The 144,179-nt window shown below is 42.8% G+C and overlaps 1 protein-coding gene and 1 pseudogene across 3 annotated transcripts; one reads left to right on the plus strand and one right to left on the minus strand.

Annotated features, from left to right (window-relative positions):
* Positions 1-280: 280 nt before the first annotated feature.
* PDK3 (pyruvate dehydrogenase kinase 3) lies at positions 281-109,854 on the minus strand. Of its 3 annotated transcripts, none has more exons than XM_089904665.1 (12): positions 109,664-109,854; positions 43,303-43,444; positions 39,525-39,596; positions 35,711-35,895; positions 33,892-33,981; positions 19,780-19,857; positions 10,600-10,676; positions 9,217-9,318; positions 8,700-8,810; positions 6,448-6,561; positions 5,026-5,165; positions 281-522 (listed from the first exon to the last, which is right to left on the minus strand). In XM_089904665.1, exons 2-12 carry the CDS (start codon positions 43,410-43,412, stop codon positions 492-494), a joined length of 1,110 nt encoding a protein of 369 aa, XP_089760791.1. In that variant the 5' UTR covers positions 43,413-43,444; positions 109,664-109,854; the 3' UTR covers positions 281-491. The 3 variants fall into 3 exon arrangements, with proteins under 3 accessions (XP_089760791.1, XP_022416167.1, XP_022416168.1); XM_022560459.3 differs by lacking the exon at positions 109,664-109,854 and adding an exon at positions 66,152-66,419; XM_022560460.3 differs by lacking the exons at positions 19,780-19,857; positions 109,664-109,854 and adding an exon at positions 66,152-66,419.
* A 7,487-nt stretch (positions 109,855-117,341) lies between these two features.
* Positions 117,342-120,087, plus strand: LOC111167535 (tubulin epsilon and delta complex protein 2-like; annotated as a pseudogene).
* The last annotated feature ends 24,092 nt before the right edge of the window (positions 120,088-144,179 follow it).

Consider the following 144,179-nt stretch of genomic DNA (forward strand, 5'->3'; position numbering starts at 1 on the left):
AGGGCCCAGGGACCGGATTATCAAGACATGCTAAGCTGACGTCCTCAACCTCCGGACTCCCCAGGCCTTAGCTGGCGGTTTGGGACAAACATGGTATTTGGTCACAAAGAGCAACAGTAGAGATCGGCTGTATCTGCAGTGGGGAGGGAGCTGAGAAATCTGGGGACACTGTAGACACTCTATGATGACGAGGACAGAGGTATGAGGACGCGAGTGCTAACGAGGTTCTGTGTCCCCTTATGACAGGCGCCAACCAAACCACGGCAACGTACTACGAAAAATGACTCAAGTTACTACTTTAGTGGAAGATCTGAAGTAGCTACAGGAAACTTCTGTGGAAAAGGTCCACCTCATACAGAGAGCAAATACACATTCAAACGCTGGATTAACTATAGTGCCACACGCAGAGTTGGTGGAGGAAAGGAGTTCTTTCTGGGTGACTTGCAGAAGACCATCTTTTCTTCATGGAGAGGACCGAAGCATTCAGTTCTTTACAAAGTTCTGTTAGTCTTGAACTTGTCCCTACAAAGAAAATAATGGGAATATCCACAGTGAGTTTATGAGGACAACCTTCTCTATTTTCCACGAGACTTACTCAGAGCATTTAGTTACAGTGATGATGCAAAAACGCGTGCCTTATCTCAGAATTATTCTCTATGGTTACTACAGAAAATGAATTACCATTTAATGACTTATATATACTTTAAAAAAGTTCTTTCCTCTCAGTTAAAAACCTGATTAGAAACGAGGAATCACTGCTAATGGGTATGGGGTTTCTTTGGGGGATGGTGAATATGTTCTGAAATTAGACAGTGGGTGAGGATCACACAACTCTGTGAATATACCAAAAGCCACTGAATTTGTACACTTTAAAAGGCTGCATTATATCTCAGTAAAGCTGTAATTAAAAATCTGCTTAGGAAATAAATTTTCTTAGGATTTCTCTTTCCCCTAGGGAATTTACCATTCCTACTAAATACTTTCCCAAGGTGGCCACCAATTATGCTATTCGTATAACTGAAATATCAGGCTAACCATTTTAAAATCTTAAAAATTGCTTTCTGCTAAAATTTGTCTAAGATATTAGAAATGAAGGCTCATACTTAGTAAGCAGTATACAACCTCCTAAACTATTTAAAGTTTTAAGTAGACTTTTAAAAAAATTTTATTTATTTATTTTTGGCTGCATTGGGTCTTTGTTGCTGCGTGTGGGCTTTCTCTAGTTGCAGCAAGCGCAGGCTTCTCATTGCGGTGCTTTCTCTTGTTGTGGAGCACGGGCTCTAGGTGCGCGGCTTCAGTAGCTGTGGCTTGAGGGCTCTAGGGCGCAGGCTCAGTAGTTGTGGCGCACGGGCTTAGTTGTTCTGCGGCATGTGGGATCTTCCCAGACCAGGGTTTGAACCCATGTCCCCTGCATTAGCAGGCGGATTCTTAACCACTGTGCCACCGGGGAAGTCCTAAACAGCCTTTAAAACAATATTCAACAAAGGCCATCTTTTAACAATCCAAACGGACCTTAATGTTTATAAAGACTGCTTATGTGCTACTCAAATAACTCCCCCTACCGGAGCCATAGCTGGAATTAACTGCTCACACTGATGCCCAACATGCTACTTGACTTACATACGGACTGAAAATGGAATCAAGGGAAACTGATCCACGGGTGTCATGCTAATTTAGCTTAATCTCCGCCAGGGATGGTGTGCGTATGTGTCTACCCACACCTGTGTGTACACTCACACTCATGTGCACAAACCAAACTCCTCTAGATTTCATCATTTGAGGTGAGTGACCAGTCCGGCAATATTGCACAGAGGTCCATCACAATACTTCCGCAGAAAAGAATAAACATCAATATAGATAGCCTTTATATCATTCATCAGAAAAGACCAATGCTACTATAAAGGTACAAAATCACAAAGCTATATAAACTCTATTTGCATACAAATACCTTTCTGTTGCACTATGTTAGGAATCAAGGTTTTCAGAGTAAGAGGAAATATATACAATTAAAATATAATAGCGAGGGACTTCCCTGGTGATGCAGTGGTTAAGAATCCGCCTGCCAATGCAGGGAACACGGGTTTGAGTCCTGGTCCGGGAAGATCCCACGTGCCGCGGAGCAACTAAGCCCGTGCGACACAACTACTGAGCCCACGTGCCACAACTACTGAAGCTTGGGCGCCTAGAGCCTCTGCTCCACAACAAGAGAAGCCACTGCAATGAGAAGCCGATGCACCGTAACAAAGAGTAGCCCCTGCTTGCCGCAACTAGAGAAAGCCCGCGTGCAGCAACAAAGACCCAACACAGCCAAAAATAAATAAATAATTTAAAAATTAAAAAATAAAATATTAGCGAGAAACATTACAATGTTAAAATCGAATAAAAATATCAATATGATCTTAAAAAAGATATGTATTTTATAGTTCTGCCCAGAAAAGGGGACTAGAAAAGGTATAATGTACACCTCCAACACCCAGATTAGGGTCTCTAATACCCATTAAAAGGAAACAGGAGTCCTTGAGGAAAATGGCTGATTCTAGGCAAAGTGTAAGGTAAGCCTAGGACATCATCTTGGGCCAGAAAGCAAGGAAGCTTTCAAAGATGAATAAGGTTTTATCAATGGAACACAAAGGATCTGGCTCAAAATAGCTTCCAATGGCCAAAGGTGTGCCAGTTTTAGCATCAAAAAGATGGCCACTACATGCAATGACATAGGTGAACCTCACAGAAAGCCAGCCACAAAAAGAGCACACACTATATCTTCCTTTTGTTTTAAGTTCAAGCAGTGAGAGAGTCAGATATAGTGATGGGTGATAGAGTTGGAATAATTGTTACATGGTAAGGAGGGAAAAAGGAGGAGAGTCTGACTAGAAAGCAGCCTTTTCACGTGCTGGAAATATAGGTGTAAAAATTCATTAAGTTATAAACTTAGGATCTGAACACTTTTTATATATATGTTAAATATTGATTGAAACACATCAAAGCAATAAAAATCTACAATATCCATAATAATACTTAAAAAAGAGAAAGCCAGAAACTCATTGGTCAAATTTAAGGTGGTTTTTAACTCAACTTCTTACCTTGAAAATTGGTAATTAAAGGGAAAGACTGAAATGCTTATCCTGCCTTGCCAGGAGGAACCGTACTTCAAAAGGTACTTAAATGACCTTAGCTGTTGAGGAAGAACTTTATAGGAGAATGTCAGCTTAATAATTGCCAAAGGAATGATACTAACAAAAAAAACCTCATCATTTTATAAACATTAATAAAGTTATTGATTAAGGCCAAAGTTATCAACTGGTGCTAAAAGCCATTAGGTGACGGTTGCATGGTGCCGAAATAACATGACAAAATAACAGTACGCAGATTACTTTCTGGTTGAGAAGGGAAAATTAACTATACTATGGAGGGATCAGACAGCCATCACCTGAATTATGGTCAGTCTTAACACTACTAATGGTGGATCAACCAGACATCATGGGTCTCAGAGTGTAATTCTGCAAGAGTATTTATGAAATATTCTGGCAAAAAAATGCTCCACTGAGCCTTTAGGTGAACTTCCAGTTTATGGGAGATACAGGGAAAGGGGGACAAATTAAATAAAACTTCAAAGACAAAATCAAACAAATCAAAGTGGGACATTTTTGCAGGACAACTGGTATGGTCCAACAACAAAAGATTGTTCTAGATTAGAAACAGCTTGAGACCTACTCAGACGTGTTATGTGGTCTTGGAACTGATTTGTTGTTTGGACAAATCAGGGGAATTTTCACGATGAAAATGTACTGACATGGAAAGGTGGAGATGGTTAAATGAAATAAAACTAGGTTGTACGATAGTATGAAAAGTATGATCTCATTTGGGGAAAAATACACATACATGTATACAAATAGCAAAATATCTGGAAGAACACAGATAAAGCTCTAAGAATGGTAATCTCTGGGTTACGGGAATACAGCAGTTTCTCTTTTTTTTCGCTTTTTTGTATTTTCTAATTTTTTACAATGTTCATATACTGCTTTTCTATTACTAAAAGGTTACTTGAAATTAAACAAATAATCAGAACCCTTACTCTTGCTAGCAGAGTTGGAGCTTAAAGGTAGTCAGAAGAAAAAGAAAATTGGAAACCAAAGATTGGATTATTGTCCTTATTACCACAAAGTAGTGAAACTTGTTATTCTGTGATTGATAATTTTCCTCTTTTTCATTTTTTTTTATTGCGGTAAATTGTACATAAAATTTACCACCTGGTTAAGATGGTAAAAAAAAATGTTTTATTAAGTGTACAGTCCAGTGGCATTAAGTACATTCACAGTGTTGTACCACCATTACCACCATCCATCTCCAGAGCTTTTTCATCTTTCTCCACTGAAACTCTGTCCTCGTGAAACACTAAATTCGCTTTCCCCCTACTCCCCAGCCCTGGCAACCACCATCCTACTTTCTGTCTCTAGGTGCCTCACGTAAGTGGAATCATACAATATTTGTCCTTTTGGATCCGGCTTATTTTACTTAGCATGATGACTTCAAGGTTTATCTATATTGTAGCATGTCAGAACTTTATTCCTTTTAAAGGCTGAATAATAATACTCTGTTAGATGGATAAACCACATTTTGTTTACCTTGACTGATAATTTTAACTTCTTTATTTTTCCAGTTTCAACCCACCTACAGACTTCCTCTAAACATTCTTCTGTGAATTCTATGGATGATGACAAATTACAAATTAATTCCTTTTTAAAGAAGATTCATGGCAGGATAAACCCTGCTTACTGCTTTTGATACCTCCACAGGGCAAGGACTCCTAGAACATCAAGGCCTCTACTGGAATTGCTACTCTGGCTGCCCAATTCTTGCTCTCCTTCCTGTCTGGGGTGAAAAAGCTACTCCATTCTTTCTTTAGGGATCACTTTGCTTTTCCAGTGATAAAGCCACAAAGATGTGGCTGAAAATATCAATCGTCTGGCTGGTACACACTGGAGAAAAATCAGATACTTTATAATAGAAAGAAAAGTGGTAAATTACTGTTTCGCCTTGTATTTGGAAGCATCCCTGGGTTCACTGCTGGGATTGCTCCAATCGTCAGCTTCAGGTGTGGTCTTGTAATGGCGCCATGCGGACTTATTAAAAACTGGAAGTCTCTCAAATGATTCACTTGAAAGAGCCTAAGGAAAAACAAAAATAGACACCAAAGGTCCATAGTGTCATCTTGCTCACACGAAATACTGACCCAAATTTTGTTATTTAAAACATTAGAAACCTTATTAATATATATATTTTTAGAGTTATATTAAAATTACAGTCTAAGTAATTTACTTAGACTGATCAGGATGAAATTAAAGCTTTTCTATGAAAGTACTGGTTTCATGAAAAACCAGTACTGAAGTACACATGAGCAAAACAAAAACTATTTTAGTTCAGTTAATACTGATGTGAGATATTCAACTGTCTTGACTATATGGTCTTAGACCAAACACTACTGTTCACTGGGCAACTGTTCTCCCAGAGAGCCCTGAAGAAATAGTTTCATACACAGTAGATTTATAAATATAAGCTCATAAAGTGATATCAAATAGCATATCATTTATATGCATTGGCATCTAAGATACACACTCAAAATAACTGGTTATCTTATCATATAACATATAACACACTAAGCAGCTGTTAAAAGGATGAGCCAGTTCTGTATGAACTGATATGGAAAGATCTCCAAGATATGTTGGAAAGTTAAAAAAAAGCAAAGTGCTAAAATAATCATTTGCGTGAAAAAAAATCAGATTTCCCCCCATATTTTTATCAATGCAGAATCAACTTCCATGAGGATCCACATGAAACTGGCATCCATGGTCACCCCTGGGAAAGAGAACCAGGCTGCTCTGGGCCACTGATGGGAGAGACTTAGTTCTCCCTTTTGTAGCTTTAAAATTTTGTACTATGTGCCCATATTACATATTCAAAAAATACCCCAAATATTCTAGAGTTTAGAAGTAAATAAAAGTCTGACTCCACCAATGAATGAGAAAACTTGTTTTACAGAGAACTTTGTTATTCGATCAGACTTTTAGGTAACCATATTATGAGCACTGAATTCTTGCAACTTTGGGAAAGCCGGCAAGTTTCTAAAACAAAAGACTACAAGAATTCAGTTTATGAAAACCTGTCTCCTTTTAGATTAGTCCTTTCAATGGGTATACAATTTTTTAAAAAATCACAACTTAGAATTATGGTTTTAAAAATCAATATTTAAAATTTTACCTCTCCATGTTTCCTATTTTGCTATATCTGAGCATAAAATCAAGGGTAGGACATAACTTGGTTTTCACGTAAAACTGGAGTAAATCCGAGCTGAATATAGGAGATGATATAGTGCTATTCTCCATTAGTTATTAGAACTTATAGCTTTAAAAAGTAAAGATGCCTTCATATAACAGAAATAAAATGCAGTACCTTCAAATAAATGACAGCATCAGTACCCACGCCTTCCATAGAATAGAGTTTTAGATCTCCTTGAAAATATCTAGCATACAGACGAGAAATTGGCAAGCCATAACCAAATCCAGCCTACCGAGAAAAGAAAATTAATACGGTGAGACAGGCACAAAACGCTAACACATTGAGTCTGAGGACCATCTGCAAGATTAAAATAAATTCTTGCTTCATATTTAAAGCAAATAAATTATTGATCCAAACTTTACAATGATGTATATGCTCATCTATGGCAAACAATCTGTTTTCACCCTGCAAAAATACTTCTCACATGTTTGGAAAAGAACAGAAATACTCCGATTTTGGACTAAGGCTTTTTGAACGTTTTAAAGCAAATTGTTACCATTGTTAAATCCCAAATCAAGTGGAATTTGAACCAGAAACCAAAGTAAACCACATCATTCCAAAGTTCCACTATGATTTCTTTGCTCAATTAAATTGAGCAGCACGGGAGTTGAAATCTAACCGTACCAAGGCTAACACAATGAAAAGAAAACAATCTCCTAAGAGCTACTTCCTAAGGCTCTGGGAACGCTGCAATATTTTGACATGTGGTAGTCCATATATTCTTAGAGACAAGAAAACAATTCCAGTACCCTCCTATACCTCTATGTCATAGAACCTTGACTGTCAGTAACAGGTTGTTGGGGGAAGAAAAAAAAGGTCTCCGATATTGATAGGAATAATTGAGACTAATTTCCAACACTCTGGGGTGGAGGGGAAGGAGCTGTTCCTCAAGCTTCGACCCCTCTGATTAAGTCCACCGACAGGGTGTCAAAGGATCAATAGGAGCTGTCTGGGAGGACATTTCCGAAAAAGAAATGCGTGTGTCACGGCACAGAGCTGTAACATAGTAAGGTGTTTGATGAAGAAGTTAACGTTTCCTAGTAGTACATACCCACACGCCCGCTTAAAAGCTGAGGAGAGTTGACTAACTGAGAGAGATGCTAGTGGAAGCATTTCTTCAAATGGAGAGCCACCAGGCACACTGGAAAGAATACAGACATGGCCAGTGCCAGCTTGACGATAATGAGTTCAATGACCTTGGGCAGACCAGTAACCTCATTTCCTCATCTATAAAATGGGAGGTGGGATGCACATTTTTTAGAGCTCTCTCACTTCAATTGCTCAGTGTCATTTAAAAAAAAAGATGACATGACAGCTGTCCTCAAGATGCTATTTTGAGACCTGTAACAGACGATCCATACTCCTTTTAAACAATTGCGGAAGGTTCTAGATTTGCCTGTAGTGTCTTTTTTTTCTTTTGACATTTATTTAAGTAGGTACCAGAAACTGGTCAAGGCAATGGCCTTCAAATTGATCTTTCAAGAATTTTCTGGAATCCTATGTAAACGACTTCCTCTCCGTTTTCAATATGCAGTGTTAACAAACCCTGTCTAGAATAAATGATGTTAAGTGTTGGATTTTATTCATACATATAAAATATAATCTTACGTGCTTGTCAGTCAGGTACAACTTGAAAATGAAAATTTACACTCTGAACCACTTTGCAGACTGACAGATATGTTGCTGTGCTTAATGACAAAGGGTTCAGTTGTTGTTTGTCAATTAGAAACACTCAGCCGGGGGAAGAAAGTGTGGCCCTACCAGGATCTAAATGCTGCCATGGTAACCAGAGGCTTTCCTCACTTCCTGAAGGTTATTTCCACAGTGAGACAGAAAGGGCTCTGAAAATGCATACGCCACCTATATGTTTCCTGCTTATATAAAAAATTTAATGTGTTCATAATTTAACCCTTTAATTATATAAACAAATTTGGCGGGGGAAGTTCAAAGGCCCTGGGTGATTTGGGCCTCTATGGTATGCAGCGCCAAAGTGCCCAGGGCCAGCTGCAGCCAGACACGCTGTGCTGTTCCCTGCTCACCTGCTATTAAACTTCCACCCCCTCCAAGGGGAGTGCCAGGTGGTAAATGGTGCTCCAGAAGCAGTCTTAACCACAGGGAAATATTTTTTCTCTGTATTGGGGAGGTAAGTACTCAGCTCTGAGTGTTTCTTAGACACAAATTAGAGAAGAAATCTGAGTCCAAAAGAGTCATAAAGAAAGCAGCAGTGGCATAAAATTCTCCCTCCTTCAAACCATGCGGGAAACATACAAATGCAACAAGGCTAATGCGACAACCCGGGGAAAGAGCCAGCTCTGTCCCTTCTCTAGTGAATGGTCTTTCCTCTAGCAGCGGTTTCAGAGGCTTACCAGCGGCGCAGCTCTCGTAGGCTCCAGGCTAGGTCTCGGAGCAGTTGAATACATGTAGTTAAAAAGACGATCTATTTTTCGTAGTGGGACCCCACCACCTAGGTCACTTATCTGTAATGTACAAAATGTGAAAAGGAAGAAAAACAAGAAGAAGTAATCAATCTATACTTAGTAGGAGGCAAGGAGTTCATTAAATAAAGTACATACTAGATTACTCTAAACCGTGCAAGGACTTGAACCCCCAACGAAATATGGTCCCTTTGTGAACAGTGTAAAACAAAGGAGGCGGGCAAGTGGGGTTAGGCTCCAATATGCTTGGGTTTGAGATCTTGTTCAGCTCCCTAAAAAATGGGGTTCCAATGAAGTTTAAACGAGGTAGCTTAAGCCAAGGATCAAATGCAGTACTTACAAATAAGACACTCAGTTGTCAGTTCTCCTCCCTTCCCTTTGAGTCCTCAATGTTTACACACTATTAAATTAACTGATAATTCAAGTATACGTACAAATAAAGAGTTACCTTAATGGATAAGTCTTCTTTACCCAGAGTAACAAGGGTTTTAACAGCTGGGTAGCCCTCTTTTCTATCTTCATATAGTTCAACTGTCGCTCTCATTGAGTTCTGAAATCATAGAACCTTTTTTTTTTAGCATGCCACCAACTCACAAACTACAACTTTAAAAAAAGAAACTGGCAAAAGGTTACCGATACACAACATTTCTTTGGTGGGGCAAAGATCAGTTGGATTTATATGGCACTTTTTTCCCCTCTAAAGAACTTAACTAAACGTGTGTTCAGAACAAGGAAAAATTTCTTGATGCTCTACTTTGTTATTATCTCGTTTTAGTCTCATCCACCATACTAAATGCTTATTTTCCTTTCCTTCCTGTTTTCGATTTTGCTTTAGGGTATTTAAATTATTCAACTCTTAACCAAGAGGGATGTTTTTATCGCGTGTAATGAGGCTGCAGAGGCTCACTGACGTGTGCTTTAAATCCCACTATCAGTCTGCACTTACAGAGCACCCTTCCTCTAAAGAAGGCGGAAAACCTGAGAGGATTCATGCTGCCCACAAAAATTAATCATTTGGCTGGAAAAAAAAAAAGTAGAAGAAATGTCAGGTGAAAAGAAATTCTGAAAAAGCCACAGCTGTTGCAGAGCAAGTTCACAACTGAATGCCCATCTCAACCTTAAGTGTCACATCAGTAACATAATTTTGGGAAGCAAATCAGCATAACTGATTTTTCAGGTGTTTGGTTTAGGGTTTTACACACTGGAAGAAATGAAATTTTAGCTCAAATGCCTTGTGCCTGTAATACTGCTACTTACATGCCATTAGCTACTGGTTAATAAAAGCAGCAGCTTAAGGTATAGACAGTCTTTTTTCTTTTGGTCCAGCCCTTCCACATCTTTGCCCCCTGCCTCTGTCAGATCTTCTGAATTTTCTAAACTGACTCAAATGTGTAAAAGTGTTAACGTATCTTTCAGGACTGGAACAACTGATAATGCACCGACATGGTTAATGTTCAGAAACATAAAGATGCATAAACATGTTCTTGTTTTGATCTGACTACCACCAATAAAGCCTTTGCCAGATCTGGAAACTAAAAAGCATCTCTAAGCTCATATCTGAAGAAAAAACAGTATGGATTTTACATAAAGCCACTGAAGTACAATTAAGCTTCAAAATCAATATGTACTAATATTCATGAAGACTATACTATACACAGCAAATTTTCACCTCAGAGTGTACAAATTATAAAACCCACAGGGCATCAGAAATAGAATTTTTAAAATGGTTATGCAAAACCTTTTTCTTATGCTAATCTGATGAATCCATTATGCCCTGAATCAAAGTAATTTAAAATGAAGATTTCTTTCCATGTTTTTAAATTCCACTTACCTTGAACAACTCAAATAGCATGTGAAACAGATGTGAGGGCACATAAACTACCTGAATAGGTTTGTCTGGAGCTTTGGCTGAAAACAGAGACAAAACCGTCAATGAGTAAGGATCAAAACTAGAAGAAAGTCAAGAATGTTCTTTGCATCCTTTCTTCCAAGTACATAAAAAAAGAACTCTACAGAAGGCCAACGTAGGCTTCCAACTCTACAGGCAGGGCTGAGCAAAAGCAAGTGCTTTGAAGTCCAACAAACTTGGGGTGAAATCCAGTTCCTTCACTTACCAGCTGTGTGACCTTAGGCAAATTTCTCTCTTTGGAACTTAGTTGAGCAAAACTGGAATATCATCACCTACGTCCTAATGTTCAGAGCATTACATAAGGTCATCCAAATATCACTTGGTGTTTCTCAAAATGGGGGACACCCTCCACCACCACCACTGACCCCAGTGGTCAGCCAGGGGAATGTGAAGCCACAGAGGTAGAGGGGTACATCCTCTTGGAGACTTGGACTAAACAGTAATGTTAAGTTCTGTTAAATTATGACAAACAAGGCATACTACTCGCAGCTAGCAGACCAACTCCCAGAGACCTACAGTCCTTTCTCCTTGTGTCAGGGATCTTCTGAGGAAAATCCGAGAAACCCAGAATCCCAGAGTAGGATATAGAGTAGATAATAGAAAATTGAGGATTTCCTCCTCCTCGTGACCTGAAATCATTAAGAGACCAAAACTACGTAAGCTTTCTCAAGTAGAACACCCATGTTATGATTTCAACCTAACTACTTCCTCTAATAAAGTGAGTAATTAATAGTAATATAAAGGAGAGCAATCATTTGTTTGCTTCTGAGCAGTTTACAAAGAGCTTGCACATACATTACCCAAATGAACTCTCATGACAATACTGTGTGGCTCATAGGGTGGGTGGCTGGGGACACAGGCTTTGCTGAGGTTATGCGACTTGCCTGCCATAATGCAGGAGGCCTGGAACTGGACACCTGAACTAAGAGTTTTTGATTCTAAATCTTGAACCTTTTGATGATCAGTTATTTTTTAAACTATTAAGTAATATATACAGCAATATCCCCTTGTCCATGGTTTCGCTTTCTGCAGTTTCTGTTACCCATGGTCAAACGAGGTTCGAAAATATTAAATGGCAACTTCTAGAAGCAAACAATTCATAAGTTCTGAGTGGTGTGATGAAATCTCATGCCTTCCTGATCCGTCCTGCTCAGGACGTAAATCATCCCTTTGTCCAACAGATCCCGCCCATTAGACACTTAGTAGCCACCTTGGTTATCAGATCACTGTCACAGTATTGTAGTGCTTATGTTCAAGTGACACTTATTTTATTTAATAGTGGCCCCAAAGTGCAAGAAGAGTGACGCTGGCAATCAAAACTACAGTGAGGTATCACACCGGTCAGAATGGCCATCATCAAAAAACCTACAACAATAGATGCTAGAGTGGGTGTGGAGAAAAGGGAACCCTCATGCACTATTGGTGGGAATGTAAACTGGTACAGCCACTATGGAGAACAGTATGGAGGTTCCTTAAAAAACTAAAAATAGAGCTACCATATGATCCTGCAATCCCACTCCTGGGCATATATCCTGAGAAAACCATAATTCGAGAGATACATGCACCCCAATGTTCACTGCAGCACTATTTACAATAACCAAGACATGGAAGCAACCTAATGTCCATCGACAGAGGAATGGATAAAGAAGATGTGGCGTGTACACACACACACACACACACACACACACACACACACACACACAACGGAATTATTACTCAGCCATAAGAAAGAATGAAATAATGCCATTTGCAGCTGCATCGATGTACCCAGAGGTTATCAAACTAAGTGAAGTCAGACAGAACAAAGACAAATACCATATGATATCACTTATATGTGGAATCTAAAATACGATACTAATCAACATATCTACGAAACAAAAACAGACTCACAGATATAGAGAACAGACTTGTGGTTGCCAAGGGGTAGGAGGGGTAGGAAGGGAAGGAATGGGAGTTTGAGACTAGCGGATGTAAACTATTATATATAGGATGGATAAACAACAAGGTCCTGCTGTATAGCACAGAGAACTATATTCAATATCTTGTGATAAACCATAATGAAAAAGAATGTCTATATATGTATAACTGAATCACTTTCTGTACAGCAGAAATTAACACATTATAAATCAACTATATTCAATAAAAAATATTAAAACTAAAAAAGTTTTTGACTTTTATTATCAGTTCCTATGGATTCTCAGCACGTGAAATTCTATTTTATCTAATATTACATATTGCTTCATATATATACATGTACAACGATCAATTTGCTGTACACTTGAAACTAACACATTATATGTCAACCATATTTCAACAAAAATTAAAAAAATAAAGTGGGTTCCCTGTAGAAAAAATTAAAAAGGTGAACACTGATTGTGTTGGTAACATAACCAGGTAAATATTGCTCACTGCAGATCGGCCACAGGAATAGACCAGGGTGACATTTCTTTCCCTATGAGTCCAATGTGTCATGAGTCATGTGTCACTTGAAGGAGAATATTACCAGCCTTAAGGTGAAATGGATTCACTTTATCCACCTCCAACTGCTCAAAATCATGTTACCTTTTAAGGTTGCCGAATATTTGGACCATGTCTTTCTGATACTCCTCTTCTTGGGTAACTGGACAAGAGACATATGCTTTCCTTGCCACATCACTGAGATCTTCCAGCCTCTTTTCTATTGCATGGGATCCATTCCATTCTTTAAGATTTTTCAAGTTAGAATCAACTGCTTTCCAAACATGCTGCACAGCCATTATCCTCAAATTGTTTTTGATTGAAGTTCTAGAATATTTTTTGCTATTTCTTATACCTACATTATACACACCATTAGGTCAGTCACGTAAACTACCTCAGAAAGCTATGCATGGGAAATACATTTCTCAGTCCTTATACCTCTGATTCACTTGATTGGAGGTTTCACCAGGTACAGAATTTGGATTTGAGGTCAATTTCTTTCAGCATTTAGAAAGGCAGGGGGAGGGACTTCCCTGGTGGCGCAGCGGTTAAGAATCTGGCTACCAATGCAGGGGACACGGGTTCGAGCCCTGGTCCGGGAGGATCCCACATGCCACAGAGCAACTGAGCCCGTGCTCTAGAGCCCGCGAGCCACAACTACTGAAGCCCACGTGCCTGGAGCCCGTGCTCCGCAACAGGAGAAGCCACTGCAGTGAGAAGCCCGTGCACCACAACGAAGACCCAACAGAGCCAAAAAAAAAAAAAAAAAAAAAAAAAAGGCAGGGGGGAGGGAGAGGGGTCTTCTGACCATGACAGCGCAGCTGAGAAGTTTAATGCCAGTCAGGTTTCCACTCATGCTGCTGGTTTTTCGCCCGAGGTCTGATACATCTTGGTTGTAAAATTCTTGTTGAAGAATGAGGAACTGGATTGTTTGTTTGAGAGAGCTGGTGTTGACTTCCCCCTACGGCTCTCTCCTAAGTGGGAAGGCTGACGTGGAGCTCTGTGTACCTGCTCAAGACTTTTCCACTGGCTTTAGGACGAGCGGACAGCAAGCTGGCCTCTGACCAGAGGGTCCCCCAAATGCCTGAATGAAGAGGGCTTTACTTTGGGAAGATGACACTCACACGAACAGACCTAGTTTTACCCAGGTTCTTGAAGAAACTACTTTGATTTTTGCCCAGGGGAAAATGCTCGTGGATGTTGGCAGGCAGAGCACAGCCAGAGTCAAGCTGCTTCCCATCACCCATCCTTACTCCACCTGAGACCAGCTTTCAATCAACCCCCATCTTTTACCTTCCCTATCCAGTCCCTGACACTTCCCAGCTCTGCTCCCAGAGTCCCTCCAGGATCATCTGATGCCATTTCTGCTGCAGCCTCCTCTTTCGTGGCTTCTTCTGCTGTCCCATTAATCAGCCAGTGTACTTCTATCTCGTTACCCTTTGGCAGGAGGTGGGATCAATGGCCCACTGACGAGTCCCCCTGGTTTCTTTGCTGTTTTTCTTTGTATTCCTTTACTGTCTTTTTAACAGAGCCCTAGGAGCACACTGAATGCTTAGACTATCTTGTACCGAAAGGCATGATTAGTTATATAAATAACCTTCTGAAGTCAACCTTTTCACTCCAGATCTCAGGGAACTTAAAATACCTTTGATAGCTTTGTTTTGTTTGTTTGTTTTCAGTTCAACCAGCATTCTCTAGGAGCCATCTGACAGCTTGCTCAATTACTTGTACTTTTCTTTGAGAACATTATAGTTTAGATGTCTTTCCTTCCTTTTATTATTTTTTATTTATTTATTTTAAAAATAAATTTATTTATTTATTTGGCTGCGTTGGGTCTTCGTTGCTGCGCACAGGCTTTTCTCTAGTTGTGGTGAGTGTTGTTGCAGTGCACAGGCTTCTCATTTGTGGTGGCTTCTCTTGTTGTGGAGCACGGGCGGTAGGCATGTGGGCTTCAGTAGTTGTGGCACGCGAGCTCAGTAGTTGTGGCTCGTGGGCTCTAGAGCACAGGCTCAGTAGCTGTGGTGCACGGGCTTATTTGCTCCGCAGCATGTGGGATCCTCCCGGACCAGGGCTCGAACCCATGTCCCCTGCATTGGCAGGTGGATTCTTAACCACTGTGCCACCTGGGAAGTCCCTTTCTTTCCTTTTAAAACCATGTCAAATGTCTTTGTCCATGACTCTTCCCTAATCCTGGGTCGAGGGGCTTTTACATAGTAGACCCTTAATAGATGTTAGCAGGCTTTCTAAAATAAGACATAAATGGAATATGAATTTTCCATCTAAGGGTACATTTTAGAAAGTCAATGGAAAAATGGCCCAGGTTTTTCATGCTCAAGACTCAAGAAATAATAAAGTCCCTATTTGCACAGTCATTGCTCCAAATGCCATTAGTAGAAGCGACATTTAATAAATGCCAAAGAACTCTACATAGGATATAAAGAGTTTTATCTTCAGACGTTCTCCTATATGCATGAAAAAAAAAACTGGTGGCTAAGCAGAAAAAATTCATTTAAGAGAAATATAAGAGAAGCTTGATCCACGGTTGGTTGAACCCATGGACGCGGAAGCCTTAGATATGGAGGGCTGACTATACTATACCATTTTATATAAGGGACTTCAGCATCCATAGATTTAGGAATTCCCGGGGGCTCCTGGAACCAATCACCTGCAGACGCCAAGGGAGGGCTGTATATTGATAGGAATTTAACACATTTGGGCCTCCAGCGTTCCATTTCTAAAATGAGCACTGTACATATTTCAGTGGGTTAACGTAAGGGTTAAATGAGATAATAGTGATAAACTAGTTTACACAGAGCCTGCCACATAGTAAGCGGCCAATACATGTTGGCTATTACCACTACTAAAAAATTAATTTCGACAGTGTTAACAGCGCTACTAGTAATGGCTTTCTTATTCTTGTGTAGAACCACCTGACTGAAGATATCCACAAAAGTATCCAATTTGAGAAAACTAGAGGACAAAGACTCCAGGATAGATGCACACCTTTTCTACGAACCCTCTTACATCAAAATTTACATAGTGCGAACTGAAATCTTTACTTTTCCAACCAAACCTGAAGCTATAAATCAACCTCCTGACAGGAAAGACTAATCTAGAAATGGTGAAAAAATCCAAGTGTGGCAACCATAACATCTTATCTTTCCCAAGTCAACCCTGACTTCCAGTAACCACCCTTTATTAAATGTCCAGCACATGCCTGGTGTCCTGCTTGAGGCCTTAGAAACATTATCCTTTTATCACCTCACAAGGAGAGCTGACAGATGAGGAATGTGGGTGTCACAGCAGCAAAGTGACTTGTCTCCTAAGTGTCAGAATCCAGATTTCCACCACCTGGCTGGCTACAAAGTTCACCTCTTTCCTCTAAGCCATGTTGCCTTACCATATGGATGCCGAAAATGTAAGGTAAAAATGTTTATTTGCTTAATGCTTTGGCAACTGATTTCTCAAGAGAATGAGAATGTTGAGAACAAGCACGGTAGAATGGCTACCCATCTTTGGAGCAACCCACATGGGTTGCCGCGGGTAGCTAACCAGAAATATTTGAAACCTGATGTAAGGTAAATAAAATTCTGTTGTTTTTAATCTTCCTGTGAAATGTGCTACCAAAAGAATAAAAAAGAAGTTTACTACAGCTAGCTCCCAATATTCAGAACGCTAGTGATGACCGTAAATGATGATCGTGTTCACACAGTATGTTCTGCATAATCCTATTTACTACTTTCTCAGGGGTCTGCATTGGGAAGGAAAAAAATCGAAACTTCAGAAAAAGAGATCATAGGGCAAACTCACAGAACTTAAATTCTCAGGTAGCAACAAACTGTTCTTTGGGATTCATGGCAGTGTCAGTCCTCTGAAGTGCAGAGCACAGGAGAATGGAAGCATCCTGAAAGGGGATGCTATGCTAGTTCACACGGGCTCTGAAAATGAATCCACAGAACCTGGATCTGACTCCTCGCTGGAAAACAGTCACACACACTCTCTCTCCGTGACAAAGCCCGTGTCTGCTTAAGGTGTTCAGGACCAACCTCTGACCTCCGTCTCTAACACAGAGCTTGTTAGAGCTCAACTGCAGTGCTTAACCGCACTCACAAAGAGCTCTGGCATTCAAGAAATAATAGAAATTGTAAATACATCCCCCAAAGCAACAGGAAACTAGAAGCTACCTATAACCACCATTTCTCTTAGTGATGGGAAAAAGGGCTTCAAAAATCACGCATGAGACAATGCCAAAAATGGTTGGAAAGCTTCTCCCCTGGTGGGGTGCACTGCCCGTTGTGACAGCCTCGCTGGGAAGGAACGTGCTGACCTGGCTGGCACCCAGGAATCAGCAAGACCAGGCTCGCTGCTCTGGCCTTCAGAGTGAGTGAGGCTACCATTCATGCAAACGAGCAATTAATTACTACCGGTGAGTTTAAGTTCCATGTTTGACAGATAGAAATCAGGACAGTGAGGTCAGGCTCCACCTAGCCAGTAGGAAGAAATAGAATATTAAGATGCTTCTACTCAGGAATGCTCAAGCAAAATCCACTTGGTGCTAGAGGTATATTTCTTCAAAACAGGGGTGCAACTCTTCTCAGAGAACCCAAGAGGCTTTGAAAGTGGCATCGATTCCACACCTCCTAGTAGAACGTAGGGGCAGTTGTCCTATGACGGCAGCCTGAAGTCTTCACATTCTGAACTCAGTATAAGAGAAATCGATTTTTGGAATATTTTTGAGAGGGAATGTGGTTTATCTTTAATGCCATACCCTAAGACCCCATACCCTAAGACTCAGTCGTTCCACACTTCTAAGAATCTAGCCTACAGAAATACTTCCACACGTTCATAGGTTTTCCCACGCTCCAAATACACACACACACACACACACACACCCCTTCATGCCTCATTATATGGAATATGGGAAAATCAGAAATCCACTCAATGGGAAACAATTAAATAAACTATGATAATCTACACTATGGATAATCTCTAAATGACACTAATACATGCAAAGATCTTTAAGGTGAAGTGAAATACACAAGTTAAAGAACATGTATGGTTTTAGCCTCATTTATGTAAAAAACAAAACTCTGTATGGGAGCAGAGTAGTGGGGACTTTCACTTTTTACTCTATATTTATGTTTGTATTTTTAGAGATAAGTATGTCTCTTTCATAACCTACAAATAAAAAAATAAAAGTAACATGTAAATATAGTTTCACACAACTAATATAAAAATTAGCTAAAACCCCCCATCCAGAGAGCTGCTGTTTGTATTTTGGTGGTATAAATCCTTCGACTTATTATCCAATGAACTCACACTATTACGAGCTTTTATAGCCTGTGGTTAAAAACGCAACTTTTCTCAAACATTAAATATTCTTTAAAGCATTGTTTTGATTCGTTGCGTAGTATTCTATCTTATGGGTATACCAGAATTTATTTAAATAATTCCCTATTGTGGAAAACTTGGGTTGTTTTCTAATTTTTCTCTGTAAGAAAACTACTCTGATCATCATTCTTATACATATATCTGTGCACATCTCTATTTTCTTTTTTTTAACATCTTTATTGGAGTATAATTGCTTTACAATGGTGTGTTAGTTTCTGCTTTACAACAAAGTGAATCAGCTATACGTATACATATATCCCCATATCTCCTCTCTCTTGCATCTCCCTCCCAACCCTCCCTATCCCACCCCTCTAGGCGGTCACAAAGCACCGAGCTGATCTCCCTGTGCTATGCGGCTGCTTCCCACTAGCTATCTATTTTACATTTGGTAGTGTATATATGTCCATGCCACTCTCTCACTTTGTCCCAGCTTACCCTTCCCCCTCCCCGTGTCCTCAAGTCCATTCTCTACGTCTGCGTCTTTATTCCTTTTTTTTTTTTAAGTATTGGTTCTTGACAGATTTAAAAAATTTTTCATGACTTTCGCATATTTTTAATTTATTTGCTTTTATTTTTTGGCACTCCAAGGGGCATGCGGGATCTTAGTTCCCCGACCAGGGATCGAACCCGTGCCCCGTGCAATGGAAGCGCAGAGTCTTAACCACTGGACCACCAGGGAAGTCCCTATTTTCTCTTAATAAATTTTCTGAAGTTTATTTACTGGACCAAAGAATATAACCATTATTACTTTAACTTACTGGGCCAAAGAGAAAGAACATTGTTAGCCTGTTTTTTTAAAGAAAGGCTATACCAATTTAAACGTATATCAGAAATGTGTAAATTTGGGGGACAGAGTATTTTTCTGGGCGGCAATTCAAAGCTTTAAAATGTTTTAATCACTGCCACTTTGAAAGACAAAAATGGCATTCCTCTATGTTTTTCTTTGTACTTCTTTGATTAGTAAACACTTTTCTACATGTTTATTGACTGTTTGCACTGGTTATTTTGAGAACTGCTTATTTACATCTCTGTGCATCTTCCACCTTGATTACTTCTGTTCCAAGAGCTTGGAGCTCTAATAGATAACACATTCCTGTACAAAAACTCACTGACCAGAGATATAAAAAAGGTTTTAAAAACACAGAGAGATGAAAAAGCAGCACAATTTTAGGATCTCACTGAAATATAGCTCAGGTATAATCAGTTTTTTAGTCAGCTTCTTTGTATTTAAGGCTGAAATTATTTTTCTTTTACCATTGAATTCTTCAACTTCCAGCTCTGGAGCTACCAGATAATACTGTTCACAAAGCATCTTGGCAGTTTCATATGCATCTGCAAAGAGAGAGAGAAGTTTAGCTGCTGCACTAACAGCATGGACTCAGACAGATAGACTCAACAGAATAAAGAAACAAGGACAATCTGTAACCTGACAGATTTAGAATTAATCAACTACTGCCTTAAAAAACAGCCCTTTTTGGCTACAACAGAATTACAATAACTGAACCAAAATTTCTCTTTTAGTTTTAATGACCACAACAATATCAAAATACTGCACTAATGATGACATAGCCTGCTTTATACTAAACATGGCTTTGACTTTTAAATATTCCTAACAGGCAGTTTTCATGAAAAATCTATAAACTCAAGACTATACGTCTGAACAGCATGCAACCTGACTAAACTGTACCAAAAAGATATTTGCTGTAATTTCAAAAATAATAATGGCAACCATCTTAAGATTTGCCAATTATTTGTAAATTAAACGTCAACAAGTATTTGCTAAATGAACAGGTTTCCATGAGCCACACAATTTAAGTTATTGGAGACATTACTCTTGCTTTGAAATGTCCTCTAAATCAAATATACTTCAATAAAATTAAAACACTTTTTAAATGTCCTTTAAGTTAGTTAAAGGTAACAGGTTGGGGCTGTTATTTTATCAAAGTCTGAGGAGCAACAGTTTGCTTTTGAAAGGGGAAAAAAAAAAAAAGGACAAAGGGTAAGAAGATCAGAGCCATTACAGAGATGAAGAGAAGAGAGAATTCAGGAAGGTACATCCAAAAGATGGGGAACAAATTCAGAAAGCTACAGTGCATTATTTTACACTGCATGTGTGCTTTTCTCTTGAACTGTAAACAATCTGAGGTCAGGGTTTCTGTCTTACACTTGTTTCATAACTCACATAGAACTTATTTCATGCCTGTTAGCTAGTCAATAAATATTCCTTGGTTTGATAAATTTTAAACCTTTTGATGATCTACTTTTTTTAAAAAACAGCTTTATTGAGATACAATTCTCACACCATACAGATCACCCATTTAAAGTGCACACATACAATTCAATGATTTTTAGTGTATTTGCAGAGTTGTGCATCCATCACCACAATTAATTTTACATTTTTCATCACCCCCAAAAGAAACTCCATAACCATGAACAGTCATTACCCCCGCATCCAGCCCTAGGCAACCACGGATCTACTCTACCTCTATAGGTTTGCTATCCTGGACATTTCATATAAATGGAACCATACAATATGTGGCCTTTTGTGACTGGTTTCTTTCACTTAGCATAATGTTTTCAAGGGTCATCCATGTTGTAGCATACATCAGTACTTCATTCCTTTTTATTACTGAATTAATATTGTATTATGCAAATATGTCACATTTTGTCTATTCATTTATCCATCAACAGACATTTGGACTGTTTCCACTTTTTGGATATTACAAATGAACGTTCAGATGTTCATTCATATTGCTATGAACATTCATGTCCAAGTTTTTTTAGTGAAGATGTGTTTTCACTTCTCTTGGGTATAGACCTAGGAGAGAAAAATTGCTTGATCATATAGCAGCTGTATGTTTAAACGTTTGAAGAACAGCCAGACTGTCTTCCAAAGTGAGAAGATTTTTTAAGTTCCACCTTCACAATTTCTAAAGATCAGATATTCAAATTACTTTAAAATGCTTCATGATTGCATTTGCAATGTCCTCAAATGTATATCAGCTCTTTGGAGACAGGCTCGTACTTCTTTTATATTCCCCATGTCAGTACTGTGCATAGAGTAGACAATTAAGATTCAAGCGTTAAGAGGAAAGAGGGAAGGAAGGAAGAAAGGGGGAAAAATAAGCCTGACAGAATTTAAATACATTAAAAATTGACAATGTCAATCTAAAATAATACAAAAGATAAGATTAGGGTATGTTCAGACTATAAGGTTTGGTTCATTTCCCTCCTATTGCTACTAAATTTAAATTTTACATAATATTTGACCTCAGAGGAAAAATCCTCATTTTATTAAACTTTTAGAATTAAACCACTATAGGGACTTCCCTAGTGGTGCAGTGGTTAAGAATCCGCCTGCCAATGCAGGGGACATGGGTTCAAACCCTGGTCCGGGAAGATCCCACATGTCGCGGAGCAACTAAGCCCATGCGCCACAACTACTGAGCCTGTGCTCTAGAGCCTGCGAGCCACAACTACTGAGCCCACGTGCCACAGCTACTGAAGCCCACACGTCTAGAGCCCGTGCTCCACAAGAGAAGCCACTGCAATGAGAAGCCCGCGCATCGCAACGAACAGTAGCTCCCCCTTGCTGCAATTAGAGAAAGCCCACGTGCAGCAACAAAGACCCAACACAGCCAAAAATAAATAAATAAATTCATATTAAAAAAAGAGAATTAAACGACTATAAAGAACCACAGATAGAGACATCAGAATCTCTCTGACAAGATGAAATAATGAAGGACAGCCAAAGGAAACGTTAGCAAAAGGAGAAAAAAATTTAAAAAGAGTTGATTGGTGTGAAAATAGACATCAAAGTGGACTGTATTTAAATCCTAACAAAGAAAATTACAATTTAGAATTATATTAAGTTCGCAAGTTTTTTTTGTAGGGTATAGTAAAACTCATCAAACATCTGTACAGTTCTTTTGGAAAAAACAAGATTCACTCTCTGTGCTGTGGCTATACCACCAAACAATGCTACATCTCCACCTAGCGACATAACAGCACAAAGCTGACCAAGAACTCCTAACACTTAAACCAATAAATACTGAAATCTAAAAATGATGCTTCCTTATCCATATAAAATGCCAATACATCTCCACAAAACAACTCCTCCAAGGATAGAACACCTTTAAAGATGTTTAAACTGCTCTTCCATTCACCAAAAAACAGGAAACGAGCCCAACTCCACTAAATGTGCTAGTTCCTCATGGCATTATTAAGAAAAAGTATGACACAAATGTAACATGTGGAAGATAGGAGAGTCCAGATAGATGCAGCCAACTTGAAACTCAAAGACTCAATATGGTTCCTGAGACCACAGGAATAAGAATTTTTCAAGCATTACCACAAATTACAGTGTATCAATGCTGTAATTAACAACTGCATTATGATCCTTGAAAAACTCAAGACATGACAATGAGACTCACATATACCAGCCAGCCAAAAGTCTTTTGGGGGCAGTACTGCTAAAAGCTATATTCATATGCATCTTTATAAATTCCCGTGGCACATCATAATGCCTTGGGCACCATACACACCCAGTGAGCATCTGTTAAATGGAACAATCCTGCCCATGCAAAAATTCTCCAGGTTCAATCAATTATACTGATTCGAGATGTTCTTTTTGGTCAGACTGGGAACTAGTGGGCTAGAGTGGTTCCCAAACCTGTGTGTGTGTGTAGAATTCATTAGCAAGTTAAAAAAAGAAGTACAGGTTAAATGAACCCCTGGAGGTGCTGATACAGTAGCTCTGTGTTGAGGCCTGGGAATCCACATATTTAAAAAATTCTGAACAGAAGGTAGATTTGGAGACCACTGGCCTAGAAAGTCAAGGCTGGGTCATGCTAATTCTATCACTGTCACTCCCAGGCCATGAATGATCATGGAGTACTGAGGAGTATGACAGCACATATATACTCAAATAGGATACTTCTGTTTAAGTGAAGTACCATAAGAATGGAAAAGTTTTTAAAAAATCACCAACATAACAACCAAACTTCAACTACTGGCTTAAAAATTCACTTCCTTTATATCTAGAGTAAAATGCAAGTTCTACTAACAATAAGCTTTCTAATAAAACTTTTCTATTGTTTAAATAGAAACCAAAATCTTAAAATATGATAATTTATCAAATTACTTTTATCTGCAATATATCTGAGTCACTATTTACCACCCAATCTTTATAATGAAATATCAGGAAATGATTATTACTGCCACTGAACATAAGTGATTTTCATTGTTTTAAGAACCTGTTTTCAAGGGAAATAAGGTACTGATGATAAAGTAACAAACAAAAATGTAGGGGTAGGGACTTCCCTGGTGGTCCAGTGGCTAACACTCCATGCTCCCAAGGCAGGGGGCCCGGGTTCGATCCCTAGTCAGAGAACTAGACCCCACATGCCACAATTAAGACTTTGCATGCTGCAACTAAAGATTCCACATGCCGCAATGAAGATCCCACGTGCTGCAACTAAGACCTGGCATGGCCAAATAAATAAATAATTTTAAAAAAAGAAAAAAAAACTGTAGGTGTAGCACATTTCTACTTCCCCAGGATAGAATACCCAAACTATAAACACATAAGACTAAAACTAAAAAAGACTGAGCCATGAAGAGTAAGGGAAGGTTCACATGGCAACCAGCCCAACAGATCCATTGTAGCCACAAATCAGTTTTAAGAAGCACACAGGAAAATTTAAGTGTATGGACACTATTTTATTAGATGTTTTTATTAGAAGCTATGCAAAATTCACCAGAGGACCCTGCTATCAAATACTGGACTGGCCAAAAAGTTCATTCGGGTTTTTCCATATGATCTCGAACGAACTTTTTGGCCAACCCAATATTAGCCTCTATCACAAATACATGCCATTGTTTGTTTACAGATATCTTATAAGAGACTGGACAAAGATGAAATTTGAGTGAGAAAACAAACATGAACAGGATATCCAAAACCATAAAGCTCGAGTTTAAGAAACAATGCCTGGGGCTTCCCTGGTGGTGCAGTGGTTGAGAGTCCGCCTGCCGATGCAGGGGATGCAGGTTCGTGCCCCGGTCCGGGAAGATCCCACGTGCTGCAGAACGGCTAGGCCCGTGAGCCATGGCCGCTGAGCCTGCGCCCGGAGCCTGTGCTCCGCAACGGGAGAGGCCACAGCAGTGAGAGGCCCGCGTATCGCAAAAAAAAAAAAAAAAAAAAAGAAAGAAACAATGCCTGAACAAGGTAAATGTAAACGACCACAAAGCATTAGAGTCACAGGTATGCTGCTTTTTTTTTTTTTTACTCCTTCATTTTATTTATTTTTTAAAATTAATTTTTATGGGAGTATGGTTACTTTACAATGTATGCTGCTTTTAAGAAACACTTTTAAGGGCTTCCCTGGTGGCGCAGTAGTTAAGAATCCACCTGCCAATGCAGGGGACACGGGTTCAAGCCCTAAGGCCATGCGCCACAACTACTGAGTCTGCACTCTAGAGCCCGCGAGCCACAACTACTGAAGTCCGCATGCCTAGAGCCCGTGCTCCGCAACAAGAGAAGCCACTGCAGTGAGAAGCCCGCGCACCACAACAAAGAGTAGCCCCCGGCTCGCCGCAACAAAGACCCAACGCAACCAAAAAAACAGAAACGCTTTTAAGTCACAAAGCAATTCTAATAAGGTATGTCTATCATCACTTACCCAAAACCCATCTCGAGTGGGAAGCATCAGGGGTTTCTTTGAAGTGCTAGCCCCTCTCCCACTGCCCAAAGCGCAGCCAACTGGAGAAGTGGGGGGCAGAACATCTAACGTACGGGCGACCAATCCACAGGCTGACTAGAATCCTAAAACCTGCGGTTGTGGGCAAAAAGACGGGCTGAGCCGATGAAATTCATCTTGTGCGAATTCAGGATGGAGACACTCAGGCAGGGCAGAAGGCAAAAGGAAACACTTAGAGTTATGGTGATCTAGAAGGCCTGGAGTGCCTGTCATTGCCCTAAACAAGCTGCCCTAAAGAGGCTGCCAGTCTACAGACAAGAGTGGGGCTGAGGGGCTGTGACTTGACAAACCCTCTTACACAGAAAAAAACCCTTGCTTTCTGTTTCCCAGTTCCAATTTCTATAGCTCCGACTACAAAGTGGTTCCTGCCCTAGGATTACCATGGGACCAACTAGGTTCTTTTAATACATCTGTCTCTTGAGTTGGTGGGAGTGGGTCTCTGTTACTTGCAACCTGAAGAGCCCGAAGTGAGAGCACAAGACGTTATTTCTGAACCAGAATAATGACACGCTCTGCAGAAACTGTTTGTATGCTATTACGCTAAGCCCAGCAATAAGAGCATTTAGGAACAACACAGGCAAACTAACGTCACTGTGAGAGCTGACTTTTGTGCCAAGTATTTGTTTGTACCTTTAAAACGATCTTATCACAGGATTTTCCATTTTGTTCCCTGGTTTCTTACACAGAAAGGAGGGAAAAGGGTCACAATGGAAGGCACCTCCCAGAGGATAATAGGAGCTGCTCTACAACACTAATTCTAGCACTCACTGCCACGAGGCTATAATTTGCAGATGTGTAAAGGTAGATATTACTGTGCTAAATAAGCAGCAAGGAGGCATGCTTCAGTGTTCTGCACATTAAATTACGATGATGCAAGATGCACCCCACTTCTACGCATTTATACAACTGTCTAGTCAAAAATAAAAATAGTGTCCCTACCCTTCTACATAAAAGTTTCCTAGAGTCTGCCTCAAGAGATCTAAGTATGGAATCATTGTTAGTTCATTAAGGCTTCCTAAGGCTATAAAACACGCACGTGCACGTGCATAGGCAAGCACGGGCACACGCACGCACGCACACACGCACACAGTGGTCATTTGGACTGGACATCTGACTATGCTTAAACCATGCAGGACCTTCACAGCTGAGAAAATCAATAGCAGAGCTATCATTAAAACTCAGAACCCCTACACCTTGTAAATCAAGTTTCCTAAAACAAAAGGGAAAAAAATATTAGAGACAGAGGGAGAACAGTATGGAGGCTCCTTAAAAAATTAAAAATAGACCTACCATATGACCCAGCAATCCCACTACTGGGCATATACCCTGAGAAAACCATAATTCAAAAAGAGTCATGTACTACAATGTTCACTACAGCTCTGTTTACAATAGCCAGGACAGGGAAGCAACCTAAATGTCCATCAAAAGATGAATGGATAAAGAAGATGTGGTACCTATATACAACAGAATATTACTCAGCCATAAAAAGGAACGAAATTGGGTCATTTGTAGAGATGTGGATGGACCTAGAGTCTGTCATACAGAGTGAAGTAAGTCAGAAAGAGAAAAATAAATATTGTACAATGTATTAATGCATATATGTGGAATCTAGAAAAATGGTACAGATGAACCTATATGCAGGGCAGGAATAGAGATGCAAATGAAGCGAACAGACATGTGGACATGGCGGGGGGGGGGGGCGGGAAGGGGGGGATGAACTGGGAGATTAGGATCAGCATATATACATTAGCATGTGTAAAGCCGATAGCTAGAGGGAACCTGCTGTATGGCACAGGGAGCTCAGCTTCGTGCTCTATGGTGACCTAGATGGGTGGGATGGGAGGTTGGGGGAAGGGAGTTCCAAGAGGGAGGGGATATATGTATACATATAGCTGATTCACTTCATTGTACAGCAGAAACTAATACAACATTGTAAAGATTAGCTGAAAAATCTCAGAAGGTACGAGGAGAAGGTAAAAAAACAGTGAAAAAATACCAGCTACTTTCAAAAGAGGAAGGGAATGGTAAGACGTCACTGAGAGTTGAAGGAAGCTGACACACATCTCTTCCTCTCCTTGACAGCATTCGGGGGTATTGGGAAGAAGAGCTGGGGAGGCGTGGGCCCTTTGGGACTCTCTGACTATTGTCCCTGGGGCATTTGGGGGCGGAGACTCCAGCGCCTTTTTGCTAGAAGACATGGAAGAACTTCCAGGCCTTCTGATAGTTCGTGCTGTCTGCCTTGTTTATTTTTTCTCAGTCTTATCTTGAGCCAGAAAGAGCTTCTGCTTGGGTATGCAGACACTTAGAGAATTAAAAGTGGGGTCCACAGGGCATGAGACAGAAAGCTATTAAAATATGCTTTCTCCACGGGGAGGAAAGAGACCTTCAGGCTTCCTGCTAGGGTGCCTAGCCAATTTTGCCATGGTAGGAAAGGTAACTGATTTAAGACTAATATCTCATTGAGAAATAAAGATTATATACACCTAGCTGGGAAAACTATTTGAATATAGAGGTTATGAGTACAGCAGATCAGACACTGAATTCATCCAGGAAGGCGGTGTGTGATGGGCATTAGCGCTGGAGATGGGGAAATACACAAGTACTACGGATTTCATATGAAGAGACACATTATTCACAGTTGCTATCTGTAAAGTTGGTATGAATTCAATATAAAACAATGTTCTTGCTGGGTTATGAAGACAGGTGATTTTTGGTCTCTTCTCTCTTTTCCCACATTTTCTCAATTTTCTTCAATGAGCACTTTTTATTATTTTGGTAATATGGTATTAGTCCTCTTGACTGACCAGAACGGAAACAGAAGTTGGATGACTGACAAAAAAGTTGGATAGTGGGAAACCATAAAATGACTACAATTGTAAACATTAACTTAAAATACACACTTGAATACACAATTTATTCCTCTACCAATCTTTTCATATAAGGCCAATGTCTCTCCTTTGAAGAGGCGTCAGCTTGGGGTTCCAGATGATACTTCTTAGATAAACAATATCACACACATCTACGAATTCCAATTCCTATTTCTTTAAAGTGCAAGAAACTTAAAGATACTTGTCAAGCAATCCGAGTGCAGATTCCTTCTGGGATTTCTACTCAGTGCCGCCCTGTCACCTAAAAGTTATCTTGTTCACACTCATTTCATTACATTTTTAAGAATCTCTTCTTTATCAAGTCTTTCCAAAGCATTCGACTTGGTTTTTATGGAAATAAGTCTCTTTTTTGTACTCACATTTCTTCAGTTTACATAACGTATAAATAAATTATGTATACTTATACATATTCATGTGGTATAACTTACACCAACGGTGTGAGGACAAGTAAGTGACCCTTAGTAAGCATATGTCTCACCAAGTGGAAGAAGCATCAGGGCATTCTAGAAAGTATGTACAAGCCAAGCGTCCTCAGTGTGCTGTGGGTATGATTTATGATTTATGAAGGGAATGAAGGCGGCAGAAGAGCTGATGGTGTGGAAGTTGCTTTGCGGGTTCATGCAGTTTCAGAATCTGAAACCAGCCTTCACTGTTGTCTTAAGGAAGGAGGCTATGAAGAAATGAAAAACACGGTTTGAAAGAAGCGGTGGGGAACAGGGAGCAGGGCAGTCCTTGCCCCTCGCCCCATGAGTGTGAGGGTAGAAGTGTGCTGGGGGAGGTGACATGCCCCGTGGCAGAGGGGCATGGGGGGGGGGTGATCATCATGGGATACAGCTTTGCCAGGAGCCCAGGCTTTTAAGTTGTGCCAGATGAGTGGTAGGAATGGTTACGTGAGAGGATGGAGTAAAATGTGTCCATGGTAACTGGTGGACTCATTGGGTATAAAGTCAAAAGGGGCAGGAGAAAGAGTGAAGGTAAAGCCGTGAGCGAGCGCGGGAAGAGGGAGAGGCTGGGAGGCGACCTGGCCCAGGGTCAAAACCTCGACTAAAAAGGCCAAAGAAAGCAGGAGGCACAAACTTCTAGTTTCTTTCTTTCAAATACTGATCCAACTGTTTTGCACACAATCTTCCGCTAGTGTTTGGTATGAAACTTCTGTCCCTGAGACGAGTGATGCAAGCGTGGATGAGAGTAATTCCAGCCCTTGAGGAATTTACACCCCCATTAGAGAGACCAACAGAAGTACAGAACGATGCCAAGACCAGGCAGGATGCAATAAGTCCAGTAAGAGCCACACAGACAGTAAGTGCTCAAAACAACGGCTTCTGCTCTCCTCCAGCGTCCAGCCTCATCCTCTGATTCACTTGAGCGCTGCTTCATCCGTCTGCCCTAACAACTGCCAAGAACTCTCCGTTACTTCTCTACTTACACTGACTCATGGTTAAAATCTCTCTAAAAAAAATTAGTGAGAGACTTTTTGTGAAGAAACAATGAGATGATAAAAAGGAGTATGTTTTTTTAACATCTTTATTGGAGTATAACTGCTTTACAATGGTGTGTTAGTTTCTGCTGTATAACAAAGTGAATCCGCTATATGTATACATATATCCCCATATCTCCTCTCTCTTGCGTCTCCCTCCCTCCCACCCTCCCTCTCCCACCCCTCTAGGTGGTCACAAAGCACCGAGCTGATCTCCCTGTGCTATGCGGCTGCTTCCCACTAGCTATCTATTTTATATGTGGTAGTGCATATATGTCCATGCCACTCTCTCAGTTCGTCCCAGCTTACCCTTACCCCTCCCCGTGTCCTCAAGTCCATTCTCTCTCTACGTCTGCGACTTTATTCCTGTCCTGCCCCTAGGTTCTTCAGAACCTTTTTTTTTAAAGGGAGTACGTTTTTACAACTTTATTATGAAGAATTGCAAACGCTGACGGAAGTGCAGAGCACACTGCAGAGAATCCTAGTGCACGCATCACCAGCCTCAACACTTCTCAACACAGCCTGATCTTTTTCACTGCCCTACCTCTTGATAATTTTGAAGCAAATCCCACAACGCATTTGATATCGTGTGTGATATTTCAAAATACCTCTCTTGAAGCTAGGACACCTTAAAAAAAATAACCACAATACCAATATGACACCTAAAAAAATTAACAATATTTCTTGAAATATTTCATCAAATATTCAAGTGTCTTATAAATGTCCTAAATGTTTTAAAATATTTTATAATTTATGCCAGAAACAAAAGCAAAGGCACCAACTTATTATATATAATCAATGGTATAAATGAGAAGGCAAATGACTCACATGATGCCCAAGGATGCTCATGAACTTGTCTACCTACAGCCCTTCCTGGGTGCTAGTGCTGCTTCAGGAGCTCTACATATATTATCTCACTTAACCCTAGGACATAGCTGAATTGCCAAGAGCACCATTTTATTGATGACGAAACTGACGCCCAAAGAGGTTATGTAACATGTCCAAGGTCACCTAGCTAACCTAAATGTCTATCAGCTGATGAAGAGATAAAACAAAATGCAGTCTATCCATACAGTGGAATATTATTTGGCCATAAAAAGAAACAAAGTACCGGTTTATGTTACAACATGGATGACACCTGAAAACACTGTGCTAAGTGAAAGAAACCATTCACAAAAGACCACATACTGTATGATTTCATTTATATGAAAGGTCCAGAAAAGGAGTATCTACAGAGACAGCAAGTACTGGGTTGGCCAAAAGGTTTGTTTAGCTTTTTCCGTAAGATGGCTCTAGTAGTAGCACTTAATGGTCTTTAACTTCATTTGAAACAATTTTGTTAGATTGTATGTGACAGCTGTCATATCAGCGTGCATTTAAAAAAAGACATCAAAATTGGTGAAATTTTGCGTAGCCGTTTAAATATTGAAGATGGAAGAAAAAAAGCAACATTTTCGGCCTATTATGTTCTATTATTTCCAGAAAGGTAAAAATGCAACTGAAACGCAAAAAAAGATTTGTGCAGTGTATGAAGAAGGTGCTGTGGCTGATCGAACATGTCAAAAATGGTTTGCGAAGTTTCGTGCTGGAAATTTCTCGCTGGAAGATCCTCCACGGTTGGGTAGACCAGTTGAAGTTGATAGCGATCAAATCAAGACGTTAATTGAGAACAATCAACGTTATATACCATGTGGAAGATAGCTGACATACTCAAAATATCCAACATGAGCACTGAAAATCATTTGCACCAGCTTGGTTATATGAATTGCTTTGATGTTTGGGTTCCACATAAGTTAAGTGAAAAAAAACTTCTTGACAGTATTTTGGCATGCGATTCTCTACTTAAACGTAATGAAAATGTTCCGTTTTTAAAATTAATTGTGACAGGCGATGAAAAGTGGATACTGTACGATAATGTGGAACAGAAGAGATTGTGGGGCAAGCGAAATGAACCACCACCAACCCCACCAAAGGCCGGTCTTCATCCAAAGAAGGTGATGTTGTGTATGTGGTGGGATTGGAAAGGAGTCCTCTATTATCGGCTCTTTCTGGAAAACCAGACGATTAATTCCAACAAGTACTGCTCCCAAGTAGACCAACTGAAAGCAGCACTAGACAAAAAGCGTCCAGAATTAGTCAACAGAAAACGCATAATCTTCCATCAGGATAACGCAAGACCACATGTTTCTTTGATGACCAGGCGAAAACTGTTACAGCTTGGCTGCGAAGTTCTGATTCATCGACCGTATTCACCAGACATTGCACCTTCGGATTTCAATGTATTTCAGTCTTTACAAAATTCTCTTAATGGAAAAAATTTCAATTCCCTGGAAGACTCTAAAAGGCACCTGAAACAGTTCTTTGCTCAAAAAGATAAAAAGTTTTGGGAAGATGGAATTATGACGTTGCCTGAAAAATGGCAGACGGTAGTGGAACAAAAGGGTGAGTATGTGGTTCAATAAAGTTCTTGGTGAAAATGAAAAATGTGTCTTTTATTTTTACTTAAAAACGGAAGGCACGTTTTGGCCAACCCAATAGATTAGTGGTTGCCTAGGGCTGGGGAGAGGGGTAGTAGGGAGTGACTGCTAATGGCTATGGGGTTTCTTTTGGGGTGATGAAAAAGTCCTAAAATTGGATTATGGTGATGGTTGCACAACTCCGTAAATAAACTAGAAACCCCTGAATTGTACACTTTAAATGGGTGAATTGTATGGCATGTGAATTGTACCATAATAAAGCTTCTTTAAAAGTAAATTACCGAAAAGTTGAACATTTCTCAAGCCAAGGAATATTTATTGACCATCTACACAGGCATATACTAAGTTCTATGCGAGTCACAAAACAAGTATAAGACAAATACCCTGACTTCAAATTGCTTGCAGTTCAAGAGGAAAGGCACATATGCAATATACTATAATGCACTTTTGCTTTATGAATGTGTGCCTTTTTTTTCTAAGGGCAGTCAACTATCTGAACCAGGCTTTCTGAATCATAAAAGCCACTGGGCTAGGGCCAGATGAACATACAAGTGGTGATAAGACCAATCCTGCTTCCCTTCCCTGCTGGGGGCCTACAGAGGGTTACCTTGTGAGAGAGAAACCTACATACAGGGTTCTTAGCGTGCTGAAGCTGAGCCTATTCGCTTGCAACTGAAGTAATGTGAGTACATGTTTTCTAACTAAACAGAGGCCAGGGCAGCCTGACAAGCCTAGCCTGAGCTAAGGCCACCGGGGGGATGCCCAGGGTAACCAAACAGCACAGGTTTTCCTTAGCTTTAGCGGCTGAAGATCTGGTCTGTTCCCCCACTGGGGAGGCTGCCCACATGGGGCACCGTCCCTTGGCCCTCCAAGCTCCAAGAGCAAAGGTCACTCTGCTTGAGGCAGGCCTGAGAGCTCTGCCAAGGAGACAAGGCCCTCGTCTGCCTCCTAGTCATTTAGCTACACAATCCAGAAAAAGTTAAGAGCAACAGAGATCCCAGTGAAGGTCGGAGAGTGCTATGGTCCTGAAACTAGTAAGGTGTGTGTTTAGATAAGGAGAGGAGGGCCACAGGAGGAGACACAATCTAGGAAAGAGGACAGTCTGGGGATCTGAGGCTGCAGAGAATAACCCTAACACCGAAGAAGACTGAAGAGGTCCAGGAACCTGGTGGATCACTTACAACCAGGAAGGCTTTCTGGAGCTAGCATTTATCTTAAATGAAAAATGAGGAGACTGCTGTTCAAATTCCGAGTGCCCAGGCACTAGGAACATATGGCTCTAGGGTTCTGTTCTACCCTGAGGCTGCTGGAACAGAGTCCAGCTCCACATCCAGTGAACCCGTGAAGCCCAAATGCCATGTAGATTCTCTAAAACCTGGAGTGCATGTCAGAAAGATATATACATTTTACAAACACGTGAATTCAGCTGAATTTTATAACAGGGGTTTGCATTCTCTGAAATTTTCAGACAGTGGTGGCAATTGAAACTTAGATTCTTAAGCTAACAAATATTTACTGTTTAGCTAGAACTATAAGAAAAGCCTTAGTCAATGAAGTAGAAACTCCGATTTTGAACATTACTAATTATGCATCGCTTCCTGAGCCACCTAGAAAGAACAAGGCATATTTGGATCAAATGGCTTGGGCCCAGAGTGGCCTGATGAACCAGCAAACAGTTCAGCGCCATAACCCTACAGCCAAGCGGCCTCAACGAAACCACAATCCTACTGGAACCACAACCGCTAACGTTACGTCGGCCTCCTTACCTTTCACAACATCAGCCACGTTGCAAGTGGGATCAATACTTCCTATGTGTTTGGGATGCGCAGGATTGGTGTCACCGCCAAACAGAAGTGCTAAACAAACACAAGAGAAAAGGGAGAGGATTAAAAACACAGAAGGCTAGGATGGTCAGGCAGAGAAATATGGGGCTTGTAAGTTTTGACAAGATTTTCTTATTGTGAAAACCGTTTTAGCATCCACAGTGACTTAGAGCAACAGAATCCACTCAATTGGTGGGTGATCAGCTATCAGACAACTGAGGAGGAAGGATGTGCTGTGAAATCTGCCAGGTGCAGTTAGCAGGTCCTAAAGCAGTGACACGGCCCGGGTATCCAATGTGCTCTCCCCAACACAACGTGACTTGGATGAAAAAAACTTCCTTTGATCCTCAGCCAAGTTTACCCACCTTCTCAGCACTACCCTAGACATTTATTCCAACATTCACTAAATATTTAGAAAATGCAGTCTGCACCATTAGACCAGGCTTGCACAGGGTCTTCACCATGAGCACTTCAAATCCCTCCATCGTGGGGCTTATTTTTCACCGTACTACACACAAACGCTATTTGTGCAAGCGTTTTTAAAAGTACATTTAACTACTTTCATAATATACAAGGTTTGCAAAATTCTACTTCTAAAAAAAACCAAAACGACCCCCAAAGAAAAAAGGAATCTGAATTCAAATGTTTATATGTGTAGCTATTTTTAAATCAAACAAAAATTGGGAATAACTTAGACTCCACAAAAGGAGAATGTTTAAATAAAATAGGTAGAGATTTTAATTATGGAAAAGGACAAGTATGGGCATTAGGCCAATACATAAAGTGCCAACTAATTAAGTGGAAGAAAACCAAAAGGTGTGCAAACTTAATCAACGATCGAAAAACATGTACGTATATATGTAGACACACATATGTAGGTCAGAAAGAAACTGTAGTTATCTAAGTAGTTTAAATAGTATTTGGGTTCTCTTTTTTCCCCTATAAATTTCCTGTAAACTGTCAAACATTTACACTTTAAACAGACACACATTTAGAACAAACCCACATTTAATAGCTGCATAACATTTGGCTATCCAAATAAAGCACATTAGTAAAATAAAGATGCTCTGTCCATTTTCTGACTCAACAAAGAGGGTGAATTAGACTCTAGACACCTGGATGCTTTTTCATAAGAATTATGAAATCCGACAAAGAAACACGCTGAAAATCAGTTTAAAAGCTTTTGTGAAGAGAATTTTAGTTGTTGTTTTTTTTTCTTATCTGCTTATCAGCCTAGAGAGGAGACTAAAACTCTCAATACAAGATTAGGGTTTGACAAACCCGCTTAATCTGATTTCACTGACCACTGTGAAATAAAAGATCCATACTCATATTGCCAACTTGTCAGTTCAGTATTGTTAGTATCAATGTTTTTAAAACCAAAAAGGAAAACATGTGACATCCTGAATGAAGACTAGAACAGACCCTAGAGACACTGAAAGTATTCAGAGATGAACACCAGGCTGCCATTACAGCCGGTCCCTCACCCCCACCAGGAATGTAACAGCAGAGGCTTAAAAGGCAGGCAGTGGTCCTGTCTCAAATATGAGCACCCAAAAAGCCTTTCAAGGATTTCTTTTAACAGAGAGTTCTAATGATTAGCTTTTTCATAGATAGGACTCACTTAGGAGAAACTGAACTAGAAATGAAATTTCTGGACAAAAATACAGATCAGTAAATTAAAAATGAAGCAACAGGAAAACATTTCGGAGAAATCACTCTGGTTATCTTTTCAAAACTGGACCAAGAAAAGCCAACTTACTGTGCTGGTTAATAAGCATGCGGAAAGAGATGCGGTTGGTATAAAACCGGTCCAGAAAATACTGGATGTTACTGCTAATGAACGGATCAAACCCAAACTTCTCCTTGTACTCGATCACTCCTTGGGCCATTGTAGGAACCACATCATTGTGTCTATTTCTGACTTTAATTAGAACTTGTAGAAAGCTGTGTGGGAAGGAAAGAAAAAAACGGTCAAAATGGTCAAAATCTCATGGGCTAATGTATAAACTTCCCAGGTCTATCTCAGTACTATTTACCTGTTGGTATTTATTTTATAAGGCAGAGACATCATTATCATCATAGGCTACAAGGAAGTACTCACGAGAAACTAAAGTATTACTCAGTTTTTGCTTGAAACTTTCTACAGAAAGTCTTCCTTCAGAGATACAAAACGTAGAAGGTTCTAGTAAAGAAAAAAATGCTCAAATGCCTTTTTAGGAATCCACTGACTTTCCAGATAAGTGATTACTAATAAAACAGATTCTATAAATGTTTGCTGAATACATAATTGCAGAATATATTAATATTTCTTCTGACAACATGAAGACAATCCCAAAAATCTCCAAGGATTTATTATGGAGTCTTAAAGAAATAGCTTCCATGAAGCAATAATGTCACACTTTTTAAGAATAAAATTTTGAAACGAATTTCTCTCAGCAGTAAAATATGGTGATGAAATGTAGATAGAACAATGGTGATTAAGACAAACCTATTCAAGAATTCCAGTATATTACTGTAAAAGTGCAGAGGGAAAAATATATTGAGAATAGTAACTAAGAACAGAAACACAAGTCAATGGAACCTAATAAAAAGCCTGGAACCAGGATCAAGGGTGAATGAGTATGTGTGTGTAAAAATTCAGCATATCGATAAAGTGACAATATAAGTCAGTAGGGAAACAAATTAGTTGGGACAGCTGGCTAACAATTTAAGTCACACCTCAATTTTAAACTTTAAGCCCCGAAATGGGTTTTAAAAGACTTAAATATAAAAGGGTGAAATTGTAGAAAAGGAAACAGAAAATCAGCTGAATAAGTATATAACCTTGGAGTAAAGGGAGGCTGTTCTAATACCAAAGGCAGAAACCATGATGAAACAAATAATAGGACTATGCAGGATTTCAGCAATTTTATAGGGACACACATTATAAAGTCAAGAAAAAGTGAAAGCTGGGAAAAATATATTCACAAGAGTTACTATTCTTAGTGAAGGAAAAGATGACCACCCTAACAGAACACTAGGCAAGGGGCCTGGTATCAATAGAAAATGTACCAGAGGAAATGCAAACACCAACAACTTCACCTTCAAAATAATAAAAGAAAAGCAAATTAAAACAATGCAACACTATTCTCCGCTTACAGACTGGCAAAGAATAACCATTGTCAGCCAGAGCGTGGGAGCATAACTGATGCATTTCTAGGGGCAGTTGAGCAGCCTATATCAAAAGCCCAAAGAAAGTCATTCCACTCCCAGGAACTGATTCTAGGAAAATAACTGGACAAGGCCAACAGCTGTATTTAAGAGCTGTTCTTTAAAGCACTGCTTATAGTAGCAAGAAAACCACGAACTATTCTAAAACCCAATGACAGGAGGTCAAATCGCATGAGTTATCTGCAGATGGACCACTATGAAACTACTAATAATGGTGTAGATCTATAATGCTGACACTGTTATTTTTGTAAAACACACACACACACATTCTACACATATAGAAATATATATGCCTAGTTAAAAGTGTAAATGGAAGGAAAATGTTAACAGTGGTTGGCCCCCGGTAATGGAAATTTGGAGTAAACTTATTTCCCCAAATAGTCTTATTTTTCTCAATGATGAAATATTTCTGTAACAAATACATATGTGCAAAGACAGCAAAGATGAATAAATCAACTCAGAAATTATAAGGTCATAATATTCTCAAGAAATTTTCTAATGGACCATTTATCCTTTACATAATGCTCTTCCCATCATATTCATAAATTAAATATTACTAAACTGAAACAATTCATTACAGTAGAAAAGTGCCTCAACTTATCTGAGGGGAGGAGACTTGCTTCAATGGTTCAATTCTCAGACTACTTCCCCAATTCTGGGGCTCTTCTAAACTTTATCATTATGACAAACATCCTTGTCCTCTAAGCTACTTTCACTTTACTTAAGTGGTTTCCCTGCCCATGACTGCTATATAACCTCTCACTGATATGAAAAGGCTGCTACGATGAGCAGAACTCTCCACTCCTTCCTTCACTGCAAACATCAGGCTTCTACAATCCCAAGTCTCTTAACTAGCTTCATGGCAACCTGGACAAGTTACTAAACGTCACTGAGCGAGAGCTATTATCATTACAATCTCGTACACGTTGGATCCAGCGCTTGGCAGTTTCCAAAGCAGGCTCGCGTCCATAAATCGCATCTGACTGATAACCTGTTCCAGAAACTGAGACCGGACTCCAGGAAACACACAGAAGAAATTTCACATCATAAACTTCCACAAATCTATATCCCCAAATTTGAAGCTATAGAGGTCAGTCCTAATTTGGAGGATATCAGCCAAACTGTCACTAGCTAATGACTTTTGAGAAACCAAACTTCTGAGTCCGATTTAGTTAACTTTGATAACTTAAATGACAGCAAGGGCTTACAACAAGGAAAACATTACAGCTGGGGGCTCTAATCCAATGCCTCCCTTTCCACATTTCATAGACCCATTAGCAAAACACCTAGCAAAGTATAAAACAGGTCAGGACTTTTTTCCCTTTGTATTTTAATCTGTAACTACATTTCAGCTAGCTACTCATGACTCAGACCAGCAGTTCTGGCAGTATGGTGCACTGCAAAGAGCAATGTACCAAGGAAGAGGAAACATGATTTACAGATCCAGCTCTGCTCCTAACTAATGTTACAATCTTGGGGAAGTCACCTCACATCTTGGACCTCAGTTTTCTTATCTGTGAATTGAGAGAGCTGGGTTAAATGCCTCCAGCTAAGGTCTCTTATGTAACACGGTGCTTCTTAGTTCTTTTTATGGAACAGCTACATGTAAGGCATTTGGTGTCACAATGATGTGGGTCAGGTTTCTACTTAGAAAGAAATTCCTCAGCACAACAGAAATAATATGTCCATAAGGCCTGCCATATGCATTCACTGATGGGTACATGAAAGAGGAGGAAAGTAATGTGAAGGGGACACAATTTCTCTTGGGGGTGAAAAAACCACACTCAGAGCTAGGGTCAGCGTTTCCCGGTTAAATGAAAAGGAAAAACCAGAAATATTTTCCATCAGCATGAGAATTTAGCAGCCTTCGTGCCTAACAACAGCAACAGAATTCAGAATAGCTGTTATGTTAATAGCATACTCTTTTACGCTGCTCCAAAATAAAAGCATTATTGATTCTCTGAGCTCAAATGTAATATCGCATTGAAAATTTAAAAACAAATTGTAAAGGACTAAGTACATAAACTCATGTATACACAGAGGCCAGTGCCTTCTTAAAACTACCACTAGGTGGAACATTTACTGCAATATTTACAGTGAGTGTCCAGCACGAGTTCACCAGAAGACAAGGATTAAGAATTAGATCATGAAGCGTAATTGGAAGGGTCATTATTCCCTTGGTACTATGTTAAATTCTTAACTCAAATTTTAAAAAACTGCAACGTTGAGCTGTTACCCATTAAGAAGCCTAATGCTTTCGGCCAAGTTGTACTTCTTGGTTCTTAATGACATGAGTTCCATTTACCAAAACATTTTTTAACCTAGATATTTTGACTTTCAGGTAAGTTTGGTACCATACTTACTTATCCAAGACGTGTGGATCTTCAGGGCTCTTATTTTCATATTCTAGAAGTTCAAGAAAACTCTGCATATACCTGAAAAAAAGAGATACTGTGTTAGTTGCCTACCCTACATCCATCCTCCTTTCCCTTTTCCTTAGGAGTACGTTAAATTTCCACCCAGGTATCCATCCAATCCCCTCCACCCGCCATGTAGCCCAAGTGCTTCCGGGGAAGCTGATACCATGCAAAGCTCCTGGGTGGCCCTGTTTTTCTCTGGGTAATCCTATTTCTCTTGTCACTAATTCCTCATTAGTCCGATAGTTCTGGCCTAAGCCTGTCACTGAGTCGCATTTCCCTGAACACAGGCATTGGCTCAGGAATGGACATCACTGCCTCGATTCAGGCCAGTAAAATAAGAGAGCAGACTTGCTGGCGGTCTTTGGGAGAGAAATTAACTTGCTCTGCTTTTGGACAATGTGGTCCATGGATGTAAAGCCTGGAACTGCTGCAGCTATTCTGTCACCAGGAGAAAATCCAGCCAGAAAGTGAAGCCGACCCCATGGAAAGTAGGGCCTTGATAATCTCGTGAATCTCTGAATCAAACCAACACCAAAACCTCATCCTATGGCTGGATCTTATAGTTACAATTTATTGCTTAAGCCAGGTTTAGTTGGATTTTCTGCTACTTCCTAACACACATGTCCTAACTGATACATCAAGTCTACAGTTTGATTACCAAAAAAAGTGCACAGAAAATTTAAGAAGCACGTGTGTGACCCTGAAGTGCATGCTAAGAACTTAGAAGTAGGGGAGTTTCCTGGCGGTCCAGTGGTTAGGACGCGATGCTTTCACTGCCATGGGCCTGGGTTCAATCCCTGGTTGGGGAACTAAGATCTTGCAAGCTGCATGGCACAGCAGGAAAAGGAGAAAAAAAGAACCTAGAGCTAGAAATAAAGAAGGTTCCTTCTCAGAGTTAACCTAGTTTCATCAACATGTAATGAAGGAGAAAGAATTCCTCTTAGGCCCTCAGAAACAGCTTCTGGATTAAGAATACTGACATCTCATTCAGGGCCAGTATAAGAAATAATATGTCCAACAAAGATCTGGAGGACAGAGGAAAAATGGGACTTAGAGAGGCACATTACAGCAGCAGCTACAGCCAGACTGGACCTGCCGGATCTGGTGGGGATTCAGACATTCCAATTACTTAGAGGTGTATGAGCTCTGCTTTGGGTCTTAACATGTCCTGAAAAAATTATCCCTTATTCTAATTATTTCTAATAATTAATGACTACTAATCCTACTATCCCACTGTGGATAGAGGATGAGGGCACGCCAGTAACTAAAAATGACTGTTAAGCTTATAAATACGTAAACAGGAAGGACGTTTTATTAATCAGCCTCACCTGAACTTTGTGACAACGCATGAGACTAAAGTATGTTCATTACTGGGTATATTTTTTTAAGTTTCTGGGCATATAAGGCTATGAATTAGACATTGTTAAAATCACTAGGTTAAACCACCCTGAGAGGCCACAGTCAGCCATCCACAGTGATGCCCTCTGCCCTGCCACATGTCAGCAGAATTTCAGGCAGGCATCCCATCCTTCCGGAAGGGGATAGTTCATTTAAAGGGCAAAGTCATAAATGGAAAGGAGTCAAAGATTATGCTGAGCTTGCTGGCCTGAAAGTCAAGAAAGCAAGGAGAACACTGACTGAGGTGGGCTTCACGGCCTGTTATACTTAAGATTTGCTTTCAAGAGGAAAAGGAAATGGCAAGTAAACACAATGCATGATCCTGAACTGGATTCATAAATCAGGGGTGAGGGTGGGGATTGCTTAAAAAGAAAAGCACTATTAGGACTAGTGATGAAAGACGGTAGGGTCCACATATTAGATAATATTACTGTATCAATGTTAAATTTCCCAAATTGGATAATCAAACTGTGGTTTTCTAAGAGTTGTTCTAAGGAGATACACACTAAAGTATTTAGGGGTAAAGGGGCATGATGTATACCATTAACCCAAATGGTTCAGAAAAAAATAATGTATTTTATGTGTGTATGTGTGTACCATACATATATATCTATATTGAGAGAGGGAGAGAGAATATGAATGAGAATGATAGAACAAATGTTGCCAAATGTTAGCAAACCCTTCTGTTAAATACGCAATTATTTCAAAATTGAATGTTTAAAAAAGAAAGGGAAGAAGTAACATGCACAAGTTTGCAATGGCTATGGAAGAGAGATAGTAAGGAGACCAAAAAAAAAAAAAAAAAAAGAGCTGACTCAGTAATGTGAGTCAGCAACTTGCTAGCAATTCACTCTGAAGCCCCTGAAGTGACTTTTACATAAGTGATAGTAAATGTTTGACTGTCACTGCCACCATGACTGGGGACTTGAAAGTCAGCTAGCCTACCTAGAATTCCCAGCACAGTAGCTAGCTCCCAGGAGTGCTTATATACTTTCTGCTGGAAAATCTCTAATCATGGTCTTGGAGCAATAAAGAAGTCTCATGCAAACAAGTACTCGCTGTTCCTGAAACAAGCTATGAGTTTACGGCAGAATCCAAGTGACCTTAAGATGGGAGCCATGGTCACCACCTCTCTTGAGCTTTCCGGGGTCCCGGGGCCCCTGCGCCTACCTCGGTGAGGGGCTGCTGCTTGTCTGGGACAAGGACGGACCACCCAATAGAGTGTTTCTCAGATGATTCATTCTCAACCCTAAGAATTTATTATAATCAGTATTACTGAGGAATGACTGTTGAATGGCCATCTTTCAGTAGCCCGGCCTCCGTTAATACTCTAGATGCCAACTAATTCATGGTTCCGCTCTCCCCATATCTGTCCACATCATTCCCATCCCCTAAGGTGCTCTCCCTGTTTCTGTCAGTTCCACCCCCCACCCCCCCGCACCAAGGTGCAGCGCAGGCCACAGTCGGTACCTCCCTCCCCCAGGCCCCCATGGCACCTCCTCAGTGCTGGCTTGAGAGCACTTTGTGCATCTGGCCTCCTGAACCCCTCCAGCTTTCTCCACGGGGACTTCTTCTTTGCTTGTAGAATACAGAGGAGACAAGCGAGCGCTTCTCAAATCTATGCAAATCCCTTTCTAAAAATACACCACCTGCTCTTCCCTCCCACCACTCACCCATCCCACTCTGCCTACTGAGTGGGCAGTTCAGTCACAAATTCAACTTCTTCAATTAGACAGCACATGCTTTAAGCACCAGAGCTACACCTGACTGAATGCTAACATACTCTGTGAAGATACTTCAGACTTTTCATGGGGGAGATGAGGTACAGCAGCTAGCTCGTACTTTTCACATGGGAGGTTCCCCTTTAAATGACTTAATTTGTCCTAAAATAAGTACTGTCTTCTAAAAACTTCTTTAAAAGGAAAACAGAAAAAACACGGCAGAGACTGGATCAAAGCAGCAACATCCCCCTATCCAAAGAATTGCAGATCTGCTCACATGGGACACTGCATTGCTATTCTTCTATATTTTTCTGTACTTTCCCATTTTCTTCAATGAAAAATCACATTTATAACCAGAAAAAGAATTTGAAAAGTCAACAAAGTGTCTAGTACAGTTGAAAAGTATTTTCCTTAGGACAATTATACACTGTCAGTTAAAATTAAAAAAAAAAAAACCAACTTTTAATTACCTGGGAAACCCGGCTATCCTGAATGACTCGTTCCCACAGAAGCAGTACGTGTACTTTTAGGGAGAATGGTCCCAATGCCAAATGTTCAGAGCATTCTGGGTAGACCCATCTGAAGCCACACTATTTACTTACCAACTCTGAACCAATCCCACCGAAGGGCGGTTAAGCAAGTTATCCGGCAGAAGATTAACTTCTCTCATTGTGTTAGCCAGGCGCACAGGAAGCTCCTTTCGTAGGAACATATATGAAGTTTTCTCACATGCATTATCTCTCCCTATTAAGAGATGAAAAATGTTCCATGATTTTATAATCTAACAGATGGAATAATAAAATGTTCTCATGGTAGTCCAGTGACTGGTCGGGAAGATAAAATTAAGTAATATTGCAGTCTCTAGTTAAATATTTATCCTCTGAAACAGCAAGTTTAAGAAAATAATTTAATTAGAATAGAAAAAGAACATTTATTCCAAGAGGCAACCTTGAAAGCAGTGTTTTTCCCTCAGCACAAATACATCCCTAGTGTTACCAGTGGCGGTATAAAAGTAACCTGGGACAGAATCTGAATTTGTTTTCAAATGAATGCTGTGGGAAAACTGCCAAGTACAAAAGTAGGAGAACATGTAAACCCACTCCTGTTCACGGGGGTTTCCAGAAGGCAAGAGACCCATTCATTCCACAACTATTCACCTACTGCAGGCCGACTGCTTCCTAAGATTTTCTTCAAATGTGTTTCTTCAGGGACCAGGAAGCAGCCACAGACCCCAGCTCTGACCGAGACACAGGACTCGGGAGGTGCCCGAGAAGCCAGCTCACAGGTGCCCTCAGAAATGGAGTGATGGACTACAGCATGTCCAAGAGGACGGAGATACAGTGTTGACTAGGAAGACAGACCTCAGAGAGGGAGTCTTCTGTTGACTGCCTTGCGCTGGCTGTGCACACAATGTACGCAACGAGGGCACAGTGAGAGAAAAGGTACCAGGCCACCTGAAAGAGGAACCCGAGCCCTTTCCCTGGCTGCCACGTGACCAGAGCAGTTCCACGACTGGTCTTGCCCCCAAACTCCAACCTTGCTGTAAACCCAGTGATAGTTGGGGGATAGAGGATGTGATAGAAAAGACATGAGCTTTGGGGACAGAAATGTGCTTCAGCCTCAACTTCTCCATTTACCCTTGGTAAGCTTCTTAACTTCTGAGGCTCAGCTGCCTTCATCTGTAAGATGGGGATGAAACGTCAGTTTTTGTAAAGACTACATGTGACAACGTGTATGGAACCTGACACAGATCAAGTGTTCGGCGAACATTAGTTCTTCTTCTGTCCTCTGTGATACTGATGGGTCTGTCCCAACTCTCTCACATTCCGATAGGCCTGCCTGATGCCCCATATTCCCTGGAGGCCGCTGGGAAATAGGCAACCTCGGGGCCAAGCCCAGAGAGAGAGAAGCAGGGCTCATCGAGCGATCTTCTCCTCCAAACTCTCCTCTTTCTTCCAAATGTGATGAAGACAGCAAGAGAGATTCAGAAGTAAATCCATTCTAACACTTCCAGCCAAATTCTTTCCTGTCCTCACGGAATAAGACTGGAAATAAAAGAACCCACTGTTTTTTTTTTTTTTTTTTTTTTTTTTGGCCAAACCCTGCGGCATGTGGGATCATGGTTCCCTGACCAGGGATTGAACACGCGCCCCCCTGCACTGGAAGCGCGCAGTCTTAACCACTGGGCCGCCAGGGAAGTCCCATAGAACCCACTTTTGAGAGTCATCTGCAGAACCTCTTCCCTCCACTGCCCCCTGCCCCCCTTTCTCCATTTCCAAAACAGTCAGAATAAAAGATTAAATTCTTAACCCATCCCTCACTTACCTCATTCTAAGTGAGTACTATATTGAAGGCCTCCAGTAAATCTTTAATCGATAATTCTGCCTTTGCCCTTTCTCCTAAGGGAAATACTCCAAAAAAGGAAGAGGAGTGTAATACCTCAGCGATGACCTTCCAACACTTACTCCATACACATTCATTTGGCCTTAGATGATTAACACTTAAGATGATTCAGGCTGCTTTAGATTTTATTTATATATATATATATATATAAAATTCCTTAAATGTTCTGCATATAATTTTTATGGATGAATCATTTTAAGTGCACTAAAAATGCTGGTATTTCAAAACTCAGAATGAACCTCATTATAAAATGAAGGACCTATTATCTAAGTTAAAATGTGCATGTACGTTTGCACATACCAGGAGAAATACCTTGTATCCTGGTTAAATAGAAAGGACATTTTTTTTTTAAAAAAAAGCACAAAAAAAATGATGGCGGAGAAGGAAGTTAGGGAATGTGGAAGAAGCGAGAACCCTGCAGTGTTGAATTGGAACTGGAAATAGCAGTGTGACCTTAGGATTCTGAAAAATTATCTGAGTTTTTAGGGGTACTCGAAGTTGACATGCTTAAACTTCCACATCCAGAGCACACGAGGAGCAGCACATCAGCAGCATGGTGGGGGGCGTGGGGCTGGGGGTGGGAGTAGGGTGAAGAGGGAGGGTCGGGGAAGTGACAGCGGTCTGGCAGGTGCCAGGTGGTGAGAGGCAGTCAGGTGCACGTCTCTTCTGGAAATCCACAGGGCTAGACGGCTTTCAGAATTGAAAGGTTTTCAGTTTTAAAAAGAGTACGTGCATCCATTGCGTGAAACAGTCTACTCTACAGACACAGTACAGCTACAGCGCAATCTGTGAACGTCGACACTGAGCAGGGGAAGACCACGGCCCCCAAATCACTGCAGGCCAGGTTTTGCCATGGACTTAGTTTGGGCAGCAAAGGTATAAAAAAAGAACTTCAATTTTTTTGAACTTCAGAATTCAGATTAAAAGACTGCAGTCTGGCAGGACAGTAATGCCGAGATCAGATGCCAGAGTTAGACTTGGCTTTGAATCCTGTCCTGAGCATCCACTGGCTTCGTGAACACCGGCAAGTGTCATTACACGTCGAAGCCTCGGTGTAGCCATCTATAAACTAAGAACAGGACCGATTTCGCAGAGGTTGCAGCAAGGGTTAAAAAGCGCTCAACATTTAACACGAACAGGTTCTTAAAACTGAGAAGAGGGGGCTCATTAAATCGCAATCACTAATGATGCCGGCTTGTATAAAGCAGCGCAGCCCAAGGCCCTGGGGTGCCAGATCAAACAGTCTGATGCTAAGCCCTGAGAGCGTGACTGCATTCTGGTTCAGCGCGGTCGCCTGTGCTCATTTGATGATTCTACATAATTAAAAAAGGATTAAAGTATGTTCCGTGTCCCTACCATCCAATTTTATTTATTTTAAAATAAAAGGCCTTGGTGTTTCCATTGGTCAACTCTGCACTAACTGGAAGACTCAACTAACTACTAGGCGTGGCCTGAAATAACCAACATTTCAAGGCAGCATTTGATTCTAGGCTTCTTGGATTATCAGCCTTTCATAAACTAGTGTTGAAAGAAACTTTGTCTCTATACCCCCCACCCCCACCCCCACCCCCGCCCCCGTGGCACTGATTAGACTGCCTCACCTGTGGGAGTGTCTCAACGATTTACTAGAAGAATAGAGAATACTTTCAGAAGTTTGTATTTTTAAGAAAAAGAGTACCTGCAAAATCTCAGGTTTTGCCTCCTACATCCTAATTTAGCTTTAGAGACGAATTCTTTGTACTCAGATACCTTAATTATACATCAGCTTAAACAGGGGGATAAGTCTTTTTTAGTTCATTAGTAAGCCTAAAGATAAATATGAAATGCCTGATTTGTTTTTTTTTTTGCCTGATTTGTTTTAACCTTCCTGTGGTTTTCCTCATATAAGTTGAAAGTATTTTATCTTATGTATTAATGTTAAATATTCAGTTTAAATCAAAGGGTTCGAACAATCTTGTTTGTAGTTAACTTACCAAAAAGAAACTTTTGGTTTTAACTGAATGTCCTCTCAAAAGGGTTCTGTTTTTCTAAGGCTTCTGGCATATTGAGTATTTTCCAGTTATTCTTCCCAGTCATTTGACTTCATTTTTTCCCCGCTTACTTGGCTTCTCTGCATTCCTTAATTTTGATTTTCTATTTTTATTCTGCATTTCTCCATATACTTCATCTTATTCAAATTTACCGATTAAAATTTTCCCTAGTATCAGTTCAGAAAAAGATGAAGAAGCAGTGTGTGAGAGGCATGGAAAATTCTGATTTCGTGAACGCAAATAAGTCATTGGCTTAGATACATTTGTGTATTTCTTCAGTTTTTCTTCCTCTTTTGATGACCCCTTAATTCTCTTCTGTTTTGTTTGTTTTTCATACTTGCCCCTTTCATCGAGAAGTCAGAGACAATTACTACATCTGCAAAAGGTACGACTGGCTTTGTCTAGAAAGGTTCTAAATGGCTTTCCAGTTCACCAAGACACAGGATAAACAGACACAGAAACACAAATGACTTTTTTTTTAAATTGGGGTATAGTTGTTTTACAATGTTTGGTTAGTTTCAGTAGATTCACAGCGAAGTGAATCAGCCATATGTATACATATATGCCCTCTTTTCTGGATTTCCTTCCCATTTCGGTCACCACAGAGCAGTAAGTATACACAAATGAGTTTTGTTTTTTCTTTCCATAAATGACTTCTGATTTAATACGGGGAGCCCTCTCAGTGATGGTCTCTGATAAGAAAGGAGCATTTGACCAGCCTTCTGAGAGCAAGAGTTCCGACATTATTCTTTATACCTGGTTTCCATAGTGGCATATATTTCTGGTGAATCTCTAATCCTCTTTTCGACTAATTTACAGGAAGCAGAAAAAATAATTATTTCTTCGGTTAATGAAATGACCTGATAATGTATCTTATAATTAAAGCAGAGAGCTGAGCACATGCCTCCCAAAAATGTAGTCTCCTGTCTGGATTACTTGAAGGCTAACTTTATCCACATCTTTCAGCTTTAAGGCTTGGTGGGGGATGTTTTAGGAGTGTAAGCAAGGGAATCAGGGAGTGGAAAAGGAGGGCAAAAAATGGAAAAATTACCAGCAAGGCACTAAAACCCAACAGAATGATCAGCTCATTCTGATAATGCTGCTTTTTCTAATTACTGTCAATTAAATGTTTGAGTTTACAATGTATTTTTACCATTAGCCATGTTAATATGGGTAAGATATAACTGAGAAAATAATATTTCAGGGGCAGCTCTTTGATTTTTCTTCAGTTGTATTTATAAGATTTCAATCTTCTGACAACATTGAATTTTAGCATAAGTAATTTATTCTCAAACTTACCAGGACTATAATTAATTGAATAGTCCTTCAGAAGACACAACCGTTAAGTGTGAATGGAGAGCTACCAAATGATTGTGAATATCCTTCAAAAGAATCCCCCCTCTTTCTTTAGCTTCATTTATACTTTGAAAGTGTTTGTTTTACTCCATGTCCAGAAATAGTGTTTCACTGCCTGGGAAGTTTAACAGTTTTCCTGTGTTTGGGAAAACTTATTCCTGAATTTAAAGAGATCAAAGTAGGTAGTGGGTTTGGGGTCTACCAAACTTGAGGCTGCATCCACTCTAGGCCGGCCCATTTGGGTTATTATTACTAACAGCGAGCCAGAAACTTCAGAAACAAAGAGCCAAAGATCAGGTATTTCACACACACCTCATTCCCTATCAAACTCAATGCCCCAACAACATGCAGCTACTACACTATTTCTTTCCGCCCAATGTCTATTTATTATGTTCATAGATGCTGCGGGTCAGGAATTGAGATAAGACACGGGAGGGAAGGCTGGTCTGGGACCTCAGCTGGGAAAACTTAAACGTTGGAAGAGTGACTGGACCGTGGGGGCTGGAACTATCTGAAGGCTTCCAGCTCACATATCTGACCCTTGGGCCGATTACTTACCGACTGAGATTGCCTACTGAAGCATCGTCAGGTGGCCTCACCATGGGCTTCCTCACAGCATGGCGGCCTTGGGCTGGTTGGATTCCTGTATGGCTTCCAGTAAACAAGGCAGAGGCTGCATGGCCTTTTATGACCCAGCCGCAGAAGTCACACAGCTAGTCCCCTTCTGCCATACTCAACTGTTCTAAGCAACCACAGCCTGCCCAGACTCCAGGGGGAGGGGATCAGACCCCCTGCGTTGGTGGAGGGCTGGCAAGGGCACATCATAGAAAAGCCATCTTTGGAAAACACCATCTGCCCCAAGATGCTCATAAGGAGGTGTACAAGATGATTTATTTCTCAAATTATACTTCAAAGCACTCTTCTACTACCTGAATTTGTTTTCTTTGGAGTCACTTTTGGGCCATTTATTTATGTTAGTTTCTCTTGCTGTAGGCTTCCCTCAGATGGCAGGTGATCCTTGCTTGTTCAGTGAGGCAGCCTAAGGACTAAGTGAGTACCCAAAACACCTGATTACATAGGGCTTTTGGGTGGGGTCCTAACACCACACCAGCTTCCCTTATTCCCCTTAAACAGTTCTTTCAGGGTCTTTAGAGAAGAACCCCCTCCTTGCCCTTCACTTGGCCTAGGGGTAAGTGCCTGCCTATTAATGTTCTGATGATCAGGATGGAGGGTAACCCTTCTGTTTGCAGACTTCTGGTTCATTCTCCAGTTTTCACCCAGCCATTCCTACCTCTCACTCCTGCCCTCTATCCCTGGTGCTGCATTACTGAGGTAGAAACCCCTCCTGGGGCCACAGTGCCTCCCGAGTATGTTCTAGACCCCAGCTATCCAATATAGGAGCCATGAGCCATTAGAGGAAATGTGAATATTCAATTATATTATAATATCAATGATAAATTCGCTGTGATAACTGTATCATGGCTATTAGGAAAGTACTCTCATGCTTAGGATATATATGTAAGTATGTAGAGGTAGTCATTACATCTGCAACTTACTCTCAAGATGGTTCAGCAAAAAAGGTGTATACAGAGAGGGAGGGAAGGAGATACGAATAGGGATGGATGGAAGGGGGAAGAAGCAAATATAGCAAAGTAACTGGTGAATCTAGGTGCTAAACATGGGTGTTTACTGTTCTTATCACTTTTCCTGAGGTCTGAAATTTTTCCAAAGAAAAGGTTTGGGAGAGACACTGTAAACAACCTAAATATCCAACAATAAGCGAACAGTCAAATAAATTACAATATTGCATATTTACATAGGGATTTCCTATGTAAACTTTAAAAAGTTTTTAAAGTTTAAAACTTTAAAAAGTTTTTAAAACTCAACAACAAAAAAAGCAAACAACCCTATCCAAAAATGAGCAGGAGACTGAAATAGACATTTCTCCAAAGACATACAGATGGCCAACAGGTACATGAAAAGATGCTCAACATCGCTAATTATTAGAGAAATGCAAATCAAAACTACAATGAGGTATCACCTCACACCAGTAAGAATGGCCATCATTAAAAGTCTGCAAATGACAAATACTGGAGAAGAGGTGGAGAAAAGGAAACCCTCGTACACTATTGATGGGAATGTAAGTTGGTGCAGCCACTACGGAAAACAGTATGGAGGTTCCTCTGAAAGCTAAAAATAGAATTACCATATGATCCAGCAATCCCACTCCTTGGCATATATCTGGACGAAACTAAAATTCAAAAAGATACGTGCACTCCTATGTTCATAGCAGCACTATTCACAACAGTCAAGACGTGGAATCAACCTAAATGCCCATCGACAGATGAATGGGTAAAGAAGATGTGGTATATATATACAATGGAATACTACTCAGCCATAAAAAGAACGAAATAATGCCATGTGCAGCAACATGGACGGACCTAGAGATTATCATACTGAATGAAGTCAGACAGACAAATACCATACGATATCGCTTATATGTGGAATCTAAAATATGACAAATGGGGACTTCCCTGGTGGCACAGTGGTTAAGAATCCGCCTGCCAATGCAGGGGACATGGGTTCGAGCCCTGGTCCGGGAAGATCCCACATGCCGCGGAGCAACGAAGCCCCTGCGTCACAACTACTGAGCCTGTGCTCTAGAGCCCGTGAGCCACAGCCATTGAGCCCGCGTGTCACAACTACTGAAGCCCACGTGTCTAGAGTCCATGCTCCACAACAAGAGAAGCCACCACAATGAGAAGCCCACGCACCACTACAAAGAGTAGCCCCCGCTCGCAGCAACTAGAGAAAGCCCACGCACAGCAACAAAGACCCAACACAGCCAAAAATAAATGAATAACTTTTAAAAATATGACAAATGAACCTATCTATGAAATGGAAACAGGCTCAAGGACGTAGAGAAAAGGCTGGTGGTTACCAAGGGGGAGGGGGTTGGGGGAGGGCTGGAGTGGGGGGTTGAGGTGAGCAGATGTGAGCTTTTATACATGGAATGCATAAACAACAAGGGCCTACTGTACAGCACAGAGAACTATATTCAATATCCTATGATAGGGACTTCCCCTGGTGGCCCAGTGGTAAAGCATCTGCCTTCCAATGCAGGGGACACGGGTTCAATCCCTGGTCAGGGACCTAAGATCCCACATGCCGCGGGGAAACTAAGCCCGTGCGCCGCAACCACTGAGCTTGCGCACCTCAACAGAGAGCCTGCGTGCTGCAAACTACGTGCTCTGGAGCCTGCGTGCCACAACTAGAGAGAGAAAACCCGCATGCCACACCTAGAAAGAAGTCCGCGTACCTAAAGCAGCCAAAAAAATAATAAAAGAAAATAAATAAAAGTAAATATTTTAAAAATCCTATGATAAACCATAATGGAAAAGAATATTTTTAAAAAGAATGTATATATGTGTAACTGAATGACTTTGTTGTACAACAGAAATCAACACAGCATTGTAAATCAACTATACTTCAATTTTTAAAAAATAAAATGAGTTTTTAAAGAAAAAAGCAGTCTTCTGAAAAAGGTCTTCCTATAGCTAGAGCCGTTCTATTATTTTAAAGAAAAACACCCTACTAGAGCCATTCTATTCTAAAAACAAACAAACAAAAATCTCATACAGAACGTGCTACTATATGCAGAACTTCCTAATGGGGGCTGAAGCCCATGCTACCCTTCATGTAATGGTTTTTGACGCTCTTGTAAGAAAAGGGGGTACAGGGTGATCACGACAGGGTTCTTAATTAAGGTAAGTGAGGGTTACTGGATCCTCCCCTGAAGGAGATCTATGTCTGTGCCGAGGGAACATGAGCGACAGCCACTAGTACCTTGATCCTCTCTCTTTAGAGATCCTATTTGTTGACTCTTTCGAAATATATGTATCCATGAACAGATTGGTGAGAAACCTGCCCCTCTGTATGCCAGATAAGGCCAAACCAAGTTGTGAGTAGATTTCACCATGGGCCCACAATTTGCGCCCTTCGCTTGGGCAACCCCTCTGTCATCACCCCCAGTCACTGAGGTCTATGTCCCATGGATCCCAAGATTCCTCAAAAAACTGAACAGTCCATCAGCACAATACCTGGCACACTGTAGGTGTTTAATATTTCCTGATTAGAACTGAAAATTAAAATACCTACTAAGTTTCAGTATAAACTTACAATAGCAAATAAAATTCAGGGGTTCAAGATGACGTTTGCTGGTAATGGTAAATTCCTCTAATAGATCACTTCATTCTGTATATCTGGTTAGGGGTATTCCAATCCTTATAGTTAGGGGAAGAAGAGCCAAAAGGTAAACAAGGAAGGTGATGATAAAGCGACAGTAATTGTCAATATGGTGTGTCAGGCCAGCGAGTGGACAGAAAAGGCAAGGATGTGTTGAGAACTGACATCACAAATAGAGCTTTGACCAGCTAAAGCACATGAGTAGCACTCACAGCCAAAGCCACCACACAGATCCACATCACCCTAATTCCAGAAAGGAGTTTAGGATCTAGTCCTAACGGTGGATTACAGAATGTCTTGTTGTCATGGAAGCAGGAACAGCTAAGTAAACACCACACTGCACTCATCAGTTGAGGTTAATTGAGGCAAAACCTTAAGTTCACCATTACCGTGAATGAGGAAGATCCAAAGCCAGTCACGCTCAAAGCACAAACGAGCTGAAAGTGCTACGTTTCTTGGAAAATGATCAGTTTATATGGCTGGGACCTTCAGCCAACAAACTTTAAGGTAGTTAACATTCAAGGTTAAGCGCTCCCTATGCAGTTTTCATTCTTAGCAGGAAGCTGACTTTGTCCAGGATAATGCTGTGTCACTAACTTCCCATAACAAAAGCACAGCCAGCATCTACTGAGCACCTACCATGTGCCATGCGCTGTGCTGCATGTTCTCGAGTTCATGGGTGCAACAGGCCTATGATTCGATGCTATCGTTTCCATTTTGTAGATCAGGACATCGAAGTGTAGTGGGATTAAGTGATTTGCCCAAGCTCGCACTGGTGGTAGGCACCAGAAACCAAGCCTTGAGTACAAGTCCACATAGACCCGTTATCATATTTCCAGAGAGAGACAATAGGCTAACAAGACAATAAACTAACAAGTGTGGGTCCTCAGAATAAAAATTGTTTCTAGTGTAAGTAAATGAAGGAGGTAGCAATCTGATAGCTCCGAAATGATAAGACTAGACAAACATTAGATTATGCAATTTCCAGATTGTCTAAAAGAACAAATTTAGACAAGACCCCAAGCATTACTAATACAGACTCTGTTTGCTAGAAAGAATTGCACTGTGGCAAATGGTATATTATGTGGTAAGAAATGGTATGTTAAGTTGAAAGAAAAAAAGCATACGTTTAAAAGCTCAATCGACCTGCATTTTAACTGCGGTTTTGCTCCTAACTTTGCTTAGGCAAGATACTTAAATTATCTAAGCTTCAGCGTCTTCATCCAAAAAATGGAAACATCTGTTTCACCTGGATGCTGTGAGAATTACAGCTACATCTGACTACTATTGTGTCTGGTGGAGAGTGGTACACAAATATAAGTTCCCTTCACCTCCTAGAAAGAATAACTTCTGGTTCACTTTGGAAGAGGCAGCCAAGATGTTAGGTCAACAGCTAGCTGATGCTTTGGGCAGTCTCTTCATTACTCGGGGCTTCTACTTTCTCATGTGTAAACTGGGGAGGTCGGACAGATGATCGTTAAGCTCAGGATCCCACTGAATCAATCAATGAGGATAAGATTCTGGTTTGTACACTTTACAGTTATTTACCCTACACCAACCTTGCCTAATGTACATTCTGGGACAACTCTGGAGAGAGCACTGCTAGGAGTGAGTAGCCAATGACAGGAGCTAGAAATCAAAAGAGTACATACATTGTAGTGGTTTTCTACCAAAAAACTAAGAAAGAAACAAAGAAAGCCTCCAAGGATGCTCTGGATAAAGGACAATTGGGTTAACACTTCACACATACCCAGAAACCACCTCTATTACACGAACCTCCAAGGGAGAGGTAGAGAAAGCATGACACAAACTCATGGGATGCATACATTCTGGATAGCCTATATATATATTGACATATTTGTCTCGACTTCTCATTTATCTATAAGCCCCTCAAAGGCAGAAACTAAGCCTCGACAATTCCCCAATGCTTCTCAGTTTCCACTCCATTCCGAATCCAGAAAGTTCAACGAATGCTGATGGACTCCTGGGAATTCCCTGGCGGTCCAGTGGTTAGGACTCAGTGCTTCCACTGCTGAGGGGCCGGGTTCAATCCCAGGTTGGGGAACGAAGATCCCTCAAGCTGCACGGCGTGGCCAAAAAAAAAAAATGCGGATGGATTCCTAAACTCCTTAAGTGTTAACCTTCAGCATCTCACAGACTCTATCCCCTAAAGTGGTTCACAGCTCTTGGGCAAAATTTTTACCAGATCTAACACAGTTCTTAACTCTGGAAGCACATTATAGTCAGCTGGGTAAGTCAAAAATACCAGCACCTAGACCCTACCTTCAGAGATTGATGTAATTGGCTTCTACAGGGTGAGGGTGGGGGGACAGGTGGCACTAGCTTTAGAAGCTCCCCAGATGATTCTCACAAGCACCCAGGACTGAGATCCACTGACTAGCATCTAATCACAGGAAATTCAACAAGGGAATAAACCAAAGAACTCCTCAGGCTCAGACAGTGGCTATTAAGCATCCCCAACTTTTTCACTGACCCATCTATTTTTAGTCTCTATTTTCATGTTTGAGTTTTGTTTCAGCCTCCTAGGAAACTGACCACACTTGAGTGCATTACATGACCAATATAGGAATGTTAATATAGCAATGACACTTTGCTTTCTATTTCTTCTCAGAAGAGGAGAAATTAACCAAATTTATACAAAGTGCACAGTCAAGTATTAAGGAGCATCTGCTAACAAGCTTAAGGAAACACTGTACTCTTCTAGAACAGATCCAAGGGAAGGTTCAGGTAAACCCTGAGTATGCTCTGGTCAATGAAGATGTAATAATTTGTTGGGAAAAGATATGTATGTTACATGTTTCAAAGGGCCCTACTGTCTTCCGGCCAACAACACATGGGAATACTTAACTTCATGCTTTAAGAAAATGTTAAGAGATACGTAGCAATTTATTCCCAACAGTGAAACTATTATATACTGACTTCCATGCCCTAGTAAGAAAGAAAGAAACACTCGTACAACTCAAATGTTTGAGTGGAATCAGAGGTCAAGTCTAAGACTGAAAATAAAATCACAACTGCTTGGGTGATGCTTAGGGAAATAATCTACCAAGTTAGAACCCCAAGTATTCAATCACAGGGAATTTAAATATCGACCTGTGTAATATATAATAAATAGTTTGCTGTAATTTTTGTGCCATTCATTATAGCAGAAAGAATAATCTCAGTCAAGATGAGACAATGACTAGGAAAGGAGTTCTCCTCGAGGGATATGAAGGGCAATCAAACCCAGCTCTGCCACAAATATGGCGAAACGGGCTACCTGAAGATGCTTCCAGGCTAGTTTCAATAAACGCCAGGTACCCCATCCACAGTTCCCTTAGCACATTTTCTATAAGTTTAGCTAATTTACCAAGAAGAATAAGTGGGCAAGAACAGCGAGAATTTCTAAACATCTAAACTAATAAATAAGGAGCTGCCATCACCAAATTTTAACAGAAATTACAATGCAAAAGTTAGCATATGGTATTTAGTTGAAATCAGAAAAGTTGTCCTTTTGGAGAGAATCCACAAATATAAACTGTTCTGTGAACTTTGTGATAAAACAGCAACAAGACAGAAAGACGTGAGGTCTTAATAGTTGCTGCTATGCAAATGGACAGCGGAACAGAGTAAAAGTGAGTTGACTGCAAACGTCTCAACAGAGATGGCAACAAATTCCAGAGGGATTTAGTGACAGCTTACATACTGCTCTAGGTGATAAATCTGACCATGATAAAAGCATTGCAAATGACTGGGTATATTAAAACTCAGACTGTGCACTAAATAAAAAGGAAACCAATAATCAGTGTCAACATATGTGAATATATGGGCAAAAGATGTAACGCTATCACCAAAAAATGGATGGAAGAATTAGAGGTGATATTCTTTCCGAACGCCTTTAGTTGTATACTTTGATAATTACTTTACCAAAGAAGGGAGCACAAGAGGAAACAATAGATATACAGCACAATAGCTCACTATGCCAAGTAGACACAGGGAGTGCATGCAAATGATTAAAACTCCCGAGTCCAGTTACTAAAGGGTCAAGGGCACTTCACACACAACAAAATGCAGAAAATAAACCCACAAGGGGAAAAAAATAAAACTTTTAGCTTCTATGTTACCTATTATACAATTGAAGTCATAAAACCTCATTTTGGCAGGGCTGTGGAGAAACCGGTACACTTAAACTTTGGTGACAGCCCTAGAGATTAAAGCTATAAAATCCCTCCAAGCCTTTCACATGGTAATTCCACACAGGGGCACATACCCTATAGGTAAGCCACCGATCACCTGGAAAAGTCTTAGCTACCCCAAAAGTCACACTCCAGATAGCCAAGTTTTACTGTTACTAGCATGCGGGACAAACAAAGCTTTATCACTGAAATGCCAATTAACAGCAATCACTGCACACTTCTTTAACAGGGAGCCAAACTGTCTCAGACTAGAGGTCCAAACTTTCTGTAAAGGGCCAGATGGTAAACATTTTGGCTTTGTGGGCCAAATCGTCTCTGTGGCAACTACTCAACCCTGCTGTTGCAGAGGTACAGAAGCCACAGACGCTATGTAATGAATGGGCATGGCTGTGGTCCAATAAAACTTTATTTACAAAAATAGGTGCTGCCAAAACCCAGAGCACATGACTGAACGCTAATAGAAAATATCAACTTTGGGTGATAATGATGGATCAGTGTGGGTTCATCAGCTGTAACAGATGTCCCACACTGGTGTATGGGAGTTCCCTGTACTTTCTGCCCGTATTTGCTGTGAACCTAAAACTACTCTTAAAAGTACAGCCTGTTAATTGTAACACAAAAACAGGTGGCTGGCCCTCGGGCTATAGTTCGATAACCTGTCTTAGACTATGGCATTCAAAAAAAAAAAGGATTTGCCCAACTCTGGAATCAGATAATCATGGAAGTAAATCAGATAATCATGGAAGTAAAATAATAGAATGCGCATAAAATTTTTCATTTTATGAAAATTTATGGTGATATTTTCTGATTCTATCCAGTAATAAGACCATGGTTTCCCAAATCTTGCCAACAATCTGATCAACTTCCCGAAGTTTAATGGGACGAAACCACTCAGTCATCAAGGGGTCAGGACGTGTGGCCATGTCTCCCCTTCAGAAGCACACAAAACTGCCAAGAGAACGAACAAAGCTGGAACTACACCTTAAACGCTCAGAGCCTGATAAACCAGGTTATGTTGAAATCCAGTCATATCAGATCTTTAGGGCCCAAAAGGCCAATTCTTTCTTTAAATTTAAATATTGATCAAGGTGCATTAAGCCACATTAGATATCTTTACCCTAAATGAAATTGTACTCTTCCCCTTTAATTCTGAATCATTAGCTTCTGTCTCTAAACAGATTAGTCTAATTCTTGGCAACTCCTCACAGAAGAACATCATCTCTTACAGAAAAGGTGTGTCACGTACATATATGTAAAGGTACAAAATGTACACACTCAGAAACAAAATGCCACTGCTTCTCTCTTTTCCTAACACAATTAAAAAAAAACAAAACCCAAAAAATCTCCTCATTTTCTCCAGAAACAAAACCACTCCTCTCCCCAGTAGTAATCAGGCTTTAAGGAGCGTGACTTACAAACTCAAGGCTTTCCGAAGAGCAGTCATTTGCAACCAAAGTCAACTTCGCAGTGGATACCGGAATCTTAAAATACTTTCTAAAGGAAAACAGAGGGCAGCTGGGCCTTCAAACCTCAAGAAGAGTAAAAACAGGGAAACTGGTTGCTTCCTTCTAATAGCTAAAGGCTCCAAGGTTCAGAGAACCAGTGTAATTATGATAGAAATCTTTTCTGTGAAAAGAAGACAGAGTTGTCAGACAACCTATTTGTCAGACAACCTATCTTCTGGTGGTTTTATTTCAGAGATGCTATATTTAAGTGTGGGGACATTACAGAAGTTTAGACCTATGTAACAACTGACTAAATTAAAGTGACATAATGTTTAACAACCTTTAAATGGAGTCAGTAATCACCACTTATGAAGCGCCCACTCTGGGCAGAAAGCAAACAGCCGAGGAAGCTGTGAAAAGGGCACAAAGAACAGGTAAGTGCCTACCCTCTGGAAAGAGACAGTTTAGAATAAAATCAAAGAACAGGAGCCAGGAGCAAATATGTTTAATACAAGTGCAGCTGTGCAAAAGATGAGTGCAAAGCAACTGGGAAATAAAACAGAAAGTCAGTCTGTAGGGAGCGGATCAGAGTGATTAATGAAGGCAGCCGAAGTGGACAGGGTAAAGCTGAAAGATGAAAAGCATGTCCAGATGAAAATGTGAATCATTTCCTATGAACTCATTCAAGATTCAGACGGTTCTATCTTTAAGTTATATCATACAGTCCAAGTTCTCCTTTTCTTACATCACTAACAGAACTTTAAATTCTTAACAACCACATAACAGAAAGACCTCAAGCTTTTGCAAACATCACAAAGAACCACGGTAACGTTAACTGCCATTCAAAGACAGTTAATTGGTCCAAAACTCCTGAGAGCAACAGGTTTACAGGAAAAAAAGAGTAAAAGTTAAACTGAGAAATAAAATCAATAAATGTTTATTCTGAACATTAAAATGTGATACTTCTATAACTCCTTATAAGGAGTTAATATATCATTGTCCAATAGAAACCTGTGAGCCACACACGTAATTTTAAACTTCCTAGCAGCCATGTGAACATAAAAAGAAACAGGTGAAATTTTTGATGTTTTATTTAATGCAACATACCCCCAAAATTACCATTTCAATGTGGAATCAATACAGAAACATACTGAGATATTTTAGTATTTTTTATATTAAGTCTTTGAAATCCAGTGTGTCATACTTACATCTCAATTCAAAAGCTAAATTTCTAACAGAAATAATTGGCCTATAATTAGATTTCATCAAATTTACAGTTAAGGTAGATTCACATATCCGAACTGTTCTAAACATACTTAAAAGTTTTCCAATTAACTGAATCAAGTGTCACTTTTAAGTTTAAATGTAAATTAAATCAATTCAGTTTCTCAGTCACAACAGCCACATTTCAAGGGCTCAATAGGTTCAGCTGGCTAGTGGTGACCATACTGGACAAAGAAAGTCTAAATAAATCAGTAGAAAGATAATCCCTGGAACCAAAAATTCCAACCTAATTACTGAAAGAAATATAACAAAACAAAGCAAGATATATAATATGGTAGAAAAATTACAGGTATTAAAGACAAAGTGAAAGAAAATTATAGATGTTTATCGTTACAGATGACAGATGTGTCATATCAATAATATAAACTGGTTAAACTTAACCACATAAAAGAAAAAGTTTGACTCACAAAGCAAAACCCAGCTTTATACTACATTTCAAGAAATTCAGAAATGCTCTAGCAGAAAATGAAAACAAGAGGCAGATAGGGCTCCGGATCTCAATGTCACGTAAGGATGAATCCAGGCCAAAAAGCACTGAACTAGTCAAAGGGCAGCACTGTGTACCCTAAAGCGTGCATCTCGAAATGACAGTTAAGGATGTCTAAGCAGCAAATGCAAAATTAACAGGCACAAAGCAAAAACCATAGGCAATATCTGGAGAAATAGAATTGGATTATTAGGAGACCTGAACTTCTTTTGACCCATGACAGATCCAGTAGATTAAAAAAAGCAAAGGTATAGAAAACTCAAATAAAATAATTAATATGGTAGATTTGATATATGAAGCTCTGTAACCTGAGAAGACAACATAACCTTCTTTTTGCTGCCCAAGGAACAGTGACAGGAAATGAACACAGACTGGACTACAAAGCAAACATCAATAAATTAAAGAAATGATACAAAGCAAACATCAATAAATTAAAGAAATGACTACAAAGCAAACATCAATAAATTAAAGAAATAAATAACATTCTCTGATCACAATGCAGCAAAAGTAAAAATCAAGAAAATTAAAATACAGGGTGCACTTCTACTGGAAATTTAAAAACTCAAGTCTTGGGCTTCCCTGGTGGCGCAGTGGTTGAGAGTCCGCCTGCTGATGCAGGGGACACGGGTTCGTGCTCCGGTCCGGGAAGATCCCACATGCCGCGGAGCAGCTGTGCCCGTGAGCCATGGCCACCGAGCCTGCGCGTCTGGAGCCTGTGCTCCGCAACGGGAGAGGCCACAACAGTGAGAGGCCTGCGTACCACAAAAACAAACAAAAAAACTCAAGTCTTGGGACTTCCCTGGGGGCACAGTGGTTGGGAGGCACCTGCCAATGCTGGGGACACAGGTTCGAGCCCTGGTCCGGGAAGATCCCACATGCCGCGGAGCAACTAAGCCCATGTGCCACAACTACTGAGCCTGCGCTCCAGAGCCCGCGAGCCACAACTACTGAGCCCGCGTGCCACAACTACTGAGCCCGCGTGCCACAACTACTGAAGCCCGTGCGCCTAGAGCCCGTGCTCCGCAACAAGAGAAGCCACCGCAGTGAGAAGCCCGCGCGCCACAACGAAGAGTAGCCCCCCGCTTGCTGCCAACTAGAGAAAGCCCGCACGCAGCAACGAAGGCCCAACGCAGCCAATAAATAAATAAATTTATAAAAAAATAAAATAAAATAAAACTCAAGTCTTAGTTCACATAAGAATAAAAACCTGAAGATGCAGAAGAGCTGGGAAGAAAAAGCATCAAACACTATACACGTCAGCTGCTAAAGCAGTGTTCAGAGGAATGCCTGTAGCCTTAAATACTGAAACAAACAAAGAAGAAATGAATTTTGCCATTCAAAAAGAAAAAAATAACACTGAGCACATGAGGGGGAATTAATAAAATCAAAGTAGACATTAATGAACTAGAAAACAAAAGTCATAAAGCTAATAAGTGAATCCAATCATATAAACCAACAACTAATCTAATCACAAAAGAGGGGGAGAATATAGAAGGAATAAAGGAGGATCAGCCACAGAGAAAATTAAGACTAATTACTATCTCAGTTTGCAAACTGGCTTTAAAACCTTGATGACTAGGATAATTTTCTAGAGAAATACATCAAAATGGATTCTAGAAGAGATAGAAAATCTATCCAGATCAATACCACAGACTAGAGAAACCTGTCAAAAAGCAACAGTCCCCAAGACACACTAGGTTTAAAAGGTTTCATGGGTGGATTCTACCAGATCTTTGAAGAACACATAGTTCAAAAGATAAACTGGTCTTAGTGCAGAAAAAAATGTATTTCTTCTGAAACAAGCATGACATTGATAAGAAAATCTAACAGACTGCACATACACACAACATCCACAGACAAACAGCACGTGCAGATCAATATAATGAACCCAGGAATTCATCAAACTATTCTCTCTAGTACTGTATATGCTTCAAATTTTCCATAATAAAAAGCTAAAGGTAAAATATTTTACTCTGTAAAAATACTGAATCACTATGCTGTACACCTGAAACTAATATAATCTTATAAATCAACTATACTTCAATTTAAAAAATTTCTTTACTCAAGGAGAAAAAAAATTTATCTAGATACACTTCTTCACTTATCAAAAGTTTGACAACAATGTGGTAAAAGTGTAGGAAAATAGGTACTCTCAGAAACTTCTAGTGAGAGGATAGACAGACAACCTCGATGGAAGGCAATTTGACAATATTTATCAAAATTTCAAATGCACATAGCCTTTGGTGTAGAAATGCCACGTTTAGGAATTTGTCCTATATATATACTCACACATGCATGAAATGATGAATGCAGTAATTCAGTGTAGCACAGGCTGTCATAGCAAAGATTGGAAACAACCTACTAGCCGTCAACAGAGAGTTGGCTAATGAATATAGTACACTCGTATAAACAAATTCTCAGAAGCCATAAAAAAGAAAAAGGAAGTTCTGCAGTTACGATATGGAAAGCTGTCTAAGGAATGAAGTTTAAAAAGGTACAGACAAAAGTATTACAAGTTGCCATTTATTTTAAAATGGGGAGGCTAGTGGACAAAAGTAGGAAGCTGACTTTTCTATGTCCTTTCGTACCTTTTGAATTTGGAACCATGTAACTATAATCTCAGACCAAAAAGAATCTCTTTTTTTTTTAATCTCACCTTTCACAGCGCACTATTGCCCTTATAAACTCGTGATCCATTTAGAACGCTTGCTATTCTTGTTAAACTTGCTAACTGTGTGCAAGGCCATGTTTCAAGTAAAGACTGAGCTCAAGAAAGCTCTTCTTATTTTAAAGGGCATAGAGAAATATGGCCCACAGATGAAAGGGGGACAACTCTAGATCCAGAAGATCATCTAATTAGTGGTTCTGAACCCTGGTTATGCTTAAGAACAACCAAAAATACCAATGCCCCCCCCCAGAACATTTATAGTAAAGTCTGGAGGATTGGGGCACGGGCATGAAGACCATGCAGGCATCTAAATGCTTTACAGCAGTAGTCTTCAACAGAGGGTGATGCATTTTGCTCCCCTGGGGGACATGGCGGTGTCTGGAAACATGTTTGGTTGTCACAACTCATGGGTGGAGGGAGTGTGGTGGGGGGCGGGGTGTGCTGCTGGCATCGTGTGCGGAGAGGCCAGGGGTGCTGCTTTCGTAAACCTCCCACAACGCACAGGACAGCACCCCTCCTCCACCAAACAATGACCTGCCCCAGAAAGTCAAGAGTGCTGAGACTGAGCAGGCCTCATTTCAAATAAAGTCACTGCTTCTGGAGTAACACGCAGTTTTAGCCTTCCCTCTTAAACAAGGAAGATCATCTCATTTACTAGTGTGGATACGTTCGCAAAAGAAAGCTGTTTCAGTGCCCACAGAAACCACAATTTGTTGATGCGGTTCTAACAAATACTGTAAACGTGAAATTCCGTGGATATTCTTTCTCTGGTCCCTGTCCAGGTATTCTAGTCCAAAACTTCGGTCCCGTTTGCAAAGTAGCCAGGGAGAACGTCACGAAGTGGCAGTCTGTGGGTCAACATAGCTCACGCGTCTGTTCTGTTTGAGCCCTAGGTCTTGAAAGTATACTGAATCAGCGCCGGTCAGCTTGCCCCTCCGGAGCCAGCATATACGGGGTGGACGGGGCTGCCACGGCCCCCCACCCCAAGCTGGCTTCGTGTAGTCATCTGCTGCTCCCACTCAGGGCCTGTAAGCACTGGAGGTGGCCCTCCCCTGCAGTGCTCTCCAATCATTCAGGGGCATAAAGCCTCTTTACTCTTCTTCCTTCTCACCTTAAAAATATCCCCACACCCTTGCTAAATTCTCAAACTCCCGCACCACTTGCCAAAATCGGACTTCTATCCAGAGCTGGAAGAACCAAGAGAAAGGGAGAAGTCGAAATGGCCTTTGTGTGACAACCCTCTTCTAGTTGTTGGCATTAAAGATAGACTGCCTGCCACCTGATTCGTCTCTGGGCATTACAAATGAGCCTTGAGTTTCTAGCACATTCCACTACAATTATATATAGCTCTTCTGTGAGCTTCCTTATAAGGAAAAGACTTCAATTATTAGGCTTCTTCCATTATCCTAGATTAGAGTATCCCCTCCACTCTTCCCAAAATAGGTCAGAAGGCTTTTACGGGAAATACCTATCCAAAGATTTGGTAGTTTTCTTTTAAAAAGCTCATCCCTTTTCCTTGGAAATTAGGATCACACACTTTGGGAACTGTGCTTTAGAGATGACCTTATACAATCCACGTGTTTTATTGACGGGGACAATGAACCCCAGTGAGGTTCAGTCACTCAGCCAAGGCCAGGCTCCTGAGTCAGTGGCAGAGCAAGAATTAGAACATTTCTTGCCAGATAATGGTCCCATGGGTTTTCCACGATAACACTATGCCCCACTGTGGTTTTCCTACTCAAATAACATCTCTGCCAAGACACCTATTAACATGGTAGATATTAGCTGCTATAGAAATAAATCAACCAAAATTTCGCCAAGCTATGAGAGCTATCACTTCAACTTTGAGGGTGGAAGGAAGGAACTGGGAGTCTCTGGATTCTTTCTGTTCCTTTTATTGTGAATTAACCTGTCTCAGTTTACCCCAATGAAAAGTCGATACCTTCAGAATCTCTCTAAACCATAAATTAGGGACAGAATGTTGCTATTTATAGCAACAGCGACATTTTCTTTCTAAACTCTGAAGTCGGGGGGCTGCCTCAAACCTCTAAAATTCTCACAAGTGGCCACAGTTGGTAAAGTAAAACTACTGAAAAGCTGCTGGGACTGAAGTTTAAGATGCAAAGATCAACATGTCACTGAACCCTGACTTTCCTCATCATTCGCTGGCAAACTGGCTTCTTAAAATTTAATTTGGTCTCAACTTTAACCTATTCCTCTCTTTCTATCCTAACTTAAGTATGGACAACATCACATGGTGCTTACTGGGTCTTCCCCGAATGTGCTACCTACTCTGCACTTAGGTTTTTATGCCTACCTGACACCATCTTTTGACATTTACTTAAAAGTCATTAAACGACCAGCCGCCCCATTATTTCCCCTCGAGAGCTTAGAACATCTTTGCTGCTCCATTTTCTTTTCCTTCCAGGATGCCGCGTTCCCTCCTGATAGCTGGGTGCGCACTTCTGTTTTAATACTTTCAGGTGTTTCACAACCAGCTGCCTCGCATTCACCCAACTTAGAGGATTCCCTCCGCGCTTGAAACGGCACCACTCTGGGGAAACACGATCCACTTAACAGAAGGTCGTGGAATCTATTCCCATCTCAGCTAGGCCTCAGGCAGGGTGGGGGCCGGGTCTTCTGCGCTCCCACCTCAATTCGTGGAAGCTGCCCACCGTCCCGCCCGACAGGGGAGAAGGTGGGACACAGAAGGAGAGGCGCGGCGAAAGGTGCTGGCACGAGACCCTGCTCTGACGCTAGGAGCCCACACGTCCGCTCCTCCCAGCATCTAAGGCTTTTGCAGTCCAGGCCTCTAACTGCTTTAACACAGCACGAACAAGACAGCAGTTCGAGTCCTGGCGCTCCGGCCAGACAAGAGCACCTTAAGAGCAGAAAAGGAACAAAATACCATTGCATAATTTATTCGACCTCAAAGTGTTTCTAAACAGCTCTTACCCAATCCCCCCCCCAAAAAAAAGAATCTAAATATTAAAACGTTCAAAAGCCACCCACACTCCGCTCCGAAGTTTTAAGGGCGGTGAGGTCTGTGTCAAGTAGATTTGAAGCTAACGACGGCAGCTTTGGAGAGTCCCGCCCGGAATGAGGCTCCTCGGATGCGGTTTCTGTGTCTCCGGGTAAGCCCCCGGCGGGTGTGCGGGTGCCAGGCCATGCCCCTCTGCGCCCCGAAATCCGAGCCCCCGGGCATCCCGGAGCCCCGCCCGCGGTTCCAATGGACTTTGCCCGGAGGCGCCGGAGACCTGCGGCGGCGGGCCCGGAAGGCAGCGGCCCCACACCCCGGGGCCGTGGGGACCGTGGCGACCCGCGGCCCCGCACTTACCGAAGTCCAGGAACTGCTTGATGGAGAGCGGCGATGGCGAGAAGCGGGAATAGCGCTCAATCTGCTTGGGCACCGGCTGCTTCAGCAGCCACCGGAACAGCCGCATCCTCGTCGGGGCAACGCAGAGACCAGTCAAGACGCTCAAGCGGCCGCAAAGGCCGGTGCAGCCGAGCCGCGCGGATTAGGCAAGTTCGCCAAGCGCGCACCCTGGCCTCCGTCTCGGCCTCGGCGACGCGGGTGCAGCCGCCGCAGCAGCACCAGCAGCACCACCAGCAGCTCCCGTGCCCCGGCCGGCCGCCCGCCCGCCCGCCCGCCCGCGGCTTCCCCAGGCCCCGCCCACGGGGGCGGAGCCAGCCGCCGTACGTACGCGGCGCGCGGGGGGCGCGAGGGGCGCGCGGCCGCACGCGCTGGCTGCTGATTGGCCGCTGCCGCCCTCGCTTTCTTTTGCCGGAGTGCAGCCGGGGGCGCCCCCCTCCTTCGCTCCCGGGACCCAGACAGGCCCAGCAAGTGCATCTACACCCGGTCCCGTCCCGGGTTAGGTCCTCCGCGGCCGAAAGGTGGCGGAGGTACAAGGGGACTGGGAGGAGATCCGGGGCCCTCGCCCGGAATCCGATCCGAAGCGCTGCTCAAGGCCCCTCTCCACCGAAGGCACCTCTTCCGGGAGGCCTTCCCTGGATCAGCTGACCGTTACACTTCAGAGTATTTGTTGCGTCTTGACACTTTTAAATCTTCTGTTTACCACTTAACTATACTGGCTGCTTCATGCCCTCCACCACAACCACCACCGTTGGGCAAAAATAAACTCACTGGTTCAGATTCCTGCCTGCCCCTCACCATTGGACGGGATTCACTGTAATGTCACTGTCTGTTTCATACCCGCCCGGGCCAACTCCTTTGGGCAAGATTAATTGTTACGTCACTGACTGTTTCATGCCACCACCGCCATCACCACCATTGAACGGGGTCAATTATAAGGTCAATGGCACTTCATTTAGTCCCTCCCCCTCTCCCCCCCTCCCCGTGAACTCCCCCTAACACCACTGGGCAGGATTAATTGTAGGGTCACTGTCTCTTTGTTTCATGTCACCCCCCCCAACCGCTACCATTGGAAAGGATCAAATTTAAGGTCTTAGGCACTGTCTTTCATACCCCCTCACCTCCACCACCACCACAGGACAGCCCCCTGACTCTTTTTCATGCCTCACCACCACCAGCACCACTACTTCTGGACAGGAGTCTGTGCTTACACTATGTATTACACTTACACTATGTTAGGTATTGTTTGTATAAGAGTGAACTTGAACTCAGGGCTCAATATATGCAATCATTATTTCCTAATGTGAAGGTATGAAGTACAGCTTGCTTTAACTATTTCCACCAAACCTTGCTTTATTTTTGGCAACGTATAAACATCAACTAAATGAAAGGTAGAATGTTCTCTGAGGAAAGGTAAAAATGTAACTGGAAACCACTCCTTTGGTCTGATTGGACTGGTTTTCTCAGTGAGTAAGATTATTGGTGTGTAGCTATTTAGCTTTTGTGCCTTCATTGGGTTTCTGTGCACCCAATTCTTTGCTTAATGCTTGCACCTCTGCTCTGAACTTAAAGAGAAAAGTAATACGTACACTCAAAGACATCCACTGGTCCTCCCTCACTTCTAGATTTTCAAGTACATCTTGGTCATCTTGGTGGTGGTATGGTATGTAGACTACCATGTCTTTTCAAAACAAAAAGCTGAACAAACATACCAACAACCTCTTTAACCAAGAGCTTCGCCAGAAGAGCTAAGCAATCGTGTTGGTGTGCATGGGCAGACGAAAAGACCTGTGGCCTGTGATTCCTCCAGTGACTTTCTCGGGTGCTACCAGGAAGCATGTTGTACTTGGTGGCAGTTGTGGGAGTCGATGAGCAGGAAGAAGTTGAATATCGACGGAGAGGGGTTTTTCGCAACCTAAGCCGCAAATCGCTGCTGATCTTTCTGAGCTTGGAAAGACTTGTTTCACTCCTTCCTTTTTTACTGAACAAAATGCTACTTTAAATCTATGTATTCTGATTTACTGAATTGTCATGTGCCTAGTTTTATTAATCTTTCTCCAAAAGGGGGCAAAGTCTTAGAAGTTGGGAACAATATGATAGAGCCTGGTATAATAGAAATTGTGCTGGTCCAGGGCTCAAATGACCCAGTCCTAAGCTTGGTTCTTTTATTAACTAGCTGTGTGACCTTAGACAAGTCACTTACCCTTTCTGTGTCTGTGACTTCTTATGTCAGACGGGGCTACCTGATTTCTCTCCCTGGCATTTGTGACAATCAAATGAAATAAATATTTAATACAAACACAAGATATGGTTGTACCTCTTTTATCCAACTATTTATTTATTTAAGCTAAAAGTTTCACGTTAACTGGCAAAATCCAGAAGCTAAACCAGTGGGTTGATTTCAGTGCTGGCTGTAGTTATAAAAGAAGGATCTTGAGAGAAATAAGTAGATCTTGATGAACTTTTTTCAATTATTTGTACACACCAAGGTCTTGCCCAAGCCCTGCTCCCAGTGGCTCTCAAAGTGAGATCCCTGGTCCAGCAGCAGGAGTGTCACCTGGGAACTTGTTAGAAATGCAAACTCTTGGACCCCACCCCAGACCTACTGAATCAGAAACGCTGGGGGTGGGGCCTGGCACTCTGTTTTAATAAGCTTATGGGGGTTTCAAAGATATGGCCACAAATTCTTTGATATTTCTCCCCTCAAGAGATGGTGCTTAATTATTCTCCCCTTGAGTATGGACTAGAAGTAGTACTCACTTCTACCAAATACAGGATGGCCAAAAGTGATGAGATCTCACTTCGAAGATTAGGTTATAAAACAACTTCTGTCCTACCTGACCAATACTCCTCAAAACTATCGAGGTCATTTAAAACAAGGAAAACGGGCTTCCCTGGTGGTGCAGTGGTTAAGAATCTGCCTGCCAATGCAGGAGGCACGGGTTGGAGCCCTGGTCCAGGAAGATCCCACATGCCGCAGAGCAACGAAGCCCGTGCGCCACAACTACCGAGCCTGCACTCTAGAGCCCACAAGCCACAACTACTGAGCCCACACGCCGCATCTACTGAAGCCCATGCGCTCCAGAGCCCGCGCTCCGCGACAAGAGAGGCCACCGCAATGAGAAGCCCGCGCACCACGACGAAGAGTAGCCCCAGCTCGCCGCAACTAGTGAAAGCCTGTGTGCAGTGACGAAGACCCAACACAGCCAAAAATAATAAATAAAAATAAAATAAATTTATAAAAAACAAACAAACAAAAACAACAAGGAAAATAAGAAAAACTGTCACAGCCAAGAGAAGCCTAAGTAGACATGACAACTAAATATCATGTGCTATCCTGGATGGGATTCTGGAACAGATAAAAGGACACTAAGGTAAAAACTAAGGAATTTGGCATAAAGGAAGGACTCTGCACCAAATTTGTTTAATAATAATGTATTAATATATGTTTATGAATTGTAATAAATGTACCATACTAATGCAAAATGTTACCAGTAGGGGAAACTGGATATGCGACATATGGGAACTTTGTGTGCTGTCCTCGCAATTTTGCTGTAAATCTAAAAGTGTTCTTAAAAAAATCAAGTCAGTTATACAATACACTATTGATGACTATAGTCATCACATTATACGTTACATCAGAACTTATTTATCTTATAACTGGGAGTTTTGAAAGTCGCTAAGAGAGCAGATATGAAAAATTCTCATCACAAGGAAAAAAATTTGTAACTATGTGAGTCTATGGATGTGAACTAAATTTACTGTGGTAATCATTTCACAATATATACATATATCAATCATTTTAGTGTACACCTTAAATTTATACAATGTTATTTATGTCAATTATATCTCAATGAAACTGGAAAAAAAGCAGTACCTTTTGGTTCCAAAATGTAAAATCAAATATATTCAAATAATATAAAGAAAATATTTAAGATAGCAATGAAAATATTTTATAACCATGGAATAACTATTGAACATTTAAAGGACATGAATTACTACTACTACTACCACTACTAATACTAATGTCAACATTTAAAAAAAGACTGTGGCTTCCATGTTAGGGTTTTGTCTCTCCCCCTTCCTCTGTCTCTGTGTCTGTGTCTCTCTCTTCCTCTCTCAAAAGCCACCTGCCAGGCTGCAAGGCAGCCCTGTGGAGAAGCTCACAAGAGTGAGCTTGGAAGCACATCCCTTTGGAAGCAGATCCTTTCCCTGCTCAGCACCTTGACTGTAACCTCGGGAGAGACCCCAAGCCACAACCACTCAGCTAAGCAGTTCCTGGACGCTTAGCTGAGAAACGCTCACAGTTTGCTGTAATAAATGCTTGTTGTTTCCAGCTGCTAACTTTTTGGATAATTTGTTATGCACTAATAGTTAACTAATCTACAAGCCCTCCAGGCCATTCTGACGCATGCTCAAGTGTGAGAACCAATGGATGGACCTAGAGATTATCATACTAAGAGAAAGACAAATATCATATGGTATCACTCATATGTGGAATCTCATTTTGTTTTAAAAGATACAAATGAACTTATTTACAAAACAGAAATAGACTTACAGATATCGAAAACAAACTTATGGTTACCAAAGGGAAAACGTGGGAGGGGGGGAGGGATGAATCAGGAGCTTGGGATGAACATACTAACCTTAACTATATGTAAGATAGATAACCAACAAGGACCGACTGTATAGCACAGGGAACTCTAACTCTACTCAATATTCTGTGATAACCTACATGAGAAAAGAATCTTAAAAAGAATGAATATATGTATAACTGAATCACTTTACCGTACACCTGAAACTAACGCAACATTGTAAATTGACTATTCTCCGATAAAAAATTTTTTTTAAGTGTGAGAACCAGTTTCCTGTACTATGCACTCTAGAGCAGCACCCTAGTCCTTCTTGTTAATGCCTCAGACCTCAGCATGGTCAACACTTAGACATCAAGGGAGGCCTTCCCCCCTCATAAACGCTATTCATTCCCCTTGCTATATGGTTTCCTGACTCTGTTCCTCCCACTGTAACACTCAAAACACTTCGTTATCATTTGATTAACGCCTGTCCTCGGCACTAGACATCAGCCCTGTGGTCTGGCTTATTCACTGCTTCATCCTCAGTGTGCAGCATATGTACCAGTCACTATTTAGGTTCACAACAAATATTTTTTTAAATAAATGAAAACCGACAATAATAACATCAAAACCTACCCCAGGGCTTCCCTGGTGGCGCAGTGGTTGAGAGTCCGCCTGCCGATGCAGGGGACACGGGTTCGTGCCCCGGTCCGGGAGGATCCCACATGCCGCAGAGCGGCCGGGCCCGTGAGCCATGGCCGCTGGGCCTGCGCGTCCGGAGCCTATGCTCAGCAACGGGAGAGGCCGCAACAGTGAGAGGCCCGCGTACCGGAAAACAAAAACAAAAACAAAAACAAAAAACCCACCCCAAATCGCATTCCTTCTGAGCAGCTCTCAATGGAGAACAAAGGCAAGGGTAGCGTTCTGAATAATTCAAACAATAATGTACACTTCACTAAATAATGTTTTGATAAAGCCAAAATCCAAAGTGGACTGGAACAGATGAGGAAAAAAAATGACCCCTGACTATCTCATCATCGATCACTGCTTGCTGGATCTTGTTATAAAACGCCTCCACCATCACTTGACTTTATGAAATCCTGGTCTCCCTGCCTTTTCCTCCCCTCTCTCTCTTCACTCTCGACTAACATTTTTTGAGCACCTACTGTGTGCTCTGTGAAATTACCTATGTTGTCTCTTCACAGTAAATCTGGTGAATGAATACTATCCTCATTTTATAGGTGAGTGAACTAAGATACAGAAAGCTTAAACTAATTTAAGATTACACAGCTTGTAAATGACAGTCCAGATTTGAATCCAGGTCTCCTGACTCTCAATTCTATGTTCTTTCATAATACCAGCATGAATTGTTTTTAATAGACTTTTTTTTAAAAGCATTTTTAGGTTCATAGCAAAATTGTGCCTCCCCCACCATCAACTCCCACCAGATGGTACCTTTGCTACAATCAGTGAACTTACATTGACACATCATTATCAACCAGAGTCCATAGTTTACATTATTGTTCACTCCTGGTATTGTACATTCTATGGGTTTGGACAAAAGTATTGCCCTAAAAATCCCCTGTTCTCTGCCTACGCATCCCTCCCCATCCCAACCCCTGGCAACCACTGATCTTTTCACTGTCTCCATAGTTTTGCCTTTTCCAGAATGTCATATAATTGGAATCATACAGTATACGGCCCTTCAGATTGGCTTCTTTCACTTGACAATGTGCGCTTAAGACTCCTCCATGTCTTTCTGTGGCTTGATAGCGCATTTCTTTTTAGGTCTGAATAATATTCCATTGTCTGGATGTAGCCTAGTTTATTGATCCATTCACCTCTCGAAGGAAATTTCGGTTGCATCCAAGATTCACTAGCCCACCTTTTGATTTTAAAAGTGGAAAGTAAGAATGTGAAGATGAGTGAACTAGAGGAGCGACAACTACTTAACTTTTACTAAATTTATATCTTGAATCAAATATGTGTGTGATTTGAAGCAGTAGTTCTATCCTCTCAAGGGCCAAGATTCTTGATTCTTTCGACAAACTATTCTGGGTGGCACAAATCCTCTTGATGTCCATTTATCCTGGTCCTTTCATTTCTAATTAAGGAGGGTTTTCAGTCTTGATGGCCTTTCTCTTGCCCCAAAAGAGGTCAGAAAAGATTTTAAGTACAGGGATAGTGTGGCAGGGTAACTTATTGAGAAATTAAATCTGGATTTTGTTTTTGCTGCTCTTGGAGGGACAAAAGAAAGGGGTGGCTGATCAGCCCCAATCTAAAAGACAACGGAGGGCTTCCCTGGTGGCGCAGTGGTTGAGAGTCCGCCTGCTGATGCAGGGGACACGGGTTCGTGCCCCGGTCCAGGAAGATCCCACATGCCGTGGAGCGGCTCAGCCTGTGAGCCATGGCCGCTGAGCCTGCGCGTCCGGAGCCTGTGCTCCGCAACGGGAGAGGCCACAACAGTGAGAGGCCCGCGTACCGCAAAAAAATCAAAAATAAAAGACAACGGAGACTTTGGATCTTGGCTTTGGGCTGCTGTGCCTTGGGAAATTCGTTAGCTGTTCTGTATAGCAAAGTGCTTTGGTTTCTAGGGCTGAAAACAGGTTGGAAGATAGAGGAGACATTCTGGTAGTCTCTGTAATCGCGCCTCGGATTAAACCTCATTGGCTACGATACTGCCACTGTGCAAAGCTGGTACAGTAAGTCCCCTACATACGAACCTTCAAGTTGCGAACTTTCAAAGATGTGAAACTTGCGTTCCAACAACATCAGGTGTGAGTGAAATTGCAGCTTGCCCTTCATCTTCTATTACTGACGATCCTTCAGCTCTACCATCTCCCACCTCGTCTCCCTCCTCCAGTCAGTAACTCTTCTTGCCTGTTCACTTGTTGCCAGCTGTCGTGCTGTACTACTATACTTTTCAAAGTACTTTACTGTAAGATTAAAAATGTTTTCTTTATTTTTTGTGTTTGTTTCTTGTGTATTATTTGTGTGAAAAGTGTTATAAACCTACTACAGCACAGTACTATATAGCTGATTGTGTTAGTTGGGTACCTAGGCTAACTTTGTTGGACTTATGAACAAATTGGACTTACGAATGTGCTCTCGGAACAGAACCTGTTCATACGTAGGGGACTGTAGTCTCTGTAAATTCATTCCCTCTCCTGTTGGTAACTACCCCCAGCTTTTGTTTAGTTCTCCATGCAGTACAATTGTGTTTTGGCCAGGGGTGGGAGTGGGGTGGGGAACAGCTCACTTTGGTTGTAGTAATGAAATATACAGCTCAATCTAAAAACCAATGAGCTTAGGGACTTCCCTGGCGGTCCAGTGGTAAAGAATCCGCCTTCCAACGCAGGGGACTCAGGTTTGATCCCTGGTCAGGGAACTAAGACCCCACATGCCGCGGGGCAACTAAGCCCGTGCGCCACAACTACTGAGCTCATGCGCCTCAACAAGAGAGCCCGCATGCCGCAGACTACACAGCCCACGCCCTCTGGAGCCCGAGCACCACAATGAAAGGCCCGCGCAGCAACCAAAGATCCCGCATGCCTCAGCGAAGACCCCGTGTGCCGCAACCAAGACCCGCTGCAGCCAAAAAACGAAAATAAATAAATTTTAAAAATTATTTTAAAAAAATAAAAATAAAATAAAAACTAATAAGCTTAATTCTGACCACTGGCCATGGCTCATGGTTATTGGCACATGGCCCAATTTAGGCCAATAAGAAGGAGGAGACATTTCCTGGGAGCTTCTGTAAAAGAAACTTGCTTGCCATTCAGAGGAAGCTTCTGGAAGAATCTCTTTCTCTTCTCTTTCACTCTCTCTACCTCCTCCCCATCTCTAAGCACACCCACAAAAGCATCAATTGACAACCAACTTGTGAGCAGGGTGAAGCTGACTGTGTAGAAAGCAGAGCAGAAGTGGGAAGAGGCTGGGCCCTCGGTGATGTTGTCAGGTAACTAAATCAAACCAATCCTGAAACTTCCAATTTCACAGACTAGTACAGTCTCCTTTATGGTTTAGGCCAGCTTGGGTAGCTTTGTGTTACTTAGAGTCAGAAGGATCCTAACTTTCACATGAAGCATTTTCCAGATACCCTGCATACACACTTAGGAACAAGCCCCACATTGATGGCGGCTGGTGGGTGTCTTGCCAGCCCTGCACGTAGGAATTCAAACCCAGATTTAATTTGATTTTTTAAAAATAAAGAAAGGTAACATTTCACGTGCCCAAGTGGTATGGAACGAAATCACGTCTTATAATATCCAGAAGAAACGATAATGGTGGATGATTACGTAAATCATAGCACATGCACCCAGTGGACCATTACACTGTCATCAAAAATTCACTGTATGAAGTTTATATGAGAACGTGGAAATGCAAACATTATAAGTAGGTAAAAGCAAGATACAAAACTATTTATTAAAGTTGAGCTTGGCTATAAAGAGATCACAAAAGCTTCATAGAAAAAAAGTCTGGAAGGAAACAGAGCAAAATGCCAACAGCACAAGAACCCTGAAGAGTGTTTTGAGCGACACCATTTAGGAAATTCTTGGAGTCCCTGGGTGGGAAGTGATCCAAAAACATGAACCAAGGATAGGTAACATGAATGGCCTTATTCGGTTCTCCTTCACTCCAAAAGATGAAGGTTAATTATACAGAGACTTGTCAGAATCCACTGTTTTGTTTTTATCCAAAGCATGATCTTATTAGTTCTGATTAATACTTACTTAGTACCCATAATTAACTGAGCAGGAATCATTATACGCAGTGGACTCTGACATCTAAGGTGCCACCTCTTATCTGGAAAACTTGGTGTTTCTTACATGAGCAAGTCTAGTACAGCCTTCACCCATCCAAGCTGTTTGCCAAGAAGCAGCCGCCACCCCTACCCCTGACCATCACCACCCCCAACAGCGAACTTGACAGCGAACCTGAGTCAGTTCTCAAGTTGCTAAGATTTCCATCAGAGAGGGTTGTTGTGTAGCTACCAGGAGGGCCTCTTCCCCAGGAACTCTGGAGTCTTATTATCAGGCCCAATTCTTTTCACCTTCCCCCTCCCTCCACATATCCCAGGTTTCTAGAGGTTTGAAGCTTTGAGGACAAGAAAGGACAGCCATTCCTCGCAAGGAGACTGGGGATTCCTGCTCTTGGACAATCTGTCCCGTGTACCATCTGATGCCTCAGATAAGTATAAATCAGTGATATTAAAGGAACAGGACTGAGGCCGATCACCTACCACAATTTGAAATGCACAATAGAATAGAATTGAAAAGGCCAGATTTCAAAATCTAAAGAGATTCAATCTTATTAGAAGTACTTAAAGCCCACGTGGGGCTATCGAGCACTTGAAATGTGTTGGTCTGAATTCAGACGTGTTGTAAGTGTAAAATTCACACCAGATTTTGAAGACTTGGGATGCAAAAAAAAAAAGTAAGGAAGAGAAAGAAAGAGAGAGAGAGAGAGAGAGAGGAAGAGAGGAAGAGAGGAAGAGAGGAAGAAAGGAAGGAAGGGAGAAAGAAAGAAAGAGAGAGAGAGAGAGAGAGAGGAAGAGAGGAAGAGAGGAAGGGAGGAAGGAAGGGAGAAAGAAAGAAAGAAAGAAAGAAAGAAAGAAAGAGAAAGAGAGAGAGGAAGAGAGGAAGGAAGGAAGGGAGGAAGGAAGGGAGAAAGAAAGAAAAAGAGAGAGAAAGAAAAGAGAAAGAGAAAAAGAAAGAGAGAGAGAGAGGAAGAGAGGAAGAAAGGAAGGAAGGAAGGGAGGAAGGAAGGAAGGGAGGAAGGAAGGGAGAAAGAAAGAAAAGAGAAAGAAAAAGAGAGAGAAAAAGAAAGAAAGAGAAAGGGAGAGAGAGAAAGAAAGAATGGAGGGAGGGAAGGAGGGAGGAAGGAAGGAAGGGAGGGAGGGAGGAAGAAAGAAAAGGAAAGGAAAAAAGAATATACAAAACTATCTCATTACTAATTTTTACATTGATTACATGCTGAGACAAAACATTTTAGATATACTGGTTAAATCATATACATTACTAAAATTAATTTCATTTACCCTTTTAAAAATGTGGCTTCTAGAAAATGTCAAATTACACCTGTGGCTCGCATTTGGGGCTCCCATTAGATTTCCAGTGGACAGTGTTGTGCTCAATATATTGCAGGGTGTCCCTTATACTCCTGTGTATACATGGACAAGGTAACTAACATTTGCTGCTGGGCTTCTTTGTGCCAGAGCTGTGTTAGGCACAGTTAGCTCTTTCAATCCTCATATCAATCCTGCAAGGCACTCATGAGTATACCCCACTTACAGATGAGAAAACTGAGGCTCAAAGAAGTAACTTGCCCAAGGTCATCCACTGAAGTATGACAGAGCCCCTAAATTCAACACTAGATAATTGTTCAGGGCGTTATCCAGTTGCCAAGGCTTTTCTCTCTGCCATGACTCAATGACCTATACAAGCAGAAGAAGTGATGCCAAAAAAATGGAAGGAGACGTGTTCTCTAAAACTGAAATTGCTTCACACAGACAAGCCTCATTAAAAAAAAAAAACTACACCTCTCTAGTCCTTGAGGCCAAGTTCCAAACACATGACTGGTGACAAGTGATACAGCACTGCCTTTCTTTTCCTCTGACCCTAACTTGGAAAGAAGTTTTCACTGGGTACTGTTGAAGATCTAGACTTGCCCCATTCAAAAAAGACTCCCATAACTTTTTGTCATTTTATGTTATGTGTGTTACCATAGGGGCATTTAGGTTGTTTCTAGACTTCTTTCTTTCCTTCCTTCCTTCTTTTTACGTATTTATTTATTTACTACAAATAGTAAACAGTGCTGCTGTGAATGTAATTTTTGGACAGGCATATAGACTCCATGAGAATGTTTAATACTACAAGATAATGCAAATCAATTAAGGCAGTTTATAATTCCTATGGCATGGTATTGTCATTAATACAACATTGTAAATCAACTATACTTCAGTAAAATACATTTTTTTAAAAACTTGGTATTGTCAGACAGCTTCGTCGAATGCTCTGGTTTGGGGTTTGGGTGTTGGGTTCATGGGTGTTCATGTTAATTTATGTATTTATTTAAAAAGAGAGGCACACACGGACCTGTGTATGTTGAGCCCAGGATTATTATTAACTCAGTTCTATGCAATCACGGATCCCCCTCAGAAACAGGAGAGTCACAGCACACCTATCAGGCTCTATAAATGCACGCTATCAGCTTTCATAAACACCTCAGCAGAGTTCGGGGCACAAAGATCCAGCCTCAGTGTAGATACTGTTCTGTTATTTCTCCAGAGACCCCTTCTCTTCATGTTGCCTCCACCTGACCAGCACCATCCTACTGGGCCTGAAAAGTTCCCCTTGCTTCCCAGAGTTTCCCTTCCCAACAAAACATAACTTTTCAGGGTCCCATTTCCCCAAGACTCTGCCCTTTCCTAGCAGTGACTCGAAGTGGAAACTTTAGGCACCATAGCCAAGGAGTTGGGTCTATAATTTTGCTTGTGGGGGCCTTTGGGCATTCCTCATGACACCAGGCAGGCTGTCATCTGTCCCCAGTGAGGTGCAGGATCACCCTTAGATACTGGTAATCCCTACCTGGTCATCCTGCAAGATGAGGCAGTGTTGCTATTTACTGACAGGGTGGTTTTAGGCAAGTTATTTAACCTCTCTGAGCCTTGGTTTCCTCACCTGGAAAATGGAAGTGATAAAGCCTCCTTTAAAGGTTTGTTGTGAGAACTGGCCTCAGGAAGCTTTCTGTTATGGGGGCTGCTGCTGTTTCTATACATTCAAGCATGACAGCATAGCCTACTAGCACCTGACCTCAAAGTTCCAGGCCTAGAACTGCCACTAACTCACTCCGTGGGTTTCGGAAAATTGCTTCATCCTTCCATGCCCAGTTCCTCATATGTAAAGCGAGACAGCTGGACTTCAGCTGATCTCTAAAAAGGAGATCATGAGTCTATGAGAAGAACTCTGACTACAATAGTCAATTATTTATTGATGCCAATGTAGTCACTACAGCTATCATTCCTCAAGTACTAACTTACTCGAGGGAAGAGTTAGGACAAGAACTTTCCCAGGAAATGAGAGAAAATAATTTTGTTTTACTTGAGGGAATAATTTCCAAATCTGAAGGGCAAAGGAAAGAGTGAAAGGGGAGGGGAGGATAACTACCCTAAAATTTACACATAAAACATGTTTTTTATGTGTTCAAAACCAAGTTCAGAACTCTGATATTATTCCAATTATTTTTTCACCACTCAAGGTTATTGCATGAGTCAGAGCTGTATTACGCGGGCCTCTCACTGTTGTGGCCTCTCCCGTTTGCAGAGCACAGGCTCCGGACGCGCAGGCTCAATGGCCATGGCTCAAGGGCCCAGCCGCTCGGCGGCATGTGGGATCTTCCCGGACCGGGGCGCGAACCCGTGTCCCCTGCATCGGCAGGCGGACTCTCAACCACTGCGCCACCAGGGAAGCCCCAGAGCTGTATTCTGTTTCTCCTTGTATAACTCCTGGTATAACCCTTTTCTTCTTTTATTCCTTTCCCTCAAAATGGCTTCATTCTTTCACTGCATTTTTTTTTCTTCTCTGCATTCCTGTTGTTGCTTTGGTTTCAGTGAGAAAGTCACTTCGGTCTTGGGTAAGTTTTCTTTGGCAGCAGAACCTGAGGAACACCTGTTCTCATTCTTAAGCTATGTCCCCTCATAGGCATGGTCAAAGAGTTCCATTTGAATTAGATGTAAGCTGAATTTCAGTAGACAATTTTAAAACATAGAGGAACGTTTTCTCTTTCCATTATTTAAACCTTCAACCTCAGGCAACTCTTTTGGCTTTTCCAATACCCTTCTTGGCTTCTCACAAGGTAAGAGACTTACCTGTGTCCTCCCCTTATACTACTCTGTGAACTCACCAACCTAACAAATATCCTATTGTCCTTTGCTGACTATGCTCCTGATGAAGAACCACTGCATACACACTGGATGAGAAGCAGCTGCAATGAAATGTTAATATACTCAGATTCCCTGGAGACACAAAATCTCTATTCAAGTCTCAGAATAACCAACTGGAGAAGGACATGGCAGCCACCGAGGACTAGAGAGCTAAGAGGAAGAGCAAGTGATGGAGTGCTTCTGGCCAAAGGTGACAGCGAACAAAGAGCTGTGGTTAAGGCCACAGGGGCCTGGAGTCCAGTCCACCACTTCCATTTGTCTTACTGGGAGGGCAAAGTACGTGTGCGCACGCGCTTTGGTGGCGGCGGCGGTGCATGTATTTCAGGCCCTCCTCAACAGCGGTTTCCCACTGGACTTCTCGCCACCATTTTGCTTTTCCTGAAGGCTCTGTTCTCACGAACATCTGCCAGAAACACTCCGAGGAGATGACAATTCCTAGGTTCTGTCCCCATCCCACCCATCACGCCAAATTCATGCTAAGGTCACCATGATCTTCGTGTCCAAGGAACACTTTTTAGTTCTTATTTTTCTTGACTTCATGGTCACTCCCTCCTGTTGAAAAACTATTTGAACTCTGTGGCTCCCCACCGCCACTGTTTCTCTCCCAGCTTTCTGGTCACTTCTGGGTCTCTTTTTCTGACATCTGCTCCTCGACTCCACCTTAGGGTTCCTTAGAGCTCTTTCCTTGCTTATCTCTTCCCAGGCAATCTCCACTGTCCCCATGGCTTCATTTACCATTAAAACTCGGACTCCCAATAAATCTCCCGCCTTGGTATGTGCAAATGCCTACTTGCCATTTCCATTTGACTGTCTCAGTGACCCCCTCAAGCTATCCAAAATTATATTCATGATCTTCTCACCAAAATTCTTCTCTTTCAGCATAGTTCCCTTCCTTCGAAAATGGTAGTTTTGCTGACCAGGCTGCTGAAACGAAGAACCTTACACATCATCCTTGACACCCCCCTCGGTGTCCCCTCTCACACCCCATCAATCATCGAGTCTTTTTTTTAAATACATTTATTTATTTATTTATTTATGGCTGCGTTGGGTCTTCGTTGCTGCACGCGGGCTTTCTTTAGTTGCGGCGAGCGGGGGCTACTCTTCGTTGCGGTGCGCGAGCTTCTCATTGCGGTGGCTTCTCTTGCTGCGGAGCACGGGCTCTAGGCGCGTGGGCTTCAGTAGTTGTGGCTCGTGGGCTCAGTAGTTGTGGCTCGCGGGCTCTACAGCACAGGCTCAGGAGTTGTGGCGCACGGGCTTAGTTGCCCCGTGGCATGTGGGATCCTCCTGGACCAGGGCTTGAACCCGTGTCCCCTGCGTTGGCAGGAGGATTCTTAACCACTGCGCCACCAGAGAAGTCCCGCAAAACTGGATTTATATGAACGCCTTAAAATGCAATGTTTTGCCTGCCTACAGCTTTTGGACATGCTCTTCCTTCTGTCCGAAAAGCTCTTTCCACCCCCACTGACCTGAGGCAGCTAATTCCTGCTCATCCTTAGAGTCTCCCGTCAACATCACATCCTCAGGGGGGAGGGAGGTGGGAGAGGGAAGGACTGGGAGCTTAGGACTGGCAGATGCAAACTAGTATATATAGGATGGATGAACAACAAGGTCCTACTGTATAGCACAGGGGAGTATATTCAATATCGTGTGATAAACCAAAATGCAAAAGAATATGAAAAAGAATATATATATATATGTGTATAACTGACTCACTTAGCTGTACAGCAGAAATAAACACAACACTGTAAGTCAACTCTACTCCAATAAAAATTTAAGAATAAAAAAAATTAGATCCTCAGGAAAACCTTCCCCGACCATCCAGATAGACTAGGTCTCCTCTTAATCACTCTCATAGCGCCATGCTCACTTGAAGTGAATTAATAGCAGTTTTTGGCATAATGCCAATCTTCCTCTTGTGGCTATAAGTTCCATATTGGCAGCGCCCATGTCTGTTTGTCCACCACTGAGGTCTCAGTTCCTAGCTAACAGCAGGCTCTCAAGAAAAAATCTGTATAGGAACTGACTCTCTGAACATTCTCACCAAACCATGCTTGTTGAATTAAAAACACCCTGTCGAGTCCTCCTGACTTAGTTTCCTATTGCTGCTGTAACAAACTGTCACAAACTTAGTGACTTCGAACAACACAAATGTATTTTCTTACAGTTCTGGAGGTCAAAATTCCTAAAATCGAAGAGTCAGCAGGGCTGCACTCCTTCTGGAAGCTCCAGAGGAAAACCCATTTTCTTGCCTTTTCTGGCTTCTAGAGGCTGCCTGAATTCCTTGGCTTGTGGCCTTGCATCACTCCGACCTCTACTTCCATCATCACATCTCCTTCTGTCACTCTGCTTCTCTCACTCCAACTCTCCTGCCTCCCTCCTATAAGAACCTTTGTGATTACCTGGGGCCCACCTGGATAATCCAGGATCATCTCGCCATCTGGAGATCCTTAACTTAATTGTATCTGCAAAGTCGCTTTTGCCATGTGAGGTAACACATTCACGGGTTCCGGGGACTAGGAGGCGGACATCTTTGGGGAGAGGCATTATCCAGCCTACCACACCTCCCACGCCCCAGAGGATAAAACTTTTGCCAAGTTTTCTGGAACAAATTCTGAACTCTGCTACAAAATATCACACGCCATACACACTCCATACACATCATGATACTGCCCATGTTATAACTCTTTCTCCTAGATCCCCTTACAAATCAGTTTTGATTAGTCTTTCCTCAAGTGGGCACATATACTCCATAGTGTCCGCATACACACATTCCCCAAGTGTGCTTAGAATATCCCTCCTGATTCCTGTCCCTTTGGTGAGGAAGGGCAGAGGCAGCGGGCTGAAGTCACCTCGTCTTGTTTGATGCCGGAGTCTACCCTCCCGACTCCAAGTCTCCCTTCCAAGCTGCTGCTTTGTGGGGAAACTGGCTGAGGGGATGGATGGTCACAAGGTGTCTTCAGGTGGAAGAGTCTTAGCAAGAAGCTCTGGTTGAACATTTTTAGATACATTTATAATTTGTAAAACAACATTCAGAAGGTGCACAAATATCGGGCAATGAGTGTGGAAGCAAAAGGGTTTCATGGTAAGCAATTTGCATCTTAAACACTTGACTTAAGTGGTATGAATATTCTTAAGACTGAGAAAGCCTGATCTTCAAAGAACTACCTACATACTGTTCACGTCCTAGTCAGGGTGGGTAGAGACACTCAGCCCCAGGCATGGTCTCGTCTGGCACTGCAGCTGCCATTACACGCTTTTTCTGACAGTTATGGAAATCAAACAGAAGACGTTGCTTCTGGCAACACTGAATGTACTAACTGGGAGTGAATCTCTTGTTACCAACAGGCTCGATCTTGACCTGGGAGCGAAGACAGGCAAGATTTTCTGTCACGTTATCTACTCCCCTTGCAGTAACCAACTCTCAGTTCTTTAATCCTGGGTCCCACCTAGAGAGTACTGCTTTGTGGATACGCTGGGGTTTTCCCAAGTCCTGATTATTTTACCCATGAAAGATTTCCAAAGGGACAAGAAGGCACGGAAAACACTTTTTCTACACTCTCCTTACCTTTCTTTATTAAAATAGAAACATCACTACCAAGAAAAGCTCTAGGTAGGTTGTTCTAAGACATCTATTCCTGAGACGCTCACACCTTTAGTGTAAATCTACTCATGACATTTTAGAGCTTGGAGAGTACAGACCAGCTGATCCACCCACTCATTTTGTAGATGAGGAAGCTGAGGTGTAAACACCTAAGGAAATTGTCCAAGGACATACAGGTCAGGGCTGTTGACAGTTTCATAAGGCCATAAAAGCTAACAACCGAGATTCTACATATTCAGTTGATAACAGTCATAGATACAGCTTCCATATAGTAGATTCAGTCTCCATTGTTTTAAGGTTTTGTGATACTTCGACCTGAGCTAGGGCAAAGTTTACTTCAAATGCTCTATGAGAGAAAAACGTACTAAGCAATTAATGGTGTAGAAAGATCATAGAACATATTGTTTACCTATTTCTAGGGGCAAACGGTTTAAAGGACATTTGCCTTTAACTGTATGCAACTGTACTTTTGATTTTAAAATAAATTATTAAGATAGGCCATGCAAAACCTCAGTTTAGAGTCATTTTGTTAATTATTTAATCCCCATTATACAGAACTTTCATTGATCCGGCCTGACCATCCCTTCTAGTGACTCCAAATTAAAGGGGTTTAACTGCAGGGCTTCAAAGGGAATCAGAAACTGTGTGACAAGGCCGACTCTTCTAGAGCAACTGTCCTCATTCGCCTTGAGTGAATCCTGGACGCTTTTGCTTTAATGAATAAGGGAGGGTGGAGTGTTTAGGAATTTGGTTTTCCCCACCAGGACTAACAAAGTACTTTGAATGGCAACCCTTATTCTTACACATAAAGGACTTCTTCAGATGAAAACTGACAACACAAGTCACTACCAGGCACGAAGCCTTTCAGAAGAAGTCCTTTGCCCATCCTGCCTGCAGCCCACACACCATTATCCTAGGCCGTTTCTGCCACCCAGCTCTCTGGGAACCAGTGAATGTAACAGGATTTGATTTAAACTCCAGACCCCTATCAAGACATTCAAGAAAAGTCCCCTGCTTTTTTATTAATTGCAAAATCAAACTGACTCCCAGTGGAAAGTTTGTTCCCTCTTTTAGGACAGGGACTGCTAACTAATAATAGGTACTTGCCAGAGAATCTGGTTTGGGGGTGGTTCCCTGTATTGCAAAGACATTTTTCATGTTCCCTATGATTTATCTCCCTCCTGCTTCCCTGGCATCTAGGGTTGCCAGGTAAAATACAGGACATCCAGTGAAAATTGAATTTCAGATAAGCAAGAAACAAATTTTTCTGAGTACAAGTATGTCTCATGTACTATTTGGAACATACGTATACTTGAAAAACTTATTTGTTGACTATGTGAAATTCAAATCTCACTGAATGTCCTGTATTGATCGATTTTTTTCTTTTTTTGGTAGATCTGGCAACGCTACGTGATTTTTTTCATCCAACTTTGTTATGTTCTCCTAAAATTTTATTTTCATGGGCCTTCTTCCCAATTTCATTCTCCTCTTTAAGAACAGTTATTTCTTCACCTTCTACTCTTTTTTGGGGGGTATTAAGTTTAAGTGGCTTTGAATTGTGATGGGAAGCACCAGGCTTCTGTATAAAGGGCCTCAGAGTCACGCACGCATCAGGTGAGATTGGAAGAGGGCCTATCTGAATCCATTTCTTCTGATACTCTACCCTCAACAAGTACTCCTTTGAATTAAGCTTGCCTTCTCCAAGTGGGACTTCTAAACCGTATCTGGGGAACAGTAACACAACTTACTAATACCTTAGGAGAAATGGTAGTAATGATTTTAAAATTTTATCTCCAGCTACCTTTTAAAAATAAACTCCGTTTTGGAAGTATAACAGAAGTGTGTCCAATTAATAAGTGCACAGCTGGATGAATTTTCCCCAAATGAACATACTCAGGTAACCAGCACCCAGATCAAGAAACAGAACATTGGGAAGGAAATCCTGTCACACGCTACAATATGGACAAGCCTTGAGGACACTATGCTACATGAAATAAACCAGCCACAAAAGGATAAATACTGTGTAATTCCACTCATGTGAGGCATCTAGAGTAGTCAAATTCATAGAAATAAATATGGAGTAGAACGGTGGTTACCAGGGACCGGGGACAGGGGAGATGGGACGTTATCGGTTACTGGGTATAGAGTTTCAGTTTTGCAAGATGAAAAAGTTCTGGACATCTGTTTTACAACTGTGTGAAGATACTTCACACTACTGAACTGTACACTTAGAAGCGGTTTAGGTGATAAATTTTATGATCTGTATTTTTAACCACAATAAAAAACCAGAAATACAATATTACCAGTTCCCCGGAAGACCTCATGCCCCTTCCCAGTCACTCCTCCATGCCTAAGGTAACAACTCTCCTGATCTCTAAAAGGAAGCCATCTGCTTTAAAAAGATTCTAGAGTCAGTAAGAAAAAAAAAAAGTTGATCAGAACCCCTTCCTTCTGACAGTGAGATTCCTTCGAATCAAAAAAGGATTTGGGGCTTCCCTGGTGGCACAGTGGTTGAGAGTCCGCCTGCCGATGCAGGGGACACGGGTTCGTGCCCCGGTCCGGGAAGATCCCACATGCCGCGGAGCGGCTGGGCCTGTGAACCATGGCCGCTGAGCCTGCGCGTCCGGAGCCTGTGCTCCGCAACGGGAGGGGCCACAACAGTGAGAGGCCCGCGTACCGCAAAAAAAAAAAAAAAAGAAAAGGATTTGATCACAGCTACCATGATGCCGGGCTTACAGGAGAAGCAGCTCAAAAAATGCTTGCTAATTGCATGCAGACCGAGAGCCTTAGGCTTGCAGTTGTGGGAGGAGCTGAGGGAAGAAAAGGGCACTGAGGAAAAAAAGATGAAAGTGCTGGAAACAAATGCCAGCCACTTTGCAATCTTGCCAAAGGTGAGCGCTGCATATTCATTACAGGTTTATTCACTGATGATGCATTTTTTCCTCTTTCACTGTGTTGACATGATCTGTAGGCTCATGTTTGAATCCAGCCCAAAGTATATAGTTATTTTTTGTTACTGTGTGCATAGCTCTAACTGCTTATTTTCTTACCAGGGTGTTTATTGCCAATGTGTATTTCATGAGACGAAATAGATGTGCTTGTTAATGCTTACCTCCAAATTCCTCAAGGGAAAATTCTAAACTCTAAGGAAATTTAGGTTTACTTCATTTTACAACCACCTAAAGATTTGATCCACTGGACTTTTTGATTACGTCCTTTTCCAAGAGGGCACCAAATGTTCCAAAGAACAAATGACAAAACTGTAAGCACTGATAAAGAAAATGGATAAAATTGCTATTTTAGACCACAAATGGTAGCGACTGGGGCAGAGGTGAACGATCTTTTACAGTCTTGAAGCCAAGGGAATATGATACACCACTCTTTGATGTCACAAGGTAGGCAGATAGGCTGGAGGCCTGAGAAACAAATGGTATTGTCATATTATGCTAAGGATTAGTTATTTAGATCAGTGGTTTCAGAGCCAATGATCCCTTTTATAACATAAATTCTAGTTAGCAGTCCTCCTATACTGACTTGAAATTCAAAGGTGATACCACACACTTCTACAATCATTGTAAAAAACAATCAACATAATGACCTAGCAGAAAGGAGAAATAAAAGGAAAGTAATTTATAATAAAATGGCATGCACCTCAAAATGTAAACCCTCAGGCATGGCAACACTAGATGACAAAATAAAATAGCCGGACGCTTATATTAATCATAACATCACTGTGAGTGACAGCTCAAGACACAGACTGACCCAGGTGTGCTTCAGTGGCGACTCAAATGGCGACTATGACTTCCCAACATGATGAACAACTCTTGGAAAATTCTAAGCAAAACTAAACGCAAGCATCCTTCAATTCATACTGTGCTTGCATTCTTGGAAAATTAGGTGCTTACTTTCACCTACATGAAGGTTCAGCAGGACATCTGAAGGTCATTTGGAACATGGAACAATTTCTAATTCTAGCATCACTGGGCACCACCCTTTAAATATCAATAGTACCTCCCAATCATCGTGACAACCAAAACACGCCACCATCAATTTCTAAAATCCACCCCCACTGACCCCTGGGCAATACCAGCTCCCATTTAGTACCCTTGATTTAGAGTAAAAAATTTTATTTGCAGAAGCATTTTTAAAATCTTAAAATACATCACTGATAAAAAAGGATCCAGATCCTCAGAAATTCCTCCATTTGTGACTCACATTCCTTCACATTTTTTGAAAAATTTGATCTTTGCTTTTATAATCCCACCGAAAAGGAGTTTCCCAACATCTGAGTCAGTAAGATCATCAAGAGATTCAATAAATGAAATTACATAGTACTTTTCTCTTGGGAACACTTTACTTAGTATTTCAGTCATTAAAATAAGAGGTTGACAAAGGAAAACAAAAGAGCAAAAACCCTGCAGGTGATCTCATCAAGAAAAGCAATTCAATGAGAAGGTGTCCTACAGATCTAGGACAGCAATAACTATTGCAATGACTGTTTTGTTCCATTTTTGCATTTATTCTGTTTAGTTGTGTTTTCCCAAAATGTTCAGTAACTCTGAAAAGTCTTTATTAGCAACATAAATATAAATCAGATATCTTACAAACACTATCAGTTCCTGTCTATAGAGCACTGCCCTCAGGTGGGGTTCCAGGCGTTTGGGGGCCAGCAGGCGTGCTGGAGCCAACGGGTTCTAGCTCGGAAGAGTTCACTGCACTCAGCTCTTCCCAACTCTGCATTTGGTGATGTCATGTTGGTAGCCAGAAATCAGCAGCGATGGAAGTAGTCACACCATGGAAACTGGCAAACGCCACAAATCAGGTCTGCCCTCACACCCACGTCCTCCCTCCCACGTCCTCCCCCCCAGGGAGCCTACTGTGAAACATTCACCAGATACCACTGCATGGGGCTGGCTTGCAGGAAAGAACCTGACATAGAAGTACAAAAGAAGACTTTGGTACAAACTCTTTTCAAAAAGATCAGTCCAAACTGGGCTCTGTAGTGTTCCATCAAATTCTAGCAAGATACAAAATGATGGCCCATAAATAACCGAAGAGCCAAAACGAAACAGAAACATTAATTCACTCGCATCCAAATATCTATTTAGTACCAACTATGTGCAAAAGAGTCTCCTTAAATTGTTCCCGGACCAAGGCAAGGTACAACTTAAATAAGTATACGAGGTGCAGTGGACCAATGGATATGCTGCCAATTTGAAAGAGATAATTAAACATCGATGGTAATAGTTTTCACCTTTATCACAGGGGATACTGACATCTAATAAGAATTGTGCCAGGTATTAAGCAAATATTATCTTGCTTGATCCTCACAAGCACCGTGAAAGGTAATCATTAGGGGAACTGTATGAAATTGCTGATAGCTGACCAGTTTTGACCTCTACAAGAGGCAATTTCATAAGGTTTCATCTAATATTATTTTCTCTGTTTTACGGACAAGGAGGCCAAGACCCCAGCATACCAATTTGTCAAATGGCAAACAGCTATTAAGTGACTAAGCTGGGATTCCTTGCAGACCTGACTGGCTCCAGAGCCCCTGTGCTTTCCACCACACACACTTCCCAAATGAAAGAACTGTTAGGCTCATTTGATATGTTGCTAACACTGAAAGAAATCCTAGAATTAAACTGTCTTGAAGTAACTCACTACAAAAAAAATTAAATTAAGGACGTGTGTTTTACCACATCACTAAACATTGGCTTCCTGGGTTTCTTAATCATATATGATTAGGAAGAATCATCACTGTTCATACATTTTAGAGACTGAATAATAATTTAATATGGATTGCAACCATTGGTTAATTTGTTCTTAAGGAATTAAATTAATGATTATTTGTACTTAAGAAATTCCATTAACATTCAATTTATACTTGAGAAGTTAATGTTTAATTTATACTTAACAAATGACTTTTTAAAAATGCTGTGCTATTACTAGTACCAACTATCAAAGGTCTATGGTCACAGTCTATGATTCTCAACCCACTGGAATGATCAATGCTTCAGAAAAGAATTACAGTCACAAATGTCTGAACTAACTGTATAGTACAGAAGTGTCTCTTAAATTTTTAAATTACAACGTGCAGTAATGTCTTGATACAATACACATATGCATATATATGGATATAACTGAAACAAAAGTTTCATGAAAACTTTTACCCTTGGTATGTGAAAAATACTCTGCTATTTTCTATTCTCTTTCATTTTTAGAAATGCAGACCACAACTTAGTATATCATTTTCACAAACTCACTAATGTGTTGTAACCCCCAGTTTGAGAAACATTGTCTTAGAGATCTTTATTTTAGAGACCTCATCTACATCCCCAATTTTATTCCTTTCCCTCTAGATTACTCTGTTCTTTTCATCTAGGCCTTTGGCCCCCAACTTACCAACTTCCTTCTTTCAACAGGGATTTACAAATCAACTGCTCTGTGCCAGACACTGTGCTAGGTACAGGAGATGCAATGGATTTGTATCCACATCCTGTGATCTCAACATCCATCCAATCATCACGCAAATAAATGCAAACTTTCAACTGTGCTTGGTGCTACAAAGGCTCCAAGGGAGGAGGATTTGACCTAATAAGGGAAGACTTTCTGAGGAAATGGTACCTGAGCTGAGATGTAAAGATATATTCTATTCTGTTCTATTTCATTAAGAAAATGCTGGCCACTCCCCATTATCCCCAACCCCTAATCTGCTTTCAGCAACCTCAAATCTACTTTCTGTGTCTATAGATTTGCCTATTCCGGACATTTTATGTAAATAGAATCACATATCATATAATATGTGGTCTTTTGTGACTGTGTCCATTCACTTAGTGTAATGTTTGCAAGGGTCATCCATGTTACAGTATTGTATGGATATACAACATTATGTGTATCCATTTGTCAGCTGATGGACATTTGGGTTGTTTCCACTTTGGGCTATTAAGTGATGCTGCTATGAACATTTGTGTACAAGTTTTTGTATGGACCTATCCTTTTATTTCTCTTGGGTATATACCTAGGAGTGAAATTGCTGGGTCATATGCTAACTCTAATTTTAACATTTTTAGGAACCGCCGAACTATTTTCTGAAGCGGCCACAATTTTACATTCTCACCAGTGTGTGAGGGTTCCAATTTCCCCATATTTTGCCAACACTTGTTCATTATCTGATTATTTGGTTATAAGCATTCCAGTGGGTGTGAAGTAGTATCGCATTGTGGTTTTGGTTTGCATTTCCTTGATGGCTAATGATGTTGAACATCGTTTCATGTGCTCATTGGCCATTTGCATATTGTCTTTGGAGAAATATCTATTCAAATTCCTTGCCTATTTTTTAATTGGGTTAGTTATCTTTTTATTATTGAATTGTAAGAGTTCTTCATATTTTTTAGATACAAGTCCCTTATCACATCATTTGCAAAAATTCCCTCCCATTCTGAGTTGTCTTTTCACCTTCTTGATGACGACCTTTGAAGCACAAAAGTGTTTAATTTGATGACGTCCCAACACCCTACCTTACACCACACTTCACACTTCCCTGATTACTTCTTCAACCATTAACTCCATTTTACCTCAACAGTGGACCTTGAAAGCACCCAAAGCTGTTTGAACTCTTCTTTCTTAAACTCCACTATTCTATTCTCAGGGTAAAACTCTTTGTCTTTCTAGCTCTATCTCTACCTTGTTTCTATCACATATGCTCTGTAAACCCTCGAAGACCTCCAATTGCCAGGCTTCTGCTTTCTCCGTTTGTCACACTTGCCTCTTGCCAACCTTCTCATCTTCCACTCTCATCCAGCCTAGCCCTTAGATCACAACACCGTAAACCCTCCACTCCCACTAGATTTCACTCCTTTGCCCCACTATCTTTTTTGTTACACTTGTTCTGCAACCTCCAACCATATATGAATCCGACCATCTGCCCTAGACTTCTACTGCTACTAAGCAGCGTTGTAGAAGTCATGCAACCTTATGCATTGGTAACACTCCTGACTTGTGTTCTCCAGTACCAGCTGAGCTCTCACACCGGCCCTACAAGCTTTTTCTTTAACCCATTTTAGTTTCCTCTCCCGTTGCCTGATGTCAACTACTCTCCCTTTCACTCATGTCATTCCCATCATGCTCTTCCTTGAACAAGCCAAGATAACTTAAGTCTCTTTGGTGCTTGTTCCTTTGCCGTAAGCACTCTTCCACCAGGTCCTTGAATGGCTGGAAAGTCCTTGTCGTTCAGGTCTCAGTTCAAATGTTACCTCTTCAGAGAGGTCTCCCCTATCCACCCGGTCAAAAATTGCTGCCCTCCTCCCATTGCTATCACTCTGCCCTGATTTATTTCCTTATTTTCTTTATCTGCGCTGTCTGGAAAAGTCTTACTCATGCTTCCAAAACCCTTCACTAGCTAAAGTTACAGACTTGCTCCTGTGGGCTCTCACTATACCCTGGGAGAGCTCTCAAACCCTGTGTAGAACTCTTACTAGGTTGCTGTTATTTACGGATTACAGGTCTGTGTTCCTCTTCTACGTGCCAAGCTCCCTGCAGATAGATGCTGTAATCATATGTGGCTCCCTGGACATGTCCAGCACAGACCAGGCACTCAATGTGTGTGGAAGAGACGTAGAGAAGCCCGTTACTTTTGTAGCATGGGATCCACCCAACCCATCATGCATGAGGATTAACAATCGCCGGGGGAAAACTGGGGAAACATACTGTAATACAAATTAAATCCTGCTGGGCATTATTTATAACAGCAAAAATAGGGGAAAAGTGTCTGAACATAGGGAACTAGAGGAGTAACCTATGGATTATCTACTCACTGGAATTTCATGTTGCTGTTAAGATGGTGTCTGATTCCAATGAAAGATAATGACATGGAATGTGCTTATGCTACGATGATAATGTTTTTATGAAAACAAAACCTGTACATAGAAAGATTGAAAGAAACTAAACCAATGTAATGCTGTTTTCTTTACGTGTGAGAAATAGAGATGCTTTTCTTCTTTCCTGAATTCTTCTAGTTTTCTCTATATATACATTGCTTTTACACTGAAATAAGCTCTAATATTTCATTTCTAAAAAAGAGATATAGTCATATTCTTTCTTTAGTTCATATAACTTCAAATATTAATATTTAATTCAGTTTTAAAAACTGAAGAATGCAGAGTCAGAGAGATTTATCCAGTGTCCCTCAACAAATTAATGACAGAAAAAGAAACATTATGGTAATCCTAAAGTGATATTGGGGAACACGACTAATTTCCCATAGGCTCTGTACCATCGATATTATACTTCTTATAGTTCTGTGTTCGTTGCTTGCTAAGAGGCTAAATAGCACTAGTATAAATAGCATAAAAAGAGTGGGGAGACTATAGGTGAACCCCATTTAAATCAAAGTGGGTATAGTTCACTTTAAGGAAACAAACTACATGAAAATTCAATAGAATTTGGGCTTTTTAAATGAAAGGATTCACAAAAGAATTAGCTTGAGCTCTATATTATCAGAGAAGACATTTACCAAATGAAAGCCCATCTGTGATTCAGATACCAGAACAAATATCTAATACAACAAATTCCAATCTACCAAAGAAAGTGCCTTAGAGTCACAAAAGGATTTTTTTAAACTTGATGTATCAAACACATCATTTGGAGGGAGGGGCCACTCCAGCTTGGTACGGAGTTTGAGAATGAACAGCTTAGAGGAAAGCGAAACCTGTTAAACAAGGGAAGAGAGCAAATTTCAATAAAACAGATCAAGGTAGGAGGATGTGGGTTCCCCTAGAACTAGGCACTGATATATATACCAGGATTCCAGTGCAAGTGGTTGATTTGGGAGGAGATTTCTGGGCACTTCGGTAGGGCATCAGGGAAGCTAGAACAGGCAGGGGAGGGAAGGAAGCCACTTAAAAGGATGTTATCAAGCTAGCTGCCACTGTGGGCCGCTGGAACCTCATCCTGCTGGGGGACACGGGGTGACCAGTGAGAACACACGCACCTGAGTCACCCTGCCTGAGCAGCGAGGGCACTTTGGGGGCCGCTGTGGCATCCAGATTACGTCTCAGGGCAGAGCAGCCGTTGCTGCCTATTGGAAGTCGGGCCGGTGTGGGTGAAAATGCAGAGGGCTGGCAGTGCAGAAGCACAGCATCCGCTACAGATGGAGTAAACCAGCTCCTCACGGCGTGTTTGTTCCCTTTGGTGCTTTTTAAAAAGTGGTTTGAATGGCTTACATTTACGGTTGAAACTCCTTAAAGCTGACTTTCTGATATTCTCTCGTGTGCACTTTCGTTTTTCCTGCCCCAGGGCTGCTACCGACACGTCCTTCTCTGCCTGCTCCGCCCGCCCTCCCGGAGCTGCCGCCCACTTAACAGCAGGCTGAGGGCCTCCGTGCCCAAGCGGCTCACTCTGGTCAGACCTGTTGTCTGTTTCTGGGTGGACGTGGCTCCGCGCAGTAGAAAGCACGGTCTGCAGTGCTATTACAGCAGAAGGCCTGGCACCTTCAAAGCATGTCTGCAAACACCCTGCTCCAGTTTTATACTTGTCGAACATGTTCCCCAGGTGAGGAAGGAAAGGCCAAACGCGGTTAGTCACTCTAGAAAGGAAAGTGGCAGTTTGCGTTCCAAGAGGACTGCGTCTCCTCCTCTTTTTCTCCTCTGCACCCTCTCACCACAGGAAACACTCTTTCTAAGCAGTTTTCAAAGTCCCAAGAAAGATCGCAGAGCTCCTAACGCGCAGTTTATGGCTTGAAAACACTTGGCAGACGAAACAATAACAAAGTCAATGCCACCTCACCCTTTCCATGTGGTTATGTAATCAAAGGGCAAACTGCTGTCTCAGGCAGAGCTGGGAGAGGGCTGGGCACACAGCTCTGCACATCCAGCCGCCCTCCAAGCTTTGGAGGCTGGGGGAGGGAGTACCCTTCCAGCTGTCAGGAGGCTTTGACACGGGCGTGTCTGGGCCTCTCTCTCTGTCCCATCACCGGGAACTAGGACGGCCCCTATAACCCATTAATGTGGATTTTCTTTTTTTTTTTTTTAACATCTTTATTGTAGTATAATTGCTTTACAATGGTGTGTTCGTTTCTGCTTTATAACAAAGTGACTCAGTTATACATATACATATGTTCCCATATCTCTTCCCTCTTGCATCTCCCTCCCTCCCACCCTCCCTATCCCACCCCTCTAGGTGATCACAAAGTACCAAGCTGATCTCCCTGTGCTATGCAGCTGCTTCCCACTAGCTATCTAGTTTACGTCTGGTAGTGTATATATGTCCATGCCACTCTCTCACTTCGTCCCAGCTTACCCTTCCCCTCCCCACATCCTCAAGTCCATTCTCTAGTAGGTCTGTGTCTTTATTCCCGTCTTACCCCTAGGTTCTTCATGACATTTTTTTGCTTAGATTCCATATATATGTGTTAGCATACGGTATTGGTTTTCCTCTTTCTGACTTACTTCACTCTGTATGACAGACTCTAGGTCCATCCACCTCACTACAAATAACTCAATTTCGTTTCTTTTTATGGCTGAGTAATATTCCATTGTATATATGTGCCACATCTTCTTTATCCATTCATCTGTTGATGGACACTTAGGCTGCTTCCATGTCCTGGCTATTGTAAACAGAGCTGCAATGAACATTCTGGTACATGACTCTTTTTGAACTATGGTTTTCTCAGGGTATATGCCCAGTAGTGGGATTGCTGGGTTGTATGGTAGTTCTACTTGTAGTTTTTTAAGCAACTGACAAAGGATTAATCTCCAAAATTTACAAGCAGCTCATGCAGCCCATTAACAAAAAGACAAACAACCCAATCCAAAAATGGGCAGAAGACCTAAATAGACATTTCTCCAAAGAAGATATACAGACTGCCAACAAACACATGAAAGAATGCTCAACATCATTAATCATTAGAGAAATGCAAATCAAAACTAAAATCAGGTATCATCTCACACCGATCAGAATGGCCATCATCAAAAAATCTAGAAACAATAAATGCTGGAGAGGGTGTGGAGAAAAGGGAAGACTCTTGCACTGTTGGTGGGAATGTAAATTGATACAGCCACTATGGAGAACAGTATGGAGGTTCCTTAAAAAACTACAAATAGAACTACCATATGACCCAGCAATCCCACTACTGGGCATATACCCTGAGAAAACCATAATTCAAAAAGAGTCATGTACCAAAATGTTCATTGCAACTCCATTTACGATAGCCTGGAGATGGAAACAACCTAAGTGTCCATCATCGGATGAATGGATAAAGAAGATGTGGCAAATATATACAGTGGAATATTACTCAGCCATAAAAAGAAACGAAATTGAGCTATTTGTAATGAGGTGGATGGACCTAGAGTCTGTCGTACAGAGTGAAGTAAGTCAGAAAGAGAAAGACAAATACCGTATGCTAACACATATATATGGCATTTAAGGGAAAAAAATGTCATGAAGAACCTAGGGGTAAGACAGGAATAAAGACACAGACCTACTAGAGAATGGACTTGAGGAAATGGGGAGGGGGAAGGGTAAGCGGTGACAAAGCGAGAGAGTGGCATGGACATAGATACACTACCACACGTAAAATAGATAGCTAGTGGGAAGCAGCCACATAGCACAGGGAGATCAGCTCGGTGCTTTGTGACCACCTGGAGGGGTGGGATAGGGAGGGTGGGAGGGAGGGAGACGCAAGAGGGAAGAGATATGGGAGCATATGTATATGTATAACTGATTCACTTTGTTATAAAGCAGAAACGAACACACCACTGTAAAGCAATTATACTCCAACAAAGATGTAAAAAAACCCAAAAAACAAAAATAAACAAATGGGACCTAATGAAACTTAAAAGCTTTTGCAAAGGAAAGGAAACTACAAACAAGACAAAAAGACAACCCTCAGAATGGGAGAAAGTATTTGCAAACGAACCAACGGACAAGGATTATTCTCCAAAATATATAAACAGCTCATGCAGCTCAATATCAAAAAAACAAACAACCCAATCCAAAAATGGGCAGAAGACCTAAACAGACATTTCTCCAAAGAAGATATACAGATTGCCAACAAACACATGAAAAGATGCTCAACATCACTAATCATTAGAGAAATGCAAATCAAAACTATAATGAGGTATCACCTCACACCAGTTAGAACGGGCGTCATCAGAAAATCTACAAACAACCAATGCTGGAGAGGATGTGGAGAACAGGGAACCCTCTTGCACTGTTGGTGGGAATGTAAATTGATACAGCCACTATGGAGAAGACTATGGAGTTTCCTTAAAAAACTACAAATAGAACTACCATAATGTGGATTTTAAAAGGGGCCCATTCCTTCCTCTGGGAGCACACAGCCCCATGCTGGGGACTGCAGTTTGGCGAGGGGGGCTTGGCCTGGATTTCAGCCCCCTCTTGGGGCCCTCGGCCAGGCCTCTGAGGGCAGAGCAGACCCCTACAGTTCACGTGGGGACACTGTGGAGACTGGAAACTCTCCCACCCCACCCCAGGTCAGAGCTATCATTTACTCTATCTCACTTCTCTTTAAGTTCCAGATCCTGAAAGATTATTCCTTCTGCTTCAGAGGACAGCTCCTTACTCTGGCCGCAACTTGCTTTCTTTATAAATTACCTGGAAGTTCCTGCCTGTCCATTTCAGTCAGTTTATTTACCTAATCATTTGGCCTGCTGTATCAGCATCTCCCCACAAGACTGTATCACTCTTTCCGCCCCAAGTGGCATCACTTTGTGGCAAGGTATTTGGGGAGGCAATTGTCCTTTTTTATTTTCTTTTTAAGGTTTAAACAAACAACTAGCTTAAAGGCAGGGGAATGGTCAAATCTGCATAAGTGGGAGGAGAGAAATTTGCATAAGAAGCCCAGGTGCCTCCTGGGAGGAAAGTAACCGAGATGCCAGTGCAGATTCCCTTCCCAAAGCTGTGGTAGAGACCAGGGGACTCTAAGGAAGGGCCATGGGCAGGGGAAAGGAGACAGGGGAAGTGGGGTTGACCCTGCACTGGAGAGAGGTGGAAAGCAAGCATGGCCTGGGTCCAGGATACAGCAGAACCCAGACGTGTGCTAACTTGGTTCTCCTGACAGCAAACCACCACCTTCAGGAAAGTGTTGTGTAAGCAAACTGGCAAGCTGCCCTCGCAGCAGCTGGCCCCAGGGTCCCGACCTCAGATGTGATGTGGGGATTCAGGAAGCCACTGCTGGAACCACTGGCTTCAGAGGCACACCAGACCTGTTGTAAGATGCACCCGCAAAACATAAGCTTCCCACCATGCGTCTTTCCCCACTTGGAAGAGGTCTGAATTTGTCTCATGTGACCGCATCTGGCTGGTGGAACTGAAATTACTCAGCTGCCAGGGAGTCTGGGAAATGTAGTTTTAGATTTGTAGACTCTGCTACATGTAAAGGCACATTGAAAGGACGTTGAAATGGATGATGGGTAATCATTTTCCCCACGGTTCCTCCACTTGAAAACCTTCAATGGCTCTCCATGTGGATAGCACTGTCGAAGGAAAGCAGGACCTGAGTCCAGGATACAGCAGACTCCAGCACTGATTTCCAAACTGTAGACTACAGACCCTGGGGAGGAGACTAGGAGACATTACAAGATGTTTCTGAACCTCCTTACACTGCAGTCATCCTGTGGACTGGAAGGGAAAGAAAAGAAAACCCCAAAAACCACATTGTGACTTCCACATGTGTTCACCTATTTTTCAAACATGGAGGGAATTATGATCCAAAAAATACAAATCACTTAACAACCTTCCTTACAAACATGTTTCTCACCCGCAGACCCCACTCCTCTGCCTAGATTGAGAATTCTGTCTCCGTCCTGTCTTGCCAATTCATATTCACCATCTGAGACTCAGCCCAGGCTACCACCTCCCTTAATCGGGGAGGTGATTCTCTCTGACTTCCTCAGGCTGGGGTAGATAGTCCTCATCAGTTCCCTCGTAATATCCTGATAATAATAAAATTAAAGTGAAATTTGATTGGCTTACTTTGTGCCAGGCTCCAGGAGGCATGTACTCTTACTATCTCATTTTACAGATGAGGACGCTGGGGCACAGAGAGGTTGTATAACCTGCCCAAGGTCACTTATTAGTGACAGCTGTGACTGTCACAGGCAGCAGTCTGTCTTCAGAATCTATGCTCTTGGCCAATACCCTCACTTCCTCTCATCTATCTGTTGTTACACTGCCCACCCTGCTATATTTATCTATCTATCCATCCATCTATAGCTGAATCTGTACATCTATCTCCTCCACAAATAAGCAATGTCTTTCTATGATGTTTAAAATGGGGGGAAAAAAGTTAAAAGTATTTCCTCTCTTCCTAACACATTGAAAATTCCACGACCAGGGTCCAAATTCCTTGATCCATCTTTCTCTCATCCTCTACTGTCTGTTAACACAGGGACTATTTTCTCCTTCAGCAGAGAATACCAGACTAAATTACAGAGCAGGATACAAAATTACTATCCTCAGCTCCCTTCTTTGCCTGTTTTCTCCAAAATAGATTCTTTCCGTTGGTTGTATAAATACAAGACAGAACCCACCACTGCTTCGAAATCATGTGGGAAAGTGTATCATCAACTCTGAGCTCTGCTGGAGCTGACCTTCTGGCCAGGGTCCACCAAGCACTCCTTGAGAAAGGATGGGGTTCCTAGGCGCTCCAGCCCATGCATCAGCATTCTCGTGCAAACATTTAGGAGGGTGAAATTGAGGAGAGCATGACATTTCCCTGGGAATCAGGAGGCGTTTCCATATCTGCACTCTTGCCTTCACTGTTTATTACCCTTTCTGTCTAACACGGATGACACTTGCTCGTGTTCCCTGTGCCTCAGTACCTGGGTAGCTCTGCTTACACCTGCCAGCAACCCCACCAGGTAAGCTAGCTGATTGTCCCCTCTACTGGGGACACCCTGGAAGCATCAACTTCCTCCAGACTCATCTCCCTTCTCGCTTTGCTCAAACTCCTTTCTCTTCCCTTTGTCTGATATTTGCTCAGCCCATTGGTTTTGGCTCATAAACCAGGTATTTCCTTTTCCCTCTTGAAGGTAACTTATAAAAGAAACTTTCTTTAATCATCTTTCAGGTATGCTCTCTGGGCCTCTGTTTGGGAAAGTCCCCCCTGCCTGCAGAGTGCCCTTCTAAAGGCTCGTATCCTCTGCAGGAAACAGGGAACAATTTACATGGATCACGCATGATGGCTTTGCAAATCTCCCTTGTGTAATTTACACATCTGGTAACTCATTATTGTTTTAAGACATCTTAATTCCCATTCAGGCTAAATGACCTGGTATACCCACAGCCATCTCAGAGAACGTCAGTTCAATCTAAGAGAGTGTGATGTTTGTCAAAATAGTATTGCACAAACCCTCTAAAGAAAGCCAAAAACAGTTGCAGTGAATTACAAACATATTATGGAGTCAATGAGATCTAGCATTTAATCTTCAGCTAATGTTGACACCAAGCAGTACACCCACAAAAGCCAAAGAGAATCCGAGTGGAGAGCATGGGTTCCCAGCCTTGGCTGCATTTTGGAATCATCTGGGTATTAAAAAAAAAATCTCCATGTCCAGGCCATACTCCAAGCCAATTAAATCAGAATCTCTGGGGGTGGGTCCCAGGCATCATTATATTTTAAAGCCTTCCAGGGATTCCAATATGCAGCCAAGTTCGAGATCCACTAGTATAGGACGTCTGGCCCTCGCTCACAACCAGGGCTTAGGCCCTCCTTATACACACTGTCAGGCGTGTAGGGCGGGGAAGATGACACCACATGCCTGGTCATGCCACTCACCCATGCCAGCTTAACTCGCCAGCTGCCCACTCAGCTCCTGAAGCTACCCAAAACGTGGAAACTCAAGGTCGAGGTGATGCTCAGGTGACGATTAAGGTTACTAGACATCAGAGCATTGAAAGCAGGACAGCCAAGGCACAAACAGAATAGAGAGACACAAGTGCTCCAAAGGGGGGTGTTGGATTTGCCAATTTGATGTACTGCCACCTGACAGTCAACCGAAGAAGGAAAAAAGATATGGAGGGTAGGAGGGGGCTTCTGAAGTGCTGGTCATGTTCTGTTTCTTCAACTGGATGCTGGTTACACAGGGGTGCTGTTTCTGAAACATGGCCACTTCTACACTTACGATATGGACACTTTTATATATGTACATCATGCTTTAGTAAAACGTTTTATAAGGAGAGAAACCCTACACTGGTCAGTGAAGAAAGGTCATAGACGCTATCAAAAATAGAAAGCCCACCAGCCTGTTTATAGCACTGAGTTTGATAATAGCCCCATATTAGAAACCATTCAAATCACAGGGACCTGGTTGGACAAGTTAAGGTTCAGCCATACAACGGGATACTACGTAGCTATTAAATTTTATGTGGTAGAAGACTACGTCATGACATGGAAAAGTGCTCGCAGTCTATTTTTAAGTTAAAAAAAGAAGATGGATTATAAAACATTGTTATACATGTGTTAGATATTATTATGCATTTTTCTATGCACACTGGTCTTGAGATAAATAAATATGTTAGGCATTACTGAGATACAAACAGAAAGAAAGACAGTGTGCAGATAGGACCTGGACTCAAGTCCCAACCCAGCTTATCTACTAATAATTGTTCGCCTTTGGCCAACTTGCTCAACTTTGTGAAAAGAGCTTTATTGAGATATAATTCACATACCATACAGTTCATCCATCTAAAGTGTACAAGTTAATGTCTTTTAGTATATTCAAAGAGTTGTACAACTACTACCACAAACTGATTTTAGAACATTTTTATCGCCCTGTAGCCATTTGCAGTCAGTCTCCACTCCTGCCAACCCCCGCAGCCCTTGGCAACCAGTCATCTACCTTCTGTCTCCATACAGTTGCCTATTCTGGACATTTCATCGAAATACAATCACACGATGTATGTTTTTCGTGCGTCTGGCGTCTTTCCATTAGCATAGTGTTTCCAAGGGTCATCCATGTTATAGCATGGAAGGAACTTCATTCCTTTTACTGCTAAATAATATCCCCCTTTATGAATATATCATATTTTGCTTATCCATTCTTCAAATGGTGGAAATTTGGGTTGTTTCTACTTTGGGGCTATTATGAATAACGCTGCTGTAAACATTCACATAGAAGTTTATGTGTGGATGCATGTTTTAGTTTCTCTTGGGTATATATCTAGGAGTGGAATTTCTGGGTGTGATATAATACAAAAATATATTTAGTCTTTGCCCACAGTTCCTGGCAGAGCTCCTAAAACCCTTGGAATTTCCTGAGTGATAGGATTTGTGGGGGTTTTTGCTATGCACAACCAGTCCCTTTCAATCACACCTGAGTGTATGCTAATGAGGTGATTTAGGGTGGGACCCGCCCCCGCCCCCGCCCCCGCCCCACCCCCCCCATAGCTATAGGATACGGCCAATCACCAGAAAGACCAAGTGATCAGAGGGTTAGAACTCTCAGCCCCACCCACCAACCCCTCTGGGAAAGGGAGGTGGTGCTGGAGATGGAACTCTATAAAAAACTCTTGAACAATGAGATTCGGAGAGTTTCCAGGCTGGTGAACACATGGACTTGCTGGGACGGTGGTGTGCCTGGAGAAGGCATAGAAGCTCTATGCTCCCTCCCTTCTCCATACCTTGCCCTGTGTATCTCTTCCATCTGGCTATTCCTGAGTTGCATCCTTTATAATAAAGCCATAAATGTAAGTAAAGTATTTCCCTGAGGTCTGTGAGCCATTCTAGCAAACTACTGAACTTAAGGAGGGGGTCGTGGGAACCTACAATTTATGGCCAGAAGTACGGGTGGCCCAGGACATTACGCTGGCATCGGGGGCAGTCTGGTGGGACTGAACCCTTAAATCTGTGGAATCTGTCACTAACTCCAGGTAGTTAGTGTCAGAATTAAATTGAATCGTTGGACATCCAATTGGTGTCCGGAGAATTGGAGAGTTGGTTGACTGGTGTCAGAGTACGATCCAGACTAGGTCATATGGTAACTCTGTGTTTAACATTTACATTTCCTCCAGCAATTTCTCCATATCCTCACCAACACTTGCTATTGTGTGTCTTTTTTACTATAGCCATCCTAGCAGATGTAAGGTGATATCTCATTGTGGGTTTGATTTGCTTTTCTCTAATAACTAATGATGTTGAGCATCTTTTCATATGTTTATTACCATTTGTATATATTCTATGGAGAAATGTCTAATCAGATCCCTTGCCCATTTTTAAATTGGGTTAACTTTTTATTATTGAATGGTAGTTTTTTATATATTCTGGAATCAAGTCCCTTATCAGACACATAATTTGTAAATATTTTCACCCATTCTGTGGGTTGTCTTTTCACTTTCTTGATGGTGCCCTTTAAAGCCCAAAAGTTTTAAATTTTTATGAAATCCAATTTATCAATTTTTTTCTTTAGTCACTTGTTTTTTGGTGTCATGTTTAAGGAGGCTTTCAGGATCCACATCTTTTAATCTTCTTATTCTTGGTGCCAAGCACAGAGCCTGGCATATAGCAGGCACACAATATTTGCGAACTGGGATGACGTATCTTTATCTGAACCTGGGAATTTATTGAGTACTGTATCGTTTATCTATTACTGTGTAAAAAATGACCTCAATTTAGCAGTTTAAAACCACAAACATTTTATTTGGCTCACTAGCCAATGGGTCAGTTGGGCAGTCCTTCTGATCTGGACTGGCTCACGTGTCTGTGTTCAGCTTATAGTTTGGCAGCTGGTTGAATGATCTAGAATGGCCTCACTCTCATGTCTGGTGGTTGGTACACTGTCAGATGGGATGCCTTGGTTCTCTTTGTAGCCTGTCACCCACTAGCAGGCTAGCTCATGGTCGTGTTAGAGTTCCAATTCCAAGCCCTAATACCTAAGCGCTTTTCAAGTCTCTGCTTATATCACATTTGTTCATGTCCTATTGACCAAAGCAATTCACATAGCCAAGCCTAGATTTGAGAGATGGAGAAATAGACTCCAGCTTTTAGGAGAAGGGAAGGATTTGTGGCCATTTTTGTAATTTACCACAAGTACCTCGATGCTTCTACACTGTTAGGCTTTTATGGAGGATGTAAAAGAAAACCCTCCCCCCCTTCTTTCAAGTTTACACGCCATTGTGGGCATTCATTCATTCAACAAATGTTTACTGAGCATCTACTATGTGTCAGGCACAGTTCTGGGCTCTTGAGGTATCTTAATAAGCAGAGCAGACTAAGATCCTTCCCCCTTCCCCATGAAATTTACCTTCTAGTGGAAATCGCAACAGGAAAGATTTCAAATAGAGTCCAAACAAACTGTTGTGGTGGTGAAAATTTCTTTGACCGTACCTATATACAATGAAAATTAAATCCAGAACTTAGCCCCTGCAGGCAGGAGGGAAGATAGAAACACCCTTAAGAACACAGAGCAAAAGGATAGAAGATTGCAAGAGATCCCAGAAAAGAAAAGCAGGCTCCTACGGAAAACGGAAATTTGTTCTTGTATTTTCAAAGTGAGTTTGTATCAATCAGGGTTCAACCAGAAACATATAAATGATAGGAGACATATATTAAAGAGATTTAGGGAATTCCCTAGTGGTCCAGTGTTTAGGACTCTAATTGCATGGAGAGTTACTTTATGCGATTGTGGGGCTGGCTAGGCAAGTCTGAAATCCATAGGGCCTGCCATCAGGAGGAGCAGGCTGGAATTCCCAGGCACGAGCCACAGCTGCAGTCTGTAGGCAGAATTCCTTCTTCTCCTGGGAAACCCCAGGTCTGCTCTTACGGCCTTTCACCTGACTGAATCAGGGTTACCCAGACTATCTAAAATAATCTCCCTTACTTAAAGTTCACTGATTGTGGACTTTAATCACATCTACAAAACACCTTCACACAGCACCTAGATTAGCGTTTAACTGAATAACTGGAGACTGTAGCCTAGCCCAGCTGACACGTAAAACTGAACATCACATGAACTGACCACACAATTCTGTCAATTAACTAAAGCCCACTGTACACGTTAAGTGGGTGAATTATATAGTATGTGAAATATATCTTAATAAAGCTGTAAAAAAATAAGTAGGTTAGTTCTATGCTTTGGGAGATCTAGTCTCAAAAAATAAATGTGGGCTTAAGACAAAGTCTTATAATGAATGTGTTTGACTCAGTCTGGAAGGCAGAACAGAAGCTGTAATCCACGAGGAATGTAGCCTAATTCACCCTGAGCCCGGCACTGTTCTATCCTCTCAGCTAGGAGTTGGAGTAATTTCTCTATGGCTTCCTTACTACCTGCGTGCCATAGACACTCCCCAGCCAGTTACCAGAGGAGACAGACGCTGGGAGAGCCGGAAGAGCAGAGCCCAGAGGATCCTCGGGCCCCTGGGCTGGTTACGGGATGTAGGATCCCGCGCCACTTAATAAGATTAAGCGTCACCTCCGATTAGCTCTCTGTCCTCTCTGCACTCAAGTGGCTCTAGCCTGTGGGCAGCTGTTAGAGCCCAGCTACAGACAAATAAGGAGGTGGTGCATTAAAAAAAAAAAAAAAGTGTGTTGAGGGCTAGACATGTTCCAGGGGTCTGGAGCAGAGTGAGGAAGCCCATGGGAAAGGAAAGATGAAAACACCATGGATGGAACTGGGGCGGGACGGAGGGCCCACGTCACAACTGGGAACAAACAAAGGGCTAGAGGAGGGAACAGGCTGGACTGACTGGAACGGGGTGTCCTGGAGAGGTGGGTGCAGGGCAGGCAGGCTCTTGAAGAACAGGCGGAGGAATGCGGAACAGATGCAAGCAAACCAGTGGCGCCCAAAGTAGGGGTGCACATCTCAGGGGGTGGTCAAGATGATCCACTGCAGCAGGGGAGGGAAAGACGCTAACTTCGACTAGATTGATTTTTGATCCAAAGAATAAGAAAATAAACTCAACTAGTAGGTAATATATGGATTCATGCCACCACCTTCCCCGTCTGGAAGTCAGACAGTCACAAGACAAGAATTCTCAAATGATTTTGAAGACAGAGTGGGAATTCCTGAATTGAAGGGATGATAAGCCTCGTCATTTACTTTCAGCATTTTGCAACATTTATAAGGTAAAGTGTGTTTACAGATTCTAGTCTCCAGTTATAATGAAACCAGCCCTCATAAAATAAACAGGTGACTTTGAAGAATCCCACAAAGGAAACCCTGCTTGGAAGTAATATTAATAAGGCAAGAAGAATCAAACAACCTGAAAATGAGTTCTCCCTCTCACAATGCAACAAATGATGCGTTTCTCCACTTTCTAGAACCTTCTTTGTCCACCACGGTTGAAGTCAAAACAATGACCATCTAGTCAGAGCTGAAAAGAGGTTGTTCAGAGAACTCAAAATTATCCAGGTACCTATTAAAAATATGGATATAAAGCTGGCCCAAGGTATAGCCCATGACTTAATATACTGGTTAATGAAAGGATATCATTTATAAATAAACAAGTATGAATATAATGGGGGTGCATACTAAGGAAGGTATACGGGCCAAAAAAAAGGGAGTTCATTGCTGCAAGCAATGTGAAGGGCTATTTTCAGACAATATTGTAGAGTATATGGGCTGTTCTAGGTTGGGTTCCTCTAGAAGCAGACCTGGAGATGAGGATTTGATGTGAGTAGTTGGAATGAGAGAGAGACTCAAGAAGCACTAGGAGGGAAGTGGGGGTGTGTTAGCAAGCATGTCATCACTGTGGGCAACTGAGGCAACTGGAAATTGGTGTAGAACCTACGTTAGACGCGTCCCACCCTAGGGGGAAGGAAGACGGAGTAGTTATATACCAGCTTCTGCCATCAATGGTTGAGAGCCGCTCGTGGGGCATTTACTCCCCATTGTGCCTGTGCTTGGGCAAGCCCAAGGAAGCCCTCAGAATGACAGTCACGGGGGCTTGGAGGAGGAAGCCACAAGCATGCATGGGAATGGTGAAGGCCAAGAGATACGGGCGGGCGGAACACCCACAGTGTCTGCTCCCTAGGCTTGTTTACGGTTTGACTTTTTACAATAAGCAGCGTTTACTCTCTCTGTCTCATCATTCTTTGTTTTTCAACTTTTCACTTGTCGAACTCTGGGTGGGGCAACGAGCCCAGGCGTGGGAATCCTGAAGGTCTTGGAAACAGCAGCTTACCAAAGGCCAAGAAGCAGCGCACGGTCCGCGCAGCCCATTTTAAAGGAGTTCCCGGGCTGTTGGATCCTACAGAGGAAGGCGGTTTGGACTTTGCCCATCAGCTGCCTACACTGAGGCCTGTCTACCAAGCAGAGCCTTCTACGCGCTGTGCCTGAAGCAGAGATAAGCAAGATCGACTCTATTTGGCCACCACTTTGGTGCAAGTAGAACTTCAGGCCCCATCTAGAAAGGAGGGGCTGCCATTTGGGAATGAAGTGCTTAAAGGAAGATCCAGAGCAGTGTGGAGAGGCAGCCAGAGCCATCGCTCCTACCCTCAGCTGCCCAGGGGGGGCCCATCCTATGGGCAGGAGGAATAGGCAGCTAAATACAGAAGAGACACGAGGCACCCTCACTGGTTCGTCCTCCATGACAACAGGTTTTATTGGGAGCAGAGAAGAGACAGCTAAAGTCTATTCCTCCCAGCACTGAAGGAGTCAGAACAGAAAGAGAGGCAGAAAGGGGACTTAGGAGGGAGCCAAAGATACATCGTCATTTCATGATTTGTTTAAGCTGTCCTATCATTACAATGACTACAGGTTATGCCACAGAGAACTCATGTTAAAACACTGCTCCTGTTAGTATATTAACACAGGGGAATTGTGGGGGGCGGGAGGGGTGCATCGAGCTAGTTGATACCTTGGGAACCGAAGGGAAGAGCTACAAGATACCGCAATAGAGACAGTCAATGGGAAGGAGCAGGAGTGGGCGACATGAAGGCGAAAAGCTGGGAATGAATGATAGCTCTTGTGTGCAGGATGCCGGCCACGTTTCCGAGGTTATTCACATTGATCCTCACTGCAACCCTAAAGGGAATTAACGGATGAGGAAACGGAGCCAGAGAGAGGTTAGGTGACTAGCTGTGTTAATTCACTGGGTCTTCCAAGAAGCAGACGCCAAGATGGGATTACAAGTGCAAGAACCATATGGGGCTATATGTATTATGTATAGCTGATTCACTTTGTTATAAAGCAGAAACTAACACACAATTGTAAAGCAATTATACTCCAATAAAGATGTTAAAAAAAAAAAGTGCAAGAACCGTATGGGGGGAAGTGCCAGGGAAAGGCTCAGAGGAGGGGGCAGGAGAAGGCAGAGTGCGCCTTCAGGTGGCGATGCCAGTCTGGACCCTGTGGAGGAGACATAGAAGGACCTCTAGGAAAGTCTCAGCCAGGCCAACGAGGAGTCCTGCAGCCAAGGTGGCCCGTTGGAGGAGTCCCACATGTCCCTGGGATGGCCTGCACTAGTACTCTGACTGCGCTTACTCACTGGCTGGGAGCAGCCCATGGGAAACACAGCCTAGGTGCAAATGCAGCGGTGAATCCAGAGGGGCAGGAGCTGGGCCCTCAGTTATGCTCCTGAAGCTAAAATCACACGACCAGCAAATAGTGGGAGGATTTGAGCTGAGATCTTTCTGACTGTAAATCCCGCTTTCTTGGTCACTGCATTGTATACATATGCATATATCTTGGGCATGAACTAAGTGGCATCAGAGGACTGAATGTAACCGAACAGGACCCTATGGGGCCTTCCCAGAACAGAATTCCCCCCATGTTCTCCTCCTACCTTTTGCCTGTAGAAAAACTTTGGTCAAAGAATAAATTTAATCAGAGAAGTGAGAAAACGCAGAAAGAAAGGAAAAAAGACAAGCAAGACAAAATAATAACAGTTTAGCCATTAAAAAAAGTCAAGGACCTTTAATTCCTCCTCAAGGGCTATAGATAATATTCTGAGTCACGTCCTTTGAGCTGTTTTGCAGATACTGAAACTCACACCGGGTGGAAGAAGTTAACTGTCTGCTGCCCACAAGCACAGACCGGTTGGAACCAGAAAGTTGATGATGTTGACTCCCGATTACCTCACCACCAACCAATCAGAGAAGTGTCCACAAGCTGATCACATACCTGACAACCCCCCTCCCTCACCCTGTCTTTATAAATATTTCCCTGAAAGCCTTCAGGGAGTTTGGGTCTTTTAAGCACTTGCTACCTGGACTCCTTGTTTGGCACCCTGCAATAAACACTGCACTGTATTCACCACAACCCAGTGTCAGTAGATCGGCTTTACTGCGCATGGGCAAGTGGACCCACTCTGGTTCAGTAACATGAAGACAAACTTGAGACATCCCTCACCGACTCCTGCAGCACAAATTTCTAAAATCACAATCTAGCTGGGCAACATACGTTTTTATGAAGAGATCAGAAAGATGAAAGATTTTCAATCCTATTAAAATTGGTTTTTAGATTCTCACCCATTCCTCCCCATTCTCCACAGGAACACACAGATCCACAAATATCTATTGAGCACTCACCAAGTATCAGAGTCTGCATTTGGTACTGGGTACACATACATGGAATTTATGGTATGGTGGGAGAGGCACGCGTTAACAAGTAATGAAGAAAAATTATGGATAAGTTTATAAAGGAAAGTTCAAGGTGCCTTGAGAGAAAAAGCAGGGGAGATCTAATGGAAATTGGGGCCTGAGGGGTGGTCAAAATGTCTGAAGCAATGAATGCCCCAGGGAGGAATGGTGTTAGTAGACGTAGGGTCTAGCCCAAAGCATGTGTTGTTGGCTCCTCTGAGCATGAGAAGAGCTGAAAGCCAGGTCCCCATACTTAAATTCCCTTCAGTAAGCCCTGTTTGTATCTTCCAAGGAGCTTACATATCGTTTTTAAGAGAGGGTGTTATTTAGGATTGGCTCAAGATGGCAGAGTAGAAGGACGTGTGCTCACTCCCTTTTGCGAGAGCACTGGAAGCACAACAAACTGCTGAACAGTCATCGACAGGAAGACACTGGAACTCACCAAAAAAGACACCCCACATCCAAAGACAAAGGAGAAGCTGCAAATGAGACAGTAGGAGGGGCGCAATCACAATAAAATCAAATCCCATAACTGCTGGGTGGGTGACTCACAAACTGGAGAACAATTATACCACAGAAGTCCACCCACTGGAGTGAAGGTTCTGAGCCCCACGTCAGGCTTCCCAACCTGGGGGTCTGGCAACGGGAGGAGGAATTCCTAGAGAATCAGACTTTGAAGGCTAGTGGGATTTGACTGCAGGACTTCGACAGGACTGTGGGAAACAGAGACTCCACTCTTGGAGGGCACACACAAAGTAGTGTGTGCATCGGGACCCAGGGGAAGGAGCAGTGACCCCAGGGGAGACTGAACCAGACCTACCTGCTAGTGTTGGAGGGTCTCCTGCAGAGGCAGGGGGTGGCTGTGGCTCACCGTGGGGACAAGGACACTGGCAGCAGAAGTTCTGGGAAGTACTTCTTGGCGTGAGCCCTCCGAGAGGCTGCCATTAGCCCCACCAAAGAGCCAGGCAGGCTCCAGTGCTGGGTCGCCTCCGGCCAAACAACCAACAGGGAGGGAACCCAGCCCCACCCATCAGCAGACAAGAGGATTCAAGTTTTACTGAGCTCTGCCCACCAGAGCAACACCCAGCTCTACCCACCACCAGTCCCTCCCATCAGGAAGCTGGCACAAGCCTCTTAGATAGCTTCATCCACCAGAGGGCAGACAACAGAAGCAAGAAGAACTACAGTTCTGCAGCCTGTGGAAGGAAAATCACATTCACAGAAGGACAGACAAAATGAAAAGGCAGAGGACTTTGTACCATATGAAGGAACAAAATAAAACCCCAGAAAAACAACTAAATGAAGTGGAGATAGGCAACCTTCCAGAAAAAGAATTCAGAATAATGATAGTAAAGATGATCCAGGACCTCAGAAAAACAATGGAGGCAAAGATCAAGAAGATGCAAGAACTGTTTAACAAAGACCTGGAAGAATGAAAGAACAAACACCTAGAAGAATTAAAGAACAAACAAACAGATGGACAATACAATAACTGAAATGAAAAATACACAAGAAGGAATCAACAGCAGAATAACTGAGGCAGAAGAACGGATAAATGACCTGGAAGACAGAATGGTAGAATTCACTGCCACAGAACAGAATAAAGAAAAAAGAATGAAAAGAAATGAAGACAGCCTAAGAGACCTCTGGGACAACACTAAATTCAACAATATTTGCATTATAGGGGTCCCAGAAGGAGAAGAGAGAGAGAAAGGACCTGAGACAATATTTGAAGAGATTATAGTCGAAAACTTCCCTAACATGGGAAAGGAAATAACCACCCAAGTCCAGGAAGCACAGAGAGTCAGTCCCAGGCAGGATAACCCAAGGAGAAACACACCGAGACACATGGTAATCAAAGTGACAAATATTAAAGGCAAAGAAAAATTACTGAAAGCAACAAGGGAAAGAAGACAAATAACATAAAAGGGAACTCTGATAAGGTAAACAGCTGATTTCTCAGGAGAAACTCTACAAGCCAGAAGGGAGTGGCACCATGTGACAAAGTGAGAGTGGCATGGACATATATACACTACCAAATGTAAAACAGACAGCTAGTGAGAAGCAGCCGCATAGCACAGGGAGATCAGCTCGGTGCTTTGTGACCACCTAGAGGGGTGGGATAGGGAGGGTGGGAGGGAGGGAGACGCAAGAGGGAAGAGATATGGGAACATACGTATACGTATAACTGATTCACTTTGTTATAAAGCAGAAACTAACACACCATTGTAAAGCAATTATACCCCAATAAAGTTGTTAAAAAAAAATAAGGCAGTTACTTTTCAGACCAAAAAAAAAATCAAACATGGTTAATATTTTGGTAAGTAAATAAATAAATAAAGTGATGAAAGGGAAGAACCTACAACCAAGACTACTCTACCCAGCAAGGATCTCATTCAGATTCAACGGAGAAATCAAAAGCTTTACAGACAAGCAAAAGCTAAGAAAATTCAGCACCACCAAACCACCTCTACAACAAATGCTAAAGGAACTTCTCTAAATGAGAAGCACAAAAGAAAAGGACCTACAAAAACAAACCCATAACAATTAAGAAAATGTTAATAGGAACGTACATATTGATAATTACCTTAAACACGAATGGATTAAATGCTCCAACAAAAAGACACAGCCTCGCTGAATGGATACAAAAACAAGACCCGTACATATGCTGTCTACAAGAGATCCACTTCAGACCTAGGGAAACATACAGACTGAAAGCGAGAGGATGAAAAAGATATTCCATGCAAATGGAAATCAAAGGAAAGCTGGAGTAGCAATACTCATATCAGATAAAATAAACTTTAAAATAAAGAATGTTACAAGAGACAATAAAGGACACTACATAATGATCGAGGGATCAATCCAAGAAGATATAACAATTATATATACACCCAACATAGGAGGACCTCAATACATAAGGCAACTGCTAACAGCTATAAAAGAGGAAATCGACAGTAACACAATAATAGTGGGGGACTTTAACACCTCACTTACACCAATGGACAGATCATCCAAAATGAAAATAAATAAGGAAACACAAGCTTTAAATGACACAACAGACCAGATAGATTTAATTGATATTTATAGGCTATTCCATCCAAAAACAGAAGATAACACTTTCTTCTCAAGTGCACACAGAACATTCTCCAGGATAGATCACATTTTGGGTCATAAATCAAGTCTCGGTAAATTTAAGAAAATTGAAATTATATCAAGCATCTCTTCCGACCACAACGCTATGAGATTGGAAATCAATTATAGGGAAAACAATATAAAAAACACGAACACATGGAGGCTAAACAATACGTTACTAAATAACCAAGAGGTCACTGAAGAAATCAAAGAGGAAATCAAAAAATACCTAGAGACAAATGACAACGAAAACACGATAATCCAAAACCTATCAGATGCAGCAAAAGCAGTTCTAAGAGGGAAGTTTATAGCTATACAAGCCTACCTCAAGAAACAAGAAAAATCTCAAATAAACAATCTAACCTTACACCTAAAGGAACTAGAGAAAGAAGAACAAACAAAACCAAAGTTAGCAGAAGGAAAGAAATCATAAAGATCACAGCAGAAATAAATGCAACAGAAACAAAGAAAACAATAGCAAAGAACAATAAAACTAAAAGCTGGTTCTTTGAGAAGATGAACAACATTGATAAACCTTTAGCCAGACTCAAAAAGAAAAAGAGGGAGAGGGCTCAAATCAATAAAATTAGAAATGAAAAAGGAGAAGTTACAACAGACACCGCAGAAATACAAAGCATCCTAAGAGACTACTACAAGCAACTCTATGCCAATAAAATGGACAACCTGGAGGAAATGGACAAATTCTTAGAAAGGTATAACCTTCCAAGACTGAACCAGGAAGAAACAGAAAATATGAACAGACCAATCACAAGTAATGAAATTGAAACTGTGATTAAAAATCTGCCAACAAACAAAAAGTCCAGGACCAGATGGCCTCACAGGTGAATTCTATCAAACATTTAGAGAAGTGCTAACACCCATCCTTCTCAAACTCTTCCAAAAAACTGCAGAGGAAGGAACACTCCCAAACTCATTCTATGAGGCCACCATCAGCCTGATACCAAAACCCAACAAAGATACCACACACACAAAAAAATTACAGACCAATATCACTCATGAATATAGACGCAAAAATACTCAACAAAATACTAGCAAACAGAATCCAACAACACATTAAAAGGATCATACACCACGATCAAGTGGGATTTATCCCAGGGATTCAAGGATTCTTCAATATACGCAAATCAATCAATGTGATACACCATATTAACAAACTGAAGGATAAAAACCATATGATCATGTCAACAGATGCAGAAAAAGCTTTTGACAAAATTCAGCACCCATTTGTGATAAAAAAAACTCTCCAGAAAGTGGGCATAAGGGAAACTACCTCAACATAATAAAGGCCATATACGACAAACCCACAGCAAACATCATTCTCAATGGTGAAAAACTGAGAGCATTTCCTCTAAGATCAGGAACAAGACAAGGATGTCCACTCTCGCCACTATTATTCAACATAGTTTTGGTAGTCCTACCCACAGCAATCAGAGAAGAAAAAGAAATAAAAGGAATACAAGTTGGAAAAGAAGAAGTAAAACTGTCACTGTTTGCAGATGACATGATACTATACATAGAGAATCCTAAAGATGCTACCAGAAAACTACTAGAGCTAATCAATGAATTTGGTAAAGTTGCAGGATACAAAATTAATGCACAGAAATCTCTTGCATTCCTATACACTAACAACGAAAGATCAGAAAGAGCAATTAAGGAAACAATCCCATTCACCATTGCAACAAAAAGAATAAAATACCTAGGAATAAACCTACCTAGGGGGACAAAAGACCTGTAAGCAGAAAAGTATAAGACACTGATGAAAGAAATCAAAAATGACACAGATGGAGAGATATACCATGTTCTTGGATTGGAAGAATCAATCTTGTGAAAATGACTATACTACCCAAATCAATCTACAGATTCAAGGCAATCCCTAACAAATTACCAGTGGCATTTTTTACAGAACTAGAACAAAAAATCTTAAAATTTGCATGGAGACACAAAAGACCCCGAATAGCCAGAGCAGTCTTCAGGGAAAAAAAATGGAGCTGGAGAAATCAGACTCCCCGACTTCAGACTATAATACAAAGCTACAGTAATCAAGACAATATGTAACTGGCACAAAAACAGAAATATAGGTCAATGGAACAGGATAGAAAGCCCAGGGATAAACCCACGCACATATGGTCACCTTATCTTTGATAAAGGAGACAAGAGTATACAATGGAGAAAAGGCAGCCTCTTCAAAAAGTGGTGCTGGGAAAACTGGACAGGTACATGTAAAAGTATGAGATTAGAACACTCCCTAACACCATACACAAAAATAAGCTCAAAATGGATTAAAGACCTAAATGTAAGGCCAGAAACTATCAAACTCTTAGAGGAAAACATAGGCAGGACACTCTATGACATAAATCACAGCAAGATCCTTTTTGACCCACTTCCTAGAGAGATGGAAATAAAAGCAAAAGTAAACAAATGGGACCTAATGAAACTTAAAAGCTTTTGCACAGCAAAGGAAACCATAAACAAGACCAAAAGACAACCCTCAGAATGGGCGAAAATATTTGCAAATGAAGCAACTGACAAAGGATTAATCTCCAAAATTTACAAGCAGCTCATGCAGCTCAATAACAAAAAAACAAACACCCAATCCAAAAATGGGCAGAAGACCTAAGTAGACATTTCTCCAAAGAAGATATACAGACTGCCAACAAACACATGAAAGGATGCTCAACATCACTAATCATTAGAGAAATGCAAATCAAAACTACAATGAGATATCATCTCACACCGGTCAGAGTGGCCATCATCAAAACATCTAGAAACAATAAATGCTGGAGAGGGTGTGGAGAAAAGGGAACACTCTTGCACTGCTGGTGGGAATGTAAATTGATACACCAGTATGGAGAACAGTATGAAGTTTCCTTAAAAAACTACAAATAGAACTACCATATGACCCAGCAATCCCACTACTGGGCATATACCCTAAGAAAACCATAATTCAAAAAGAGTCATGTACCAAAATGTTCATTGCAACTCCATTTACGATAGCCTGGAGATGGAAACAACCTAAGTGTCCATCATCGGATGAATGGATAAAGAAGATGTGGCAAATATATACAATGGAATATTACTCAGCCATAAAAAGAAACGAAATTGAGCTATTTGTAATGAGGTGGATGGACCTAGAGTCTGTCGTACAGAGTGAAGTAAGTCAGAAAGAGAAAGACAAATACCGTATGCTAACACATATATATGGCATTTAAGGGAAAAAAATGTCATGAAGAACCTAGGGGTAAGACAGGAATAAAGACACAGACCTACTAGAGAATGGACTTGAGGAAATGGGGAGGGGGAAGGGTAAGCGGTGACAAAGCGAGAGAGTGGCATGGACATAGATACACTACCAAACATAAAATAGATAGCTAGTGGGAAGCAGCCGCATAGCACAGGGAGATCAGCTCGGTGCTTTGTGACCACCTGGAGGGGTGGGATAGGGAGGGTGGGAGGGAGGGAGACGCAAGAGGGAAGAGATTTGGGAGCATATGTATATGTATAACTGATTCACTTTGTTATAAAGCAGAAACGAACACACCACTGTAAAGCAATTATACTCCAACAAAGATGTAAAAAAACCCAAAAAACAAAAATAAACAAATGGGACCTAATGAAACTTAAAAGCTTTTGCAAAGGAAAGGAAACTACAAACAAGACAAAAAGACAACCCTCAGAATGGGAGAAAGTATTTGCAAACGAACCAACGGACAAGGATTATTCTCCAAAATATATAAACAGCTCATGCAGCTCAATATCAAAAAAACAAACAACCCAATCCAAAAATGGGCAGAAGACCTAAATAGACATTTCTCCAAAGAAGATATACAGATTGCCAACAAACACATGAAAAGATGCTCAACATCACTAATTATTAGAGAAATGCAAATCAAAACTATAATGAGGTATCACCTCACACCAGCTAGAACGGGCGTCATCAGAAAATCTACAAACAACAAATGCTGGAGAGGATGTGGAGAACAGGGAACCCTCTTGCACTGTTGGTGGGAATGTAAATTGATACAGCCACTATGGACAACAGTATGGACGTTCCTTAAAAAACTGAAAATAGAATTACCATATGACCCAGCAATCCCACTACTGGGCATATACCCAGAGAAAACCATAATTCAAAAAGACACATGCATCCCAATGTTCATTGCAGCACTATTTACAATAGCCAGGAATAGCTAGGTTCTATGTGGAACCTAGAAAAATGGTACAGATGAACCGGTTTGCAGGGCAGAAATAGAGACACAGATGGAGAGAACAAACGTATCGCCTCCAACGGGGGAAAGTGGCGGGGGTGGGGGTGGGGGGGTGGGATGAATTGGGAGATTGGGATTGACATGTATACACTAATTGTATAAAATAGATAACTAATAAGAACGTGCTGTATACAAATAAAATAAAATTCAAAAACATAAAATAAAAATTTAAAAAAAGAGGGTGTTAATTGATGGCTATGCTTATAGCATTTGAAAAATACTTTGCAGTCGATTTGAAAACATAAATAAAATAAACACACCACATGATTCTAAACTTATTTTTTCCCATGGGAATAAAGCAGAGTTAAGCTTCCTACCAGCTGGCTGTTCAGCTATCACAGTGTAATGATTAAAACCCACGTATTTTGTGTTGCCAGTTGGTAAGAGGGCGGGGGTGCTCTCAGATTATATTGTTTAAAGGCTGTAAAGCTCCCCTATCTCCTGGTTACAAAAATGTTTGCCTTTTGGTTGAATGACTGAGTTTGAGGCTCACTTGTTATACTGCTTATTCAGGTTGGAAATCATTAAGCAAAATGACAGCTCTTGGTTTAGGAGACCATCACCTAAAAACAACATGGCTCTCGCTGCTGAATTCTCATCAGTTTCTCACTCCTATTAAAAATAATTCTTTTCCCATGTGGAAGCCTACGACACCAAGCTTTTCTTCAGCAGGCTCAAAACACTTACCAATCATCACCTCGTTCATCCTCACCTCTTCCCTATCAAAGAGGCAAGTGTCATTACGTCACGCTAGGCCAAAACCAGAAAGAGTGCGGTTCAGTGGGCGATTATAGGGCTTACAGGAGCAACAGGGCACTCGTTTCCCACTGAGGTATCAAGGTTGAATCAGAGGACAGTAGAGTATGAAAGCTAGAATTTCCCATAAAGATGGAGAGGCAGAGTTTTAAGGGCCAGTGCTCTGGTGTTAGCCAGTGCTCTACTTGAATGGCAGCTCAAATTTTTCACTCCCTTGGGCAAGGCTCTGAACCCCTTTAGGCCCGGTGTCCCCATCCATAAAATGAAACTAATGAAAGTATCTGCTTCCTCGTGTGGATGTAAGGACTAAATGAGACGGCGCACACGCAGCACTTAGCACAGCGCTCAATAAATGGGAGCTTGTTATTAGGCTCAAGATCAATTCTCCAGGGATTTTAGAGATGACACTGAAGGCAGGGGGGTGGCCCAAGGTGCCAGAGTCAGGTAGAAGTAGGGGAGAGATCGAAACCTTATTGTCTTCGTGACAAATTAGTGAAAGGAGCTTAGTGATGATATCCATGACGTCCAAAAATGTCTTTTTTTTTTTTTTTTAATTTTTGGCCACACTGTGCAGCATGTGGGATCTTAGTTCCCCGACCAGGGATCGAACCCGTGTCCCCTGCAGTGGAAGCTCAGAGTCTTAACCACTGGACCCTGCCGGCTGCTCGCACGCACCGGTGGATTCCGTGCCCTGGAGGGGGCGGGAGGTGGCGCAGCCCGAGGCTGCTGAGCCTCGGGTGCGTCCCTTCCAGGCTGGTGGCCAAGCTGCATGACGCCCTGGACTCCTGCACCGAGTGACAGTGGCAGCTGGAGCGGAGCCTGCGAGGCTCCCGGCGGCTGCTGAGTGCCTGGGAACCAGCCGAGACCCCGGCTCCGGAGCCCAGCCCAGGACCAGAAACTAACGAAGAGGCCCCACCTGCAGCATGCACACCCAGCCCGCAGGACCTCAAGGAGCCGGAGCTTCTGACCCAGGCACTGGAGAAGGCTGTGCGGGTGCGAAAAGGCATCTCAAAGGCTGGAGAAGGCGACAAGGGCAAGGTCCCCAGCCTGAAGTCTGCGTCCATGGCCGCTTCCCCTGCCACCAGAGCCTCTGCCCCCTCAGCGCCTCATGCAGGGCTGACAGCCATGCATCAGAGACAAAAGCCCCCAGGGGCATCCACCAAACCAGGGTGCGTGCCAAGGACCTCCCTGAGCGCAGGCTTCTGTCAGTGGGGGATCAGGCCTGTATGGGGAAGGGGCCGGAGCCACCAAGCCTGAACCAGGCCGCAGGGACCAACAAATAGTCCCGTTGGCTGCGCCTCAGGCCCCAGAAGCTTTTCCACTCAAGGATAAGGGGTGCGTTTCCCAGACCCTCACTGGAGGAACTACTGTCTCTACCTGATCAGATCCCGGCAGCACCAGTAGTCTGGGTTTGGGGTGACAGGGAGGGCAGGGCATTGAGCTGGATGTGGGCCAGGGCAGCCCCAGGATGCCACCCCATGAGGCCCAAGCCCAGAAGCTGGCAGAATGGAACAGCTGGCTGTGAAGGTGCCACGTTTGATGCACTGGGGCCTGTCCTGTGCCCTATCCACTTATCCACCCAGCCCCGGGGCTCCACATGAGCTCTCGAAAGCCTGGGCTCTGCTTTCCCTCCTCCCTGCCAGGTGGGACCTGAACTGGGCTGGCTCCTGGGGTCACCCTGGAAGCCCTGCCTGAGGGGTGGGTGAGCCTCATCCCTCACTGGGCTCTGAGTAGGGAGTGGGGCCTGGAGCCCCCAGAGTGACACAGAGCTGTCCTGGGCACCGGCTTCTCCGACAGGATGCAGCTGCCCGAGGCCTTCAGGAAAGCGGCTTCCCGGAATTCCTGGTGAGGCTGAGCCTCGAGGCTGGGGGAGGAGGAAGAGGAGGGGGAGGTGAGACCAGGGGAGTGTGGAGAGCGGGGAGGCTGAGGCTTCCCGCTGGCAAGACTTCTCCCACGGGCCCCTCGGCTCTCTCTGCCCGGTGACGACACTCTACGCGTTAGGAGAGTCAGCCTCCCTAGGACGGCTGTGGTCACCTTAGACTCAGCCAGTGGCCTCGGAGGCCCCCAGCTCAGCCTCTCTCAAGCTGTGAGGCCTTGAGCAGGGCACTCTGTGTCTCCAAGTCCCCATCTGTCTTCCTTGTGGAGATGACAATAATAGTAGCAGCTTCTAGAGGTGCTGTAGGGGTTAAACGAGGTGGTGCCTTTCGGGTGCTTGTGCTGTGCCTGGTACAGAGCCAGCACCCAGAGCTCTCACCAGACATCTTGGCTACCAGTCACTGCTGGTTCCTCTCCCCTTTTTTTCCTTGAATTCTCTCCTAGCATTTCCCAGAGTGGGTCAGCTCTGTCACCCTTTTCACGGACAGTGTCCCCTCAGTTCCCCAGGACCCCCAAAGGCCCCTCCTGACATTCAGCAGAGCCGGACAGCGCAGGCTGGGGCCACTACCCTAGCCCTTGCCTACTTCTCGTGGCCCAGCCCAGATGGCTGGAGTCACCACGTTGCTCTCTGGTTTGCGGGCTGCGCACGTGTGCATCCCAGCCTGTGGGCCCAGCTCAGCTCTGCGCAGACCAGTGATTCTGTGGATGCTGCTACCACCGCCAAAATCCAGTTCCTGCAGAAAATGCAGACAACTTCAAGTTGGCCCGGCTCTAGGCTCAGCGCCGCGGAGGCGGAGGCAGAGTTGCGGCACCTGCAGGAGGCCTGCTTGCTGCTAAGACTTCGAATGGGGAAGAGCTCACGGCAGAGCCCAAGGACTGGATACAGGAGTAGCGCTGCCTGCTCACCCCGGAGGGGCTGCAGGCCATCGCGGGGCAGCGTCTCCGCAGGCTGAGGGAGCGGTGCACAGTACCCAGGAGCTGCAGACCCCGGCGGCCCTCGGGCTGCGGGGAGGCCATGCTGCACCAGCAGATCCACCTGGAAAAGGTCCTGATGGCCGAACTCCTCCCCCTGGTGAGCAAGCAGGAGCCGCTGGGGCCACCCTGGCTCGTGCTGTGCCGGGCTGAACACAGCCTGCTCTGTGAGGGAGGCCAGCACTTCCTCACCCTCCTACGAGAAGATAAGCCTGCTGACTGAGCCCTTCCCGTGGCCAGGCCCACCCCCAGTCCCCCAGGACCATGCAGCAAAGGCAGGCTGCCTCAGCCCCCTAGCCTGACTGTTAGGGAGAGCCGCACTTCCCTAGGAGGCATTAAGTGAATGGGCATTGAGGGGATTTTCACTGGAGCAGTGAGCCGGGGGCCCAGAGATGCCTGTACCCCCGTAGGAAACCAGGTTTCCAAGGGGCGGGGACTGCCTCCTGGCTCTTCCTGAGGAACTCAGGGCCTTTCTCATGGCTGCTAAACCGGCTGCTCAGGGCTCAGCTTGCCTTGGCCTTCCACAGGCTCAGGAGACCTGAGGCTGGTGGGGCCTTTTCTTAGCTACCTCTGATTTCTCTTGCTGCACACTGAAAAGCCACTTCTGTGACATTAAAACTACTTTAGAAAGTATATATATTTAAATCATTTTTTAAAAAACCACTGGACCACCAGGGGAGTCCAAAAAATTTAAAAAAAATTTTTTAACAATGTCTTTTTTAAAATAAATTTTACCATTTCTTTTTTTTTAATTTTTAAAAATATTTATTTATTTTTGGCTGCATTGGGTCTTTGTTGCTGCGCACAGGCTTTCTCTAGTTGCGGCGTGCGGGGGCTACTCTACGTTGCAGTGCACAGGCTTCTCATCGCGGTGGCTTCTCTTGTGGAGCACGGGCTCTAGGCACGCGGGCTTCAGTAACTGTAGCGTGTGGGCTCAGTAGTTGTGGTGCACGGGCTTAGTTGCTCCGTGGCATGTGGGATCTTCCCGGACCAGGGCTAGAACCCGTGTGCCCTGCCCTGGCAGGTGGATTCTTAACCCTCGTGCCACCAGGGAAGCCCAACAATATCTTTTTAATTCAACACTCTTGACAGACTGGAGCAGACCCATCCCCTCCCCCTCCTCACCCTCTATAATGGCCTGAGACTCAGAAGACCTTGCGCAAGTCATATCATCTTGTTAGGCCCCCATTCCTCCTTTTGAAAATGAGGGGTTGGCCTGACTCAAACTGACTCAATCAGTAAGGGAATATCATCGTCCATTACATATTAAAGACTGTTATAAGATGTTCAAATCCAAATGTGTTGATTTTTTAAAATAATGATAAAGTGAGCTGGTTGCACGGACTCAGAGCTGAATGGTGCCTCCAGGATCATAAGTACCGAGGCAGGGAGCTTTCTCTGGAACAGTCCTATGGGACATTTGAGCGCTCTGCCTGCTTCTCCAGCTGTGTAGCCTCCAAGCCTGGCTCTCTGGCCCTCTCCAAGACTCCAAAAGCTATTTAAAATTTTGAATAAACTCCTTAAACTAACTAGAGTAGATTCTGATGTTGGCAACTAAGAACTCTGATGGATTCAGAATAGGATACGTTTAAAATTAACCCAATAATGTTGCCACAAGTCCCAAAATGTTCAGAATCAATGTCTCAGAATATTTTTTCAAAGTAAAAGTAACTCTTTCAAATCGTAGCAAAATAAGAATGCTTTTCATTCTACCACATGTGCATTTACCTCCAAGAATGCCGACAATCTCCAAACTGAAGGACAGCCATAGGCGAACAATCTGTTGAAAGAGTCCTACTTTGCAGTGAGATTTTGCAAATACATTTCTTCTACAGTATGTGTAGGAGCCTCATTAGAAGATGCTAGCACTGACCTATAAGATGAACCTCAAAGTCAGACCTTTTCCTTTACTAGCACCGCCATCTCTTACTGTGAACTTCATAATCGTGAAGCTGAAACACCGTGGACTGTATACTCACTATAATCAGAAATCTCCAGAAGCCCTAATGCAGTGTTTTATGCTCTGCACTGGCATTATGAAACTATTTATGGTTATCAGAAATCTCCCTAGAAGGATAAGGGAATAGAAATGTCATTGAAAACAAAAACGTCACCGGCATGGGCTTCCCTGGTGGCGCAGTGGTTGAGAGTCCGCCTGCCGATGCAGGGGACGCGGGTTCGTGCCCCGGTCCGGGAGGATCCCACATGCCGCGGAGCGGCTGGGCCCGTGAGCCATGGCCGCTGAGCCTGCGCGCACGGAGCCTGTGCTCCGCAACGGGAGAGGCCACAGCAGTGAGAGGCCCACGTACAGAAAAAAAAAAAAAAAAGTCACAGGCATGAATATTATAACAGATTAACTGACAAAGCTGCCCACTTTCCTCCATTATGTAATGGACAAAGGGAACTATTATACAATTACTCTACTCTTTTTTTATGTCAAGGGGGAAAACTGATGGTGCCATGAATTTCAGATTTACTGGAATTTGGATACATTTTATCTCTGGTGAAGTTTCAACTTACTTTCTCAAGAACTATTTAGGCACTCATGATTTCAGCCATACATTAATATTTTGTTCTTACACTGAGGCTGCTTTTTAAAAAATCTGTACTTCAAAACCCCAAAGAGTCTACAAAAAAACACCTGTTAGAACTAATAAATTCAGCAAAGCTGCAGGATACAAAATGAACACACAAAAATCAGCTGCGCTACTCACACAAGAGCCATGAGGTGGAAGCAACCCAAATATCCACTGACAAATGAAAGGACAAACAAAATAAAGTATACACACACAATGGAATATTGTTCAACCTTAAAAAGGAGGGAAGGGCTTCCCTGGTGGCGCAGTGGTTAAGAATCCGCCTGCCGATGCAGGGGACACAGGTTCGAGCCCTGGTCTGGGAAGATCCCACATGCCACGGAGCAACTAACCCGTGCGCCACAACTACTGAGCCTGCGCTCTAGGGCCCACGAGCCACAATACTGAGCCTGCGTGCTGCAACTACTGACCCCGCGTGCCTAGAGCCCATGCTCCCCAACAAGAGAGGTCACCGCAATGAGAAGTCCGTGTACCGCAACGAAGAGTAGCCCCAGCTCACCGCAACTAGAGAAAGCCCGCGTGCAGCAACGAAGACCCAATGCAGCCAAAAATAGATAAATAAAATAAATAAATTTATTTTCTTAAAAAGGGAAGGAGATCTTGTCACATGTTATAACATGGATGAACCTTGTGGTCATTATGAGGTTATTATGGTAAGTGAGATAAGCTAGTCACAAAAAGACTGAATGATTCCACTTACATAAGTACCTAGAGTAGTCAGACTCATAGAAACAGGAAGTAGAATGGTGGTTACCGGAAGCTGGAGGGAAGGAGAGTTGTTTTTTGACGGGTGTAGTGTTTCAGTTTGTGTCCATCAACAGATGAATGGATACAGAAAATGTGGCACATATATACAATGGAATATTACTCAGCCATAAAAAGGAAGGAAATTGAGTTATTTGTAGTGAGGTGGGTGGACCTAGAGTCTGTCATACAGAGTGAAGTAAGTCAGAAAGAGAAAGACAAATGCCGTATGCTAACACATATAGATGGAATCTAAGAAAAAAAAAGGTCATGAAGAACCTAGGGGCAAGACAGGAATAAAGACACAGATCTACTAGAGAATGGACTTGAGGATACGGGGAGGGGGAAGGGTAAGCTGGGACAAAGCGAGAGAGTGGCATGGACATATATACACTACCAAATGTAAAATAGCTAGTGGGAAGCAGCCGCATAGCACAGGGAGATCAGCTTGGTGCTTTGTGACCGCCTGGAGGGGTGGGATAGGGAGGGTGGGAGGGAGGGAGACGCAAGAGGGAAGAGATATGGGAACATATGTATATGTATAACTGAGTCACTTTGTTATAAAGCAGAAACTAACACACCATTGTAAAGCAATTATACTCCAATAAAGATGTTAAAAAAAAAGTTCTAGAGAACTTGACTCATAACAATGTGAATACATTTAAAACTATTGAACTGCACACTTAAAAATGGTTAAGATGGTAAATTTTATGTTACCAGACCATATGTCTTACCATAATAAAAAAGACCAAAAAAATCTGTGCTTCAAAAAAACATAAAGGTGTGTTTCAAATCCAGAGACTTCTACCATAAGAGTGTATCCCATTAGCATTTGAGAATGCAAAGATATTTCCGTATTGTATTTTCTTGCCCTAAACTCCGATGGTTACCCAAATCCTTATCCCTAAGCCAAGTACCAGACTCTACCCACAATCCTCTCACCCCAAACCCTATCACATGACTCTAATCCCTAACCCTAACCCCAATATGTAACGCTAACCCCTGACCCAAACCCCAATCCCTTTCTCCATGACACTCTGCTTACCTGCCACAACTCCGTCCCTCCCCACCCCCCCACCCCCCACCCCCCACCCCCCACCCCCGCCACACTCCCTCCCAGGGGGAGCAGCTTTTCTAGAGAAGGACTTGCTATTTCCCACAACCCTTTAGGCCAGGCTAGGCCAACCAGCTGGAAACTCTTTGGTCTATACTTGCAGGCTCCCCAAGTAACTGAGCCTCTTAGGCCTGACCCTCCAATCCCAGCATCGCCCTTACTGACCCATCCTGCTCCAGGAACATGTCATTCCCCAGCCCAATCCTGAGACAGGATGACCAGCTTCAGTTCTCTGGGAAATTAATTCAGGAGGAAAAACTCTTCCTTCATAATGTTCACTAAACTTATTTAGTTTAACTCCAACTTTGGAGCCAGCCTGCCCCGCCACTTAAATCCTAGGGCAACCCAGGCAAGCTACTTAACTTCTCTGTGCCTCAACTGCTTGCTCTATAAAATGGGTTTAATAACAGCACGTCTTTCATAAGGTGACTAGAAAGATTAAATGAGTTAATATATAAAAGCACCTAGAATGGTACCTGGCACCATAGTAACCACCAAATAAGTGTTCGCTTTTGTTAACATTAGTATGACTGTTACCAAAAAAAAAAAGTATACGTTTTCCTCTTCAGACTCCCACTTACTTTTCTAATGAGGGCAAAAAACCTAAACGTGCTTATTTTAGAAATTTTACAAAGAACAGAAAAGTATAAAGAAGAAGAAAAATAGTCCACATCCATCCACTTACTTACATTTTGAGGACAAAGGATAATTTGACTTTTCTAACAGTCTGCATTTTAGTAGATTTTCACTTGCTGCAGCCCTGCCCAGCCAAGAAGAACTGTACTTTGATTTTATTTTGCTCTTGGCACTCAACTATAATTCCAGGCATAACATAGGGTCTCTGTATGTTTGTCTTTCCCACTAGGTTGGAAGCTCCTGGAGGAGAGGAACAGAATCTCTTTACTCTCTGCATGCCCTGGAACGCCCAGCACAGAGCCAGACCAGGAAGATGCCTCCTCAATGCCAATACACCTGGCTTCTCCCAGCTGTACCACTCCAGAATTCTGTTTCACAACTCTTTGCTCAGAAATGCAGGATTCTAGCAGAACTATCTCTGAAATAGAATGTAAGGCGAGAAGAATTCCCCCATTGTGAATTTGGTCGGGGGGGTGGTGGTGGTGGTGGTGGTGGAGGGCGGTCTGCAGTACCTCTTCTCAAAGATCTTAGAAAGGGCGCTTTCGTCTGTTGGGTAATTGCAAACACTTTTTTCCACAGAGTATGTGGCTCATTAAAGTGGTGATTTTCCACTTGCAGGTATAAAAATGAAGAGAAGGCTGGCCAAAGCTGTGCCCCAAAGAGACATGGCATCTGCTAGCTGCCTGCCAAAGACCACAAAACAATGGAGGGTCCTTTCTCAACACAGGTAACTGTAGTCTAATCGACATCACTCCCTCTCTTAAGGAAGCTTACCAAGTGGCAGCAAATGCTATCCCAAGCAGTAAAATGAGAAACAGAAACATGAGGCTTAATGTAGCATGAACATGGGTTTTGAGAAAACTTATTTTTTAAGAAAAAGCTGGAAGGAGCAAGAGACGATCGAACAGACATGTCAATTTCAGGGATAATCCTGCTTTCCATCCATGCTCACTTCTGCCCTCTCCTTTCCCTTTCATCTTTCCAACTGGCCTGATGTTCACAGCAGAGAGAGCTGATGTAACCGAGATTTTCCTTTCCCAGAAAGGCCTTTTGTGATGTTTCCATGCAAACCGAATAAACTTACTGGAAGCGAAGTAGGAGACAGACGCAATAAAAGAATGAATGTGCAAGTTTACAATCCAAAAGAGGAAGAGGCTCTTCCCCCAACTTATGAGCAGCTTCTAAATCACACAGAGCATCAGCAGAGGCAGAATATGTATGTATGTGGATGTAAGAAATGCTTACGTTTTACATAAATCTATGCATCTGCCTCCCAAAGCAGACAATTAAGAAGTAGAAGTAATCAAAGCTTGACTCTGTATACCCAAATCCAAGAAAGTGGCAGGGCTGTCTTGTCATTGGTGTTTTTCCTCCCCCGTAATAGATTCTCTTCCCTCTTCCATAAGCATTTTACCAGGCTATGTTTAGAATAGACGTCAGAGCTGGGAAACCAACAAGCAAAGCAAGACTTTCCCAATGGTGCCATCTGGTGGTGCTTCTGTGTATTACAACATGGCTTTGACCTGAAGCCGACACAGGGAAAGCCAAGGGCAAACAACTTGGAATTAGTCCTTTCATGATTTTTTTTAAAAAGTCGAACCTTTGAGATTTGGCATTGGATCGTGTGTGGCAAGTGTCAAACACACAGGTGTTGAGAGAAAGTTCTGCCACATGACAGAAATCATACATTAAGGAACAAAGTTTTGGGTCGCCCTGAACACTCAGCTGGTTTCATGAATTAGGTGAACGCCCTGTCCATTTTTTTTTTAATCGAGCAATGAAAATGTTTACAAAAGACCTCTGGGGAGAGATTCGTGAAAGGGCAACTTCTAGGGAAAGGGTTTAGAATCGCTGCATTTTAGAGAGAGAAGAATCCCTTTAGCTGTGGGCTTCTGAACCTGGGGACCACAATCCTATTTTAGGGAAAGTGGACTCCTTGATTTTGAACATAAAAAGTGGTGTGTTGGCACAGATGGGCATTTTAACATAAAGGGCATTTTATCAGATTCTCAAAGGAGTCCATGGCCTAGAAAAAGCTAAGAACAAATGCCTGGGATCCTAACCTAACCTCATACCCTGTTAGAAAATTCTGTCCACAACAGTCTCGACAAATTCAGTTACTCTCGGTTTGAACTTTACTGTTATGGAGACATCAGTGCTTTGAGGCAGTTAGTCAATGGTAATTACTTCGGAACTTTTAATACTGAATTGGACTTCCCCAGAATGTCAACCCACTGGGCTCAGCTACACTGTCCACCCTACTACAGCGTGCTCTAGTCCTTCTCCCAGCTTGGATGGCCTTCCTGCAAGCCTCCCCCTTTCCAGGCTAAACCCACCCAGAACCTTTCATTTGCCATGGTTTTCAGATCCTTCATTTCCCCCTCTCTTTTTGTGAGACAACACTTCTTTGACATTGACAACCTGACGTACAAAACAGAATACCCTACCCCCCATGACAACCCCTTCCACCTACAGAGTGCCTGACTTGAACTTGTTCCAAACACCCAAGGCCTCTTTTTAATTTCTTCACCGACCCCTAGTTTAACCAAGAGTCTTTCACCCTTTCCAGGTTAAAGAGCACTGGCCTTAATAAACAGTAAGAAAAAGGACAAACCAGAAGCTGTGTGCTGCTTCTCTCTGCCATTTTTTGTATCACTTCACTCGCCCCAAGCAGACCCATCCTTTCCTTCTTCCTGTTTCAAATAGAACACAAAAGCTTTTTTATTGCTATCATTACTATTGTTCTCAAATCTGAGCTTATTCTGGTCTTTTGATTTCGATCCTGAGAAATTTATGACATGCTTTGTGTTTCTCCTTTAATGATGCCAGATTTCTGGTTTTGTACATATCCCTTTAAAATCAAAGCTATCTAGAGCCCTCTGTGCAGCCTTGATGGTTTCCTTAGATCTGCCCCATTTTCTCTCTTCTCCAGCCTCCTTTGTGGTGATGTATCACAAACAGTTTTTTTTAGCAACCATTTTCTCTTGCTCATCTCTATCTTTTGGATTCTCTGACCATGAGCTCATGCCCATATTTTTGTTAGATTTTTAAAAATCTTTTTTCCTAAACTCTGGACACATGCCTGGGGATCCCTTTCTTGGCTAGGTCAAATTGTCCTTGTCATTCTCTCCTATTTCCCATCACTCCCACTGTCACCTCATGGGTGATGATTAGGATGGGTGTAGCATTCTCCTCACGCTCTCATCAGCACCGTAAGGCAAGAAAGGTAAACAAAAGAGACAGTGGGGGACTTCCCTGGTGGCGCATCGGTTAGGAATCCGCCTGCCAATGCAGGGACACGGGTTCGAGCCCTGGTCCAGGAAGATCCCACGTGCCACGGAGCCACTAAGCCCGTGCACCACACTACTGAGCCCGCGCTCTAGAACCCGCGAGCCACAACTACTGAGCCCGCGTGCTACAACTACTGAAGCTCACGCACCTAGAGCCCGTGCTCCGCAACAAGAGAAGCCACTGCAATGAGAAGCCTACGCACCTCAACGAAGAGTGGCCCCCACTCGCCGCAACTAGAGAAAGCCCGCACACAGCAACAAAGACCCAACGCAGCCATAAATAAATAAATTTAATAATAAAAAAATAACATTTACTGCTCAGTTACCTTGTACCGGACACTGTACCAATCTATTGTATTAAAAAAAAAAAAAAGACAGTGGCACATGATCAAGACCAGAGATTAAACCAGAAAGAAACAGACAAGGCAGTTCAAGAAGGAACTCCACGAACGCTGGCTGCCTCTCACAGCTTTGCTCTTAGGCTCAGCCTGGTGCAATGGGGGAAGGGGTGGATTTTCAGAGAACCCAGCGCGGCTCCAAGATCCAGCAACGGAGTAAACAGAAAATATACTAGGCAAGGGTGGGTGGTCGCTGTTGCCTCCTCCTTACCTTGCGGATGCTAATTCCAGAGCAGAAGCAGTGTAAGTCTTCTGGAACCTCATGATCTGCAGGACGTGGACCCCTTACCATCCTTAGGCCGAGGCGGTCCTGGAAATCCAGCCAGGCTGCACAGACCGACTGAAGGCCTCGAAGCCCGCGGCTGAGGGATGAGGGCCCGCGGGCGAAGCTTGCCCTCTGGCTGCAGACCAGCAGGCCCGCCTAACACCAACCCCGCGGGCGGCAGGCGATTTCATAAGAGACTGTCCTTGTTGCGAGGTGAGCAATTCCCAGCCGCCCTGGCAGCACCGTAGGTGTCCTGCCGGTGTGGGCTCAGCGCTCAGTCCCACGCAGGCTGACAGCCTTTCGCCACCAGCTTCTGCAGAGTGCGCACCACACACCCAGGGCAGCCAGGAGTTCCAGGGAGCGGTCCTCAATCACTGATGAAAGGGACCCGACCGCACAACATCCCAGTTTCTCACCGCCAAGTGGGGCCACTTGGAGATGCGTGCTCCCCAGGCTGCCTGCTGTCCCCAGTCGTCACCTGCTCACTGACAGCAATAACTTGTCCTGACTGCCTTCCCTCCTCCTCTTTTCCCCACTTTCCTGCTGGTGCTTCCGGGTTTCACCTCCCAAGTAAACTGCTTGTGCTCGAATCCCAGTCTCCTCGTGCGTGCTAAGACACCACCTGATTGTAGTTCCGTAAATCACATCCCCCGCTGCCCTCAGGGCTCACATACTGAGTGCTCCCGCGCCCGGGGCGGTTGTGCTTCGGCAGCCTCTCCCTGGCTATCCACCCCTGGAAGGCATCTCACGAGGCAGTTTCCGCGCTTTTCCACGTGGGTTCACAAGTGAGCGCCTGACAACACTGACTCAGCGCTCCTGGGAACCCGGCCCCAGCAAGCCGCCCCCCACTCGCCCTCCCTGCCCCCTCGCCAGCCTCCAATAGTCAGTCCCCTAAGCAGTGGTGCTCAGGGCGTGGCCCGAGGATCCCCGCCCCCACGTCCGTGTTATCTGGGGAGCATGTTGAAAATGAGCTTTCCTGGACACTACCAACTGAATCAGAATTTCTGCCGGTGGGGCCCGGGAGTCTGCATTCTAAGCGATTCCTCCAGGCATCTTATACAGCCTGAACTTTGAAATCAGCAATCAGCGTCATCAATTTACCGTAATCAGTTCCCAGCCCAGCCTCCTTCAGCAAAACCCACAGCGCTCAGCAGCCGAGCTCAGGTGCTTCATGCCCTTCACTGTTTCTGTGCGACCCTCCCGGCAGTTTTGTGTTTTTTCTGCCCTCTAGGCTTTTGATACTGCTTTGCCCATAGTGCAGAGGGTAGACACGTGCCTGGGGTTGTAGGCTTCCTGGGGGAGAACTCAGCCAGTGACTGCCAGGTGTGGGCATATTAAAGCCCAGCTGCCTGGCTTGGATCTGGGACAAACTCTTGGGGTGAGTTTACCCTCGAGAGCCCCCCTGGGGATCTGGCCTCGACTGGGACTTCGCCCAAGATCATCCTCTGCTTGCCTTCCTCCCCTTCCCTGTCCTGCTCCCACCCTGCCCTTCCTCCTGAAGAAACCTGAATCCTCATCTCAGGCTCTGCTCCTGGGGACATTTACCTACAAACCTGTTTTACTTATTTTTCCCTGACTTTTGCTATGTGAGTGCATTTGAAAATAGCTCGTTACACCATAAATAACAACTCTGCTCAGTATCAAATTGTTCACGAGCAGTTTCAGTTACAATGAAAGGAGGTGCCTTTGTGGATGGAGGTCACGAAAGCCAGTGCCCCTTTCCCTACTCCACCATTTCCTCTGCCCTTCGGTCACTGCTGAGACTTCATGAGCACTTACTGCGTTCCAGGCATTGTTCCAAGCACTTCATGTCTAGTATGTCTTTTAATCCCCACAGCAACCCTTTGATAGTGGCACTTTTATCATTTCCATTTTCTGAGGAGGAATCAGAGCACAAAGATAGTAAAGGACTTGCCCAAGGTCACACAACCAGTGGCAGAGCCAGCAATTAGTCCAGGCCATCTGGTCCTAACACCTGTGGCTGACCTAGATCTCTCTCCCTCCTCGGACCCACACTGTATTTATATATTTTATATTTACATGTGTATTTATTTGTTTGGCATAACTCTGGCATTATGGCCTGTCTTGCTCACTGTGCATTTTATGCGGACAGATCTTGTCTCAACTCCAAAGATGATGGTAAGCCCCTTGAGGGTGGGACCAACTGGCCATACACCTGCAGCTTCTCCCTTGGCAAGGCCAGGCCCCCCGTATGCACTTGTATATTGATTCCTCATGTTCTTCGCCAATTTCCTCCCACCCAGGCCTTGGTGCTTTTTCTTCAACCACCTCCTCTGGCTACAGACCCAGGCTTTCTTCTCTTCCTCCTGTTCCATCACCATCACATGGCATGACCAGTAGGTTGTCTAAATCTTTATTATACAATATATAATATTGTGTGTATACAGGCCTAACTTTGTGACTATTAGTCAAACCTAAGCCTATATAAATCTCCTAGTCTTCTGTCCCAAATCAAGATGTATTTTGCAGGGCTTCCCTGGTGGCGCAGTGCTTGAGAGTCTGCCTGCCGATGCAGGGGACACGGGTTCGTGCCCCAGCCCGGGAAGATCCCACGTGCCGCGGAGCGGCTGGGCCCGTGGGCCATGGCCGCTGAGCCTGCGGGTCCAGAGCCTGTGCTCCGCAACGGGAGAGGCCACAGCAGTGAGAGGCCCACGTACCGCAAAAAAAAAAAAAAAAAAAAGATGTATTTTGCATACTTTGCTATGATGTCTAAGTTGGTAGCCGCTAGCCACATGTGGCTATTTAAATTTAATTAAATTAAAAATTCAGTTCCTCAGTTCCACTAGCCACATTTCAAGTGCCCGATAGCCACTTGTGGCTAGTGGCTACCAGCATGGAACAGCACAGACAGTGAACATGTCCACTGCCAACTAAAAACTGTTGCTCTCCACCTGGTTTTACAAGAACGAAGTCTCTAGCCACTGCAGTGGCTGACCTTCAACACCCCCCTGAAAAGAGTTCAGGGTGGAGACCAGGAATGAGGCACTCTGTGCTCTGGGAAGAACTGGCAGAACAGGGCTTCAGATAGATATTTTCAGGAGAAGATTTTATGAGCCCAATTTCTTGCATCTTCTCATATCTAGAAAAGCACTAAAATCACGAACAGAGACATCTGCTCCTCGTAACTGGCAGCAACCTTCTGCCAAAATGTGTGCTTCATTGCACGTACCCCCCTCACTAAAATCATATATAATACTGACCTCTCCCCCTACCTCTTTGCAGCAGTTCCTCAGAGCTAGCTGAGAGGCTGTCTCCCAGGCTATAGTCTTCATTTTGCCCCAAATAAAACTTAAGTCACAACTCTCGCATCGTGCATTTTTTTTCCAGCCGACGCCACAGGAAGTCCTATTGGATAGTGAGTGCTACTTCAGAGGCTAGCATAGCTGATTTTTCTCTTGAAGACTAAATAAAATTATTTCTCTTTTGCCAGATTCTATAGACTCCCACACATCGCTACTAAAATCCCATTCATGTCCGCCCTAATTTACAGGGTTACTCATATGCTGCCTGAGACGCAGGCTGGAGGATGGGGGTGAAGGTAACCTCTTCCCTGATCCCCCGGGTCCCAGAGAATGTCAGCGGCACCTGGAGTTTTGCAGGTTGCAGCCTTGCTTCTTCATTTAGGGGACATTCAAGTACATCCCCTCTGGTTTGCCAGCCCCACCTCCCCTGAGTCTCCAGTCCTCAAAAGACTTGGGAATGTAAAGCTTTTTAACACAAAACTGCAACAGGGAAGAGCAAAATCTGACTCCATGTTGCATCTGTTTCTTTTACTTTACCTTTGCTTTTCATTGCTTTTGTTACTATAATCACTAAAAGGACCTGTCTATAGCCTTAAGCATACATAACGGGCTCCCTCAGGGAACCCTGACCCTCTGCCTGAATGTTAAACTAAAGTGCCTTTGTTCAGCTCACAGGGAAACACCCTGACCCTGCCCACCTGTGAATGGCTGCAGAAAAGAAGAAATTAACACAGCCCCTCCCTGAGGCTGGCCAAACCAGGAGATGTTTTGCAAGACTTAAGGGCCTTTTTGCTTTACTTCCTCACCTTCTCCCCATCTCTGTTCTATGAAAGAAACTAGTATCCAGACCCCATAAGATGGCTTTCTGGGATGCTAGCCCGCCATCTTCTCGGACACCCAGCTTTCTGAATAAAGTCGCTATTCCTTGCCTCGACACCTCATCTCCCTATTACTGCCCTGCTGTGCAGTGAGCAGACCGAGGTTGGATTCGGTAACAAAACTACACAACACACTTTTCTCCTCTCATTGTTGAAATCTAAACGGGGTTTAAAAACCAAACGGGGGCCATGAGCCTTGTCTGCATCCATCTCCAGGGCTACAGAGGGAGCCAGAAAATTTTCACACGTTAAATGCATTTTCTTATAATCAACACAGCTGACATTCTTTAACTGTTTGGATTCTTTCTGCCTTTAGGCAGCAAAGGACAGCAGCGGTTTTGTCAACCCCTCTCTTAAAATCAATTAAAGTCCTGAACACTTGAGTAGTCAGTTCCTGCCAATACACCAGCTCCATCTGCACCTCAAAGAACTTGCTTATGCCGATCAGGCCTACTGAGGTGACCTTTTGCACATTCCCAGGGAATCAGTACAAAGTCTCTTGCCAGGTGCAAACTGGCCTATTAAAAGGGATTTGTTCAGGGCCCCAGGAACTAGAGAGCGGTTCCCAAGGGCACACACAGCTCCCTAAGGAGACTCGAGACCCCGGAGCTTTCAGACTCAGTTTTGCTTTCCTTTTCTACCTTGTTATTTCTCTATTTTCCCTACACCTTCAGTAAATGGTTGTCAAATATTGTGAGTCTGTCTTTGGAAAATTAAAGGAGGGGCTTGCATCCATTGCTGGGAGCAAAGTTCTAGAGAGCAAAAATCCCCTGACCCCAAACCTCTGCAGACACAGGCTGGCTGAGGTGACAGCCCTGACCAGGATGATCTGTGAGAGTATAGGAGCCTAAAGCAAAGCTCTCGCAGAACTATTTAGAAGAGGGAATCTGGGAGGACTGGAACTGTGGTGGTGTGGAAGGTGGGCAGAGTACCAAGCAGGTCCGTGCAGGAAAGAGATGGCATGCTCAAAAAGGTGGAGTCGGGGAGAGTTTAATAAAGAGACGAAGTACAAAGTGAGCGCAGGGTTAGAGGAAATCAACAAGGGATGGGGAAACACACCAGAGCAAGAGGAGGAAGCTGCCTCACACCTAGGCCTGAAGGGGCAAGAGGAGGGAGTGGTCACCCACCGAAAGTGGTGGCAGTTGTAGCTCAGGGAGAGGGCTGCCTGCTAGGAGATGTGACCTTCGCTAGAGGGAAACAGCTGCTGTCCAGCCCAGCCACGCAAGCAGGAGCTGGGGGAGTAAATACCCCCACCTCTCTTCCTGCCTCCAATTTCCTGCCCGTGTCCCCATTGACTGGACCCAACCAGAAGGAGCCACCCTTCAGATGGGATCTGGAGAGACAAATGGAGGATATCCAGCTCAGGAGCTCAAACTGTTTTCCAAGCTATTATATGGAGATCCTGAAGACCTCTAGCTTACACACACATACACACACACACACACACACACACACACACACACACACCAGAGCCACTGTCTGTAGCTGGTCTTTTTTTTTTTTTTTTTTTGCCTTGCCTCGAGGCATGCAGGATCTTAGTTCCCCGACCAGGGATCAAACCCGCGCCCCCTGCAGTGGAAGCTCGGAGTCTTAACCACTAGGCCGCCAGGGAAGTCCCTGTACCTTGTCTTTGTCCAGCACCTCAGCCCTCTTTCTTCTGGTAACAGAAGCCCCTTTGTTATGTGGAATTGCCTTTCTCCTACTTGTGTGGTTCTCTATCCCCATCCCATGACAAGGGTGGCATGTCCTCAAGGCCTGGCCAATCATGACACTCCATCTCCCCAGTCACTGGAGGTGGGAGCATGAACCAAGTCGAGCCCAATGGGATTTTTCCCTGGAGTTTTATCTCCTTCTTCTGTCCTTCCTTGCTTCCTATCATCTGGTTGTCTATCCACCTATGGATTGTAGAAGAGAGAAGCTCTCACCTCTGGGGTCAACTAAGCTGGGATAACAGGAGTTTGCCTTCTTCCCCCACTACATGGAAGAATATTTAGGCAATAAAGAGACCAATATAAAGAGAAACGCAGAGTTAAGGGGAGAGAAGGGGTGACAGATAGCCCTTAGGATGTCATTTGACACCTTAGAGTCCCTGAGACAAGCTCTATCTCTGGATATGCCACTTTCCTGAGCCAATAAATCCCTCTGTTCTTAAACTGGCTTGAATTGGATTTCTATTACTTGCACTAGAAATGGTGTCACACACAAGCCCTGACGGAAAACGCACACTCGGACACACACCAACCTATCCTACCCTCTCCACGGTAGTCACCCCACACACTTCCTTCCACTCTCTACCCTTATAAACTGCATTCACAGAAATCTATAATCTCAGCAACCCCCCACGGAAATGCTAAATCACTGTGTTATTTTAGCGTGGAGTATAAGAGGAAGCAACTTTAAGTTTAAAAAACTGAATTTAGATCAGTATACTATTAAAGATTGCATTATAATTTCCATTTTAATGTATTGTTTAGTAATATTCATAACATATAAGGACAAAGTTCTATTTGTTCCCATTTAACAAGTGATACCTGCTGCTTATCTTAAATTAAGCAGGCAAGGAAAAAAAGTACGCAAGAAAGAGCATGGTTTATCTACAATTTCAAAATGTCATAATAATATTGTGTTTGGGGACCAAATGTGTATTAATATGTAGATTGAAATTTAACTATGTGTTACAACCCTCCAAACTGCTTCTATGACCTGATATTTGGAATTCTTGAATTTTGCACTATAAAAAAATCAATTACCTTATTATTATAATTTTCATGTTTTGTTTCTAAAAGAGGAGACGTGAGCACTTTCTGGCTGCTATTTGCAAGTACTTCTCCAGAAATAAAGCTCTGTGGGTTTGGATAATTTTATTACCCATAAAGAAAAAGCCAAACTGGATATAAATTTCTCCTTTTAACTTCTGTTCTGAAGAACTAGAGATATCCTGATGTACTAAGCAATGATATGAATATACCTTACAGGTCTGAGGTCAAAATCCAGAATGACTGTGTTTATGTCCCTCATTAGCTCCTTCATTCTATTTTGTTTTAAACCATTTTAACCATTTTTAAGTGCACAGTTCAGTAGCACATTCTGTTCACTAAATCAGCATTCTTGATCCTCTCTTTAACCAATAAGCCGTTGAGTTAAAGAATGGAATAAAAATCATTGAAAGCTGGGTTTTCCTTCATGGTGCAGTGGTTAAGAATCCTCCTGCCAACTCAGGAGACACGGGTTCGAGCCCCGGTCCGGGAAGATACCACATGCTGCAGAGCAACTAAGCCCGTGCGCCAGAACTACTGAGCCTGTGCTCTAGAGCCCGCGAGCCACAACTACTGAAGCCCGTGTGCCCTAGAGCCCGTGCTCTGCAACAAGAGAAGCCACCGCAATGAGAAGCCTGCGCACTGCCGGGAAGAGTAGCCCTCGCTCGCCGCAACTAGAGAAAGCCCGCGCACAGCAAAGAAGACCCAATGCAGCCAAAAATAAATAAATAAATAATTTGTTTAAAAATGGAAAGCTATAAAATGATGAAAACCACTATTGTAGCAGGTGAAATAGTCAGCTGAGTGATAAAACAACAAAATAGCTGATGTTGAAACAGGCCCAGCTGATCTCCACTCACTGCCCCAGACACCTAGTCCATATTTGGAGGCCTTTACAACTGAAATTAGAACAGACTTCACTATCACTTTTAAATATCATGAAGCTCAGAACACTTCACAAATCCCTTGGCATTCTTTTTTTTAATTAATTAATTTATTTGGTTGCACTGGGTCTTAGTTGTGGCAGGCAGGCTCCTTAGTTGCGACTCGAGGGCTCCTTAGTTGTGGCATGCAAACTCTTAGTTGAAGCATGCACGTGGGATCTAGTTCCCTGACCAGGGATTGAACCCAGGGCCCTTGCATTGGGAGCACAGCGTCTTAACCACTGTGCCACTAGGGAAGTCCCCCTGGGCATTCTTAATACCAAAATAGAAATTGGAAATCTTGGATTCATATCCTGGTTCCACTTCTCACTAGCTCTGTGACCCTGAGTGAATGATTTCCTTTTTCTTTTTCTAAAGCTCAGTTTGTATATATATAAATGAGGATTTAAAACGTATCCCCTACATTGGCAGGCAGATTCTCAACCACTGCGCCACCAGGGAAGCCCCTGTTGTTCTTTTTTGAAGACAATTTTCAGAGGAATAATGTCTGGGAAAATCAATATAAATGATGACTAAAAGTGAAAATTGTACTATCATTCATAGAGTCATACTAATTTCTCTGCAACTGAATCCATCCTCCATAGACAGGCTGTGATGGTCCTAAGTACTAGGACTGTAGCAGGGAGAAACGGTATTTGTGGGTCATGTCACTGATTATAAAGCAAGCCTTCCTTCCTTAATTGTCTAATCCCTTTCTTACATCAATGAGTGACTACCACATTAAAGTCATCATAGGAAGTGGAAAAATCAAGATCCAGATTCTTTTCTTATGACTGTATTTATGCTTTGCTTCAAAAACAAAACAAAAAGTATAGCAACTTAGAACATTGCCAGTTCTCAGGGAGACTTAATAATATTTTCCCAACAACCCTATAATTTCAAGATGTGATCAAATAGAGGTGCCCTTCTACCTCCATTCACTGTAGGCCTCACTCTGCCAATAACTGTCTCCTCTTTGGCATTGATAAGAAACCAGTTCTTGAGGCCTCCAAGCTCACCCTTGATATAATAAAGTATTATTTTACAGTAACTCATTAAGTGGATATTGGATAACATTCTTAACTAGAGGGAAGGATTTTAAAATTGGAATAGCAAAGAAAGCAAACATGGTACGAAGTAAATGGCATTCCAGAAGACGGGTTGATTCTTATAAAACCAAGGCCCGGGTTTCCCTGGTGGCGCAGTGGTTGAGAGTCTGCCTGCCGATGCAGGGGACACGGGCTCGAGCCCTGGTCTGGGAAGATCCCACATGCCGCGGAGCAGCTAGGCCCGTGAGCCACAACTACTGAGCCTGCGTGTCTGGAGCCTGTGCTCCGCAACAAGAGAGGCCGCGATAGTGAGAGGCCCGCGCATCGCGATGAAGAGTGGCCCCCGCTTGCCGCAACTAGAGAAAGCCCTCGCACAGAAACGAAGACCCAACACAGCCAAAAATAAATAATAAATAAATTAAAAAAAAAAAAAAAACCAAGGCCCTCCTGTTTCCAAGAATGTCCAGGTCAAAGAGTAATGATTGTAGTTTTTCTCTTTCAATAGGTTTTAATGTAACAAACATAGCCAGCAGGCTTAAAAATGAATTTAATAACACTGTGTCTAGACCACCACCTTTGGTATTTTCCTATTGTCTCCCTTGCTTACAATACTCACGTGGATCTATATTTAGCTTTGGAGATCTGGCAGCTTGGGAACCAATGGGTCTCTAGCAAGAGATTATTAGGTGATGCAATAGTTCTCCACTCCCCTCTCCCCCTCCCACAGGTTCCTTCTCTGTCTTTTCTACCCATTTCCCTAAGAAAAGGTATTGGGTCTGGAACACAATGGCGTTCTGCCCAGAGAACCTGCATTTCTGAAGGGGCTCCCCTAAGTATAGCTCAGGTTTACATTTGGAAATAGGGGCACTCGCCCTGGAGAGCACCGTGTGATTGGCACACAGACTGTAGTCCTCAAAGTGTGGGTGGTCCCTGGCCCAGCAGTAGCAGCATCTGAGAATTTTAGAAATGCTAATTCTCCGGGCTCACTCTGTAGACCTAGCTGGATGACTTCAGTTACCTAACTACCTACCTGACTTCAGTTATCTAGCCTTTTTTTTTTTTAACCTTTTATGTTTCTCTTTCTTTCTTCAGAAGCAGAGAACCCTTCTCACTGGCATATTCAGACCTTTCCCCATAGAAGAGAGCAGTGGTTCTCAAAGTGTGGTCCCAGTGAGGCAGGAGATAGATGGGCCCCAGGATGAGCAGCTGGAGTTTGTCCCCTGTGGACAGATACTCCAAAATATTGATAGCAGGAGCGAGAGAGGAGCTGAGCCCTGCCCAGAGAAGAGACCACATATTTCTCATTCTCGAGGTCAAGGGGACCTTCCTGACTACACAGGCGCAGAAAGGCTCCTTGGAGATCAAAAAGGGTGTGATGTCAACCTATCCACAGGCGTCTTTGCTAGAGTCCATCTTGGCTAACAGATGCGTGTGCACACATGGGAGGACCCTCAGATAAACCAAAAGGACTCAGAACCAGGCAAAGCAAGACGACTGGCCAAAGGAAACCCGGAAGAAATGTCCCATATAAATGATTCAAACTACCACGAGGGGGCGGCTCTCTCTCTAAGTCCGCCCTTGTGTCTACCCACACATACCCTTTACTTCCAAATAAACACTTTATTTGTTTCACTACTTTCTGTCTCTCTGTGGAAATTCACTTCTACACAGCTGACAGTCCAGGGCCTTGTCACTGGCCACTGGTCTAGTGGCTAGGATTCAGAGCTTTCACTGCCGCGGCCTGATTTCAATCTCTGGCCGGGAACCGAAATCTTGCTTCAAGCTGCAGCAGGCCGAGGCCACCCGCGATCAGCAGGACCAGAAGCATCAGTACCACCTGGTAACTTGTTACAGGCGCGCATTCTCAGGCCCCCACCCCCATCCCCCGGTGATTCTGGTGTACACTAACTTTTGAGAAACAATAAGGGTATTACCTGCTAGCGAGCCTATTCTGTGACTTGGCTTTGTTCTGAGATGCCACACAGCTACCATAGGCCTGCCCCAAAGCCCTGCGAGTAGTTTATAAGCCCATGGACCTTAATCCTTTGTCAGTCTGCCTTATTCTCAAAAAAGTATTTAAAATGATAAATGCCACTTACAGTATTACTGTGTAGATATAAATCTTTGTTTCTCAAGAGGATTCGTTTGAGGGAAAGGTCACAACAGGCTGTGTGGGATCTGTGGTTGTGTGAAGGCAAGTGGGGAGAAGCATGGAATATTCCAAACGCCTCCTTTCCCCCTTGATGGAGGTAGATGAGTGAGTGGGTTTTTTTTTTAATTTATAATATATGTATTTCTTTCGGCTGTGCCAGGTCTTCGTTGCAGCGCATGGGCTTCTCTAGTTGCAGCATGTGGGATCTTAGTTCCCCAACCAGGGATGGAACCCAGGCCCCCCGCATTGGGAGCATGGAGTCCTAACCACTGGATCACCAGGGAAGTCCCAAGTGAGTGTTTTTTAAATCAAGTTGGTAGAATAGTTCGCCAAGATTTGGATCTACTGGGGCATAAAAGCCCATTTTTACAGTCCACCCATTGTAGCCTATCATTGGGGAGAAATTTAAACTCTCAACCTTTAACTTACAAGTTTAATGCTAATTTCACTTCTTTATCAATTTATACTATGGATATGGATCTAGGGGTATATTTCAAGTACGATGAGTATGAAGCTAAGGTTTAATCTGCAGGCTGCGTTCTCCAGTCCCTCCTTCACACTCCTGCCACATAAACCGTGCTAAACCACGGCTCCAATGAGACCATTTTCCCCCAGTGCCGCCTCCCCAATATTTACCAAACTAACTTCATAGATCTCACCTGGCATTCAAGACAAACTGTAGCTGTTAGATTGGACCATATGAAATTGCCATTTTAACTGGGCAAAAACGGCCAGATATCAACAATTTCATATGGTTCAACCTGATATTATCGATCTCGTATTTAATTTGTTAAAATTCTCTACAGCCTTTTTTTGTTTCCATATTGTAAAGATTTAAACTTCTCAGAATTTTAATGCTTAATCTTAAAACTGCTAGCCCCAGCTGTTGGTGAATAACCTCAGAAAGAAAAAATGTACCCTCTTCCCTCACAGGTTCAGAGACACCATTGCGTGGTGTGAAGCCAGTTCTGTGTCACAAGATTAGAATTGGGAACATTGACTCAAGGATCTGTCTGTCCCCATCTCCTGGCCAGGGTGGAGGTTTGAGTGAAAGGCTGTGGCCCTGTTTTGTTCTCTGTTACTATAAAACTGTCCTTGGAAGTGTTACCTGTAAAGAAATACCTCTCTTAAGATACCTGAATATCAGAGTCTGTTGCTACGTCTTGTAAAATGGAACCTGTAACACCTAAAGGTCTGCAACTATGATTGGTCATGTCGTTTAATGTGTTGCTCTGGTAATAGTAATACTTAAACTGTCAGTTCTGCTTTCCATAAGGGAACAAATATATCTAACAGATTTCTCTGTTAAGTGGAAGAAGAACTTTGGAATCTCTTTCTCTCCCTTTAGGCACAAAAGTGTTATAAGTCCTGTTGTGACTCTCCTGCATCCCTTATGTAAACAGCAGCGTCTTTGTTTCATTTAAATTACCAAGAAGATCCATGATGTGGAGCCAACCTGTCACTTTGGCCTTATCCCTCCCTTCCGCTCTGCTCATACACCATGCTATACACATAGCTATATACATAGCTCCTCTTCTGCACACATCAGCCTCCACCGCTCCTTAGCTACTGCTGTTCCCCTACTTAGAACACCCTCTTCCCACACCCATCTCAACCTATCAAAATCCAAGCCAAGATCTACCCAAAGGTCACCTTCTTTGTGAGGCCTTCCCCAATTCCATCCAGTAAGATTTATCTTTTTTTAAATTGAAGTATAGTTGATGTACAATATTATATGTTACAGGTGTACAGTATAGTGATTCAGTTTTAAAGGTTTCACTCCATTTATACTTATAGAAGATAAGCGATATTCCCCATTGTTGTACAATATATTCTTGTAGCTTATTAATCCCTTACCCCTACCCCTCTTAATCCCCTACCCCTATTCTGCCCCTCCCCCCTTCCCTCACCCCACTGGTAACCACTAGTTTGTTTTCTGTATCTGTGAGTCTGCTTCTTTTTTTGTTATATTCACTAGTTTGTTGTATTTTTTAGATTCCACATATAAGTGATATCATATAGTATTTGTCTTTCTCCATCTGAGATCCAGTAAGATTTATTTTTAACAGTGTTTGCCACAGTGCCCTCGATTTATAGTCATTTGCATACTTCCCTTCTCTCTCTGAGTAGGCTTTATTTTTTTCCAATTTTATTGAGATATAACTGACATATAACACTGTATCAGTTTTAGGTGTACAACATAACGACTTGACATACGTATATATATATATATATGAATGAATAATTACCACAGTAAGTTTAAGTAACGTCTACCACCTCACATAGTTAAAATTTGTTTCCTCTGAGTAGGCTTTAATCCCACTGAAGACAGAGAATGCACCTTACTCCTCCTCCAAGAACCAAGCAAAAGGCCTTGCATGCAAGCATGCTCTCAGTAATCAAAAGACAACATTGAGGAAGTCTCCCACAACCAACATGAAGGGACATCTTGATCTAATGGACCTGCAAAACAAAACAAAACCAGTCCTCTTCCCCACGGTGGGGATTCAACTCCCCCGCATACCTCGAAGATTCTAGGGCCTGATTCATGGTCACTCTCCAACACTTTGTAACACTTCTTGCTGATTTCAGTATCCACACAGATAGTCCTTCAGGTAGCCTAGATCCTGGTCTCCTTGACCTCCTCTCTTCCAATGACTGTGTTCACCACCTCCCACAGGCAGACACTCCCGTAGTTTTACCTGAGACCAAAAGCCTCCACAATCACCATAGGCCTCCATAATCTCAGCTTCAAACGCCCCACTCTCCAAACAATGCCAAAAAAATAACTTCAGAATAACTCTGCTGGGGCTCCCCTGGTGGCGCAGTGGTTGAGAGTCTGCCTGCCGAGGCAGGGGACACGGGTTCGTGCCCCGGTCTGGGAAGATCCCACATGCCGCGGAGCGGCTGGGCCCGTGAGCCATGGCCGCTGAGCCTGCGCGTCCGGAGCCTGTGCTCCACAACTGGAGAGGCCACAGCAGTGAGAGGCCCACATACCGCAATCAATCAATCAATCAATCAATCAATAACTCTGCTTTCTCAAAGGGTATGAAGAAGATTCATAGCCCCAAATAACACTTCCTAAAAGCATCCCCTTTCCTCTCCAACTCTTACTTCCAGTAGAAGTTACCACACTTCCGTACAGGAGCCAATTAGAGCCCAAGAGGAATCTTGCTGGGTGGGGACAGGCATGAGGGGATTTGTTTCAAAGCTATATTTGCATAACTCTTTACACAATCCTGAGAGAACGTCACTTTTCCATATCAAAGAACGTCCCCCATAGTGACTACAGGGGTGGAGGGCTAAAGCAGCCCCTCATCCCCAAGCAGCCCCCCATCCTCCCCAGTGACTTCTTATTCAAGTCTTACAGTAAACTCTTTAGAAAACTCACCCAAAACAGTCCTTTGAGAAATGGTTTCACCAGCCATAGGCCTGTGCCCTATGCCACCGGAAAACGGGAGGGCAAAGCCAGAGCTTTTAAATAGACAAGAATGGGAGAAGGCTGGAACGCTGTGTGTTTGTGTGTGTGTGTGTGTGTGTGTGTGTGTCTGTGTGTGTATGCAGTGGGTCTTTTCCTGTTGTCCCAGAGTTGCTAACTCAAAGGTGGAAACAAAAAGCATCAGGGGCTCCCACATCCTGAAGAAGAACTCCGAACAGCCAGCCAACACATCCTCTCAGAGAGAGTGCTAAGGACTGGTACACGTGGCCCTATCACACCTGGGGCGGTTCCCTGCAACCACCACGCACCACCCTGTGTAAATACGGGAGGACCGGAAAGGTGAGAGAAGAGAACCAAGGGCTCCCGGTGACAGACTGCTTTCTCTTCGGGCCGAGTGGGAAGGGGAGTAGGGGTGCCCCCGGCTCCCCCAAGCCGAGACGCGTAAGGGAGAACTCCAAGAGACCTGCTCGAGAAGAGGGGCAGGTCCGCACGAAGGGAAAGTGGGCATTCAGTTTCCTGCCGGAACTCCCGCTGAGCTGCACAGACCCGGCGGCCCGCCGAGCAGCCTGGGAAGCTGCCGGGCAGGGAATTCTTGCCAGAGCTTAACGAATCCTCTCCGTGCTGCGTGTTGCGTGTGAACCTGGAGTCTGGTGCCCCCTTGTGGTCGAGAGATATCTGAACGAGAGAGGCTCCAAAGATACTGAGGGGTAGTATGCCTGGAAAGAAAATGAGAACCTCACGCCCACCTTGATCCATGATCCCACAGCCTTCAGAGTTCAAAAAAAGGACCTCAGCAATTCCCAAAGCTCCA

The sequence above is a fragment of the Delphinapterus leucas genome, chromosome X (assembly GCF_059928025.1).
Source record: "Delphinapterus leucas isolate spDelLeu-1000000601 "Yukka" chromosome X, BTC_Dleu_Yukka2, whole genome shotgun sequence".
Taxonomy (NCBI): Eukaryota; Metazoa; Chordata; class Mammalia; order Artiodactyla; family Monodontidae; genus Delphinapterus; species Delphinapterus leucas.

Bases quoted from the DNA above. Each gene is read 5' to 3' on its own strand.
- PDK3 (XM_022560459.3), bottom strand. From the start codon at position 66,257: ATGCGGCTGTTCCGGTGGCTGCTGAAGCAGCCGGTGCCCAAGCAGATT. The intron at 19,858-33,891 runs GTAAGGAGGCCG...CTCTCTTTGCAG, and splicing joins CGTGGCTGATGTTGTGAAAG to ATGCATATGAAACTGCCAAG. The intron at 8,811-9,216 runs GTAACTCTTTAT...TGTACATTACAG, and splicing joins AAGAAGACTTATCCATTAAG to ATAAGTGACCTAGGTGGTGG.